This window comes from Rissa tridactyla, chromosome 6, assembly GCF_028500815.1.
Source record: "Rissa tridactyla isolate bRisTri1 chromosome 6, bRisTri1.patW.cur.20221130, whole genome shotgun sequence".
NCBI lineage: Eukaryota > Metazoa > Chordata > Aves > Charadriiformes > Laridae > Rissa > Rissa tridactyla.
Genome location: NC_071471.1, coordinates 1,156,204 through 1,278,263, shown reverse-complemented (window position 1 = coordinate 1,278,263; position 122,060 = coordinate 1,156,204). Strand labels below are relative to the sequence as shown.

Genomic DNA, 122,060 nt, shown 5'->3' with positions numbered 1-122,060 from the left:
TGTCTGGCCACTCTTTCTGGGAAGAATTTTTTCCTAATGTCCAGCCTAAACCTACCCTGCTGCAGGTTGAAGCCATTCCCTCTTGTTCTATCGCTAATTACCTGTGAGAAGAGACCAGCACCAACCTCTCTACAGTGTCCTTTCAACTACTCTACTTGCTCATCATCAGCTCAGAGGGGAGAAAGGGAGGACCCTTTTGCTGGGTTCTGAAAATGCAGCTTGGCAAAAGCCCCCCATCTGTGCTGAACCCAGCCCCAGGGAAGGCTTTGTGGCACCTTCATCTTGTACTGGACCCTTAAGCATGACATGCCGTAGCCATCGCTTTCTAGTAAATGTATTGCAGCACTCGTTTCACTCAAGCTGTGCAAGAAAGAGTGGGGGGTGAAGGGCAGGTGCTGGGAGGAGGAGGCTGAGCACTTTCAGGGCAGTCCTGGGCTGGTTCCTTCCAGAGCAGCTACTTTGAACCTCAGGGATTCTGTTTACATGGAAGCTGGATTCTCCCTCAATGCCATAAAAGGCCTTCAGCTGGCAGCAAGCATAATTAACACAAGCAGTGGGCTTTTTAATTAAGTCAGTACTGATGATTAAGTGAGGCACCTTCTACTCTGATGAAGGGGTATGTCAGTGTAATGGACACCTGTCCCTCACCCAGGAGCTGTGGCACAAAAGCTCCCCATTTGCTGGCCCAAAACCAGCCCCTGCCATTGGGCAAAGCCCAGAACTGCTGCAGCCTGACCCTGCCCTCTCTGCTCTTCCTAGTCTGGGTCAGGCCCCCCCTGAAGAGAGACACCCCCTAACCAAGAAGCCACTGTTTACAATTTAAGTGAATATAGAAGTATTTTATTGAACATTCAAACTTCATTAAGACATGTGCAATATGGCAAATTTACTGGGTTTAACCCTAACTAAGACAATAGTATGATTGCTTGCTTGCTGGGGCGTAGCAACAGGGTCCAGATCACACTTACCACTAATTAAATACTTTATTGAATAAATACATATGAAACAAAAATGCATTTTAATGCTCTTATAAAAGTTTAGAGATTTTGAAAGGCCTTTCCAATTCAATCTGAAGAGTAAGTACATACAATAAAGGAAGGTAGGCTAGTTTAACATAATTGGCTGACTTTATACAGCACTTATATCTTTTAGTCCATAAGTAAATTATTAAATGATAAAGAACATCTAATACAACCACTTCTATGGAACTAGGAAATAAATTTCTAATAAAGAAAAAATTTACAGACCCCATGACTTTCCACCCAACCCCAACAGTCTAACCCTAAAGTGGATAAAGCCAGTGGCTTCCCCCACAAGAGCTCACGACAAAAGTCGCTTCGCTTATCAAAAATCTGTATTTCTGATCCGTTATGAGCATTGAGACAAGATTCAATATATCCCCAAAGAAAGAAGCACAATGCGCGTTGTGAATCGCCTATTCAGCAACAGCGAGCACTGCATTCACAACCACCTCATCCCAGGGATTAAATAAGATCAGCCACATTCATCGGCATCTCCTCCACCGTGGTATTGTAGAAAGTCTCAATGTCTCGCAGGATCCTCTTGTCCTCTTCAGTGACAAAGTTGATAGCCACGCCTTTTCTGCCAAAGCGACCACCCCGGCCAATTCTGCACGGAGAGAACACACATTTACACACCAGTTAACTACTCCAGTCTGCTCCAAACCCCTCATTAGCTGCTGCTGCTCTTTTAGCTGCCACTGGCCAGTTTGCGCTGCATTTACGGGACCAGCTGCTACCAAAGCCCTGTCTGATCACGAGAAACTAGCGGTTAGTGCCGGCAGTACAGAGGTGTCCATCCTACGGAGGGTAGCAGAGCAGAAAGGTTACTCTTGGCTGCAAAACAAGAGCTGTATTTACCAGTTGGTACTGCAGTATGAAGCCCTGGCCCCAGCCCCCTCCCCAGCACTTGCCTCCAGCCCCAAGCAGTGGCCTACAGACAAGCTGCTGTTCAGGAGTCCAACTGTTGCCAAGTTAATCCAATTACATCCACTAACATGGAACAGCACACCCAACTTGGGAAGTTTAATCAACATAACTGTTTCCAGTGGGAAAACTTAGGGTTTTGCCTTTTTTTTAAAAAAAAAAAAAAACAAACCAGCAAAATCCAAGCTACATGTTCCTGCGTAAGCCCACGTCAGTCACTAACGCACCACAGTACAGTGACACCCACCAGCCGCTCCACCACCCTGCGGCCTGCAGGGTACAGCACCCCGGCAGCAAGAGCTACATACACAAACACGGCTCACAGAACTTGGGGAATAATCATGACAAAAGAAATATATAAATACCGACTCGCTCTTTATTCAAACTGTGCCGCTTACGAATCCACGTCCTAAATTACGTCAACGCCGTTTCTGAGCACCATCTTGTGTCATCAACTGCTGCTACCGATTCCTGTATTTTTTTACATCAAGTAACAAAGCACAGTTTACTTAAATTTAGGGACAGTCACTAGAAGTAGTTACTTAAACCTAGGGAAACACCTCACATGGCCACCACAGATACACACCACAGGTCAGAACCCCCCGGGAGGAAGCCCTGAGCCCAGCTGGGCCTCCTGGGAGGCAGCTGTCCCACACTCCTACACAACCGGTCTGCCAGGAGCACCAAGCTCTGAGCACCGAGCAGCAGCAACGGGGATTAGCCAGGGGCTACAGGTCCAGACACTGTGCCAGCATCAGCTGTCATTGCCCTCCACAGCCTGCATGACAAACTGGCCCCTCGGTAGCCAGTGGCTTCCCCAGCCCTCAGCAATGACTGACCGATTGCCAGCACTCGGCTCCGCACACATCTAAGTTTTCCCACTGCTTTATTGTCCAACAGTCCTGCTACTCCCGAGCCAGGGCTTGTTTAAAGCCAAACCCCAAGCAGTGCATTTCCTGCACGAATGGATGCGTAAAGTCCTGCTATTGGTACGGGCTAAAGGGAGGAAGAGGCGAGGTTCTGTGCCGATTTCTGCAGGATGTAGCACGCAGTGCAGCACGGCCAGCAGGGGACAGAGCCAACTCACCTGTGAATATAGTTCTCACGATTGGTCGGCAGGTCATAATTTATAACCAGGGACACTTGCTGCACATCAATGCCACGAGCCTGAAAAGCAATGCGGAGTCTTCAGTGCAAGTCACAGGCTTTAGGTTAAATTTTTTACCCCATGTTTTTGTCGACCACAAGGTTAGTGATGAACTACAACTGTGTAGTCCATAGTGGAACGCAGTCTTTACTCTTCCAAGAAGCTCCGAACAGCTCAGGCTACAAGAACCTTCACTGAATGATGAAGCTTTTGGCACCAGATTTAAACAAATGTGTTCGGTTTAAGAAAACACTCACCAGCAAGTCAGTGGTGATCAGGACACGGCTCGATCCTGACCTGAACTCCCTCATGATAACATCCCGCTCCTTCTGGTCCATGTCACCATGCTGGAGAGGTAAAAAGTTCCAATTACTACAGTTCCAATACTCCAGATGGGAATATGCTTTAAAAAACAAAGTGATGTTTGAAACCCAGCGTCCCTACCTGCCGTGGGGACAAAGCAGGTAGGGATAGAAGGAAGCAGTTTTCTTTAAGCAGGGGGAACGATAATACAGCACCGCACAGCTATATTATAACTTTCCTGCTTCGCGCTCTAGTGTAGCTCATTACAGTTTTTCAGGTGTACGTGGCATTTAAGAAGTAACATGGAAGTACCAATTCTTACCAGAGCTGAGACTGTGAAGTCCCTGGCGTGCATTTTCTCTGTAAGCCAGTCTACTTTTCTCCTTGTATTCAGGAAAATAACAGCCTGAGTAATGGTCAGTGTCTCATACAGATCACAGAGAGTATCCAGCTTCCACTCCTGAACAAACGAAGGAGATGAGGAAATGCATCACCCCACCGACAGTTCAGTCCATAACAAGAATCCCGAACAAGGAATAAAATCCTAGAGCACCAACCAATTAAGCATGCTCTAGTGTGCAATTGTATTCAGTGGGACTCGAGAAGTGGGAACAAGGCACCAAGCAAAGTTTCTGCATCATCTGTTGCACCAAATCTTAAGACACAGGACACTGGACATTAAGAAAGAGGTCCACCCTAGTCAGTTTTGATCCAGTGCATGCATTTTCTTCTTCTTGCGTGTACTCTGCTAGCATTATTACAGAGCCCAAAGCTCAGCCTTGGTTTCTGCAATTTTAGCACAGTGCTTTTAACAAGAAGGTAAGAGAATTTAACTCGTCCTGCAAAGCAAGTACAGCCGGTACCAACCTCTCTTTCAACATTGATGTAGAACTGCTTGATACCCTCCAGGGTCAGTTCTTCCTTCTTCACCAGAATCCGTATGGGATCTCTCATGAACTTTTTGGTCACTTCCAAGACATCCATTGGCATCGTAGCCGACAGCAGCACAACCTAGAATGCGTTACTCAGTGTTAGCACACGCCTGGGACACCAGACAACTCAGCAGTTCTCTGCTACGCTGCAACCAAACCTGCAGCCATCAATTTTGTGATGTGAAAGGTTTTTTTACCTGGATGTTTGTGCTTAATTTTTGAAAGATCTCATAAATCTGATCCTTAAATCCACGGCTCAACATTTCATCAGCTTCATCCAGAACAAACATTTTGATCCATTTAGGTGCTATTAAAAAACAAGAAAAAGGACTATGTCACAAAGTTTCAGAAACACACTAGATACTTTTATTAATGTCACTCTCCTTTAGGACTAAGCTTTCCAGTACACTCTCTATAATGACAGCAAATTCACAACTTAAGCTCTTGCTGGGTCTGAAAGATATATTGGAAATTTGTTATCAAGAGCAAAATTAAATTGGTACTTACACAGGTAGCGTCTGTTTAACATATCAAACACACGCCCTGGAGTTCCAACCACAATGTGCGGAGCCTCAGCCTGAAGCTTTTGCATCTCATTGCGAACATTTGTGCCACCAATACAAGCGTGGCATGTTGCTCCCATATAGTCTCCAAGGGCCAGAATTACCTTTTGAATCTAAAATAAAAGCCTTCCATTAGTATTAGTACCTGATGAAGATTAAGCCCCATTACCTCTGGTGCTTATGGACTTTGGAAGCTAACACAGCAAACAAGGATTACGCCGCTCTAATGGCTAGAGAGTTGCTATGTGCAATAACTGGTTATTATTTATGTGGTTCAACTAGAAAAGCTTAAGTCAGAGGAGTATTTAAGTTAAATTTTTTGTCCTTACTAGTTGAACTAGCTGAAGTGACCACCATGCATCTACTATGAAGTTAAAAAGCAGAGCTTCCAGAAAGGAACTCAAGTTTTGGGCTGTTAAGGCCCACACGTTAAACATTTGCGGAAAGTTCACAGAAGAGCGTACTTGTACAGTGCCATATTGCCAGGCTTTGAAACAAGTCTCACCTCACCGACGTCTTCAGATTAGAACTAAGGCTAAACACTCTGATCAGAGGTTCCAGTTCCACTGATCTGCTTTTTTTATTTGATTTTACACTTCTTTCCTGTCTGATTTGGTATTTTTACCTTTACCATCAAGAATAATCTTCACTATAGCCTGGCACCTCAGTATATTTTAATTGAAAAAGACAGGAATCTGTATAAAAATTAAGTATACTCTAAGGTTTTGTTAAACACCCCCACTTAGTAAAACAATACCAAGCCCTGAAGGTGAAGTAGACATGCCAGAACATTCAGCCAGGAAAACATCACAGAAATACAAAAACAACGAAGTGACCACATGCGCACTGCAGTTTTCATGTTGCACAACTGCACGCAAGTTCAAATGGCTTCCAAAAAGTACATTTTGTTTCCACTCAGAACACTGTGCTTTAATAACAGATCTTGTATTTTTTTTCTGCTGAAGATGCTCCCTCAGAACTGTACCCAGCACAGCTGCTGGCTCCTGCAGCCCTGCCCCAGTACACCCTGCACGGGCATCAACTCAACTGGTCAAGCAGGCAGAGAACTTGTGGGCCAGAAGCCAGTTTATATCCCCCATTACTCAACACAAAGAGGGTTCTGAATGGATATTAGTTACAGCCCCTTAAGAAGTCTGTTTATTGTCTCACAGTTGTGAAACCTGAAACCTATGCAACACACAAGCAGCTTTTTTTTTTTTAACTACACTATCAATACCTGTTGAGCCAGTTCTCTGGTAGGGGCCAATACTAGTGCTTGGGTCTCCTTGAGATCAATCTCCAACTGCTGCAGGATGGAAATAGCAAATGTGGCTGTCTTGCCAGTCCCTGACTGAGCTTGAGCAATCACATCATACCCTAAAAAGAGTAGGATACACATTTACTGCTCCCACACAGGTCATTCATGTTTTTAGTTTTATTTTATTCTCTTTGAAAGAAGTGATCAGTATTAAGAGTTCTCTCCATTTCAGGTCAGTCCCGAAAGATGGTGTACCATCATATCACTTGTTCAATAAAGATTAAAAATTAGTATCATCGCATACTAATAAAATAGTGTACACATTTTACAGCACTTTCTTAATTATCCCATGTTGATATCAACAAGCGAATCACGTACATACCTTTGATGCATGGAATAATAGCTCTCTGCTGAATAGCTGAAGGCTTCTCAAAACCATAAGCATAAATGCCCCTTAAAAGGGATTCTTTTAAATTCATATCATCAAAATTGTCAACAATCTCATTCCAATTGCTCTGTAATAAAGAAAAAAAACCAGAAATTATTAAATCCAACACCTATCTCCACCAGCGATTACAGTCTCAAGTTAGTTCCCGTGTGCTCACCTCAATGACACCATCGGGGTCCATTCCCTCTGGGCCGCCATGGTCTCTGCGGGAAAGAGAACAAGCCGTTAGCACGGCAGCCGCTCACAGGCAGAGGCGAGCTGACGCCTTGGCTGCCAAAACCCCCGTCTGGAACCCCCGACACATCATCCCAGCAGGTGCTTTGGTATTTTGCCAACGGAGAGACTCCCACCCCCTCCCCAGGGGCCCGGGTGCCGCTAACCCAAGTCCTCCGCTCTCAATGCGACAGAAGATGGTTCAAGCCTTTCAGCCGCAGCGAAGAAAAACCCACCGCAAAAACACGGCTCAATCCCGGGCAAACAGAAGAAAAAAAAAACAAACCAAAAAAAACCATCCGGCAAGCGGAGGCCCGCCACGTCCCGCTGATGGAGGAGCTGTGCCGCAGGCGGGGCTGCGCGCTCCGGGCCGACTCAGCCGCAGCGCCGGGGGGGGTGTGTGTGTGAGGGGTGGGGGCGGCGGAGGGGGCGGCCGCCTCCCGGCTGCGCTGCGGCTTCCCCCCCCCAGCCCCGCCCTGCGCCGCGCAACTCTCGCGAGAGCTCCACCCCTGGGATTGCGCAAATGGCGGGCGGCGCGCAGGCGGAGGAAGGCGCCGGGCGAGCGCCCGGGGGCCGCGCCCCTCCCCCCCGAAAAAAATGGTCTCGCCCTCAGCCGGGCCCCCACAGCCGGGGCGAACCAACGGCAGGACCGGGAGGGGGGACCCGGGCGGGGAAGGAGAAGCAAAGAGATTTTAAGGAAAAAAAAAAAGTCCCGAACGAGGCGTTTAAACATGTTAATTTCAACTCAGCGCGGCGGGTACGGCGAAATTAAAAAAATCCCTTTTTCAGGAGTGGGGATTGTTAAAGAAAATCAGCGATGAAAAAACGAGCCCCGAGAAACAGAACTAAATCCCCACCGAACAGCGAGGAAGGGAGAGACAGTAGCGAAACGTCTAGAAGCGGGAGGGGCCGGGGCGGCAGGCGCCGTCTAACTGCAGCGCCCAGCCGCCCCCAGAGCGCCGTCTCGAGCGCGCAGGCAGCCCCGCACACACGGCCCCGCTTCTCGCCCTCTCCCCGGCCGCCCCCGCCCAGCCTCCCAAGCCCCCTTCCGGGGAAAGGGCCCGGGGCCTCGGCATGCCGCGCCATACCTGCTATAATCCGCGGAGCCGCCTGACATGTTCCGAACACCAGCTCTGTCCTCAACTGAAAAGGCAAAGCCTCCGCGGCGCCCGCTTTATATACCCGCCCCGCTGCCGGACTCGTTTCGCCCGTCTCTGCGCATGGATATACACCTCACGCCACAGCGAAAAAAGCACGAATCCCCTCGGATTGAGCCCCCTTCCCAAGAGACTCCCCTCACCTCACTGCCTGAGGTACTCCGAAGGGGGTGTCTGGGCCGCTTGGGCCACGAGCTCAGGGGAATCTGGAACTACTTTTCCCTCCCTCAGGCGCGGAAGGATATTGCACCATTGACGGCGTGACAGCGACTCGCTCCTTCCTCCCGCTCGCCCCCCCCCTCTCCTGCGTACGGGGTTTCCTGCCCCGGCCCCTGCTGCAGCGCCGGGGAGGGGGAGTGAGGGGCGGCGGGAAGGGGCGAGGGCGGCCCGGGCGTGGCGGGGGGCAGCCGTGCTGAGGCGGACACCGAGCGGGCCATGCGGCGGCAGCCGCGGGGGGACAGAGCAGCTCCCTGTCATGGCTGAGTTTCCCCCGCCATGTCGGTTATTTTTAAAGCCCTGGAGTGGGGGGTGACAGAGCAGAGCGGGTTTGTGAGGCGGAGGGAGGCGGCTCCTGGGCTGCGGGGCTCGTCCCCTCTTCCCCGCACACAGAAATGGCTCCCCCTCCTCTTCCTCCTCCCTGCTAGACAAAAATGTACCCCGAATTCTCCCTTCTCGCCTTCTGATGAGGGGCAGTCCCGGTTGGGGGGGGCAGCGCTGGGTGGCGGGGAGCGCGGCCGGAGGGGCTGCGAGGTGAGGTGAGGTGAGGGGGGAAGATGGCGGCGCCTGAGGGGACTGGGGGCGGCCTCGGCTCCCCGCGGCCCCTCTGGGCCCCAGCCCGGGGGGTTTGTGGGGATACCGGGCTGAATCGTGGGGATTTGTCAGGGGGTGTTGAAGGTGGATAATTGCTAATGGGGGTGAGGGCGGGTTTGGGGAGTATCTGTGAGAGACGGGCAGGACGGCCCTCGGGGCGCTGCTGAAAACGCGGTGCTGTGACAATGCTGCAGTTGGTAGTGTAGCGGTGTCCGCGGAAAAAATCCGTCAAGGCTGATTTAAAGGTTAGTGCGATCCCAAGTAAAGCAGTATGGAAGATGTTAGTGTGCAAACCAATTCACTGAAACGATCGGTGATTGTGCCCGTTGCTTTCATAATGTAGAAAAAAACGTCAATCATTTTAATGCTCTTCTCAGGTTTTATAACAATCCGTTCATCAATATTTTTTCTGTAGGCAAATAATATGAATTGTAAGCAATAATTTGTGCCCACTTTAATGGGTTTATGTGTGTCACTTCTCAGACTTGTTTCCATAGTGATTATATATGAACAAATGTAGGCAGTGCCTGAAAAACTCGACCCTTTACTCATCTAGAATACTGTAAATTGTCTAGAACCATCTAGAATATCTGTAAAGGGAATCTGAGAGAGACTAGATGTACATTAGCTCTGCCTATGGTAGCATCTGCTGGGGCAATATTACCTGTGGAGATAATGCAACACTTATGAATAGCCTATCTAAATTATATAAATGCAGCTTCTCTCTCAACCCACCCTAATGCTCTCAAGTTTTGTCCACCCATGCTGGGCAGAAAATACTGAAGATGCTTCTTGTGTTCACAATTTAGACGTATAACAATAACTGGTGGCCTTTTGAAATGACTGATAGTCTGAGCCATGGACCCATATACCTCTGCTTGTACAAGAAACAGGATGGACAGAAGAAAGAACATGAACACGGGTTCGCCTGGCACCACTAGGTTTACCATTAAAAATGACTTTGGATCTAGAAATAATACTATGGAATATTTGTTTTTATTAAGGAACCTGAACATTTTTTAAGAAAGCTGTAAAATGTATATACTTTTTATTTAAGTATTGCAATTAGGCCTTAGTATATTTGCAAACCTGAGTGGAAGAAGTTTCTTGACGTGTGAATTTCAGGAAGGTAAGCCATCATTTTCCACAGACTTTAAATGTCTTTTTAAAAAACAGTTATGATCTCAGAAACAAGTATCTAGTTTATCTTCTCCTGTAAAGAAATTAGTGTCATTTCAGATTACCTGTGTATTCAGACAACTTTGAAAGTTCACGTTTGACAAAAGTAGTTAACTAACAAGGCTTTCCAAGCTTGCTTTGGGGACAGTTATAGGAGAAACTGTTTCTGTTGCTCTAACTTTGTGCAAGTCTAGTTTTACTCCGCTTGACCAAACTTCATGATGTTCAAAAAAAAAACCCCCCAAAAACCCACAACCCCCCAAAAAACCCTCAGAAAATGTTTTTTGACTATTAACTTCAATCAATAGACAATTTTTAAAATTGTTTTTGTTATTTACTGTCTGTAGTAAGGGCATCTGTGAGTCTCTTAGTCAGATGCCAAGATTTCTTTATGCAGACATGAGGCAACTATGGAGCGAAATAGTGTTACCTGCACCACAGAGCTCCTGATCACTAGCCTTTATAGAGGAGCTTGAAACTTCCATGTCTCGGAGGATTTTGTTCATCTGTGGTTTACTTGATGCTGGAATATAAAGAGAAGTCTGTGGGTGTATTGGTATCTCCTGTCACGTGGTCGTGGCAGAGTTTGACAAATCTGATTAAGTTGGCTGTGTTATTTGCTCTGGTTCATCGGTATTTTAATCCACCGCTATAAAATCAGATAGTCCCCAGTCAGGTGACCTCTCATCAGATGCTCAGTATTTGCCTTAAGTGTTGTAGACTGGAACTATGAAATTATGTTTTAAGAAACAAATTGTCAGTTCCCATTTTAAAGAAATTTGTGTGGATGTTCCAGACCAAGGGATATGAGTAAAGGAATCTAGCCTTCCCCCCGGTGAAAACCATTGTCTTGTTTCACCAAATGAAAAGAGGAAAGAAATTTTGTTTCATTAACTTGCGATAAGCAAAGAGTTGGAAACACTGAATCAGTCCTCCCTTTTTGTGAAACAAGATAGCAGAAATCTAGGATCTGCATCCTAGTAATGACCCCAGCTGTAGCAGCGGAAGAACTTTTGACATTTTGTACTCTAAAACCTGTGTACCTGAATACAGTGTTTGAGAAGTATCTCTTTGGTTAGTACGGCAGACAGCCGTACAGTACGGCAAACAGCCATTTCATTTGTGATCTCCTATCCAGTTTGTGTATTTTTAGACTGGTGGTAGCTGTGCTCTGCCTGGGATTATTTGTGTTCTGAACACGAAGCATCATAGTGAGAAGTATGGAAAGGTCAGGTTTTGTTACTGACAAAATCTTGGATTGAACCTGGGATTTGTTATACCCCCCTGACTTGAAGTCTTACTAAACTTTCTGCATCAGTCTCACCTGAAAACTTGCTCCTTGAGGGCCAGGTTCATGTTATCATGAGGCAGAAGAGATACCAAAAAGATACTAAATAATGTGTCTGTGCTACTAAAGATGGGATCCATGGCCACATTTATACGTGCACACTATATACTTCAGTAGATGTCACCCCAAAAGGCAATCCTAGTGAATCATGAGCTCTTTAGTGAGCGTGAACATAATTATACATTTATTAACAGGGGGTAACAGATGGACTAGCTGGTTTAGCAGCTGGGTTTCTAGTCATTATTCATGCAGATTGAAGTAAAGAATGATGTATCTAAAGAAAGCAGTAGGAGCTGCCACCTCCTGGAACTGAGCTCTGGTTGAGCAGTCCCTGCTCATCAATGTTCTGGCAAAGGCAATCTCACAGTTTGCATTAGGAAATTGCAGAAATCTCCTTTTAGAAATCTCATACCATGATTTGAATTTACCATGAAACTGTCACGTACTTCATGGGAAACCTGGAAGATCCCGAGTGCCTCTCCTGCATTTGCAAGTCTGATGCTAGAGTGCATACTGTGTATTATTCGAATGCCAGAACTAGCAGGGCAAAGAAAGTACTTGTAAACAGACAGAGTTTATTCATAGTAGGTCACGTTAAGGATCAAGATGATTTGTTAGGGTGTTATTAGCAAGAAGTAATGTTTTTCAGTTCATCGTTCCCAAAGGATCCTGCCTAAACAAAAGCATGCTTCCTCGGATGTAGGAGTGGATAGGCAAGATTCTGGAAAATCTCCAGGGCAGAGGGAAAGTCCAAATTCCAAGAGTCCCATGCTTGTTATTTAAATGCAGTCACAGGGTTTCTTTAATGCTAACTTATGCCTTTTTTTGGTCATTCCACTGCAATTATAACCTAAACAAGCTAAATAATAAGAATTTATAAGATGCAGTGTTTTTAATGCACTCGGAAAGCTTGCTTTGTATTCTTTGGTATCTCAGTGCAATTTGAAATCCACGTTATGGTGACTTTAGTACATTAGGCTGCTAGGCTTGCTTAGTCATCCTTTTTTAAAGTTATTTTACAAATTTGTTATGCTTTGACAGATATTTCTACTCTTTGTAACTGTAATCAAACTTGTGTTGTGAAATGTCAGCGATGTCCTCGTCGAGTGAATGGAAAGTACATCCAAACACAGAAATTCCTATCCCAGTCAAAGTTTTGTCTCACTGAATAGTTGTGCACTAGGCCAATAGGGAACATTTTCCAAAACGCTTACATGATTTAGGAGCCAAGCAATATAGAAAGCCAGTGGGATTTAAGCTGCTTTGGTTAATTAAATTGTCCCACAGGCTCGGTCTATTCAGGATACTCAGCCTTGCGCAGAGGATGTAGGGAGGGTAGGACCTCTGCTGACCAGCTGACTCACTGCTCTGAAGTGTGTGCGTGGGGCTGTGGGGCTTGTGCTCCCCCACACCTTGGAGAATACACGTCTCCAAGGTGTGCTCCTGCTTCACTTTTGCATCGCTTTGTTTCTTAGCCAAAGCTCTTATTGCCAGTAAGATTTCTTTTTTTCTTGATGATATTAATTTGTTCAGCTGTTAAAGACTAATTTACTTGTTTTTTAAAGAAAGGGCAAAGTTGCGTGAATTACATACTTCAGGTTACTCATCCATTAATTCATTTCCTCGTCAAGTTTGGAGTTTAAATTCATACTTGTAGCGACCTTAGTGCCTTCAGAGGTCTGAAGTTATCCGTTACATGTTTCTTATTCTGCAATAATGAAGTTCTCTATGAATTTTTAAGAAAGATGGTTTCTCCTTTATACAGTGGGAAAGTTCTTGTAACCTGCTGCTGGAAGGAAGCAGCAGAAATGTTCTGGGGCCTCAGAGAAACCTGGGATTCTCAGCCCTGTCTCAGAGGGTCAAAAATCTAGAGAACTAAGGGAAGATAAATACTTCTTATTTTTATAATAGATAGATATAGTTTCATCCAGTGGCCTTTGAACTTGTGAAAAGTTCCCCATTTCCTTCAGTTAGCATTACATTGGGCTTCTAATAAAAAACTAGTGTTAACTTTAGAAAATTTTAATTTTAGAAGTAGTATGTAAATTACTGATAATTCTTTAAATGAGTATAAAGTAACAAAACTATCATATGGGATCACTTATGGTGGTCTTGTGATTTTAGTAACTATTCTGGTAAGAGAAGAATGTTGGCACAATAAAATCCCAACCCAAATACTTGAAACAGAAATATTTTTGTTTCTATGATTTTCTTACCCATTCAGTCCTCTGGATGCTATAAAACTTGATAGTCATACTTTTACGTCTCAAATGTTTTCCTTGATTGAGGAATTTGATTCTTTCGTGCAGTTTTTAAGGCTTGTAGTCGGGCCCAGGACATGGCGTCATCTTAGCTCTCTTCTCTGTTGTGTTAAAGACTCCTAGTGTGACCACAGTTATGTAATTTTAGCACTAAAATTGAACAGATGATATTTGTTAGAGACTTGCCATCGACTTTTATTGGAATGAGAGCTTTCTCTGCACTTCAGTTTTCTCCTCTGTAGACTGGGGGTGATAGTATTTGCCTCAGAGGTTACATGTGGGCAAATGCTTGAGAAACATGGACACCAGTAATGGTAGGAGGCTTAGAAGTCTTTGATAGAAGTTACATGCATACTTTCAGGGTAGAGCTTGTTCTTTCTATGACAAATGTAAAGAAAGCTAGAGAGATTAAGCAGCTGGCAGCTGCTGATAACACCCTGACAGAGTACTGTGGTTGCATTTATTAAGTCAATTGGAAGACTTCTGCACTACCATGAAATAGTGTATGTCATATATTTCTGTGAGACAGTCTGCGAAGAATGTTTTTTTCCAATTCTGAAAGAAAGGTAAATATGAGCCTATGAGCTTACGCATTCTTCTGAACAAAACATTTTTCCTTCTGATATTGGTTAACCGTCTATAGGAGTTATTTAGTCTCGTGGTTATTCAATTTGGAATCCACTGATGATGCTTGAGGTTTTTAATTGCTGAGCTGATTTCAGTTGTTCAATTTTTGGCATAGCCACTACATGCAGGGCTATACTCTCTATTTCATTTTGAGTACCTTTCCTCATTGATAGAAAAAGTGAGTGTTATGTTCTTAGTAGGAGGAACTAATGCATGTGAACCAAGCCAAAATGAAAACACCAAAAAGGCCAAGCAGTTCTTTGATTTTACAGGGGTATATTCACAGGACCAGAGTTTGTGGTAAAGAAATAATAATCTCTATGTATGTATGTTGTAGATATGCTCACCTTGATAGGTGCCCTATGCCCTGACTGATGAGACCAAGTCATATGACTCTGTCCTGCCCCATCCAAATTGCACTTTCAGAGCTCAGAGTGAGCACACTGTGCTTTTCAGGGTTTATGTACAGTGCTATGAGTTATGAGGGCCCATCTTGCATTAGTGCCAACAAAGTGGCTAGGTTCTATCAACTGATTCAGCATTGCACAGAAAGCTTTGGTATGAGTGTCTTACAGGCCTTTATTGTCAGAATATTTAAAATGCATACCTCCCTGAACAGCAAGAGTGAGATATCACAGAAATTACTTCATTGTTCTTTAACAGAAGCTCCATATCCAGCCTTGTGTGTAAATTGAAGTCTCTTCCTCCTTCTCGAGCAGAGCATTTTAAACCTCCAAAATAGTATTTTGCAGTTTATAGAGCTTGTTACAACATGTAAATGTTAACAATAAAGATAAATACTTTGTCATTAATAAAATGAGCTATGTAGTCAGAAGTATTGCTTCAAGGTAAATCTGAATTTCTACAAACCGAAAGCTTTCCACTGAGCTTCACTTGTACAAAGATTGAGTCTATTCATTTCTGCAGGTAACTATAGCTCAGAATCCCTGAGTTATGTTTCTGTCACTGATACTGGCTTAATATGAAATTATAGACGAGTAGTTTCAGCTTTGTGTCCTTATTTCACCTGCCTGTGAAATGGAAATGTTAATCTCCTGTCTTTGAAGGATCTCTTAGATTGCAAACTGTTTAAGGTTGGGACTGATTGATCTATGTGCTATGCTTCAGCCTACAAAGCAGACAGTGCTGGGTGGGAAGCTGAGGTTCTACCTGGGTAAAAGCTTAAAAAATTAATCAGGATAAACATTTTGACTTGTTTAATCATTTTTTGTTTGTTTTGTTAATCCTTCTGAGATTTTTTGGATGAAAAAAGTAAATATTACAAGGCTTTTCTCTTTAACAGTGTTACAGATGCATGCTATTGTTATGACTGGGTCTGAAATATGTGCCTGTGGAGCTGAAGCCACCAGGTGAGCTGCTAAGAAACTGTCTTATAACTGTTCTTCCCTGTTGTTTGTGGGGGGCTTTTATTTTTAGTGTTGTGAAGCCTCTGTAGGCCAGTCCTTAGTCCCAATTATTTGTGCTTTATTCCATCCCAGAATGCTATTATATATTATTTTGTGTGCTAATTGAATACTGCCAGATGAGACAAAAATGAACATCTAAGATGCAGGAGAGTAGGGAATTAATTCTTTTCCTCTCAGGTTGCACCCAGGAGCAGCTGCCCACGTTTTCCCAGACTCCATTGACGCATGCAAGCGTGGACATCCGCTGATGGGAGCACAGGCGGGAGGCAGGTGATCACGTTATTTTAGCCAGGACTAACTGTGGCATTGCTTGTGCTAATCCAGGGCATGCACTGTAACGTGTCATGTCACAGCAATTGGCACTGGCCAGAAACCTTTGTTCTTTGCACAGCAGGAGACAGAAATGAGAGATCATACCGAGTTACAGGAAAATATTGATTCATTTATTGCATGCCTGTATTGAAAGTGATTAGATTTTTATAGATTGGCAATTTTTTGCAGTAAATAAATAAATATAAAATATATACCTCTATTCAAAGTAGTTTTATCTTGTGCCTAGGTACTTTAGTTAAGAGCTTCTGGTAATAATTGTTTCTGAGTCTTAAGGAGTTGTTTATTTGCTATCATATCCAACATTTACTTGTAGCTCATTCTTCTGGTTATTTTAAAAGTAGCAAAGTCAGGAAAATTCAAATTTCTAAGCAGGCTGTTACTATAGTATTCGGAAACCATCCAGTTACTGGTATTTTTTCTTTGCTTGCTCTGTAGCTTGTGTTACCGTTTCTAAATATATTCCGATATACACTTTTCCATGGGTTACAAGGCAACAAGATCTTGTATGACTTTTATTTCAGCAGGAATTTAACAAACTAACAGCTGTTTTCTTTTATGTATTATAACGAATAAAGACTCAGTCAAAGAATGACAACATACTTAGAGTTTCAGGACTTCATTTGGATGTAATATTTTGTGTATCTTAAGCTCAGAGGGGTTTTTTTTTCACATTTCTGGCCAAGAAAGCTGAGTATCACACAGATAATTTTGCAGTATATTACACAAAAAGAGTTCTCTGATTTCCTTTGCTATTATTCATTTGCATTACTAACATTCAGCTCTTCTGGGAATACAACTTTGCATACCCCTGGGAGCATGTTTTTTTCCTGAAATCATGTTGGCGTTTTGTTTGTTAATTCACATCACATCAGAATTGTCTTTACTAATCTACCGGGCAAACCAACTGTGCATCTTTCTGCAGAAGGGAAGAGAGGAAAGTGAGAACTGTAGAGGACTGCTGCCTCAGAGCTGCTGTTGCCATAGAGCTGCCAGGGAGGAACAAACTGCCGCATGGATTTCTGCTGCTGCTGAAGGTAAGATGAGGGCACAGCAAAGCCTGGGGAGGGGGAGGGGAGGGAGAGGAGGAAGAAAGTCCGTGTCCTTGCTGTCTAAAAAAGGAAATTCAGTTTCAGTGTTCATGAGCAGAACTGCCGGTGCAGAAGAACAAAGCTATTTCAGTTGTTTAGGGTAGCAAGAGTGATGAGCAAGCAAGGCAATCCCATGCTTTTGGGAGGAAATACTGCAAAGAAAGGAGGGAGAAGAAGAGTGACTTTAGAAAATACTCACTGCTGCTTCAAGATAGCTGCTTTTTTGATGTGGCTTTGGCATTAATATTGTTCCCCTGGGTAAAGACAACTGTGAAAGAACTCAGTAGGTAGATAAGCAAGAAAAAAAAAGTGCTGCTAAAAAAATTCAGCATAATCTTGAGCTGATTAATTCTGTCTGTATTAAAATGTGTCAATTGTTACGTTCAACTGTGCGGTGAAACCTTTCACAATACAAGTGAAATTATGGTTTTTGTGATAAGGTTGTTGGGATAAATTGATCTGTTATCAACCTTTCATCAATGATCTTTCATCTTTTATCTAAGTAGATGTCTTTTGAGTGAAAATGTATACTAAATAACTGAAAAGTAAATATTAGATACTCAAGCATGCTGATGACAGAACTGACATCAGACATTTTTCCTGTGGAATCTCTGTAATGGGGTGAGCTTTGTGGACTAAGACACTTCATGATCATTGCAGAATTGTCTGCAAAACACTCATCCAAAAGCTCCTGCTGCTGTTTCTGCATCTGTCTAGCATGTTCTATATTTCAGATTTTTACTGTTCTTCACCTGCTCCTTCTGTCAGTCTTTTGGCTCTTGCTGAGAGGACTGAATCCCCGTGCCCTGCACAGCAAAGCCAGCACACCTGCAATGTTTGCATAGCGGGGCCTTGAAGAGAATGAAACAATCTTTCGAGGCCGTGAAAACAATCAACTATGCTGATAATAGTACATTGATATTGCTTAACCGTCTGATTGCTGTATTATTGAGTGTTCTTGCGTAGAACAAGATAGTTCTTGTTATAGAACTATAGAACTATAGTCCTTCCTCACAATTTCTTGTTTTGTGCTTATCACCATTTATTAAATGGTGTTTGGCTATTTCTCCTGGAGTCTGTTTGAAGATTGGGTCAGAGTGAATTTCTCCTATAGCAGCCTGTTAGTTTGATAGGCAATCAGCAATTTAGGCTGTAAATAAATAAGAGTATATTAAGGAATCAGAATTTTCTTTTAGCATTACAGTCTCTCACTGTGAAATTTTTATTCTTTGAGATTATAGCACTTAGCTCATACTTTCCATTTCCCTGTAATGAATGGCACTGGGCGAGGTATATTGATCGTGAGTACATCAGTTGCCATTGCAAAGGTATCTCATAAGGAATTGGATGTGAAAGTGTGTTTTTACTAGTCAGATGCATTTTGTGATTCAGACTCATTAGCTGCAGACAGTTCTTCTGCAGTCTTCAGAACCATTCTTTTTATTTACTATAGAACCCAGTGCAGTCAGTGGTTGATGACATCCTGTTGAGATTTGCATGTGTCCCTTGAGCGAGCACATGAAGGTCAAGTCTTAATCCGTGACTGAGGCAACCCCTGGCAATATGAGTCAACAAGTTTTTTAGTCATCTTCTGCTCTGAACAATCGTTAGTATCTTGCTGGAGTAAATAATTGTGTTAGGACTGACTTCCACAGAGCATTAAGCACTGCATTTCAGAAGAGTTCGCTCAGCTTCTGGATCAAACTAATTTGGGTTTTCCACAGATCTGAGGTGGTTATTCAAACAAGTATGACTCTGCATAATAAACACCTCTGTGTAGAGTAACTGTTCAAGAAGAAATGGATGGTCCCTATGCAGACTAAAATTTTGTTGCCTTAGATAAATATTTAGTGGAAGGTTAGTGTTATAGTCTTAGATCAATTTTAGGTAGTTCTTCATTGACAAAAACAGGTAGCCAGAAGCACAGTGTTGTTAATTGACAGGTTATTCTCAGAAGTTTGCAAATAATATGTATGTTTATTGGTTCCAAATGATGGGGGCTAATATGTATCTAGAGGGAAAAGGAGAAGAGGTACAGTAGTGCTAATACAGAAATGTCGTGGCTGATGAACTGTGTCCAGTGCATGAAGTGGAGCGCAAATGCATTCATATCGATGCTATTCCTATGCTAGACTGTCAGCTACAAACAACAAATCTATCAACTTCCGTGAAAGTTTCAGAGTTGTCCTGGTTGTCTTATGGTAGAAAAGTAACTTAATCTGAAGCTAAGTGAAGCAGAGGAGTTGTTTGTAAATCTACTGACCAGTCCATACATTTGTACGGAACCCTGGAGAAAGAGGCAATCTTGTAGTTTATGCTTGTTTTTCCTGCTTCTTCCATCTGACTTATATTGTGGGCAGTGGTCAAAAGAACTAGAAAGTATGGCAAAGTGTTGCTCAAAACACCCTCATCTCTGTATTTGGGCCAGCAAAAAAGCTATTAAGACACTAGGGCTGCTGTGGTTAATGCCAGGACCTGTACCAATTCCCAAAATATCTCAAAATGTAAGAGCTATTTTGAGGGTTAATGCTGCCCGTAATTACCTTTTTCTGCTTGCAAGGAGGTGTTGCACTGCTCAATGTCCATCTCAGCCTTTTCCAAGTAGTGTCAGTTTTCTACACGATAGGCTTTGGCTGAGTGCTCTAAGGCCTGATGTTTAGAAATGCTGAGTACCTGCAATGTCGTTTAAAGTTAATGGGAGCACAGGCTTCTCAGCACAATTTAAAATCAGGCCTCTGTGCTCAAACAAGAGATTTTCATTTAGCAGTCACAAGACTGCTTAAGTGATCAGTCTGAATTCTAGATACCTTCTGGAACGGATTTTTTTTTTTTTTTTTTTTTTTTTTTTTACAAAGCATGTTGCCAATACTTGTTTGATTCCTGGGAAGTCGAGGTGTGTCCCATTATATCCCTTGATTTTTATTAATTTTGTGAGTATTGCTACTCTTTTAGTTAATATATAGCTGGTAGAACAGCAGGCACATATGAACAAAGAGAATTCAGCTATAATAGATTCACTTCTCTGTGATGTTTTATGGCATTAATCTTTTTTCGATTGGATTGAATGGCATGGAATTAACTTCTGCTGATGTGCTTAAGGGTTAGAATAAGAACTAAAACAATGTTCCTTTATTGTTTTAATTTCTTTACATGTATCTGGTGGATTTTTCAAGGTACTGAACTATAGTGTTTCGGGCATGTAGGTCAAAGTCTTTCTTTAAACATGCGGTAGGTCCCCCTGTTCTGTTGATGAGCACTATATTCCCCCCTTGAAATCAATAATCCTCCATTCTTGTCTACCCCAACTGTTGGAGTTTTTTGTAGTAATTTAAGTTTCAGTTAGAAATATGCCCTCCCTGGATCCAAGGTGCATCCTCATTCTTTCCCTGCCTTAATCAGTTTTTTGTTCACTGCCTTGGTTTTTGCTCACACAATTATTTTTTCATTTCAAGTAAAGAGGCCGGCTAGGGCTCCTGTAATAAGTACATCTAGTGAAAGACGAGAATGATCCACTGAATTTGTAAAATGACCTCTCATAAAAGATATTTTGTGATCAGGCTCTTTAGTTTTAAAACTAATATACTACTTTTGGCATGACTCTGGATTCTGTGGGGAATTCTGATTCTCTATGACTCACTTTGAAGTGAAACAGCAAGTAGTTTGCTGTGTGAAACCACTGGTTTAAATGCGTGATCTTCAAGTCACAGATCAGCACTGTCAGTAATTATGGCAGAAGAGAAAAGAATCGCTATCAGGTTTATAATCCCTGTTACTCCATACTGATAGGAGTTACTCCTTTGGGGCTTAAGTTTGGGTTCTCACTGAGCGGCAGGTTGAACCCAGTTCAGGATCAGCAGTAATACCAGTAGTCATTGTAGCAAGATGCCTTACCCAATTAGGAAAACCTTCACCCTTTCCTCCTTAAAGCAGCCTTCCTCTTCTTTTAGAATGCAGTAGAAACATGGTGTTCTTAATTACATTTTACCAAATGAACTTTAGTTACAGCTTAATTAAAACTGTGGAAGCTGAATTATACTAGCGTAATCTTGTAAACGCATCAGAATTAGGAGTTGTGTGAAAGTAGCTCATCACAGGACTGAAAATATCAATCCCCTCTCCTTTTTTTTTTTTCTTTCTTTTTCCTTCTTTCTTTCTTTTTCCTTCTTTCTTTCTTCCTTTTTTTCTTTCTTTTTCCTTTTTTTTTCTTTCTTTTTCCTTTTTTTTTCTTTCTTTTTCCTTTTTTTTTCCTTTTTTTTTTCCTTGAGAATTTGTATACCAGATTTGGTACAGCTCTGTCTGTATGACAATGACCATGCATTTCTAATTCTGTAGCTGCTTAGACCCATTTTATCTTCAGAGCCAATATTCCTAAATTTGGAGCAATTGTCTTGCTGGCTGAGAGACATGAGAAAACAAGGAAAGAAGTGGCTTCTTATGTCTTACCAAATACTGGTGTTCATCATTATTTCTCCCTGTTTTCTGCACATCTCTCCCATGGCTATTTGTACTATGTGAACATAGCATTAGAGGATGATTGGAATTGCTGAGTGTGATTAATAGGTCATTTCTGAATTATAGCAAAAATCCAATAGGTCATCCATAGTAAAGCTGAGGAATTTTTCATACATCAGTTAAAATACATCTTTTGTCTCGTTGTCACTGCTGGAATGAATGAGAGTTGAGAGCACGTTAAATCCAGACAGCTGCAGGATGGCCATCAGGTGGCTCTGGATCTCAGCAGTATCATGAACAGAGATTTAATTCAGACATATTTGCACGCCCCAGACTCCTAGTTCCAATTATCTGTATCAATAAGAATGCAATTTTTCTGGTGCAGGACTAGCTATTATTTTTTATGTTCATGAAATTACACGTAGAGCATTATTTATACATCTTGCTCATAATAAGTAACTGGCAAGCTTTTTATGCTCTTTTGATAGAGCTTAATATTTAAAACCGATTGCACAGATGTGGTCTTTTTAATCTACAGTGCTACTAACCCAGAAGAAACGCCGAGTATTATGCCTACTAAACCGTTCCTGGCAATTAGAAAACCCTAATTTGGAGATCGTAAAAACCCTGTGGCAAAATATCTGCCACCTGCTGGCCAAGGAGAAAAGTACTGGCTAAGCACCGCCGTGCTCTGCATAGAGCGCCCCAGCGGGATTCCGGCAATGGGAGAAACCGGTGATTTTGCAGAGCTCTTCGGATCTGAAACAGGCCTGGTCAGTAGTTTTCTGACAGCATATTTTTCCATCAGAAACTGCTGGGTTTTTATAATTAAAACTTTCTGTGGGAACATGTCAATGAGAAATTGAAATGTTCTGTTCTAAAAATATCAGAACATTTTGTTTCAAAATTTTTAGACCAGAACTCTTTTTTATTCCAGAATGATTTTTTTTTTTTAAAAACTAATTATTCTTGTATGTTATAAAAACAAGAAATTGATATTGTCGTCTTTGTATTAAACATTAATGAAACCTCACATCAACACTATAGCACGTGGTAAATTCAAGGCAGTCAAGAATCTAGGAGTCTTTTCTTTTATTACCCTGCTCTGAGCATTCAGTCTGTCTGACTCATGGTCATGTCCGTATGCTCTGTAGGGAGAATGTGTCAAGGGTGGGACTATCTTTTCACTCAGATGAGGGAGATCAGAGATAGGAAGAAAACTTTGTTATTCTCATCTTTGCATCTTTATTTCTTCTATTGTGATTTTGCATGAATTACTTAAATTGCTACAGTAATTTAAAGAAAAACTGCTTTGAGCTTATATTCCTTTTAATAATACAGCATACACAAAGAAGTCCCAGTTATAGCCAAAATCATACCAGTCAATATTCAGAAAAAAAGAAAAGAAGTAAACAACTAGAGATAACCCTCACAGCTTTCCTTTGCCTAGCTTTGTAAGTTTAGTGATTGTCATGTGCTAAAAAGAAAAGAGAGATTTTGCATTTTATCATGCAAGGAAAGGAATGAAAGGAAAAAAATGCAGGATTTGCTTAGTGATAGGTCCAGGAGTTATTATTTCTATATCTTTCCTTAAAATGGGGCTCCAGCTACGTTGTATGACTTAAAGATTGGTAACTTTGTTTTCAGAAAGAAAGGAAGTACAGTGGTTCTGATTATGGATCACCAGTCATGACAGATAATTATCAATCTATCTATGTATCTAATATATGTCTATATGGCATCCAATTACATTGTGTTAAAAAAAATGTTCAGATGCACATAACCAGGCTGAATTTATACTCACAAGGACATTTTCTAATTTTGTACTTCATGATTTTGTAAATATCATTTTAATGTAGCTTTTAATGCAATTAGAAAAAAAATGAAGAGAAAGAAATTGCATGTGCAAAATAGTGATTATCATCAGGGATGAGTTCTTTTGGTCACAGTGCAGTCATCTCCCATGTGGAGCTGAGGAAGTAACTGAAGACAGGAGGTTGTTACGTCGGTAGGAACCAGGCACTGGAGAGGGCAGTGCGCCCATGGTGTCAGGGGATGTTTAGTTCAGGAATTATGAGTGCAGGTCCGTGATGTGGAGGGGACTGTCCTGTCATGATTGGAGAGACCCTCCTGCACAGGTAGGTTTTTTGCTTTTTATTTTTGCTCTTGCCTCATCCCTCCAGTTCCTGTCCTTTTTTTCTCCTTGACCAAGCTATCTCCACCATACCTCCATCCCATTCACTTAGTTTCCATTTTGGCTGCTAAATTGCTGTTTTCTTTTGCTTCTTTTACCCCATCCATATCATTCCACCCTGCTTCTGTCCTTTCCACTTCTGTATCTTCTGACTTTTCCTTGTAGCTAGCTTCTCTTTCAAGGTCCTCCTGGACCTTTTGTGCCAAGACCTCCCGATCCTGTTGATCCATCTGTTTCACATTCCCTAAGCAGTCTTCATCTCTCTGGTTCTTCCTCACCCATGAGATGATGGCAGTAGAAGCACAGTACCCAAAAGAAGGACACGTTCCCAGCTGTTGAGTATACAATCTTGGTGCCACAGCAGTCTCAGCAGTTCGGATGAACAATTTCACAGAATGTCCTTTCTGTCTCTGCAGCTGTGTTGGAGGATACTTACACTGTGGTTTCAAGCAATGTGGTCTTTTACAACAAAATTGGTGAAGTGTTACCATTTGTAGCACCTTACCCTTCCAATAACTTTTTACAGGACTGAGTAGTGGTTCGAACTGGTGAACTGATATGGTGTGAAAGCATTTATTTATTGCTGGGTGTTTTTTCAGATGAGTGAGTTATTGGATCTGTACAGAGGGAAAACATATTTTAATTTACCAGAAATATTCATTGCTTTTTAGCTAATGTACCCTACCAAAAACTCAACCTTTGGTAAATATCCAGAATTGAAAACTTAGTCCAGTCTCTAAATTACACACAACCTAATAATGGAAGAAGGCAGACAAATGCTAGGTAACTCAAGTGCTTGCAATTTTTTTGATCTGATCTGTAACATTTGTGCACCTCTGCCACAAGAAAATCTGTCAACCATAGTGCCTCTACTGTGCAGTTAACATAATACGCATAGGGAATAGTAAAGCTGCTTTATTTAGGATTCTCTCAGCTGTCCCTGTTATCTCATTCAATAGAACAGCCTGCTAATAATATTAATTTGTTTAAAGAAATTGTCAGGTAAAACAGGTTCCTTCATTATTTTTTTTTGTTCTTTAAAAGATTCGCTCCAGTAAATTAGAAAGATATTATTTCAGATATCTAATGCAGGCATCCTCGTTCTATATTAGCTTGCTTTTTTCTTGCCCATATTTGGTTGAGATTCTTCACGTAATCTGCAGAATTCTTTGTGTCATTGTTTTAAACATCACGTAGTGGGATTTAATGCAGTGATTCACTTTGTGCTTATAGCAACTTGAGGCAGATGAGGTACAATTTTAACTTCTGCAGCAGAAGGATATTGACTTGCCTGGTCCCTTTACTAGACTGGTTCTGAATTGCTGGTGCCATTGCCAGATTTACATCTTTGCAAATATATGCAAATACAGAGTATTGTTGTATGGTCTTAGGTCTGCAGAAGTGCTGGTGACCTGCTTGAGTTATCATAGTAACAGAATAGGAGCTTTGTCCTCCTCATATTTTATACAGTTCAAAAGGCAGTATTTTTCTTATTTTTCTATGTATAATTTCTGGAAAGGATCCTACAATGTTTGAATTATAGTAAAGCATCTGAGAGATCAAGGTCTTTCTCTTTGTTTTGAGGTGTTGAGTTTTCTGTTGCTGGATCGATGTCTTCTACTGCGGAAGGCAAGAGATCCTCATTTGTGAATTCTCTGGGAAAGCCAGGAGAAGCTGGAAGGTCCATAATTTGTTTCCATGGTTTTCCAGGACATCTGGGGAGAGGAGATCCTGTGTGATCTGGCAACCCATTAAATAAAGAAGTATCAGGAGGAGTTAGTGGTTCTGCAGCCATACTGGCTTCCTTTTCTGCAATCCCTGGATTAACTAGCTCTGATGCTGTTTCAGCACTGGACGATGGGAGGGTTTTGTTTTGATTAAAACCCCTTTCATCGGACTCCTCAGAAGATTTGAGGTCTGCATGTTTATGTTTACCATTTCTACTGTGCTTTTTATGCCCACACCTGTGGCCCTCTCTGTGCCCACAACCAATTTGATACCTATGCCTTTTGTCATACTCATGATCCTTTTTATATTCGTGCCTGTGTTTATGCCTGTGCTTATGCCCATGTTTATGCCTGTGCTTATGCTCAGGTTCACCTTCACCTTCTGGTTCCTGTCCACCATCTTTTCTTGTTTCTTTGCCAGGTCTTTCCCTTTCTTCTTCATTTTTATCAGAGCATAAAATTCCATTTGACTGGGCCAGCATAGCAGCACTTCGGAAAGGTGTGAATCCAGGAGGCCTTCTTATAAGTACTTCCTAAAAAACATTCCAATAATAGCCATATATGTTATATGAACAAGAACAATAGCTTTGGGATTGGGAAATTCAGAAGTTGGCTCATTGCAGCACATGAGTCATTTAGCCAACATATGTTATCAGATTTTTAAAGTAAACTAAATAATAATCTTTTCTATCTGTGATAAGCATGGAAACATAAATATCCTCCCAAATAATTCCGAGTATTTTAGCAGTCATATGTTAAAAGAACAATTTATATATCACTGAAATTCTGCCAGGTTAACCTGGGAATGGTACTATAGAGAGGAAATCTTGTACTGGTTTTAATTTATGAACAATACAGTTGACTAAATGTCCCTGTGCTTGTTAGAGTGTAACACTCTGATGTATAAAACCAATTTCTGCTAAAGGCTAACACATTTCTGGGTAATCTCAGTAGTCCCAATACCAGAATTTACAAAAGATCTGCATCATTTTGTTATATGAAATGTAACTATTCAGTTTTTTGTTTCTAGATTTGACATACACATTTCATAAGACTGCTTAGAAATAGCACATATAGGTTAAAGCTGATAATATAAAACATTCAGTTGTTATTGAGTAATCTGTTTCCCCATCACTGGTCAACTGGAAGACAAACATCCAACATCGGTTTAATTTCTGTCCACCAAAGTGTCTGATCATTATCTCCCTGCAAATCAGAGTTATTTGGGACACAGCTAAATTTGAAAGTTGATGTGAATACAATATTTTAGTGAAAATAAAGAGGAAAGGCATTCATTAGTTGATACATAATGTATGAATAGGTAGCTATGAAGGTACTGAGCACAGTGAAGTTATCGATTATGAATACGGGTTAATCAATCTCACTTTATTCAGTGTATCTTCTCTCCATTAGGGAGCACGGGAGTCCCTGCATTCATTAAAAAATCTGAAATCATCAGAACTAAAAAAGCCCTCATGATAAAAAAGATTTATATTCCATTCTGAAATTTTCAGACTCACCCATGTTCAGGGCTAGTTAATAGTGGAGCTGGGCAGGAAGGAAACGGAAAGATCTTCCTGCAGAGATTGACAACTCATGGCAGGAGATCTGCTACTCTACTAAATATGAAAAGATTCGCAGATGCTTTTGAAATCTGTGGGGTATAATTGTTGCATTGCCAAATACATTTTTGTCTCAATTTTTAAACCTAGTATGAATAATAATTCAAATAAGCTGATGTAGGTTGATACTTCAGAGCTTAATGGATAATGCAAAGGAGTCGTCAACAGGCAGGATGTTCTCTCTGTCCTGTTGCCTTCGTATTTCTGTAATCGCTGTTGTCTACTGTCTCACCTTGATGACAAAACTGCCTTTAATGTAACAAGTTGCTGAGGTTGGAGGGTGAGAGGGACGAGTGTGGCATTACTGAGGTTGTTAAAAAAGCCTATACCTTCCTTTAGTTTTGGTACAAACTTGGTATATGGGATAATTTGGAATAGATAAAGAATTTAATGTCTGCCTGTGTTCTGTGCTCTACTTATGATGCTGGGTAATGAAGAGGAATCATACCATTGACCGTTCTTTAGAGCAGTTCACCTGTGGAAAGATTTTATTGTCCCATGGGATCACGTGAATTTGTGCTTCACATGGCTGTGGTACCTGTTGACAAAACAAAAATCAATACATTAAGGCGACAAGACATCAGACACAAAGGAAGAGAGTTGTGTGTAAAAAAAAAAAAAAAAAAAAAAAAAAAAAAAAAAAAAAAAAAAACTTTTAAAATAATACTATGAAATACAAATATACTTGGAACTTTACACAAATGTGTATGAAATCCATCTTAGTGATGGGGGCTTCTGTATTGCTGTACTGGGACACATCACTGCTTAGTTTTTTGAGGGTATAGCATGCCTATGTGAACACTAATTCAACATTGGTTTGGAGGCTGGATCTTGAAAAGTTGTATTTTTCATCTCCAGCATTTTTGGAGCACTGTTTAATCTTCATGATATTCCTAAGAAATATTGGTTATTGATGGTATTTCTCCTACTAAAAACTGGGAAACTGAGATAGGAAAAAAAAAAAAGTCTTTTTCTCTATCCAGTGCCTGCTGCACTAAGATTTTAAAATCTCACAGGTAAGCACTGTTCATATGGTGGGAAAAGAGAGGGGAAATAAAGCCTCTCTTTCCTAACCACCTTCCTTGCCAATGGTTTCTGGCCCTAGCAGCATTACTTTCCAGTGTCTTGAAGGCATTTTCCCTGTATCAGCAGCAGGCATTCCAGCAGAATCATTCCTTTGCACACCAGTAACAATCCAGTCTCATGTTTTCCTTAGCTGCAAGTCCACAGAGTCAGGAGTATTGCAGCTATTTCATTTCGCAGCAGCCTCCTCCCCTCCTTTCTTTGATTCATTATTATCAGAAGAAAGTTCCTTTTGCTTCGCAGTGAGCACTGATCTTGCAGTTGGAGTAACTCAGTTTAGGCTTTATGTTTTACTACCATTGTCACTAGCGTGGATTACGAACAGTGAAAGGTATCCTTCTTGTTGAAACAAAAGTTTACTGAAAGAGGTAAGAGAACGCAGGATGTGACTTTACTTAAGCGTTTACAATTTCTGGTGCAAATGAATGTCCATTAGGAACATTACAGTTGGCAACATCATCATTACTTACACTGTCTGATGTGGCTTCACAGTCTTCATTAAATTTTTCAAACTCTTTCTTGGAGCAGTTTGTCTTCTGGACTGTGAATGTTACATGGTAGTTTTGTCCTGCAACCACCTGAAAAATTAGCAAGAAGGCTTTCTCTGGTAAAGGCATTCTATTGAAAAGGGCTCACTGAAAAGATATTTTTCTAGAAGCTTATACTACTTACATGCTACAAGTCCTGCCCACTGGGACAACATATGTTAAGAACAATATTAAAATACTTGGCAGCAAACCTATCTGCTTCTAATCAACTTACTTATTTACTCCAGTTTCCATTCTCAAAAATTCTAGCATTGAAACTGAAGGAAAGAGGTCAGAATAATATCAGGCCCACAGTTTTGGCTTTGTTTTATTGGATGCTTGTAGTAATTTCATTGATAACAAATGAAATCATTAGCAACACTGCTGTAGAGAGCCAAATACGATGTAAGAAAAATGGAATGTGAGTAAAATGAAGTGTATGATGAACAGGCTCAGTTGAAAATGAACATATTTGCCAAATGCATTAAGGGGAGAAACTGCACGGGTTCAAGAATGTGCCTGGTACGAGTTCTCTTAGTATTTTTACAGAGCCCAAAATAATAAATCTTGCTTCAGAGACAGCAGGCAAAACATGAAATTCTGTCTGTTTTAAGTCTGTTTTAAAAATGCATGCATGCTAATGCATATCATGATACGTATGATACATATCAATCATGATATGAAAAGAGAGAAAGAAGAAAAAAGGTTTAAAAGAAGGAAAAAAGGTTTAAAAGAAGGAAAAAAGGTTTAAAAGAAGAAAAGGCATAGATACTATTAGTAAGATAACGTGAGCTATTCAGAAAAACTCTGGTGTGCTTTTAGTGCTTTTTCCAGTGGCACCCCTCATGCTCAGGAGAAGTTGTTGAGAAAGTATTTTCTGAATTACTCCACTATCTTATTTTCAATTCTGTCCTGCAACTCTGTTTTGATATGTTGGGACAGTAAACAAGGCAAATGCAAATGCTGACCAATATTATCCTCTTGATTCCTTGCTCTTCTTTATCAAGTTGTATTTATCTGTATATCTTAAGTCATGCCCAGATGTTCTCTTGTGAATCTAGCTGCAGTATTCTTAGCAGCAGAATTAGTACCTAAATTAACAGATTTCTAAGGGAAATCGGGAAGCTCCATTTCTTGGAGCTTACAGCTACTGTAGGGTGGATAGTGCTTAAAATAACACACTGAGTATTATTGTGGTGGATCAAGTGGATGCTTTCTACTTTTCTCCTTTAAAAATTTAAGGTATGTTACAAAGGCTGATAAAAAGTGGGGTAGATATACAGCAATCAGATACTTTAAGTCAACCTTTTCCCCATACTTTTCAAATCACGTTGTTTTAAGAAAAATTAAAAAATCAAGAGATGGGAGATTTTAAAATTACTTCTGAATGCAAGCCAAGACGGATAATGTTTTACAAGAAAAATTGCATGGATATTTCAGTTACCACATGTATCAACACTTAGAGAAAAACATTATTTCAAATCTAAACACAAACTTTAGCTAACATTCAACTCAGACCAATTACACTGCAATGTCTGTTCCTCATCTCTGGTATATCCCAACCTGAACTGTCGCTGCTTTTATTTCTCCAGCTTTATAGTAAAAGTCATCGTTGCTCTCCGAATTATACTTCTCCAGAGAAACCTTCAGTAGTTCCTTCAGTTCAGGACTGTCTTTTGGGATGGTCTTTGGACAACCAGTGCGAGTGGCAGGAATTACCGTCTCTTCAACTGTAAAAAACCAACAGATTTCAGATCTAAGGAGCAAAAGATTCTATGTAGATAAAGACTGTGTAAAAGAGTTAGTTATATAAACTCCTGCCTTCTGGAACACTTTGAGTTTTACACGATCAGCGTTCACCTAGTGTCGCATTGGACACTTCACAACAGTTTTCTCCTAGAAACAAGAACTGTGTGTACCAATTGCAGGTAGCTGGCACATAAAGAGAGGGAACGCTTACACGTATGGAAGGATCTGAATCGGGTGAAATAAGAGGTGCATGTTATTGGCAATGAATGAGGGTGTTGAAGAATATCATCATTTTTTGAAGAAAAAAACCAAGTCTGAATGGGTGAGAACATGGCACTTATTACACGGAGTAGTGCTGTACTCCCTGTTCTAAAGCTCTGGAGCTGTGATAATCTGTGTCCAAATAGATGGCTGGAGGGAAAAGTAAGAATAAGAAAATGATTTGGGACTTTGACTGTAATGAACTTTTAAATTCTAAGTAATTTATTTACTGGGGAAAACACCCCATCCTCTAACATAGCAAATGTAGGTACAGCCATGCAATATGAAATAAGCAATGATAGTATCAATAGGTGTATTACCGATCTTGGAAAAAGCTTGAAGTTCTCAGTTCCTTTGCCTTTGAAAAGAATACCTTGGAGCTCTCTGGAAAGTTAGAAGTTACTTAAACAATGGCATACCAACTTGCTTGTCGTTGTGGTGGAAAAGGAATTATTTTTTGTAGGACAGTTATACTCTCTGAGTTTGTATCCGTTACTCTCCAAATGAGACTCAGCAACGAGCTCCATGTCATAGAAATAGGGCAGTATACGAATGATAACGTGTAACTTTCAGCTGCATATGAAATACTTGTAGGAAGGGGAAAAAATCTGTGGTAATAGTTCATTTAGGGGTAGTGCTTTTTTGATCCCAGAATAATTACCTTCTCTTATTATTAGCTATTTTTATCTCTTGTATTTTTATTTTGCCCTTTTTTAGAATTGTAAAAAAATATTGAAAATTGCAGAACTTTAAAAATTGATAGTGCCTATGACATACCTGGAAGCTTGCATTGGCTTGCAGTGTCTACAAGCTGCTCTTGAAGATTTTCATATGCTTTGGCATCACATTTCCCTACACGCTGGAGTAAAAAATGCAAACCAAATTCTTATTATTCAGAAATAATGAACAAGCTCACATCCTAAATACTGCCCTGCTAACAGAATAAGTCAAGCATACTACTAATAATTCCTTCCATCCGTATATATGCTGGGAGCAAGGAGCCTGCCAGTCAGTCTGCAGAGCCAATAAATGATCAGGGTTCAAAAGGACCACTTGGAAAATAAACCATAAAAGAGAAGCTAAGTGAGCTATTTGTATGTGTTCATTGCAGAAGGAAATGGGAAGGTTTACAAGCCAGAATCTTGTTTTATGGAGAACTCACTGGAATTTCTGTCTCAAACTGTAGAGACCAAAAAGAAGATTACATAATTAACAAATCAAACATTACTGAGTTTCCTGTATTTACTCAGGTGTTCTAAAGGAACTGTGGTCGATGACTTCCTTAACACATTGCGTTAGGACTGGAAGAAAGCAGATGTTGATCCCTTTCTGTTTTACAGAGGTTATAGACCCATAAAACCGATGTCTGTGCCATTCAAGTGATTAAAAATGGTAATAGGAAAGAACTAGAGGGCATGAATACATCAAGGAGAGACCAGAGGTTTTGTTGTAAACAGAAGTTGTATTTTGCAGATTTGTCAAAGTTCTTAAAAAGCATCAACAAAAGTCTGTAAAGAAACCTGTTGGTAAAGTACACGTAGATTTTCAAAGGCTCTAGAGGAATCTAATCAACTGTAGAATAAGGAGGAAGACTGTTACAGTTCAAGATGAAGATCTTAGGGCTATGACAGATACTTGAAAACATCATCCATAAAAAAATCTTCTCAGTAGTAGAAGAAATAATAAAAAATAATGTCAAGGCTTATTATCCACGTTAGAGAGAATGATATTATGCCCTACTGTAGCTCTGTGGTTCACATGCTTGTTGAATACTGGGTGCAATTCTGGTCTTCCCATTTCAAAATGAAGAGTACAGAGCTGAATAAAGGTATGAAACAACTTCCATGGTCATCCCAAGTATGGAAGATTCTTGGAATACCAAATTCTGATAATAGCTGCGGATGATCTATTAGCAAGGCTGCTCAACAGTTCAGAGGAAGAATGATAAAGATCCAGTCCCACAAAGCATGCGTGCTCGAAGCAGGATGTGAACGATCTTAGGGTTTAAGGGCAAGCGTAGGAAATGGAGAGATTTGCTTCAGCGAGTCTGATTCTCACTTGCCTGTTATGTACCACAGTGTTGTCATTCTTTCCTTCTTTGATCAATGCTTCTGAAATGTTCTGAAACACTTTTGAGACATTCAAGGAGTAATTTTAGAATGGGAGAGGCTCTTGAATGTCACACTCGAGTGCACTTCCACAGCTGGAACAGATGGGAGTGAGCTTGGGTGGTTCCTCCCCTCCATTTACCCGCACTGTCCATTGTCGCCCTGCATCCTGCCCTCTGCCTTGTGTTTGCAGGAGCATCAGCTGAGCCCTGGGGAGCTGGTTCAGGGGCGCTGGCTGCGAGAGCAACCCTCTATTTTTGGTCCAGTTAATTCTGTTCCAGGTCAGAGAAGCTGAGGAAGTACCTGGTTTTGCATCGCTGTTTAGCTAGAATATGTATGTTTGTTAATAAATTTCTTTTGAAGCTTTCTTATTTGGACTGTGGTAGAGGTTAAGTAATAATTCAGATAGATACTCTTCTTCCAAAATATGTCTTAAGCTGGAAAAATGGTGCTAATTTTAATTATTGCTTCTTGGGTTGTACATGGGTAACTCCCTGAATATCTGGATAGGAACTTCTCAAGGGATTTATTATTCGGGTGAGACTATTTAGATTCTGTAGAGTAATCTGTAAACATTTCAGTGATCGCCTTGGTCACTGCTTCAGGAAAAGACAAGGATGTTCTAATTGCATAAATAGACAGTTATCTATAAGCCTGGATTTAAACTTCATTCACAAAGTGAAGCAAGACTATAAATATTTTCTTCAGCCAGATCTCAATGATTATTTGTTAATATGGTATTTTCTTGATAAACAAATTTTGAAGATTACTTACACCTCTAGAAGTGGGTTTGCACTCTGGAGTTAAATCTTGAAATTGTTCTTTGGAGCAATTAGTTTCCTCAATTTCATATTTAATTATGTAATTCCATCCAGCTACCACCTGGAACAGATATTTAGGAGGTACATTATGTAAACCAATACAAAGTCGGAAATTAAACTATTAAATGTGATTAGCAAAGAAAGCAAAACTACTCTTCTAGTGCCTTCCATCCATCAAATTATTTTGCAGTCATTGAGCTGTAGAGTATTCATGGACGGCAAAAAAAAATCTTGTCCTTGTGATGCAAGAAGTAAACCAAGTCATGCATACATTAGAAGTGCACTGTGTGTTTGGATGCTGCCTCTCCTGGCGAGCCTGCAGCCTCGTGATGCGTGGTTTCTTGCACTCTCCTCCAGAGTGTTTGTTACCTATTACTCCCTGTGACAGGAAGCTGGTCCAGATAGATGACTACACTAATACAGCTTGGCAAGTCCTGTGTTCCTGGGCGTGGGACATATTAAAACACTGTCTGAATAATGTAACTTTATACTGCTGGCATCATTTGTTATTGAGTGTCCAGCATTTATCATCTCCCTATAATTGTGTCTGTCTTGGGCTTTACCTTCCTCCACCTACTGGTTTGTCCACATTTGTGACCCTTTTTTTAATCTTCTCTGCAGGAAGCAGTTCAGTTTTTCTCACTGTGGCTACTGCTTCTTCCCCGTGAAATCACTCTACGTCACAGTGCTGGGTCAGGTAGCATTGGATTAAAAAGGGGAACTAAGAATCAAATATAGGAACTTTCTGTCCCAGATCAGTTAAAGTGGAGGGCTCTGACTGGTCTCTGTTGGCCAGAAGTGACATGATGGTTCTTTCCAGCGCTGGATTGCAGTCTTGTCTGTGACGTTTTGTCATGTGGCTTAAATGCTGCGTAAGCCTGTCTTTCAGCTAAGAGGGTGGTTGCCATCAGTAAATAAAAAGAGGACAGTCTGAATTCAATCATCAGTCAAATTGACATGAGACCAGAAGACCTTTTTTTGGCTAAGTAAATACATACACATTCAAAGAAAAGGGCCTGTATTTGGTGTCAGGTTATATACTAGTTAACAACCAAATAAGAAACTTTACTTCCTAGCAACATTGCACCAATCCATAGGAGAGCCTTTCACAGGGAAATAATTGTTGCATGGAATACCAGACAACATAGAATTTCTGCGACCTGAGCAGTCATTTCTCGCAAAGCAGATATTCCTGTGTGCAGAAATCTTTCAGCAAGTGACATGCTGGCTTTTTGGTTTTCTTACCCATTTTTCCTATATGGGATTTACACATCCTATAGCGTATAGCAGCTGCTGACATACGTGTCCTATTGCATTGCAAAACCATGGATGCCTGCTGCTGTTCGAGAGGCTGTCGAGCATGAGGCATCTGTGCAGGCTGGCAGGTTTGGCACAGAACCTGGGAGAGATCTGCTCCTGCTGGAGCTTCAGGGAGAGCGGAATACCCGAGCCCATCCCGGGTGACACAGAATGCCTGTGTCAGCACTGAATGCAAATAAACTGGTGCTAAACACTGGTTAGATGCAACTGCAGGTAAAGAAAAAATATGCTTACTATCAGTTTGTAAAGTTGACAGCTCTGAAAATCTAGTAGGTAACTGTTTATGATTCCTTATAAATGAAGAGAATTATTTACAGGTTCTACAGTCTATATGCATTTCATATGCTTTTATTCTGAAATATAAACCACCTCAAGATCAGAAATGTGGACAATAAACAACCAAGGTACCTAGTTTGGCGGGTTTTGGGGGGTAAAATTTAGAGAAAAATCATACACAAACCTGTATTTTAGCTTCTTTTATTTCCACAAGCTTAAAAAGGGCAGGTTCAGTACTGTGCCTGTTAAACTTTTGAATGGCTTTTTTCAGAATTTCTGACACTTTTGAACTGTCACTCGATATAGGATGGAAGCATCCAGTACAGATAGCCTCAGTAAGTCTTATCTTTGGCGTAGCTGGAAAAGAAACAAACCAAAAAATATAAAGTTTCATGTAAAACAGCCTCAGGTTTTAATTTTTCCTCTCTGGGAATGAGAGAAAAGGTTCAATGAGCAAAAACCTTTCCTGCTTTTAATTGGAGTGATCAGCAAACCCCACATTTCAGTTTCAGGACCTGCAAAGACACTCATGGTATTTAGAAACATGCTTTGGTTTGTGGTGGTAGGGGCCTTCCGTGGCATTTGGATCCAGGCATGGTTTCAGCAGCGAACTTCACTCAGAGGAGTGAGTTCAGGAGTCACTGAATCTCTGAAAGACCTTGCAAGTAATTTTGCTGTCACTAAGAAAGGGTCATCCCTCATTCAGCCAGGGAAGAGCCAGTGGAGACTACAACTAAGGAGATGTTCTTCAGATTTCTCAAAGCTCACCCGCTGTGTGCAGCTGCTTGCTGTCCTCCCCATGTTTCAGGATGAGACTTTGACAGGAGCGTTTTGGCTCAGCCCTGTGAGCTACTCTGGCTCTGAGCTCCTCAGGGACTGCAGCTGCCCTGTGCCTTGGAGCCCCTGCCAGTCACCGCTTGGGGTTACCTTCAGGCTTAACCGACTGGATTGGCTGGGGATGGACAAGCTTGACGGGGATCTCAAACTTCTGTTTCCTACTACTAATCCTATTAACTCTCTTTCCTTTCTAGTAATCATGGATTGGATTTTCATAAATTAATTTTATAGTTCAGTACATAAATTAATTTCATGATTCAGTGAGCTTGAGAATGAACGTGGGACAATATGTGGTCTCTGTGGAATTGAAGTAAAATCTGTGTGCCTGATCCTCAGCTGGCATTAACTGGCTTTGATGGAGTTGTGCCAGGTGGCACCGGCCAGGAAACCAGCCCGGGGTCAATATGATCGAACGGTTCCAAGAAGGCTGAACAGTATGGTACCTGACATGGTGGGGAAATCCCTCACCAGTCAGGGTCTGTTGTTTCACCCTTTCTGTTTGAATCCTTTGGATTGGATTTTGGGCCCTCTCTATATTTGGAATATCTGTGTAAGCAATATTTAGTCTGAGGTCTCCAAGGGGTACTTGGACAAAGTCCAGCCCTTTGTGTTTCTAGTATCATTTATTTTGACTCCGTAATTACAAATATGTAGATGTTACAGAAAAACGTGAGCATGTTTTAAGGGAGTAATCACACAGGAGGTAATAAAACAGCAGCACACCCACTTCCAAAACGACTATGGTCTCAGCATTTTCGTAAGTGCTGAACAAATGTGAATTCTTTTTTCAGAGTTGCTATAACTTGGTAAAAAAGATGAGCTTCTTAGGCTGAATACACGATTAATTTAATGTATGGGGGTTTTTTTTAGCTTTCTAAGCAAAGATTCCAATGCAATTTCCCCTGCATTCTCTGTGGGATGCGCACAGCTCATACTGGCCACTGGAAGTCACCATTGCCCTACGAATGCCTGTAAACGGGGCGGCGTTCGTTCAGCAGAGCGCGGTTTGTGTCTACTGCAGCTCCTAGGAGGACACTGGCTGCAGCCGTGGCTATTTAAGCTTTGAACAAGTTAGCTAGGAACAAAAAACAAAGATAAGATGCCAAACATCTCAGAAATCATGGTAAATATTTCTGTAGTTAATAAGCACTTAGCTCCCTGCTACCAGTTAGATGGATGTTTTAAAACTGTCTTGGCTATATCTTACATGAACACTAGACATAGGCACATAGAGATCTCAGTAGCAAAGCTTTAGAACAATGTGATCTCTTTCTAATAAAGGAAATTACTATGTGAACATAATAGTCATATATGAATGTCTTATATGCAAGAAACGTAGTCCTGCTTATGAAGGTCTAAAACATGTCACAGTCTCATATTTTGTAAATTTTTTTTTTTATTCTTTTTTCGTTGGGGTAAATGTTTGGGTAAACTTTAACAGAAATAATTTAGTCATTTTTAGTTTGGAGAAAATTAAAGTACAATTTTGTCATATAAAGTTTTTTTCTAATAATTTCTGGCATAATTTTATACTCGAATAAGTAAGGACAGAAAATTCAAGTGCGACAAGTGGTATCTAGTCCCTAAGTTATTGATATGCTTTTGGTCTTAAGCAAATTAATTTTAACTTGTTATAATTCCAGTGTTTGAAGAAACTCACTGCACACACGTGCCGGTTTTCATTACCTTGGATAGAAACTGCCAGTGCTTCACTGACTTAGTCTGTATGTATATAAAAGTGAAGTGAAATTTTATCTTTAACATGTAATTGCTTATGGAAGATTATTTATAAATGTCTGAAGAGGATGATAAGGAACTTCTACCTTTAAAATTACCTTAAAGTCTCAGTATTATGTTTTTCCCATTCTTATTTGTGAACGTACTGCTGCCCCAAACAGTTACATACCTGGAAAAATTTTGCAGTCTTGCGAAACATTACTTGTTTTTTCAGCATCATTCATGTGAACTCGAGCTGTGCATTCTCCTGTTTTCTGCAAAAAGATAGGACAACATTTGTCTTAAACCTGCTGAAGAAAAATACAGGGCTATATACTCCTCTAGCTGTTGAACAAAGTTGGCAGTTGCCAATTCAGTTTGGGGAACAAGTTCATCTGTACATTTGTAGTACTGTCTAATTTGCTGGTTTTTTACTGGAAAGGAAGAGTTTTGTTGATTGTGAGGAGAGAGGGGGTTGAACTGGGTATATAACTTGAAAGATTGCTTTGTATTGTGATTGATGCTTATTAATTAACTAAAGAATTTACAGTCAGCGGAATGAACAATAGCGGAAGTGAACACATCCTCATAAATAAAGTCTGTATAAATTGTGTATTTACCTAATTTCCTCTCTGCTAGATTATGCAGCAATGACCGTGGCATTTCACATTGATTCAAATGATATTATCACCACCGTCCCTTTCTTTGCATTGCGTACGGTGTGCAATCACAGTGGCTTCCACTGGAAACTACGTGTGCCTGGCTGTGCCTCCGCGGGGTGCTCTCTAGCAGCACGAGCCAGCCGTGCTTTGCCCTGCTAGAAGCCCGCTGGTAAATTTTCTGCCACAGTGGCTTCCAGGCCAGTATTTTTGTTGGTGCAGATCTGAAGTCAATTTGGTTATGCAAGTTTGCATTATACATAATTAATAGAAAGTTTTACAGCCCTCACACTCTCACAGTGCATGTATCTTATGCTGAATTTATTGTGAACATTCATATTGAAGTGCTGAAATATTCCCTTCTGCACATATTCAGGATTATAATGCTAAACTCACAATTAAAATGGTTAACTTTAGAGTTGTAAACATTTCTGTACTGTACTTTAGTCCTATAAGCTCTCAAAAGCAATACAGCTAAAAAAGTTAAATTCTCTACTGTGTTTTTCCCCAGGTGACTGCAGTCCTGGTCATTATGCCAATGTTTCTGTACAGAGAACTTTTAAAGAGGACAGATACTTACAGCCTCTGCAGGTACTTTGTAATCACAGTCTTGCCAGAGTTTGTTTTCCTCAATGGCACAAGTGGTTTCTTGTATTCGGTATTTCACATAGAATTGTGTGTCAGGCCCTGCCTGGATAAAAACAATATGCATGTCATCATCTGCATAGTAATAAATCAAGTGAAAAGATAAGAGTTTCAAAAGGTAAATACTATCCATTGGTTACATTATATTTTATAGTATAGTTTCAGATTAGCTGCTGGTCTCCATGCAAGGTCTCCCAATTCTTGGTAGTTCAATAATTAACTTACCTAATTATATTACTGAGCCCTTATCTACAATTACAATATGTTGATCCAATAGATACAGTATGCTCAACTACCTTCATTAAACCAAGGGGTTTGAAAACAGAAAGAAGCGATTAGGTTTTACATTCAAATGCACTGCAAATAAGCAAATTTGTGTTGCTGCTTGGATAGTTGGCATAATTACCAGCTTGGGCTGCGCTCCTGTCTGGCTCCCTCACTCTCACTCTTGGCCTCCTCCCAGGTCTGTCTGCTTTCCTTCTGTCCAGCTCCATGGGCAGCCCAGAGCCGCAGGCAGCACCCCCAGGCAGGCTGGCAGCACCCAGGGAGCAGGTACTTGCGCTGCCCTGCCTCCCGGCTCTGTGCTCTGGAGACAGCCTTTGGCCGCGCCTGCCCTTTTCTTACAGGCATTAAAGGCTGAGCTGCTCCTGAGGCGAGCCTCAGGAATCCCGGTAGATGAAATACAAGGTATTAAGCAAAGTTTGGCCTGGCCTATGGAAGTGTTTCTGCTGTTGTTAAATCGGTAGGGGGCATTTTCTCCTTGCCGTGAAGGGAGCAGTGACCCCGAGCCTACTGGTAGCATTGACACACTGCAAGGCTTGTGGTTTGTCCTTTAGAGGAGATATAAAGCCAGAAGTTACCAATTTCTTACAGCCACTAGAAATGCTCTGCCAACGTGCGTTTTCAAATACAAGCACAGGCAGTTGCTGTACTTTAACACTGGGTACCCTCAAATAATACTGATGGGAGAATTAAATGATAATTCTTGTCTTAGTGGTACCAAGAAAGCAAAGGTGAGCTGATGTGGGTGGAATATATTGGATTTACGCTGGTGTAAACACAGAATCATATTCTGTGTTCTCAGTTCCTGTTGTGTGTTGCTACAGCTATGAAGAGGTGTAGAAGTACCTGATATAATGGCTGCAGGTTGTAAAAAAGGATGAAAGGGTCTCTAAAAATATAATGGACTTAATCCTCAGCAGGTATAAATTGACATTTATGCAGCTGCATCAGATTATACTATCTGGGACGTGGATTTAAAAAGAGCCAAATTCTGTTCTCTGTTATAGTGTTCTAAATCTGCAATAAATCAGCTCAGTGAGTAAATTAAATACGTGAGAGAAGACATTGTTTCTGTATGTTATTTGTTGTTGGTTTATTTCATTATTATTATGAATAGCTATGCCTTTAACTGGGACAGGCTCAGTCTTTCACCAGTCAGCTTTTATGTTTTACTACCTTATCAATAATGAATGTACATGAATATATAATAACCAGCTATTTAATTAATGCATTCAACATTGCGAGACTAGCAATGAGTAAAATCTATACTCTTTTTAGAAAAAGAATATCGAATATGAGGAACTCTATTGCAGATTCCTTTTCTCTGTTTTTTACTTAACATCACAGTCAGATCAATGATTCAAAGTAATAATTGATTTCTACCTCAGATCTTTTAAGAAAAGATAGATATCTAGAGAAGGAAAGATGGATAATAATTGCAATAAATATGTATTCTTAAAAATAAAACATTGTTTAAAATAAAATACTGAAACTAATATCTATCCTTTGGGAACATCAGCAAAGGAAGGTGGTGTTGCAGCTCTGATATAAAGATGTTTGCATTTGGCTGTTGTTAAGGATGTGCGAGGTTCAGCGAAGACAGTGGCACTATTCATTTGTTGAATATTAATTGTATAAAGGGTTTGCCAGATTTTAGTCTTTGTAAGTACATGCTAAAATCTCCTCAGTTTGAAAACAGGAAAGCCAGAGGGTAGGAGCCAGGAGATGTGGGTAGTTTATTGTAAGGCGTTTAGCAATTCACGTCTCCTTTCTGAGGTCAGTTTCTATCTGGGTAAAAGCGTCTTGTGATTTTGGAGTGCAAAATACTCTCTCTGACACTGGGTTTCTTGTGTTTTACATCTGAAAATCCAATCCAGTAGAAAAAAATGCTAATGTTGTTTTCAAGTAAAGTAATGCTTGTCATTATTATGGTAATATCATCTTTGTATGCCTCTCAGAGGTAAATACTCTTTTGTTAGATTAACGCTATACAGAAGGACTCCAGGCAAAGGATCATGTTTCATTCTTTTTTTTCTTCTGTAATTTTAGCTGTCACCCTATTTGACTAAAATACCACCTAGTGCTTTTAGATACATCTGTGACTCGGGACTAGTGTCAATCAAATAATATTCACAAACAATTTATCCAGAGTATTGCCAAGTTTTATCGGGTCATTCTTTCTTATGTGTGATACCAGCTCTTCCTAAGTCAAGCTAATATTCAGGTTTTTTAGCAAGTGTGTTTTTGCTGTTGATCTGAAACCCTTACTGGTGATAGAAAGAGGGGTAGAATTCCCAACAGAGAAAGGAGGAAGCAGAGTGGACTAGTAAGACAAATTGTATTAGTGATAGAAATTTTCTATTCTTCAGTCCTTGCATTAATAAGCAATTCACCAGCATAGTTCCCTTGATAAGAACATAATATACATCCCTGCTTGTCATGGTAACGAGTATCTTCCTGTGCAAGCCCTTTCTTTGATTTTTTTAAGGCATTTTTGGAAGACACTTTGGTGTTGTGCGTGCTCTCTTATGAACAAGATGGAGATAATCTGATTCAGAGTGCATAAACAATTCCAACCTTTTTTTTTTTTTTTTTTGCAAAGTCTACTTACAGTTCTCTTGGCTTCCATCACCATGTATAGAGCAAATTGATTACCAGTTGCTATGTCTCCATTGTATTTCTTCAGTGCTGTGTCGACAGCTCTAAAGACATCAGGGTCATCACAGTCCAAAAACTCAAATGGAAGAGGGGTGGCTCTGCTGGAGAAAAAACTACAGCAGAGTACTAGTACAAGGAAAGGTTTCATAATGAGACAAAAACGGCCCCTTGAATTAGAAGGCTCTTCAAAAACCAAATGGAAAAGGAACGCCTGACAGGGTTTTAGTCACCACTTCTGTTTTTCAGGAGCAATAGCTGAGTAAACAGAGTAGGTTGTTGGGGTTGGTTGGTTCTCATCCTACCCTGTTTATACTGCAAATAAACTTCTGAGTTTATCTAAATAAACTTTGTGTGGTCACCAGAATGACACTAAGGTTATCCACCTTCCATCAAGATAACAGGCTAAATGGCTGCAGCTGGGGACAGGTGGAGACTAAGCAGGATGGCCCCTGAACAAAAGAGAAAGCAGAGCATCTGTGGTTTTCTGGCTTCTTTTCTTAACATCTAATCTGCTACTGAGACTGAATTTTACAAGGCTTAAATAAAATACCCAAGAAGGTCACAGTGGCAATCAAGTTCTGGTTGTGGACAACAACCCTCTTAATTTTATAGATCTGTTTATTGTTCAGACTGCAATAGTTCTGAGAAGCCAGAACATGTTTGAAAAAAAGTCACATAACTCTTCAATAACACTTGCTAAACCTCGTCCTTCGTGTTACTACTGGAAGTGTCCACTTTTGACGCCATGTGGAGAGACTGCCTTTGGGCCATGTCTTCAGTCTTCGTAATGTTTTGTTATCATTACAGATAGGGAAAGTGACGTCAGAGAACAAGGGATTGAGTAACGTTGCCTGTGTCTGGCAGAGCTGGAATTAGAGCTGGCTGGGAACATCTGGTGCTTGTCTCCGGTGTTGAGCACCAAATAGCTTTGGTTTGAGTCTGTGAACCTTGGGATTGCCTCAGCTCCAGTGTTCCAGTTGTGTTGTGCTACAAGTTTTGGTTAACGAAAATGCACTTTCGAGACTTTGTGGATAAAGGATGCCAGAAATAAGGTTGTTCACTCATGATAATGCACTTTTAAAAATTAGATAACCTTCACTCAGTGACACAAAATGCTGGCCCCATTTTGTTGCGTTTTCTTCAATGTAGCCTTCACACAGCCCACACCATATTTTATTTTATGCCATTAAAAAGCTACTTTGAGCACCAATTTACTGATTTTTTGAGATTAATCCCATGTGCTTGCTTATGAGATAACTCTTGTGAACTAACTCATTGGGGTCCCAGGTGTGTCTAAATGGTCTTTACCTTGATGGGGGCTAGTGTATAGAGAGACACCTGCTTCTCCCAACTCAGATTCCAAGGAGGAAGGTTCAGTGATCAAGAAAACATTTACATGAAAGCGTTATTACATGCATCTGCTTTTCTCCTCCCCTGAGAGCAATTATGAACTATTTGAAAAGGGCTGTCCTTGAACCACCAGCAACTGTAGCAATGGAAGTGCCTGTGGGGGCCACCCTGCAGTGTCATGCTAAAAGTCATTAACTATTGTCAGACCTCTTCTAGACAATAGTGGTAACCCAACCACCGATTTATGCTAGGGAATGCCTCATTGATGTTTACTGTGCAGCCAAACAGCCACAGTAACAAAAAAGACAAAACTTTGGCAACCGTGTCAAGAAAAAAAAAAGCTTACATATTTTTATTTTCTTTGAATCTTTACAAAGCATGAATCTAGTGCCATGGGTCATTTTTTATGGAAGGCGATCAAATTTCCTCCAGGTCAGGTTTCCTCAGAGTACATTATAATTATGGATGATGAGAAAATGAAATATTTTAGATGGTAGTTTTCACTATTAGGGAATTTTCCTTTTTGTTCCAACTAAAGGAGCATTGTTTGCTGGGGAGGTTTATAGCAATAAACATTATCTGAGGGACTCAGTTACAGTGGAGTCTGAGGTAGCTGGGATCAAGAGGCAGGTGGGAATACTTGTCTTAATCATTATTTTCATTGCTTCTCCTCCCTAGAAATTGTATGCTTTTTCCCCTTCTCCATGTGCTGTTTTCATTCATTGTGTGACTATCATTGGCCCTGCAACTCTCAGACCAGGAACATCATTCTCTGAGGTCATGCAGGAGAATTTTCTGCCATGGAGCTATGTGGAAATAAAGGCAAAATTTTTGGAAGAACAAGTTTGGGGTTTCCTGGGCATGACTTTGACTGCGTAGGGTGATCTGGAAAACCTGGAGCTTCTAGTATCTCCTTTAGACTTAAGCCAGTGAAGGGAATCCCTTCACCAGGGCTGGAGGAGTGAGGGCTGCGTTGGGCTAGCTCAGGAAAGTTTGCAGTGGGAGGTGTTAGAGAATCCTGCTGATTTAGAACTGGAATGCGATAGAGAGCTCCTATTATTTGGAATGGAAAGTACTTTCCTGATATGCTTGTCTTGTTGCAATTATGTCTGTAATAGTGATGATAGAGGTGAGGAGGGTGGCCTGGAGGAGGAGGGTGATGTGGTCGATGATGGGGAGGAAGATGGTGGTGATGTGGTCCATGAGGAGGGGGCGGAGGACAGTGTGGTCCATGATGGGGAGGAGGATGGTGGTGATGGGGTCCATGAGGAGGGGGAGGACAGTGTGGTCCATGATGGGGAGAAGGATAGTGGTGATGTGGTCCATGAGGAGGGGGCGGAGGACAGTGTGGTCCATGATGGGGAGGAAGATGGTGGTGATGTGGTCCATGAGGAGGGGGCGGAGGACAGTGTGGTCCATGATGGGGAGGAGGATGGTGGTGATGTGGTCCATGAGGAGAGGGAGGACAGTGTGGTCTATGGTGATGAGGAGGATGGTGGTGATGTGGTCCATGAGGAGGGGGAGGACAGTGTGGTCCATGATGGGGACCAAGAGGAGGATTATGTGGTTCATCATGGGTAGGAGAAAGAGAAGAGAGATCATGTAATTCCTCTGGGGAAGGAGGATGATGTGGTTCATCATGGGGAGGAGGAGCAGAAACGGGATGATGTGGTTCATCATGGGGAGAAGGAGCAGAAAGGGGATGTTGTGGTTCCTCTTGGGGAGGAGGATGTGGTCCCTCATGGGGAGGAGGAGAAGGGTGGTGATGTGGTCCACCATGGGGAGGAGGTGGAAGACAATGGTGCGGAGGGTGAAGGTGGTGATATGGTTCACCATGTGGGGGAGGAGGAGGAGAAGGTCCTTCATGGCTGTCTTGATGTTCTTCACTGAAAGTATGGTTATGCTCAGGTTCTTCAGGTCTGGATTGAGAAAAGGGTGGACATCCATGCCTGTGATGATGCCTGTGATGATGTCTGTGACCAAAATGATGATGGGGATGTCTCAGAGTTAAATGTCTGCATCTTTGCCTGTAGTGGTGCTGCTGTTCAAAAAAAAACCAGGGGAGGAAATATTAAGTGAGATGTTAACGGGACAGAAGAAAGTGGTGAGAAGGAGAGAGAGGTGGGAGTTAGTAGGTTTGCATTTACAGTTCTAGTGATCTGTAAGGAAACAAAACCTGTGTTTTTTTCAAAATAGAAGAGAAGGAGTAGATGATAAAATGCCAAATTACTGAAAATCATCTGGAAACACTGCACCATAACAAAATGAAATAATATAACTAACTGAGCAAAATTTGTGATGGATCAAAACACTGGAGTAGCTGTTGTCGTATAAACTGGAATACCAAATATGATAAAGTTTATCTCCCCTCCTCTTGCATTCTAAAATTCTTTTGAACTTGTTTGCCAATCTCTATTCACTTTAACTAAGGAGTATGATTGGACTCAGAGGAGACGCCCTTGGAGGGAGTAGTAGGGCCAGCTCAATTCTAATTCATCCTCTGATTGACCTAGCAGTCCAAAGCCAGTCTGTCACCCCCAGGCAATAATAAAGGGACATAAACAACCGCTGCAATCATCTGTCAGTCTGGACTAAGTGAGGCTGGTGTACCCTGCAGGAGGATAGAGCCAGAGACATTTCAGTAAGTGAGTACATACGCAGGGATGGTAGATTTCACAGTTTATATCTGTTCCATCAGGTTCATCTGGATCACTGATAATTCTTGCCCTGCAGAATCCCACGTGCTAAGCAAAAGAAAAGAAAAAAAACCCGCCAATGCACATATGCGTTGTTGTGATGGAGCTACTGAAAGTTCCACATTTCAAAAGTTAGGCTAGTTCCTTCCATGCCTAAGTATGTTTACATAACTTAGATCTTGAACTTTCTGACCAGTGATACTTGCCAGTGATTAATAATGATTAAAATATAGGCTATTTTGGAGTGTTCTTGACTGTGAAGACCACCATGTGTGTCTAGCAGATTACTGCTCTTCATCTTATTTCTCTTTTGGTGTCTGTAAGAAATTGGTCAGCTACTGATGTCTCCAAAACGAGTACCCTGTAGGTCACTGATTTTTATTGCTTTTTTTTCTGTCTTTGTTTGTCAAACATCTGTTCAGATTGGGCTATTCTGAAATTTTGCTCAAAGTCCTCAAAACCAGACACTGTGAGTCTATGCTGTTTCAGACAAAGCTCCAGGTAGAGCTTTCTTCCGTATTTATCTTTCAAAAAGTGATTTGTTGAAATCCCTTAGCATTGCTTCCCTTAGCATCCTGTTTGCTGTGACTTTCACCTGCTGCCCACTCATTGTGTGTGGAATTGCTCATCTGGAAGAGCACAGAACCCAGGTGGGGGGTTCTGTGTGTGCTCTCTCTAGGGGATGCTTTATCTTGATAAATGTTTGGGCCATTAATAGCCTATTGGCATCAACAACTACAAATGTTAGTAGCGTTTTACACACATACTCCTGTGATGGCAGCGTTGAGAACAGAATTCAAAACCTCTGACTATCTGGCTTGTTCTTCATTCTACTGAATTTAGCTTTTATTTTTATTACATATGTTTATTAATATATTTTTTATATTTTAATTTATATTATATTATTATTTATTATATTCCCTCAGTTTCATTTCTGGGGAATAATTTATTCTGAAATGATAATCTTGCCTAGTTGTTTCTTTGGTGTAGACTATTATTGTAAAGGGAAGGTGGGGTGAGGAGAGTACTTTGATAGTAATCTGAACAGCTCAGCTCTAGGTCTGTAATATGCCAGACTCAGGTTACATTTAGATTTGAGAGTTCAGATTGCCTCCTTATAGAATAAAAAGAAGCAGCTGCAAGATTAGGATCTGGACTTGGACATGCTGGATTTCTAATTTTGAGTTTGGGTGCATGCTTATAAGAAACACTTAGAAATATTGCGGGAAGATCTTCCTGGTGCCACCCATTGTGTCAGTTCTCATGCTAAGACTTTACTTACGGCGTGCCAGTCATCCAGAAAATCACATTCCAATGCCTCATCTGCTTGTTGTGCGGATTTGGAACAGTTGGTCTCTTTTATAGAGAATCCTAAAATGTAACCTTCACGGGAGGCAGTCTGAAACCAAGAGGTCAAACAAGAAGTGATAACTAGGTGTATTTAAAGTCCTGTAAATTTAAAACCAACCATACTTCATATTGTTGTCAAAATCCTGTCTACCTCATGCTTTCTTTACCTGTGCTGTTCAAATGTTCGTCCATATACACGTATTCAGTAAGGAAAAAAAGATTCAATAATTTATACCTTACTTGCCTCACACCTTTATGAGTTCCAGGAATGGTTGCTTTACTTCTGTGTCTAGTATGTGTATGCTGTAATAATAACTGTTACTTTTACAGCCTGTGTTTTTAGGAAGTAGCGTCCTTATTAACTGCTGCTCTTGTAAAAATACAGAGATCTACTGGATGGCAACCACCCCTTCCCAGTGATGGGAGTGCATAGTGCTGCAGTGCTGATGTTAATTGGGGAGGAAGTTCTGCCAGTTACTGTGAGATTGTTGCTTTCTCTGTTGTCAGTGGCATTATTCATAGAGAAGGCATTACTCCACAAGAGCGTGGGAGAAAGCCTTTGGGATCCTATTAAAATCCATGAAGAGGTGTTTCATTTTAATTGTCAACTGCTGTAGTTTATTTCAGGTCTGTGTTGAAGGTATCCATAGCATGTGTGTGCACACAAGTTTCACTACATTGGTTAAAAGTGGATGCACATGCTTCATGGTGTATTTTTTTAATCATAATTCATAGTTTCTCAGTGTTATGCAGTCTATTGAAATCCAGTGGTACAACCTAAATTGTGACTGTAGCTAAAGATGCTGAAGCGTGAAGACAAAGCATTTAGGGAGAAATCCATGAATCCAGGCAATCTGAAAAGAGCCACTTGCTAAATGGGAGTAGGGATACATCCTGCATGGGACTACAGTGTAGAGCACTGCCAAGTTTCTGAGCAATGTTAAAAGCTGCAGGGAGGTGGGGTTGGCATACCATAATTTAGGCAGTTTCCAAGATCAGCATGTGTTATGGCAGGGCCATGCAACCTCACTCGGAGGTGTCCTGAACTGACACATGTTGGCAGGATGATCCTGTGCTGTTTAAGTGACATCTCCAGCATCTCCCAACAAGAAATTGTGGTGATGTGAGAGTTATACTTCAAATCACCCAAAGGATAATTCTTCATGCCAACATCACTCAAAGATGAGGAGTTATGTACCAGAGTCAGTAGTTCTTCAGGAGGTACAGCGCAGATAAAAATTTACCTACTGTCTTTCAGAGCTCTCACAGTGCTGCTTTGCTCTGCAGCAGAGAGTCAAAATGATGCTGAGCGTGTTCCACTTTTGTCTTGTACCCACGTGCTAAATATTCTAAGAGTAAAAAAATGTACCTGGCTTCAGTTGGCAGAATGTATGACTGTGATAACACACATGACTGTACATCCTGAAGAACTCTGGTGAGTAGTAAATAAACTCTTGTATGTTATGATATGATAGGTAAATAGGCATTCAAAATAAAAACATGCACACACAGAAGGCTCTGACACTTTGGATCCCATCACACTGCCATGGTTTTCAGCAGATGAGAAATTCTTCTGCTTTCACGTGCCTAAATTAAAGTTAATAGCAAGTTTTTGCAGAAGTAGGACCTTCATAAAACTGAAGTAGATGATTTGCGCTGAGAGGTGACAAGCAATGGTTCTGATCCTAGAAGGGTTTGAGTTCTGGTCCCGTAGTTTTGGAGCTGCTCACAAAATTTTGTCATTTATAAGTAATTCTAGGACAAAATGCCACTTACCATCTTTAAAATCTTTTCAACTTTGTCCACGTCAAAGTAGTTTGTGTGGTTACTCTCACTGTTAAATTTCTTCAGGGCCTTTGCAGCAATATTTTTGTGTTGCTCTGTGACTTCTAAGGCTTCAACTTTCACAGGACAATCTTTGCACTCTAATAAATCAGGAGGAACTGTGAAAACAGAGAATTTACTTACATTGTAATGGATATTAATACTCTTGCGAGTGTGCATGTACCTTCAATGTGAACTCGTAATGAGAAAATGAAATGCAAGTGTTTCCTTGGAAGTGAAATACCTATCCCTCACTCCACAAATACGGGTTTGTCCTGTAATGTGAAAAAAACCCAAACCTGTGAAAATGAATATTCATATAAATCTTTTAGCTCCACCTTAGAATCTTACCATTCCAACTGGGCATTCTTTCTAAGTTTATTTTTCTGATATTCATGATCATGTTTTGGTGGACTGGAACGGTGATATCATCTGACATTAATAAAGTCTGCTTTGGAAGAGTAGGGTAACCTTAATTCTATTACTCATTCTTAACATTCCGCTTGAATTATCTCAAATATGAATTGCAAGCAGATGAATGAATCTCTTACAGTTACCGTACACTAGTAGTGCACAGACTTGTAATTTGGTACTGGGGCTGGTTTGAGGTATGCATTGGCTTACAACAGTGGTTATTTTACCTGGACTTAATGTACAATTAAATCCATACAGTTGGGGTTTCTTCAGCAGCTGGTTTGTATGTGTGATAATCTTACATTGCCCAAAGTCCTGAGAGGAAAAAAGAATATGTGATTATGGTGTTATTTTCACTGGGTTTAATTGGATGTAGGTGATCATAGAAATTATGCCTCCTTTTAATGTACAGTACTTCTAAGAATAACAGATGTGGTCATTAATGGAATGTTTGATCTGGTACCAGTCAAAATTAGTGTTCAGATAAAATGGGATCTCCCTCTACAAGAGCTTTTATTTTAATTCTCAGTTTTGCATGACTGAGTAGACAATGGAAATGCTAATAATTATTTACAGTAAGATAATACTAGCTAACAGGGGAGGTTAGGGTGCCAGAGGTACGCAGGGTTACATAAATCTTTATCAAAAAGTGGATGGACCTTTTCTTCCGTTCCTTTTCCCCATCTTAATGAAAAGAGTAAATGCCCTCTCTTCTCTCCTCGTGGCCTTCCTGCTTTGTTTGGAGTGGCAGTGTCACCACTCTCCTCCTTAAGTAAAGTTTTGGACGGGTAGTTCTCATCCCAGACTGCACCATTGGGTTGCAACAATAAATGCCAAGTATTGCAACGTATCATACGTGTACAGACACTACCAAGGTTTCACATTGTCATTCCACAAACTCTATGACAGAAAACTGACAAAATACGACACTGGTATTTCTGGCTAATATACTAGGAACTTGCTTGAAAAAATAATTTCTCCTGCCCTTTAGCTGTCAGCAAATTATTCTTAAAACATCAGTACTGCTACCAGCAGTGGAATGGGGACTATAGCTCCTTTGAGATAGCTGGGTATATAAAGCTGCACTTACGTGAGGAGTCGACCCTTTTCCAAACCTCTGGCTTATGTTTAACAACTCTAGAATTCAATAGATTTTATTTCATAGTGAGCCATATTAAAGCCTAGTCTGCACTTAGAGGTTTTGTGACACAGACATTTCTGGGCAGTTCAGATGAAGATCAAGTTAATGCATTATTGAGCTATGACTCTGCCTGGGTGCCGTTACTTGCCATGGAATAGGTGTCGCTGTATTCACAAGACTCCCAGTGTCTTCTGGATAATACAGAGCATTCGGTTTCCAGCACATCCAAAGTTAAGTAGAGGACTGATGAATTTCCCTGGAAGAGAAGGGCAGGTAAAAAAAGAGTTTGTATACAAGAAGTTTGGTCTGAAAAAAATTTTTTTTTAAATAGATACGTTTAATCTTTAATGTAGCTTCCCCAGTTCCCTATGAAGGTTTTTCTGAGCTGACGAGCGTAGAAGGGGGTTTAGGCTGGAAGGAACCTTTGGAGGTCATCTTCTCCAGCCACTTGCTCAAGGTAAAACTAACTTCAAAGTTAGATTCAGCTAAGTTCTATGTATCACCAAGACAGATGTCCCACAACCTCCCTGGGCTCTTCCGGTACTTATCCACTTTTTCCATGATTTTTTGGGGTCTTACATCTAGTCTGAATTTCCCTTCCTGCAACTTACAACTGTTGCCTCTTGTCCTTTTGTTGAGAACTGCGAGAAGAGTCTGGCATCCATCAAGTGGGGAAAATGCCAGTGTTAAAAAGTTGCCATTCCCTCTTTCTGATTCACATAGAACATACTGGACTATTAGGAAACCAGTTGTCCAGGCAGCCAATTGTACAGCTACAGGCATTTCAACTGACCCCAGTGGCCAGATGCTCCTTCAGAACTTTGCTTCCCGCTCAGTTGATTCAGAGAGTGATGCAACAAAGCTGTAATAATCCCTACGAAGTCAGGAGCCTTAGCTCTGACATTCTAGTACTTTCCGTCTCCTGAACAAACAGGATGGAGAATCAGAATTTGAATTTTGCTGCCAGTGTAATGGGATGTGGTGTTAAGAATTATCTGTGGCCCACAGAAACAGCTTTGTATTTTTCTGCTGCAAAATGAATCTCAATTCACATTTGGAATGGATTATTTAAACTTCATGCAAGCCCTGTGTGGACATTCAGAATGAACTCAGACGTATTTTATTTTGTCATTTAGATAAAACGATGCAAAGCCCTTCACTGTGAATAAATGTCCTTGAGTTTTATGAAATTTCATCCATTCAGATTCTGTTTTCAGAGTGCTCCTGTATAGGCGAGACCTTGAGAAAGAATTACTGCAGTCTAGTGTAATATTTTTATTAGTGAGAGTCCACTAGTGTCACGTTGAACACTGGTTTTGCAGTGTGCATATGTCTTAGCATGGTCGCTGTGTTTCAAATAGGGGCTAGGTGATTTGCATGAAGACACGTGGTATCAATAACGGCATCAGGAAAAGAATATAGTTGTCCTGGACATAGCCGGCCCACTAGCCACGTGATTATTCTCTGCTTAGAGGCATTAGCGTTTTTATTTTGTTTTATAAATCCCAACAGTGAGTAAAATGCAGACAGGGAAGACAAGAGAACAAAGACAGTGAGAGAGACTAGTTCTTTCTGATTTGTATTTATAGAATTGCACAGAATGGAAAGGTAAGATAGGTAAGTGTTTTGTAAAGTGTGCTATTTGCAAGGAGCCCTCTGAAACGGAAATGACTAAACACATTCACTTTGTCATCCAAACCTGTGAAATGCTGAAGAAGCCAATTCAGCCCTGGCAAATATTTATTTTCTTTAGCAGGATGCATTTGGATTCAATAAAGCCTATAGCAGAGCTTGGGTGAAATTAAGTGTCTACGTCCAAATATGCAGTAGAAAATTCCTCTGTTTGTCTGCTGCATAGCTCTTGGAAAAAATAATATCTTATATGGTGCCTTTGTGGTTGTTTTAAAAGCATCTTGGGTACCAGAGTTCTGCACTGCACAAGCCCAGAACTGTTCCAGTGTGAATAGCGGAGTATCTTACGCTTCAAGAACTCTAGATCCAGCTGCTAGGAATTGCTCTGTTAAGTTTCTAAGAGGGTTGATGTACACTATTGCATGGAGATAATCAAAATAATGTCCTGGATTGTTTGGGGTTTTTGTTTTTTGGTTTTGGGTTTTTTAAAATTATTTTTTAATGTCATCTTGGCAGTGGAGCCAACACAACTTCTTGCCCAGTAGTGTACACGATCAGTGTGCAGCAACAACGCCTGTTGGCTTTGGGTCTGAGAAGGTACAGAGACCTCACAGGGAGAAGTCTTTAGCAGTAAGATAGATAGAAGGGCCTTTTCTGGCCTTGTAGACTCTGTGACAGCTGAAGCTGTGGCGCCAAAGACAGCAAAAGTCATTAAGGGTACAAAGCAAATCATAAGCATGGTAGTCTAGTGGCTATAGCATTCATCTGGAAGTGTGAATCCTCAGCTCTCGTCCCTATTCCGAGTCATCGTTCTACAGTTTATATAGTCAATAAGTTAATAATTGGTTAAAATGTAGAAGCACTGAGATTTTTCTTTTTAGAAACAACTGGTTTTTTTCATTCATCCAATGAATTTTGCGTGTCTGACTGCCCAGTGGCTCCACGTCACAGGGGTGGCACACACATTTCGTAAACACTGGATGTGTGCCTGGATTCTAGTTTCATAGCCAAGCAGCTAAAAGGTAGCCAGGTGCATTAGTAAATCTGCATGTCCTTGGTCTCTTTTAGTTACTATTAAGGAAATCTTGTATTCTATTGCTTTTTCTGCTATTGATTTGCTTTGGCGTTTAGGCAATCATTGAGAAAGGCTTATGTGTCCTCTCTAGGAAATAGAAATAGAAATAGGAGGGAAATAGGAAATGACTGATATGGATTCTCTATCCAGCCCTTCCCCTGTTTTGCAGAGTGGCATTTTCATCTTCTTTGGCTTCCTCTGCCATTTCCCCTTCCATCCAGTTATCAGCTATCTCCAAAATTCAGATAAGAACAAAATTCCGATCTTGCAGAATACATTGATCTAATTAATGTTAGCCATTCGCAGATTAAAGAAACCCTCTGAATGTAAATTTTGAATATGAGACCTGACAACAGAACGGAATGATGAATTTCTGGTGGTGTATAAAGCTGTTCAGTGCATCCCTTACGCTAACATCCTGTCAGCCAAGAGAATAGAGGGCATTCAGTGTCTTTCGAAATCAAGCTTGTGTACAATAAATCATGCACAAATGATTACTGAGATAGTGTAAATCAGAGCTGATTCATTGAATTACATCAACATTTCTCTGCTAAAAAGCAATAAACATAAGCTTTTAATGATCTGGCGCACTATTTAAAAATCAGTCTTGTGTAAATCAGCCTTTAAATTGATACTTACTATGCGTAGTTCGTGTGCATCAGCAACACGGAATAAACCAAACACATAGCCATCTCTGCGATGTCTGTTGACCAAATCCAGGGCCACGCCTGCATCTGTTTCAACGGTGCTACAGTCTGCAGGGGTAATGCTGGTTTTGTTTTGGGCGTTAGAGCACTGCAGTAGTGTCAGAAGAAAAGCTGAAGCTAGAAGCAGCATTTTGTTTGCAGTGTCAGGTCACCTCTGCCCATGCTCCGATAAAGCCAGTAGTCTGCTTTTAAATCAGAGTAGCCCACCGAAGCTACAACTGAATGCTAAAAAGGTATGGTTTTACATAAATTCAAGTGTCGTGTCAGAGAGCTATTACCTTGACCCTGGATTAACATTTGCAAACAGCAAGTAAATGATTATATAGTGATTGAGCAGATTTTTGAAGAAAGTAGGCCTTATAATACTCTCTGAACTACCCATCAAAGGGACTATGTTTGTAATTCTTTAAGCAGGTATTGTGCAATAGTGTTTTACTATGAAAAACACTTCTAACACTGTGTTGCTGAGCCTGGCATTAAGAAGGTCCAGTTCATGTATGCAGGTATTGTGCAATCTTGGTTTTCTGTTTACTCTAAAAACAGTTGAACTGAAAATATGCTGAAATATTTGTGGTCAAATGATGGCTGTGTCCATGCCCCTGTTTTCACAGATCCTTACCTAGCGGAGAACTAGTGAAAGGGAAACAAGGAGATCACTCAGGTTTGGAAACGGGATGTGTAGCTGAAGATGCACTTGCAAGCTGGTGCTCCGTAGCTCTCTGTGAGTACCTGCTGCCCTTCCAGCTCGAGAAATGGAGAGCAGACTCCTGTCAGCCTTACATCATTTCAGATGGTACACAGGATGGGACTGACGGCTTAATACCGATGTAACCTAGGCATGGCATGGCGTGACTTTAAGCTGCCTTTGCGTTCTCAGTCTGAGCGGTGTTGTGTGCTCTTTGGCTGTAGTAGCCTTCATGGACTTCTTTAGAGGATGGCTGGTAACTTTTTTGTATTCATTAAAATAATTCAGTACATACTAAATTCATACCTTTCACCGGATACACCCGTATCCTCTGCTAAGCAGAAAGGAGAAGATGTTGTTTCATTGTATTAAAAATCTTTTATTTGTGATAGTTTAAGACATTCTTAAAAGGCAGTAATCACTTCTCAGGGAGTGGCTGAAGTTTGAATACAAAATTCAAACTCTGAATGAGAAAATACATAAATTCAATGTGAATCCAAAATGACAAGGTCAGATTCAGATGAGAAATTTTCCAAGTCCTGGTGAAGGGTTGGATCAGCTTCTCATAGAAAAAGCTGCTAGCTATATAATTGGCTTGGGTTTACATGTTTGACTTTGAACTTTTGCTTTGACTTAGTTTTGTGAGAAACATAGGGAAATAGAATGGGTAATCGTCCTTAACCCTTACATCCTTATTTCATTAACCCTTATTAAAAAAAATTCCAACTTTTAGCATGTTTGGTGTCTAAGAAATCACATTTTAGGCTGCATAGAGCTGAAGCAGTGGCTTTCTTTTATAGTTAGTTCAGGACACATTTAACAGTTCTCTGGTAGTAGATAAGCTAAATGGAGGATTTTACAATATTAGAAACTGGGGCACTCAAAACTAGTGTGAATCAGTTTAAAATGGATAAAAATAGCCCCCGTACAATGGGTAGTGAACTTCTGGAACTTGTTGCCACAGAAAGACGTGGAGGCAGACAGTAGAAATGGCTCAGAAAAGTTCATGGGCAGCAGGTCCTCAAGTGGCTACTAGAAGGACTAAGCAGATAAGTGCTCTCTTAAATCCCCAGTACAGTGGCTCTGGGTACTGGGAAGGTACATGAGGAATGGTCTGCAGAAGGGGGCAGGTCAGAGTTTTCTCCGAACCACAGTTCTCTGCCACTGGGAGAGCTGAATACTGGGCTGGATGAACCACCGTTCTGATGCAGGAGGGCATTTCTTACATTGATGTTTTTATCATGTTTCATTATAATAATTCAGAATTTCTTCTGGAAAATTGAAAAAAAAGTGGTGAAATAAGTGTTGTATAAATAATCAAAGACATTTGAAATACATCTCATCAGTTAGAAATAATATTCACATCATTGCTGTGTTCCAAATCGCACCCCCATTCATTACTTACGATACTGTTTAATTTTTCAAATGGGCAGTCAAATTGAAGAAAGGCATCAGGTTACCTAATTTATAACATAATTCCCTTAGTCGTCTATTGTTTGCAGATTGTTCTTTTTTTCTCCTTTTGTTCTGTGCTGTTCATTGTGACACGGATCATTTTCCTTGACAGTGGCTTATGTACTTTTTATGTATGAAATAGAAACACTATGAATAAACAGTAGAAAATGTACAATTCCTGCAAAATTGACTGTAGAAGTAAAAGTAAGATTCCGTTCCCACTGTAGAGAGTTTTGCACTTGATTTCTTTGGAAAAGAAAGGCTGGACTCTGTTATTAAAGTACAGCAGGGACAAGCACTCCAAGCACAGTTAATTAAATATTGGTTGTTCTTGAGTCAGTATAATGTATTTTTGTCATTCCTCATCCAGTTAGATATCTTTTTTAATACTTATTTTGTTTTTATATTTATTGCTTGTCAGTTTTGTGTTTTGTTTTAATGAAGCTATTTCTACAAACAGATAGCTGGCAGGAACAGGAATATTTAACCGAAGATGGCATTTCTCTTGACTAGCTTGTCAAAAGCTTGTTTGTCTCTATGGCTTTTACCAAGGCTTGACTTGCTACAGTAAGAGGTGATCCATATTCAAACTTTAAAGAACTGGTAATAAACATCCATCTTAAACCTCTCTCCAGAAATCTGAGAGAACATGCCAAAAAAAGGCTTATCTTCCCCACTTGAAAAACAGGGTATCAAATGCTTGATAAATGGAACTTTATTCTAGGGGGGGGAGAAAAAGGGAGCTGACAAATAGAGGAGACAATATTCAATAACCAATTACTCCTTTCCTAAAGTGTAGCCATAAGTGTTCAGAGATGTCTCTGGTTTCTCGGGAGGACAGTGGCTGGGCCAGCCACCTGCTCTCTGCCTTCTGCAGCAGCGCTTCGCTCAGGCTGGGGTTATGGAATCCCGCAGCCCAGGCAGTTCTGCATCCGGCAGCACCCTCTCCCTCGTGGAGCCCGTGTGGCTCCAGTTGCTTATAGGAGAATTCTTTGCTAGCTTCTATTGACATTTTTTTTAGTCTGTGATGCCTCATACCTTCAGATCAGGGTGGGCCTGATTTCACACCTTGATGCAAAAAAAACCCAAACTTTTGCAGTTTTTGGAGTAGCTTCGCATTTAACAGAAATGCCCCCAAATATGATGGAAAAATATGTCATGTCTTCATTCATGTCTCATTGTTATCTGCTGGGTATAAACAGGGTGCCCTCTAATGCAAATGCAACGTCATACAAATTTGCTTGGGTCTCCCTAACAGTCTCCAGAGCAGACGCTTCCCCTTCCCGCCTGCAGCTTATTTTTCTTTACCAGTCACCAGCTTTTTATCAAACTTTTAGAAGCTTCATCACCTTGTCAATTGAATTTCGTTCAAACAGACCTTAAGTTCAAAAGCTGCTTGGAGGAGACAAACTGTCAAGAGAGCAGGCTGACAATGCAGTTACAAAAGTCTCGTTGCTGAGGAGGCCTCGAGAACTAATACAGGGAATAAAAAGGGTGTCAGTATTCCTTGTCTTGTCCTCAGTGGCTTTGGCTGCAAGTGGTTTTCTAGAAAAAAACACTCTAATTGTAAGTTGATGACCTTAAGGATACGTTGCAAGACTGACCTGTTTGCTGAGGGGCTTGAGAGGCTGCGGAAAAGGTGGGGTGAAGAATTTGATGTTAAGAATGGGGTCAGAGGAAGTTCCAATGGATTTGGCTTTTTCAGGGCTTGTGGCATTATACTGTTCTTAAATTTTAAGCTTTAACTCATGCGTATAAGTTGTAGTAGGTTAAGGGAAGTGTGGCAACTGTTGTGATTATATAGTATTTATGATTATATCTAGTGGGAGGTCTTTAAAATCTACCTTTGCAATCAAAATAATATATGTATATTCTGAATACAGCTGCTTAACACGTATAGTCTCAGAGATGCAGAAGACAATGTTTAACCGTGAAGTGTGTACAATGGACAGGTTCTGAAATAGAGAACCTGAGAAATAGAATTTGTAATTAAATTATTTTATAAAACCCCTTTATTTTTAAACCCATCTTGAGACATTTGGTGCCTGGGCCTTGCTTTTTTAAATCTTTTTGATTGGCCAAGGATGAGTGTAGGAGAACGGTAGCTGAAAAATCTAAACAAATTCATAGCCAATGGATGCATAAATAAGCCATCATATCTTACTCTGTACCCTTTGAACGTTGCTGCCCCTGTTTTTTGCGTTCATGATGCCTCACCTGTAATCAGAGATAAAGGCTTGATAATATCTGGCTAAAGCATCAGCAGTCCTGGAGGTGATGACCAGTGGTTATCTGTGCCTGAAGAAAAAACATTGTCCACGTGAAACTGGAATGGTTGCTCAAATAGACATCACACCAGCTTTTAGCTGGACATTGCCCAGATAGCAATTTAATAATAGATGATAGAATATCATAAGATTGGTAAGTGCTGAAAAACTGTGAAACAAAACTGAAAAGTGAATTGTGAATTGTCTGCTAAAATCCACCCAATTCTCCTCTCCAGGGCCTGGCCGGAGGGCTCTGTGTGCACCTGGCTGTTTGCTGCAGGGCGAGGAGAAGCTGCGCTGAAGAGTTCACAGTCCTGGGAGAGAAGAGAGTATCTGGGCTGCGGCTGAAGGGACGGGGCTGCAGTACTCTCGGCTGGTTTGCTCTGGCTAGAAGGTGAGAGAGCGGGCCAGAAGGTGGAGAGGTTCGGCATTCTCTGGCCGTGGTTTTTGAGGATTTGCTGCAGTCCTGTCTGATCATGCTGTCACTTAGAGTAAATGTGCGGAGACCAGATGTGTCCTGTGCCCTTATCTGTCCATGTGGGCATATTGGAGGGAGAAAGCCGCAGTGCTGGCCCACTCACAGATTGGCATAAATCTGCTGAATCAGCAGCAGGATTTGCAGCAGTGATGACTAAACGATACCAGCTGTTAATCATATCGATGCCACCTGGGAGTGCAGCAGTATCCCAGTATGTCCTGAGGACAAAGGAAACACAGAAACTATATATCTTCAGCCTCCTACCTGTAGTTCAAGCATTAGTCTTGGACGTTAGTACCAGGCCTCAATTATGGTAAACATTGGTGGTGGCCTAGGTGACACTGGAAGCTGGGCACAGGAATTGCTGTCCTGGAGTGGCCACAGCAAATAAAATGCCCATGAATCTGCACTGACTGCTGATGCTTGCTGATCTGCACTGCAGATACAGTTATCACTTAGATAAACACCCTTCTAGTATTTATTTTTAAATCATAGAAGCCTTTGAACCCAAATCTCAGATCCAAGCTAGAGAAACTATTGATTCAAATATGATTTCTGAGCCTTGTCTGGGGAACAGGCTAAAAAATATCCCAAACTGAACATTCAGAACTGTGGGTCCAGCCTTTCAGATGTTCACTCTAACTTCCCTGCATATGTTCCCACCAACTCCACTCGTTTGTCTTCACTTGATGCTGTCTCTGTTCAGTTTACTGCTGTAAGCAGCTGTAGTCAAGAAAGAGAGGTGACTGAAGCGGGGTAGTCTTGGCTGCAGCTAGTGGTCAATGAAGATCATTTCTTCCCAGTGCTCCTTTTGGGGAAGAATCCAGTCACATATGTTGATATAAATCTTAGTAGTATCCTTAAACTGATGGAGCCACCGTGAGATTAGAATCAATACGCAAATGGTTAATAAAATAGACTGCATTATAAAATAGAAGTGAGAAGTACGGGGATTAACTGAGAAGAGGGGCAAAAAAAGCATTTTGAAAATGACTGAGGATGTGACAGGCTGTTGCCCCAGTGCTCTTGTCCTCTGACTCCCTGAAGCCAGCGGTGCTCTGTGAGGACACGGAGTGACGCCTGCTGTCCTCGGCTTTGGCATGTGGCAAGTTGGCAGTGCCTGTGCGGGAAGGCAGAACACGCTGATGGCTTTGGCAAACCCAAGCTGGCAAAGGTGAGACTTCCCGAGGGAAAAACAAGCTGCTGTCATCTGATGACTTGATAAGAAGGGGAATGCTGGCACAGCCGAGAGCTCATACTGCTGTAAGAATTGGATAGAATTTGAATTTTCTGATTTTTGGAGAACTACCTGATTTTGAATTGTTTCCTACTCGGAAATGAATGAAACCAAAATATGTTGAAATTTCTCATGATGTGGGATTGAAATGGAATTCTTTTTGGCTCAGCCGATGTGTTTCACACATCACTTTTTGGATTATTTTAATCTTTGAAGCAATTAAATTACTCCTTTATATAAAATTTATGTTTTTAAGAGTTTTGCAAACTGAAGACACAGACATATTTGTTGTGAACATAACTCCATACAATATTTAAATATTATTTTGTCTCCACTCAAAATAAATTAATACTTTTATTTATATTTTATTTATAGTAATAAAATATTACATTTTAATCAAATTGTGTAATGCCAGAATACTTTAACAAAACCATAATTTTTTGTTGAAAGCCTCTGTGAGTGGAGGAATTATCCAGCATCTCTAGGGATGATTCAGCAGCATAAAAGCTTCAGAAACAATAATATTGTATTGATTTTGTTTAGAACAAATGATTTTACAGATCTGGTGGCAACTAGAGAAAGGCTCTGTTGCCTCATACGAGCCCCGCAATTATTGCAAATATCAGTGTACTCCTGGTCACAAATGACATTTCTTTCTGATGTTCACTCTTTTTCTTCTTCTTGTCTTCTCATTTATTTATATTTGTTATTGGCAGTACAGTTGCTATGTCTGGCTTTAGTGAAATTGATTTTTCTTAGCTACAGGCTGTGGAGTGTCCCTGTGGTTTTTATGATAAGGCAGTTAATATGACCTATCTCAAGAAAGAATTAGGCTGATTTTGTAAATCATCATTTTTCCTGCACAGCAGGGTCAGTAAAGCACAAGAATCTGAACAGCCTGGTCTTGATTCTCCATCAGCCAGAGTAATGTGCAGAGCTTTCGCACGTTTCCATTTTCTTTAAGTGAGTATAAAGTATAAAGCATTAGAGAAAAAAAAAATCTTTGTTGAGATCTTCCACAGGAAATAAAAAAATAGGCAAAGCTCATCCTATTATAATTAAGAAGTTAACCCATGAAACAATAAAACCCCACTGGCTTTTAGTGCTAAACAGTGCTGCAGCCCGTCAGAAAAGGACCTGGGGGTGTTGGTGGACAGCCAGCTGAATATGAGCCAGCAGTGTGCCCAGGTGGCCAAGAAGGCCAACAGCATCCTAGCCTGTATCAGGAATAGTGTGGTGAGCCGGACTAGGGAAGTGATCATCGCCCTGTACTCGGCACTGGTGAGGCCCCACCTCGCGTACTGCGTTCAGTTTTGGGCCCCTCGCTACAAGAGGGACATGGAGGTGTTGGAGCGTGTCCAGAGAAGGGCTACAAAGCTGGTGAGGGGTCTGGAGGACAAACCTTATGAAGAACAACTGAGGGAGCTGGGGTTGTTTAGCTTGGACAAGAGGAGGCTGAGGGGAGACCATATCACCCTTATCACCCTCTACAACTACCTGAAAGGAGGTTGTAGAGAGATGGGGGCTGACCTCTTCTCCCTGGTGACAAGTGATAGGACGAGAGGAAACGGGTTCAAGTTACGTCAGGGGAGGTTTAGATTGGATATTAGGAAACATTTTTTCACTGAAAGGGTTATTAAACATTGGAATAGGCTGCCCAGGGAGGTGGTGGATTCGCCGTCCCTGGAGGTGTTTAAAAAAAGGGTAGATGGGGCACTTAGGGACATGGTTTAGAAGTGGTTTTTGTCAGGGTAGGTTAATGGTTGGACTCGATGATCTTAAAGGTCCCTTCCAACCTCAGCAATTCTATGATTCTATGATTCCTCTTGCCCATGCACACAGCGTTACCGCGGTGGTGGCTCCACAAGGGCCCTGAAGCAACCCCTCTCCTGGAGGCCTGGCCGGGGCTCAGGGCCGGCTCGGTGCAGCACACCTGGGCTGCTCCCCTTCCCCTCGGGGACCCTGGGGACAGGCTCTGCGGGGGTGGCACGGCCAGGGCCAACCCGACCCCCCCTTCCCACAGAGCTGCTTTGTGACCCCTGCCTGAGCTACAGCTCCTGCTGCATCGCGGCTGTGCCTGTGCCTGGCCGTTGATCCAGACCGGCAAGTTCTTTTACCGTCCACAGTTACCTTTCCTTTGTGCTCTTACTGATGGGAGGAATTTGAGAATTAAAAGCCAAAATCTTTTGTTGGAAAATGTCCTAGTTAAATTTCTTTTTCTAATCTAGTCTTGTGCTTTCTTAAAATTGAGGACTCCAAAGATGAGGACTGTAATAAGCAATATATTTATTTAAAGACGTTACACAATTTGAAAGACCAAGTTGCCATTGTGGCCGTTATTTTCTTGCAGGTAGTTGAGGTGATTGGATGCTGGCTAGACTTTGGTAGGCTTTTTAGGCAGCAAAGGCTGGATGATGGAATTTTCCTCCTTCGCTTCTCCTGGGCATGAGTCTGATAGAGAAAGTTCTTCAGGAAAAGGGAGAATAACTGGTCCAGTGACTGGTTTGGTCAAGTCTGGTTTGTCTACTTGAGTCTTTTCTCCATCAAGACTGGGTGTAGGTCCTACAGCCTCAGGTGGAACTGGCTTTCCATCTTCATGTTCATTTTGGCCTTCTGCTAGGTTTTGGAAAGAGTTGTCCTCAGTTGAAGGGGGTAGAATTTTAACCCAGCCCACTGTTTTTTCTAGGTGTGGGGAGAAAGGACTGGTTTCAGAAGGGAAAGCTTGGTGATCGTGGCTGGATGTTCCAGGTGTCTGATCAGCTTGCTGTTGCCCCTCTTCAGTGGCAGGATCCTAAATAACAGGCAGTAAGCATTAGTTGTATTGAAACTACTCCAAATTCTTTCAGATATGAAGAAGGTCACCCTTCACACGAAGGATCTCCTGCAATTCCAGTCTGCAAAGACCAGGTGCAGAACAGAAGCTCAAAGGACAGGCAGATTGAACTACTTCTTGTGCCAGTGGAGACGGACGCATGAAACTTGGGTAACACCACAGTTATTGCTCTTTGCATTCCCTTCGTTATTTACAATTTCTTTGTAGAGCACTCTGAACACATTTGATATGATTGACTCTATACTTACTCTATTGCCTTTTTATCCACCTAACAACAGTCTGTTTTATCACGAGAGAGATTTCTTCCTGATTTGGCTTTATCGCTTTCTTGGAGCCCATATCTTTGTGAATAAGAAACCTTAAAAATGGCTGGGCTTTCAAGAGTTCAGTTCCTGTTTTGTAAAGAAGTATTACTCTTGCAATATTAAGATTAGATTAAGAAATACCTGCGGACTGTAGATTTCACAGGATATTGTGACAAACTGTTTGTGTTCCAAGTCACTCTTTACCACAGAGCCTTTGCAGAAACCTGTTTGCTGGAAGAAGAAAATGCAAGCGTTTTTTCACATTGTAGCACTGATACTGAGCTCCTGTCTTGTAAAATAAGTGATTATGAAAGGCTGAATAGTTATATCTTCTACAAGTATTTGCAGGGATAAGCAGCTTGGGCAAACTTTTATTTTGGGATTGGCAAGCTTACAGAGGCAGGCAGCATTTTGAAAAAGGCTTTGTGTTTGCAAAGGAGGGTTAGGTCACAGGGTAGCAAAAGTAAGCTGGCCACTTAAGGCCCAACTACAACAGCACACTTCCGCTGCAACGGAATATCCCCATGCAGGCAAATTGTGTAATAGAACATAATATCATTTTTCAGACAAAACCAATTTCACACCATACTAGTAAAAGAAACCGTGAAAAAATAGTGTTTCTAATAGTTGTGGTTTTACTGGGCTGTAGGTAACACGGCTGGGATCTCGGTTAAGATGGGGCTGGAAATGTTATCTCTTGGAAGCATGCCTGTTTAGTCTTTCAGTTTCTCTTATAATTTGTCCTTAGTTCCTAAATGTTTTCCTTAGCTGACCTGATTGTGGTATGAATATACTCTTTATGCATTGTGATTTATTGTCTATGTTGGTTTGCTTGGAAGAAATCCCTAAGAATGATTCCGTTTTGTAAGGCGGTGGCTACCCCGCCTTTTTCTGAATGGTATTTTTTTCCATTTTCTTTATTCATGGCTAGGTAAAAATTCAGAACTTTTACAGAAATGTTTTCTCTATTCTAAAGCAGTTTTTACAGTTACAAGACAGTGTAGAGCTGCAATCCATAAAAATATGCCTGTGGGCTTTGATTCTTGTCTGCAAAGAACCAAAGGGATAGGCTAAGTATTCCCCGAGGAATCATAGTATCTGAAAAATAGGTGTTTACACAAGGAAAAGTACTTACAGCTAGTTCTGATGAAAGTGGCTTGCACTTGGAGATGTCAGCAATAGCGTCACTTTTGGAGCAGGATGTCTCTTGAATTAAAAACTCAACAAAATATGCAGGACCAACAACCCACTGTTAATGAGAGACCAGTGGAAATTAGACCTTGTGCATGTCAGGAAGAAGGAAGAATCCTACAGACCTTGAAAAGATGTAAAACTCCTGCTAAGTGTGGAGGGAGCAGGTTATACTTGGGACATTACTGTTAGTTGTGTTACAGGAGAATGATTTTTTGCCAGTACTGCTTTATTGCCTGGTTATATTTTACTTCTCATATATGCACAATGTTATTAATGCATGGATTAACTATAGTTGAAATGAGTTTTGGTTTTGTAATAAATTAGCATCCATATAGAACTACATATCCAAAGACCCTCTTCAGTGCCTTATTGGTCATTTTTGGCTGCTTTAATGAACAGGATCACTTTTTCTGTTTCTGAAATGCAAGTACCTCAGGGTTGGAAAATGGGAGCGAATAAATACTGTATTGTAGTAATATCTAACAACTTGAGGCAGAGAGTGAAAACCGCCTTGTTATCTATACATAATGAATTTCAGAGAGATTGGATATTGCTGTGGTAAACAACCAGGAGTTAGCCAGATCATTAACTCTCTGTTAGTCTAAAATTAGTTTTAAACTGTGTTTAAACTCATTCAGTGAATTACAGGTACGTTTTGGAAGGGATGGCTGTGCTTTATTAAATACTTTCTATTAGGGAGTCACTAATTCATGGTGCTGGTAGAAGAAAGAGCTCACAGTGAATCTTTCCTAAACTTTGGAATGCAAATCTGTGTCTTCAGTTTTGCGTAAAGCCCTTCTTTTTGCAATAAATGGAGTCAAAGTCTTGGATTAAGGCACATCCTCATTGCCCAGGAGAACTCTGCATAGAAGTATTCTCTACACTATACAGATACAAATTCTAAACAATCTGTAAGACATACCAAATCATACAACAGGTGGATCTGTACTCCTTGAGGGCTAAAGCAAGTCAGATGAGCCTTGGCTTACCTGCATTGAAGCTCTTGTGACATTGAGGACAGAGAAATAATGAGTTTGTTCACTCTCTTCATTGAACTTTGCAAGACTTTGAACAGCAGCCTCCAAATATTTGGGCTCAGTTGGACAGTCATCAACCGGGCAGTCAGGACATACTCTCCAAATATATCTGGGTGGAACTTTTTAATCAAACAAAAGAATATCATTAGAGAAAGCAGAGCCATAAGAGCATGTTGTCAGTGTAGGTCACTGTAAATGCCTGTAAGCCCCCAACCCTACTGTCTTGTCCTCCAGTCCCCTGGAGTAACAATATGTGGTTTGATTCACTCAACGATTTTGAATCCTTATGAATTTGCAGACCCATAAAAATATTGCAGTGGAGGCAGAGACACTGCAGGAAAAAGCTCAGCCTACTGACAGCGATCTTGCTGGTTTTACTTGCCTTTCACAAACCCATAAAAATGCTTTTTGGACCAGAGGGTAGAAGCACATAGGGAGGCTCTGCTGGGTTTCTCAGAGATGAACCAGTTATTACTGCACCGCTTTGAGCTGCAGGACCGCACTGGCCTTATGATCACTGACTTGAGAGAATTAGGGCAGCTGAAAGCTAATGGAGACACTGTGGTGCCATAATTGCAATTAAAATTTAAAGTACTGCTATGTGGCAAAGAATGTTTTTCCAGTCCTCTTTTAAAGTGAATGTGTTAAATAAAGACATACCTCGTTGTAAAGTGCACTCATAAGTATTCAGATGAGCAATATTTCTTGCCCGATTAATGTAGATAATTGCTTTGCATTGACCATAAACCTAAAACAATATAAACATTTAGAAACAATTAATATCGCACCCTTTGCACTGATCACCTAGTACCTAGACAGTGAGTGATTCGTTTTCTCCTTGCAGTCAGGAATTTCTTTTCAAGACAAAAGTTGTGTTAACACTCAAATGGCAATGCAGTACGTTTCTAAGTAACTGCTTTAGAAAGAACGGGCCAGATCTTCCCTGGTGTAAGCCCGAGCTGTAGAGGCGCAGTGCTTGTCTGCGGGATGGCCTGCACAAGGCCACTCGTTGGCAGCTGAGAAGCGCCCCAGGGTCACAGAGCACTTTCCCTTCCAGGCCCCACAGCAGGAGCTGGGTCCGTGTCTGGAGCCCAGAGAGCTTAAACCTGGAGCTCAGCGTGACATCTGGATCCATTCACCCGGCCTCCCCCTTCCCCTGCTCCCCACGTCCATAGGAAGGAAGGAGAGCGGTAGGAAAGACCCTAAACGAGTTTTGTGGCACAGTAAGATCACCTGTGCACACAAAGAAACTCTGACTTCATAGCAGAAAAAAATACTGGCCTATTAATATCCATTGTGCCTTTATGTTTAAAAGTTGAATGTATGTTCTCTGAGTGCTTTTTAAATATTGCCACATGTGTGACCAAGGCCTCTAGGACATACGTTTCTGGACTTCACAGAAGCCATAGCGACCATATATGCTCTGCACCCTTTTCCTGCTGAAAGCGCTGTAAGGGACAGGGAGCAGAATTCTTTTTATTTTTTCCAGTTTTTCACTTGAAAATGAAAACTGATTGACCTAAGAAGTAGCCCAGGGCAATTTAATCATAAATTCTTTTTTTTTTCACATGAAGCTTCTTTCTCGTCATTCTTCATTTTATAAGGGTTTTTCTCACTTGTTCAGAATCATTTTGGTCACCTGTAGCAGCACTCTTAGATCACTTTCTGTCTTTGCAGCTTATCTTGCTGAGCTTTCTTTTTTCTCTTCTTTCCATAGAATTTTTGCAAAGTTGTCAGAATTGAAGTGGAATTAAGCTAAACCAAAATTCACATGTTATATAAAAGTGAGTTTCTTTTATTCTCTTCTTGACACGCTGTCTTTAAAATAAACTCTTACAGGGTTGTCATAAAAAATAAACCATTTATTCTGAAGAGTGTCCTAGCATGGCTATATAGTTGTGTCTGTTTATTAGCTCTGGTCAAAAACTTTCATTTCATTTTAATTTTTTAAAATAAATCTTACCAGTCTATAAACTGACTAGAAAGTACAGAGGAAAACTGTAGACCTTAAAAAATGAGTTTTGATTTCTTCTAAGCTCTGCTGCCTACTACAAATGCATGCGTAGGGATTTTGCTGTCATCAGTAGTACCCGAGTAACTCATCACACTTGCGGTTAATAAGAAAACAAAATCCTTACAGTTGTATGAGCAGATCTGGCTGCACAGTCCTTCCACAACCTTTTGCTGAGTACATGGCATTCGGTGTCTACTACATCCAAGACGAGATAGAAGACAGAACCAGTGATCTCCTGAAAGCAAACAAAGGGTCACATCCCAGTTTCATGTAGAACAAAGTAGGGACACATAAAAGGGAGAGATGGAGAAACACAAAATACCCAGGTAGGACACATGGATATCCTGAAAACTGAACGTTCTGTGGGGCAGATTCTCGATGGTGGCAAATCAGGTGGGATTCAGGCCCTGTTGGAACAGGCTGGTCACGCGTCTAGTCAGCTTTAATTAAAGAACAGCCTTTTAGAGTTAGTTTTATCCTTCTGATTCTGGTACCAACCAGAACCTGCGAATAAGGATTAAACACGGTGGTGTTTCCATCGTCAGCTGCATTTTATGATTAGATATGAAAGGTAGGTTATTTTGCCTTCAATAAGAATGGGACAATAAATACCACAAAAAATAAAAAACTGTTAACACTGAACATTCCCAGTAGGCATTAGAAACAGAAATATCTTATTTCTTAGAGTAGTGTCTTCTTCAAGTATGGATGCTTTGCACTTGCCGTAAAGAGGCAATGACTGCGTTGGTGCAGACAACTGAAATATTCTCTGAGATAGCAGAAAGTGCTAGGAGAGACCCTGCGTATCTACATGGATGCCTCCCACTCGCTTCACGTTCAGTGCAGCGCTTGAGTTCTGAGCCCGTGCTTTGGCCCAGCACCTTTGTTCAGTTTGCACAGCAGAGGCGCACAAAGCAGCCAGGGCTCAGCTTTTGGGCTTTTTGGTCATTTCTACATCCTAAAGAACTTAGGTGCGCGTGTTAGCTGCATGTTTAGACTGAGATTATGTCTTTGCTGAAGAGGGAGAAAACCCAAAGCTGAATGAGAGCAGTTTTCATTCGTTTCTGGTTGATCTCACTGGCTTATGGAGAAAGTGCTTTATGGGGCAAGAGCCCTGTAGAAGTCTGGGGCCACTATCTGTTCAATTTTGGCTTCGGCTTTGATTTCTGTGTAACAGTGACTAAAGACCACTCAATAGGGCATCAAAAGGCTGGAGTACTGCTGGGTTTACTGTTTTTTGATTTTGTTTTAATACTGCCTGAAAATACACTAAGAGGTATCTGTTCTTGAGTTCTGAGGAGACCAAGTGATACAAACTATTCTGGTCACACAGTATAGACATCTCTGGCAAGAGTCTGGGTGGTGATTTTGTGTGAGTTCTACCGTACATACTTGTAATACTAAACCCTTTAAATATGGAAGAGCAAAATAAATAGAAAATAAACATAAAGAATGAGTAAATTGTTTTGTTAGCTTTGTCTCTAAGTTATATTCTTATCACGCTTATGCATGTTGCATAAGCAACTTACCATGCTATATACCATTTTTTATATTTTCATATCCCCTTGTTTCCCTAAGTGTTCTATGAAATAATCTGATAGGGCCTCGCACTGAGCTCTCAGGGTTTGCCTGCACTAATCCTGAGGTTTGATTGTAAGTGGTGTTTTGAAGGTCGTGGGAAGATCAAAAGCTATTTTGATAGCGTGAAGCTGAGGTGCAGCGGCACTGTGCCACGTGGCAGTATCCCCACACCTGGCTGCGCAGATCTCTCTGCCTACAAGGTACCTAAATATCATGATGGTATGTCTCCTTCATATGGTAGCTAATATAGGTTAAATCAGTGAACAGAAACTAAGACTGGTCAAAGAGTAATTGCCATTTGCTGAAAATGTGTTTTTTGAGTAGTGCAGCATTTGGTACAAGCTTGTAACTTTAAATATATCCTCTATGAGAAAAAAAGCATCGCTAAGACTCTCTTGCACAAAGAAGTAATAGCCGAGAAATATGTATCTTTAAGGAGTCCTAAAGTTAGGACTGGTGACTTGAGCTTTCAAGCTGGTTGTTCAGGTATTCTGGAGGCAAAAGCACACACATATCTCATTAAAGAAATGTTCTATAATCAAATGTGTTTGATGCTAGATGAGTTTACTCAGCTGAATCACGAAGACTGATTGTAAAGCTCTGTGATCTTGGAAATACTAAACGCAAGCAGGGTGGACCAAACTGTTTTTCCTGGTGCCTGTGGCTCTCTTGTATAATACCAGCTCTAATAGGCAGATGGGGTTATTATAAAATCTACACATCCTTTTGTCTACCTGCTTCTGTATGTATCATCCTCCACTGGGGAAAGGATAATTTGGGGTTTATTCAGAGCTCAGCAGTTCTCTGAAGGTTTGATCATCCTTATTTTAATTTTCATTAAAAGACCGTTATGCAAAGGCCTTTTGGTATCTGCTTAGTATTGAATAGAAACTTCTAGCTTTTCTGCATGGCCACAAAGATGCCGTGCTCAGCGCTGCTGGCGCGGGGATTGCCGCTGCGGTGGCCGGGGAGCCAGCAGAGAAGTGGCAGCAGCGCCTTTGTGGCAGGGTCACCTGCTACAAGGGAAAGAAATGAAATATTTTGGCATGTTTTGTAAATTTGGTTAAGTGCCTGTCAGTGAAGTTAAGCATGAGTATCTTGTGTGAAAGAAAGGCTCTGTCCTACTTACATAGGAGTTAACGGCAGATGGCTCATTAGTTTCAATTAGAGCAAAACTGAACCACAGGTTGCTTAAGGGCAGATTTCAATTTGAAGTAACTTTGAAAATGTTTTTATCCTGAGTATTGGTTAAAAAAATGGGAGGAAGGACTGCAGACTAATTAAAAAAATAATAATTTTTTTTTATTTACTCTTCTGATTCTCTTCCCATCGCAACTGGGGGAGCGAGTGAGTGGCTGTGTGGTCCTAGCTGCTGGCTGGGGTTAAACCACAACACGGATCCAGTCCGATGCGTGGTGGCTGATGCCTAGTGGGCATATTCTATCACCGGAGCAAAGCACTATAGAGAACGTCGTGCAAAGCACAGCACCGTGTGCATCCTCAGCCGCGAGAGCTCAGCTTGCTGGAGGCCACAGCCTGTCTGCAGAAAGGATGTCCGTGGGAGGGCAGCAGGAAGCAGTGTCATGTCCTTGCCAGTACAGATCTTTACACTTCTGGCAATGAGCCTGATTTTCTTTAAGGATTGAGAGCTCATCCTTGCAGGTCAGATTGTGGGAAGTGAGCAAGCGTGGCAGGGAATGTTAATAGCGTGCTTCCACAGGGCCGTAGGTGTTGTGGGCCTTGGGCACTCGTTTCAGGTTCTCAGTGGCTAGTGCCAGTAGATTCAGCTATCGTAACACAAAATAGTAATAAATTAAGCACCCGGAGAGAAATAAGATACTTGAGGATATGAGAGTGATATTCCATAGGTATTTCCAGTGTAATTTTTGCACTTGAACTGGTTTCAGATTTCTTCCGGAGAATGAGTCATCATTTCGAGGGCTGTGAAGGAATTCCCTGGTCCCAGGCTGGACATGTTTACACCTGTTAGTGCTTACATCTTGTGTGCAAAACGCACGATGACTTAATAGCCTTTGCACTCCAACTGCTCAAGGCGGTGGGAGGAAGGTGTAAAATGAAATTAAATCAGAGTAGTGGTGTTTCATACGAAATTTGAACTGATGCCTGGAGCTATTCCAGGGGCAGGCAGCAGAGAATCGTGACTGAAATTTGCTCTCTAATTGCCCACAGTGGTGATGAAACCGTTTCTAGTCATCTGTGCGTAAAGTTGACGTGGCCTCTGGAGTCCTGTGAATGGAACTTTTTACATTTCCCTTTTGAAATATTTCTTAGTTCAAATGGATATTGCTAAGGACTAGTGATAGGCACAGGGCTCTCTGTGGGAGAAGCAGATACAGACCGAGCAGGTAACTTACCTGAGGATGTTCTCGCACACTGAAAATCCGGTAGAGCCTGAACACGTAGCCCTCTTTTCGGTGGGCATTGATCTGCCGGAGAGCCAGGTCTGCAGCCTGCTCTGCTGCCGTGTCATCACAGCGGTGGGAGAGCAGCGCGGCCGATGCTTCTCTGGCAGGAAGAGAGGTGGCCGTGGGGCACAGCACCTGGATGCCAAAGAGCACTGAAATGAGGAGAACCATTCTGCTTAGAGAACCAGTGCGGCACATCAGGATGGTAAGGCAGTATGGAGTGGGGAAATAGCAGACTTCTGTAATGGAGCTGTGTCTCTTTATAAACCCGTACCCCCATTTTATTACATACTGACCATCACCTTTAAACCTACTGCTGCAATAGCAAACACTAAGTCAATGATTACAAGGTTTTATGAAAGTGTGATCGCTGCCTCTGAGACCAGAGATCACTTTCTCCTTCTGGCTTTACATCTCCAGTGCAGACTTCACTGGGCAGATCCTATAACTCTGGCCTCATTGCAAGGGACAAGAATATACACACAAAGCTGCTTTCTTAAGAAACCAGAACTGCTTAAATAAACCTATATGCCAGACAGGTCTGGCTCCACCTCTGTTCTGTCAGTGATCCAGTTCTTCTCCCAAATAAGACAATGACAAAGGTCTCAGTAATTTGAACAGGAACTGTGTAAGGGCCACAAGGTTGACTGATCTTACACTTTCTATTTGTTAAATGCTAACTGCAATAAAATATACTGACTCTCTGTTATATGCAGTCAGTTTGATTGGGATAGAAAGCTTGGTTTGGGTTCATTCTTTGAGCATTTCTACTCAGTTGGGTGCCTACAGATGAACCTTAGCCCAAGCCAATAGATAATGCAATGCAGTTCACGTACAGACAAGAAGGCTGTGGATAAATGGCCTGCTCAAGCCGTTAAATACTCTTAGATAACATGACAACAAGGCAGTGTAAGGAAGGAACGGTTTCATCAGGGTGTCTGCTTTTAAGGAGAAACTTCCATTGTGTTTATTTGGGACTTACCATTCACCGTAAACGAATATAGTAGCATAGATGTGGTAAGTTTTGTTCTCGCCCCAAAGACTTCACTTCTGGTGATGGGATGGTGCAAAATGAGCTGCTGTAAGAGGTTGGAGGAAACAGACAATAAGTGAACCAGGGTGATCAAAACGGTCTTAGGTTATGGAAGGCTCCATTTTGGGATTTGTTCCCTCTCAATGCCTTCACTCCAGCCCACTCATCTTTTGTTGCCTAAAACTCTCAATTTATTGACACCTACCAGTATTGACCCCCCACTCTGATTTCCCTGAGCCCTGAACATTTCCTGTTTCATCCCATCTTCCCCCAGATTCTGACTTTGTTCTCACTGCCACGTCGTGCGAAGTACTCTGTGAACTTGCCATCGTTACATGTTGCTGCTGATGCCAAAGAGCAAGTCTTGCTTCCTTTTGTCTCCTTCCATCTTAACTTTTTGGCTGCCCTGGCTTCAGTCCTCGCCTGGCAATGTCTGGCTTTGTATTCCTGTGGGTTTAGAGGCAGGTACAGTTGCATGTGGACCCCACCGCTAATTGTAACATGCTGCTGCGTTTCTATTGCCTGAGAACCAAACTTAGTGATGAAATAAGAACCGTCTGAAATTATATGCTGAGAGGGGAGGGGAGAGGAAGGTGGCCTGTAGGAAAGTTACGGACCCGGCGCTGACTACGCTCGTCTCGATGCCAAAGGTCTGAAGGGCAGAATCTGACAGAAAGAACTTTGTGAACAAGAGAAAGCGTGTATCATAAACTGGAGGGTGAAATGTCTTTGTTTGACTTCTTGTAGCCGGTGCATTCCTCCTTATGTCACCTCTTGCTCTTTTTTTAGCCTGTAAATTATTCTTTTTGTACTTTGAATCAAGGAAAATGTACATCCCGTTGTTTCTTTGCCAGTTCACATCACCTTGCATAGCTCTCCCAGATTTAGTCCAGACTTCTCCGTGCACTGCAGTTACTTAGCCCTTAAATGTCTCTTGGCTGGATGATTTAGGACCTTACTTTTCTATCTTGTTCAGTGTTACTGTCTCCTTTATATCATTTGGTCAGAATTGGCTCAAGGAAAAGGTTCTCACCTGCTTAATTTTTAGCTCCTTGGCTTCTCTAACCACTGCCACGTCCTACCCCAGTTTAAATTGAAGGAAGCCACAGGAGAATCATAAGCCTGTGGCTATAGGCCTGAGGAGCAAAGGAATTGGTCCAGCAATGTCACTATTTTAATTATTTTAGCACTACTCAGTGCTCTGCTTTCATTCCTTTTCCACAACAATAAATAATACAATCCTGATGTGACCGGAGACTGTGGCTCTGGGGGAAGCCCTTCACTGCCCCGGCGGCGCCCCCGCAGTATCCCAGAGCACACGCCGAGCTGCGCAGGTTTCTTTGTACCTTTGACTTACCCTCGCTGCTGAACTTGGAGGCTGCTTTGCCAGCCAAGAGACTGCACTGTGGTCACTATTGATTCTCGAGTGATTTGCTGAGTACAGATGAAAAAGGGTCATGGAAAATTCTGCCTGCAGAAACTTTAGTTTGAAATGACAGCGGTGTGCCTTGTGGCTAACCTGTCAGGAACCCCGCGCTGGAGAAGGGGGAATGGCTGTACTAATAGCTCTTATCCTGAAGATCTGGAAAAGTGACAACAACCGTTACTTGGGGAGGATCCCAGTGAAAGTCATTGGTTTTCTACTCAGGGGTAATTCTGCAGTATTTCACCTTGAAGGATACCAGGAGCCGGGTAACCATTTCTCTGGCCCTCATTTTCTGTCACGGGAGTCTCTGTGGTCACAGCTCTCTGCTGGATGACAGTGAGTACCTTTAGGTTTGAGGGTTGCCCCTGTACTGAGTGAGGAAGAAAAAGCGCAAGTGAAAGACATAATTGTCCCTATTTAATAGTACTGTAAAATGTGGGGGGTTTAAAATTTTATATCTTGTCACATTTTTACTGGTGATATAAAGAATCTCAGCTCTTTAGCCCAGCAGTGCTCAAAGCATGCTCCTCTGGGAGACAGCAGAACCCGGCCCAGGGAATGTCCATAGAAAGCCGGGTGGGATCATACACACGGCCAGGAAGCCCTGCAGCAGCACGGGGCTGAAACCCTCCTAAGGACACCTTGCTTGGTGGCAGGGGTGGAACACTCAGAAGCAGGAGAAGGGGCACGTGGCTGCTGGACTGAGCCACCTCATGTGTCCCCAGCTGCTTTGCAAACGCAGGGTGAGGGACAATGTACGGACTGTATCCCGGAGGGAAGGGGTGCAGGGGGTGAATGTGGAGAAACACTGCTGTAGCCATAGCACAGGAACAGCAGAAGCAGCAATGCAGGCTCGCTCACATTGTCCCTTGTGCCTGGGAATGCTTCCCCTGCGGCTAAAGGATAATAACTCATTTTCTTTATCCTTACAGTCCATGGCATTTCTATGGAGATGGGTGCCAGTTAGTACTGGCTGTGTCGGTGCCTCTTATAATGGGGAATTGTTACATCCCTGACTCTGTTCTTTGTGCTCTTCCTCCCAGTGGGAAGGAAAAAATTTCTCCGTTGAAGTAGCTGACCTCAAAACATGGACACAGCTGGGAAATCTGAGTATGTCCAGCCAAAGCAGCACATGAAGTACATATGCTTTAGCAAAACAGGGTCTGAAAAAGCTGAAAAACATTGTCAGCCAGTGATGCAGACCTGACAAACTGTTCATGCTGCATTTCAGGGAATGAAGCGTTTGTATTTTATGTATTGCCATTTCGTAGCGCTCACTGCCCAGGGAATCTATGACTAAATACTGACTGTGTTACTAAGGTCCACGTGCATAAATACGGGCCGTACTGGGGGGAGACAAAATGCTTCAAAGCAGTCATGGGAAATGTGTCCTGAAGAGGGCAAAATGTGTCCTGAAGAGGGCAAGTGTTAAGGAGAAAGAAGCTGAGGTGCGAGTTGAGGTGCAGTTACTGACTGGAATCACAAGACAGCACACAGCAATTCTGCTTTTTTATCTTTTTTTTTTTTGCTCCCTGTTTTAGGAAACAATGGAGTAGTTGGGCCAGGTGTAGGAGAACATCTGTGACGTGTGGAGGCTGCAGATGTCCTGCTGCATGTCCTTGCCTTGGGTGGTTGGAAAAGGCAACAAGAAAATGCAGCATTTTTGGAGCTTGGAGATCCCCATGGGCAGGCATCCCTTTTATAAACATACTGTTTCTGCCATCAGATAGAGAATTTTCTAAGCCTGGAAAACACTGTCTCTTCTATAACTTAGTGCCTACTTCGTTACACACAAGACAATTTGTATGGTTTGGTTAAGGCGATTCCTAATTTTAAAAATACAAATCCTAGGAAAACTAATTGCTCCAGGCGAGTTAAAAACTCAGTCTCATGTGTCTGATGCTATAGTAATGCAGACCATAACAGTGGCCATTTCATTAAATCCTCTACTGTGTCTCACGCGGTGGGATGGGAGGACCACCCGCCTTACCGCTTCAGGAAATGTGCACAGCTTAATACTAGCACGTTTTAAATGAGTGGCTGCCTGCAGGACATACTGGAGCCACTGCTTTGCAGAGAAGCAAAAAATCACTGAGCAGCTGACCGCAGCAGCCTGTGCAATCGCCTGCAACGCACTTCCAGCAGGAGCTCAGCGTATTCTTGAAATGGGAGAGCTGCCTTCACGGGGAGGGCTTGTCGGCAGTTTGTGCCATCACCTGAGACTGGCTTACAGAGTCTGGGCTGATTTCTCCTTCCCCTCCGCGCACCCAGTTGAAGCACTGGTGCGAGTGCATACGGGTTTTCCTTTCCCCATGGACACAGCAGAGCAGAACCTTTCTGTACAGCAGCCTGTTGCACCGTCACAAAGAACAAATGTTGGTTGTGTTGCTCACTGAATGCTGGAAGGTTGTAACTAGGAGAACAGGACAGGTTATTGAAGCAGTTCAGAAATGACACGTGTTCTGCAGCTTTTGCTGCCTGCATGGTAATTATCTTGTAGCAAGTGCTGTTCCTGGTTAAAGATTCATGACTGTCTTTGAGACTGCTCCCCCGGGCCTGCAGAATTCCAGGCTGGCTGGCAGTAAAGATCCTTCTGGGCCCTGTCCCTTATTACTTCTCTACCTAGAATTGATTTTGCCTCTAACGTGTCAGAAATTCAGGGAAGATTTGACTGCTAGGACAATGTTAAATTGCCATCACTGTCTGGGTGCTGTTATGAGAGATACATGTCTGCAGTACATTTTTTTCCCTTGAATTAGTATTCCCGCGTATGCACACAGGCCATGCAGTACCCATGATCGTATTGCACCTGGGTATCTGCTGGAAGACAGAGAATACACACGTCTTTGGCTGGAAGGATTGATGATTTCAGCCCACGCATCAATGAATGTGTCCTGATTCTTTGTTCTTTTCATAGACATGGATGCTCTTATGCCATGTCCAAACATATTGAGGTACTTCTGGTGGATATTCAAAGCAGGCACATGCTAGGAAACACTACAGGTGGAAAGGAAAAATACCTTTTTTCCTGCCACTTCTTTAGTGTTATTGGTGTGTGATCAAAAGAAAGGACTGACCTGATTTTCCGCAGTGCTCAGCACCCACACATCCCAGTGAAGCTGATGAGAAGTGCAGGAGCTTACTGTTTTTGAAATCGAGCCCAGAATATGACTCATAATGCTGTGAGGGAGATACTTGACAACTAATGAAAATATATACAGATAGAAGGTACCAAAGCATTTCTGTTGAACGTTTTATTGAAGTAACCTTTCGAATGGTGTTTCTATCACAAAGCTACAACGTTGTACAGCTGTTACAACAGTTTCATTGAAACATTATTTTCTATATTTTAACTTGGGCATCTGTGTATGTAGAGAAAACAACTGCTATATGTTGTAATCAGCTATGTTTTGAAGCAGGCCCTTGCAAGATCCTGGCCACAGCTCTGCTCTCTGGAAGGTAAAGCTCATTTGGACTCAGAGACAAGCGTTCTCACCTATTTGCGCTTGGTGTTGTGGTCTGCGTGTTGATGCTGCTGCACGCTGATCCTTCGGTAAGCTGTACTGCCGTGTCTCTAACGCAGCCTAGATCTTGAAATGGCGAACCTTCCCCGGGCACGGAGGAGGAGGAGGCGGCACAAAGCCAACTGGGCGAGGTACTTTGTCGTGCTGAGCAACCTCTGCAACTGCCCTCTTTGCTACAGATTTTGCTGAGAGCACGGAAGTAGGAAATTCTGAAGAGCTGGATTCAGATGCAACAGGGTTATTGTGAGAGAGCCTGAGATTATGGTTTGTGAAGCCTTGTGCAGCACTGGGCACCAGACCTGCTGATGTATCTTGACCTGGTTGAGAGTAGGTGACTCCAGGCTGAAAAAGGAAAACAGTTTGTGTTTGTGTTCAGTGACTTGGGGCTTGTAATATACGGGTCATTGACACTTTACTAGGCATCCTGCTCCCAGCTAGATATAGGCCTCCAACCCAGGCACAAAATTGTCCTGACCATCACAGAGCTTTGATTTGTATTTGAATACATACGCAGGAGCCCAGGAACACATTTTTAATATCCGGTGGATCATTAGCACCAAATTCTGTGCCATGTGAACTTTCAGGGCCACCTGTGCAGCTGGCAAAACATTCAAGACCAGCTGTCTTATTCTTTCTCTCATCTACCTCCTAGACAGCTAATTACTCTTGTGTAATGCTCTGGGCCGCAGGAAGTATTCAGCCTCCACCTAGCCCTTCTGAGACCAAACGCAGGCTAAAACACCTGGGCAGCGCTCGGGTTCAGTGCATAGACGTTTCCCTCCTCTTGCTATAGCAGCGCAGGTCAGGCGCCCTGAATTCAGTTCCCTTCGCCCTACCAGACGTGTGAAGCTCCCAGATGGGTGGGGGACAAACTGTGTGGGGCATAGATGGCAGAGGTGACATAATTCCTAGCACAGAAATCCATAGGATAATCGGGAGCTACCTTACCTTGGTTTTTAGGATGCAAAATTAAACTCAAGTTATCAGGGTCAGCTAATGCCGTCTATGGTGACAGAGGTAAACTCGGGGTGATTGCTTCTAACAGTACTAGTAGAATACTGCGGAAGGGAAGGGAGTATCTAGTGTTGGTACCTGGTGTCCGTAGAGCTGGCAGTCCACCCTGAGGTCCTCTGAGGGGCGTGTTACCCTTGTTGCTGTGCAGAAACCAAAATTCTGGCAAAGCAGAACATAGTCAAGAGAAAACAGTTATAAAATAGAGGAGATCTGCATTACAATTCTTAATTTCAGTACATTTAGAAATAGCTACATCTTCTCATGTTTTATCTGAGCAGTGAAGTGCTTGCTTCTCAGTCTGTTGGACTCAAAGCCAAGCAGTTTAAATGCAGAACCAGCAAACCGGTGAGACCGCTGTCTGTATTCTTCTAGAGCAAGATCCTTTGTATGTCTGGATACGGGGAAGGGAAAGACTATATGGGAATCTACTTAAAAGGTTCCCACCCACTAAAACTGACTAGAACTCAATTTCGTCAGAAACAAAACAAGAATTTTAGCATGATAAAGTATACAGTATAACTCTCAAGAGCCTATATATCAGAACAAAGCACACTGACAGCACTTAAATCGTGGGAAGGTGAAACAGTCGGCCCTTTTGGTATGTGTTTGTGTACTGTCCAGTACAAAGAGCCTGATTTTCTCCGGTGCTCATGTTAAGAAGAGTAAACAATAATATATATACTCTTGATAAAAAAGATCTTGTGTTAAGGACACTTTGGTCCTTCTGCCTTTTTGAAATATGTTCAAGTATGCCAGGATTCAGTCCAGATACATCAGAGAGAAGATAAAGGTGCAATTTAGCTTTAGGAATTATATATTGAAAAGCATATAATGATGGCATACAACTCCTGCACTTTCATGCTCACAAAGGTCTATTCCTGCACAAGCGCAAGCTCATCGCAGCATGCAGTTTTTCTGCCCCTGTGCTGGCGAGGCCGGGGCTGGTGTGCTGGCGTACTTACAGACTGGTCGTCGGGCAGCAGCTGACAGGCCTCCACATTATTCTTGGCTTCTTCTGCCGAGCAGTTCGTGGCAGCCACAGCAAACTCAACGGAGACACTGTGCACTGGGTGATACTGATAAAACGGGAAAATTGTTTAACTGACTTGCACTGTGAAACTGCAGAGCTGCTAAGAAAAGATAAAAGGCAAATGTCGTGGCTTCTAGCTCTGCATCCCCCACTGAAGTCAAAGGGAATCCTGTGGCTAAAATGACACAGAACGTGTGGGAAATCAAGAGCAATTCGGTAGGGCAATTTAGAGCCAGCTAAATCTGTCTGCAAACGTAAGGAGGTAGCACTGCGCAATGACCACAGAGGAAATACTCTGTTTGCGTGGAAGGCTAGACATAGTTGTAGCAGTGACCTGTATTCTGGCTCTCCCGATCTCAAGGAGTCTGAGGTAGGCATGGGCGGTTTTGCTGTTGTGGTCATTGAGTGCAGCTGTAACCGTAGTTAATACGTCGGTGGTGTTCAGGCTTGCCAGCAGTGGGCAGTCAGGGCAGAGCTGGAGAACATCTTCATTGGAGTCTGCAGGAGGAACCAAACAGATTATCTTTCCATTAGACCACTGTAGGTTGTTCTCAAAGGCATTATAGACCTATTCAGTCACAAAACAGTCATGGCCTGTCCCAAATTGCAGCGGAAGGAATTTCTGCAGGACAGACTATAGATGGCACCATTTCACATGACTTTGCCACTCAAGTCTTTCTGCTAGCAAAGTGCATTTGAATGTTCTTACTCAGGTTTTAATCAATTCTCTTTCTGGCAAGCTACCCATGACACCAATGAAAAGATGTCTCAGCTCACACAAGGAATGGTGGAAAAATGAAAATATTTTAATTTATTGGAATTGTGTTTGTGTGAGCATGTTGTTTCCTTCACTCCCCGGTTTTGAAAATAGTACTGAAAACGTCTCACACAGAGCAGAGATCTCGTACAGAGCACGCAGAATAGACATTCCACTTCCCCATGGCAATATTGAAAATGCTGGGGTTAGTAAATAAACTGCGTCTGGCAAAGGGGCTCTGAAGACCAACAAGCTCTAGTAAATTCAGTCCACCGAGGAATCAAATTCTAGAGGCTAAGCTCCTGAGCGCAAAGCCTCGGTGCCAGCAGTCTCTACGTCAAAACTGGGAGTTGCTCCCCAGGTAGTCTGAGCGTATCTTAATTGTCATAGGAAAGAGGAACACAGAGAGAGGGCTGGGTTTGTAGGTGAATGAAATCAGAAAAGGGAAAAAAACTACTTTCAAAACAGTTGGGTTTATAAAACCTATTAACTGTCATCCTTTCTGCCATGTTTATACACAGCGCTTGCCGGCTTTTAGAGGCAGAAAAGCTAGTGAACTGGAACCACTGCTATGGTAATCCTCCAGCCGCTAGATTAAACCTAAAGAGCAAATGCTTTACCTGCGTGTGAGTGGCATTTACTAGCGAGTACAGATAACTTTCCATCCCGCTTCTGCAATTTGACATCACAGTCACCCTCAACTGCCTAGAGAGAGACAAAAATCAAAGGGTTACATCATTCAGATAAATGGGAATTTCTGAAAAGGGCAGCTATTAAATTCAAAAGAACAGATCCTGGCTGAGTGTTCCTGGGAAAAATGGGCTATTGCAAAGGCGCTGCTGGGCGTGTGCTGGGGACTATTTTGTGAAAGGCCAGAGCAGAGCTGCAATGTTTGGAACAAAATCTGGATGTCAAAAGTATCAGAAGGGCCAGGTTAGCCAGATTGTGGACATTTGGTTCAGGTTCCGCTCTCATAAGGAGCAAAGAATATGAACACTTATGAATGAAGGCCTTCCGCGGAGCTGTTTGATAACGTTCTCCCTGATCTCAGCTGGCCAGTGGCCATGGCAACCGCTGCCTTGTGCGAGCTGGCTCATGGCTACACTGTCCTGCAGCGGAGCAGAGGCAACGGCAGAGCTGGAGTGCCCGGGAAGAGGGAACAGTTAGAGTTACCTCCCCCAGGACGGAAAATGGGATTTGAGCCCTGGCGAATTCAGGGGTGGATCAAATTTAGTCATGAGCTCTGTGAATTGGGCCCCATGCTAGAAACAGCAGGCTTAAATTGTCAATGGCTCGCTCTGCTTTCTGCTTAGAAACCGGAGCTGCCTGTACCCAGGCAGCACTGCCACTGCTCTGCTCGGGGAAAGCTCTTCACAGCCGGGTCACACTTGCCTCAGAACAAACTATCTGAGGCCAGTAAAATCCAGCTGAGCGTTACTTTGAAGGCAGAGCCCTGTCTGATAGGGGACAGCCTTGGCTGGGACTCGGTGACCAGACTCGATGGAATTTCACTAGGTAACACCCCGCATGTAGCCAAGGGAAGGCTGTGTTTGCGCAGTGTCCCAACCCGCCCTGTCCGCAGTTTGCAGCGAGGCAGGGACACCTGGGCTGACCACACAGGGCTGAATCTGGGGCCCCTTAAAAAGGCCCATGGCATTCCTGAACATCCGAGGGATGTTACGCTGAGAGTGCCCCATCCTGCTCACGTAACAGGGCAGGAAAGAAATCCAGGAGTGCAATCCTTCATGACACGAAGGCATCTAAAGCAACAAGGAGGTTGCAAGTGATTGATGGTTAATAGGCTGTTACAGTGATGTAACAATTGCTTGGAAATCTAACTGGTGGTAGCCTGGCCTCTCGCGTCAGCAAACTGAACGCGCACCTCCGGACCGAGCTCGCCGTGTTTCAGGTACTCACGTGTTGTGTGAAGCTCCTTACTGTGCAATTTGCAAGAGGCGTAGGGCTGAGGATGTGGCACGTGGTCTCTAATAAGTCGAGTTCAAGAAATATTATGTCATTATTCAGCCCCTGGAAGAAAAAAACCACAGGAATTGTAGTAATTACTTCACAAGATATCACCAGATTTCTTTTGTGGGTCTCTGCGCTGTGGTCTCTGCTGATGACTGTCATTGGGTAGCTCCAGGTATACACTGGTATAACTGAATAGGTCCTTATTAATTAACTTCATAAAAACAGGACACAGTTTTTTAGCCCAAGCAAGTCAAGATAGTCACACTGATTTTTTCCAGCTAAGGAACTGGCCCATAAATTTTGGAAAGTCCAGCCTGTGTGTGGTGGGTCAGTTCTCTTGAGTTAACTTGATTTTATTTTTTTGGGCATTTTTAAAAGATCAAATGCTGGCTTTGTTGATGAAAAAACTTTGTGTTTCTCTAATCAGATGCCAAATAAACACTGGTGCGCATTGGCCTGTCCCATTTCATCCATTGGAATCACACTGAATAGCACCAGCCAAGTTCCAGCCCCAGTAATCCTGTTGTTTATGGCCTGCAGGATGGTTGTCCTGAACCTTTGCAACATGACGCGTGCGTGGAAGGGCAAAAGTGAGGTTCCCTTGCTCCAAAACTGACTCTCATAAACCACGGAAGTTATTTTAGTGTAAAAGTATTATATAATGAGCAAAGCAGTGTCACCATTAGAATCAGAATAGAATCATAGAATCATTCAGGTTGGAAAAGACCCTTGGGATCATCGAGTCCAACCATCAACCCCACTCTACAAAGTTCTCCCCTACACCACATCCCCCAACCCCACATCTAAACGAGTCTTAAACACATCCAGGGGTGGTGACTCCACCACCTCCCTGGGCAGCCTATTCCAGTGTCTGACCACTCTTTCTGGGAAGAATTTTTTGTTTCTGTGTGGGCAACTGTGGGCACACTTCTACTCTCATTACTGTCTGGTTTAGTCCCTTGTAAATGACTTTGGTATCCTCTCTTTCATAACAAGTAGAAAACAGCCATGGAGTTTCATTTGTGTTAATATTTGGGACTGTTTTCAATGTTTTGAGAGAATCAAAGGGTCGGAGTGCGCACACATTGTATTCATGACCATTTCTACAGCCTTGCTAGGTGACTACGGTGATGTCAGTAGGTCTCAGTGAAAGTGACTCTACAAGCCACAGCCACTTCCATTCAGCTTGTCAGCTCAATGGGATAGGAGGTAAAATTAATGCCTACTACAAAATCACCGATGGCGTGGGGTTATGATGGGTATGCGTTTAGCCAATAAATAATTACCTGCATCACGATGATTATCCTCACGGTTTTTCTCCAGATTAGCGACTGGGCTCATGAATCAGCACTTTGCCAGACCTGTCCCAGCAAGCACGCTGCGTTTGCAAACTGAGCCCTTTTTAGCATTGTATGAAAGTATCTGAACATTTCCCTCTCCCCCTCTGTTCTGCTCTTTGAGAGACATTCCAGTGACCCGGATTCTCGACGGTTACAAGGCGGCACCGCCCCATTTAAATCAACAGAGCCATGGCGATTTACTCCGTGTGAGGATGCGGCCCTTGGCAGGGCTTGCTGGTCATTGCAAGCATCTCCAGGCTAACTCCGTGCTCTGCCGGCAAGCTCCTCACTTACCTGGGATAGCACGCGGATATTGTCAATTCTGTTTAAGGCAAACTTGTATCCGTGGTGACTGTGGCCATTAATATAATTCACAGCAAATTCAGCTGCTGCTTCAGATTCTGGGTCATCGCAGCCCAAGGGAGCAGGGGGAGCTGCTGTAACGGCTTGGTGAATTGGAAGCTGAACAAGCAATATTAAAGCTGCCAATGCCTTCATGGCACCCGAGGAAAACCGATCCCTTTCAGAAATAAAGATCTAAGAACACCGTTCAGATGGTAGGTAGGCAGCTAGAACTGGGGTCTCATTTATATAGTACATACCCCAGACTTCGCATGAGCGCATGTCTGATATTTGTCCCAGTTCCAAGAGGCATTGCAAACAACAAAAGAGAAAAGTAAATGTTAGGACATCAAGCGGACTGATTAATATTGGCCAAAGTAAATTTTATCAGTAGGATATTGCGAAGTCTGCTAAAGCAGCTAAAGAAGAAAGTGTCAGCAAAAATGTATCATAATTTTTAGATACTCTTCTGCCAACCAAATACAGTACGTGCAAGAGGAATATGATCCCTCCTGCTAAATGTGTAGAGATGTTAGTGCTAATTACACTTTCTTGTAAACAGAACACAATCTGTTAGGGCACAAATCTCACCAGACACCAGTCTAAATTGTGAGATCAGTAACATGATAAATTGGAAAATGGAATTTGAATCGGTTCTAAGGATCACATTCAACAGCAAATGTAATTATACAGCAACTTTTGCTACTGAATTCATTTGGAATAGGAAATGAGACATAGTTTCTAAATCTTTTGCATCAGCTCTTTCTTTCTCTCAATAATCTGAATATTTCCAGTAGTTCCTGGAATTTCATTTTGCAAAGCAGGCATCTTGTAGAAATTTTTCTGGAATCTGTTGCACAGATTTGAGGATTTGGCAGAAGAGCCAAAAGAGAAGGGCACAAGAGTGTTTGAAGGAGAATGTAGATGAAAATTAGCTGCTTAAATGCTCAGGAGTGCTGGAGTCCAGCTTATATTTACATTGACAGCATACGTGTTTGCAAAACAGTAACTGGATAACAAAACTGTTCTATGGAGCAGAATATAGCTTCTATGATGTGTCCAGCATTTAAGGACTTAAATTTAAGCTGAGGTGACTTTAGCTAGACAGACTCCAGGTAGATAGACTCGAGCTCAACCAGTAGAAGTTTTTCCTGCGGGGATTTCAGAGTAGGTTTCTGTGATCCATTTTATGGGGATGATCAGGCTGCAGAATAGTAAAGGTCCCTTTTGGCTTTAAAATATCTGAATCTCTGTTGTCGTTTCCAAGGAGTTCAGGAATTAGCTGCAGATTTGAGATGAATAGGAGAACTTCAGCATATTTAGAAGCATATTTTCACTTTAGATGAGTATTTCTCAGCTTGCAAGATAGTCTGAGCGCTAAAAGATTTGTGAAAAAAGCAGCCTTGAGTCATGCCTCTCTTCTAGAATCTGGAAATATGTAAACCAGCATAAATAGAAATGGTTTGGTTGGACAGGTTAAGTGATGAAGAAGGAGAATAGGAAGAGACTAAAAAGATGGAATGTTTTCTGTCATCTGTGTGGGATGAGGTGAGTCTTGGATACTGGGATTTGCATATTGAAAGGTTCCTGGGGAAAAGAAAGGCTCTTCCTCTCTCTTGCAGTAAAACATTGCTCTGAGCGTGACTTGTTTCTTCCCCTCGTTTGCAGCAGGTGTTGTTTGGCATTTGTTCTGTTGTGTGGATGATAATTTGTCTTCTTGACTTTGGCCTGGAACACTTAAAGGATGAAGGTTTGGTGTCCCAAAAACACACTCTGGGTGTGCTTTATGGGTATCTTTTGAATCAGGGCAAATTTATTTAGAAAGATAGTATTTTACTCTTTACTTTTAACCCACAATTCAGTTTCTAAGCTGTGAATCTTTTAATTCCCTTTTCTCTTTTCTAGTATGAAACAGGTGCAGATTGAAATTGTTTTTCACCTAAGTGACATATAATTACCCCAGCGAAGGACTTAGACCATTGTTTATAAATTTAGTGTGGTCATTACTCAGTTTCTTAGGTTACGTCTTCTCCACCTCAGAGTTGCAAATCCTGTAGGATGTATAACATTTCTGCAGTCAAGCTCTAGGTATTCCTAAATATAATGTATAACTCAGTGCAGTCAACCTCGGGTTCCATTTGTAAAGAACGACTTAAAACCTCAAATAGCAAACAGTATTTATTATCTTCTTTCTCCCTTTCCATTGTCACTCACATTCAGTATTCCGCCTACCCAGCAGGACAGAAAGGAATACTTTGGAGTCCACTGTACTACCTCGCGGTTTCTCTCTAGGCTTTCTCAAGACCTTCCCCCCTGGTGACTATGAACTTTGCTGGCAGACAGCGGGTGCCTGCATGGTAATTAATGCTCGGCACGGAGCGGAGGGTTTGCAGCTGGCACTTTTTGGGTGACTTGTGATGTGCGTGAGGAAATTGGTATTTGGTTTTTCTGTTTGGGAATGGAGTTTGAAAGTGCAGTCGGGTAGTTTGACTATGGGTAATACGACAAAGGAGCTTATCACCTTTTGGATACGGACCGATACAGATCTGCCTAATTATTCTCTTCTGGAAGCGAGATTGCTGGTGTCAGGTCCCTGCAGGTCTGTGTCCCACCACGACTGGCCCTTTTTTGGCATCCTCACTCAAGAGGCAATAATTGCAGAAGTAACTTCCCACTGAACTCAGTGCAGATCTGTTCTCTCTCTTTCATGTCTGGGACGTAGTAGAAAGTTGTCCTTTAGTGGCGGCTGCAAATAGTTCTTACAGCACACGAAAGTGAGTTGAATTCCATGGGCTCCTGGACAGAAAGTCACATCTCGACCCCACTGAAGTGAACATGGCTTTCACAGAATTACAGTTATCACAGAATGGTTGACGGTGGAAGTGACATCTGGAGGTCATCTTGTCCAAGCCCACTGCTCAAGCAGGGCCACGGAGAGACAGTTGGACCATGTCCAGATGGTCTTTGAATACTTCCAAGGAGGAAGACTCCACAATCTCTCTGCACAACCTGTGCCTCGGTCACCCTTGCAGTAGAACAGTGTTTCCTGATGTGCAGACGGAACCTCCTATTTCAGTTTGTGCCCATTGGCTCTGGTCCTGTCACTGTGTACCACTGAAAGAGCCTGGCTCCATCCTCTTTGCACCTTCCTGAAGGGAGCACCCTCACCTGAAGGGAGCTTCAGGTATTTATATACATTAAGATCCCCCTAAGCCTTCTCTTCTCTGTACTAAGTATTCCCAGCTCTCTCAGCCTTTCCTCATAGGAGAGATGCTCCAGTACCTTAATCACCTTAATGGGCCTTTGCTGCACTGTCTCCAGCATGTCCATGTCTGTCCTGTACTGAGGAGCCCAGAACTGGGCACAGCACTCCAGGTGTGGCCTCACCAGAAGAGAAGGAAGGATCACCTCCCCAAAGCTGCTGCCAATACTTCGCCTGGTGCAGCCCAGGACACCGTTAGCCGTCTTTGCAGCAAGGGCTCAATGTTGGCTCACATTCAGCTCAGTGCCCACCAAGACCCCCAGCTATTTTTCTGCCAAGCTGCTTTCCAGCTGGGTGAGCCCCAGCTTGTGTTCATGCATGAGGTTGTTCCTCCCCAGGTGCAGGATTTCAGACTTGTTGAACTTCAGGAGGTTTCTGTCAGCACATTTCTCCAGCCTGCCCTAGTCCCTCTGGATGGCAGCATGACCCTCTGGCATATCAGCCACTCCTCTCTGTTGCGTGTCATCTACCTGCGTGCTGAGGGTGCACTCTGCCTCATTATCCAGGTTGTTAATGAAGGTGTTAAACAGGACTGGACCCCAGTACTGACCTCTGGGGTGCACCACTAGTTACTGGCCTCCAACCAGGCTTGGTGGCACCGACCGCCACCCTCCGGGCCCAGGCGCTCAGGCAGCGCTCAATGCACCTCAACCCACCTCAGTCCACCCCAATCCGCCTCTCACCTCAGTGGTGTTAGTCTTTGGCCCCGGTGAATTAGGCTCCCTCAGAGATTCGACAAGTTTTCACTGTGATGGAAGCAGAACACGCTGGGATTGCTGCCCTTGTTATATAAAATATAGTATTGATTCTGTGCTTAAGAATTGAGGCTCCACTGAATCTCAGTTCTTAATAATTCATATAAACCACAATAGAAAGGTGAGTTGATGGTTTTCTTTTTGCTTTCTCTTTGTTTTTTTGGTTGGATGCTTAGAACAACCAGTGATTGGAAACTCGCTGCCCCTGCTCAACCTCTTCTGGAAAAAAGCAAAGAATTGCTTCCACAAGATGTCAGGTTGACGCCTTCCTGAACTTAAAATTCAAACAAATTAAACAAGCAAACAGATAAATATCATCTTTTTAAAGCTTCAGATCAAAGTTAAACACTTGTGGGGATTTCTGAGGCGCTCTCTTCAGAATACTGAAACGTCATTTTTCAGTAAGGCAGAGAGAACTGGTCCAATTCTCTGCACCACATCAAAAGATGCATTTCTGAGCAGTCAGGCATTGTACAGTACTGCAAAACTTACTTAATCACCTCTTGCTTTACACTTGATTAAGCACATTACTTTTGGATCACGGAGTTCACAACATACTGGAACATCAGGGCTGTCTTCTGTATAGCCATCACCCACACAGAAACCTGCACACGAAGGCAAGAAAATGCAGGGAAAATGTCAGCTAGATACAGTGACCAGCCTTGTCAGGGCAGCCTGTTGCGTCCTTACATGGCAGTATAATCAGCACTTAAACATACACTGTATGGAAACCCAGCGAGGTCTGAGAAAAACCTTACGACAAATTAGGCCAATTGAATGGCATCCCCTTATCGCCCCCCTTCCACTCCCTGGGCAAGCCTCCAGGTGGAAGCTGACTCAGATTCACCACAGTCCAAGTCCCCCAGTGTCCCTCCACCAGGAATTTCAGGCTGCAGAAAAAACTGAGAAATCTGAACAGTTTTACTGGGCTGTAATATTAGAACATTATATATTAATATGTTGTTTATTTTTTTAAACTATGAGAGTCTTTAAGGGAAGGAAGGCTGATCACGTGCCATACTTTCCTGTAGTATTTGCAGTTGAGAGATTTCTTACTGTGAGAAATGAAGTGTGCGGACATAGCTCTAATTTGGGAGCCTCTAGTTTTGGGTGCCCAGCTAGAGATTCCTTTTCACTCAGCTTTGCTGATCTCAGTCTGTTAATCTCTGTTCTCTTTAACTGCAAAATGGAAATAATTATTTTCCATTTTACTTCTGTGATATGAAATAACTAACTGAATTTTGTAAAAAGTTTCAATATCTCTGGGTAGAAGGATCTATTCAAAACATTAGAGGAATCTGAGAGTCAGGCAAACCAGATGCCAGTCAGTAAAAGTTTAGGGGTTCCTGGACTTACTGGAGATTGAGGGGGCTCAGATTTGGGCTCCTAGATTTAGCGTTGATTATTTCAGTGAAATTTTATTTGTTGCAGTTTCTTTTCAAAAACTGTACTGCTTTTTTTTTTTTTCTTGAAAGAGCATGAAAAGTTGTTGAGAATTCTGAAATTTTTACTGGAATGGAAATTCTAATTTTTGACCAGCTCTCCCAGACAAAGCCAACCAAGTCTATTTCTGTTCTGTTCTCTCTAGTTCTATTTTGCTCTTCTATTGTCTGTACCACTGAAATTCTTCCAGAAGCACATCAAGTGACATAACCAGCATTTGTTCCATGAAAGTCTATTCTCCTTCTCTTCCCAGTGGGAAGATTATATAAGATGTTTTGTCTTAGTGAAGTTTTTGATTGATTTAAATTTCCCCCCCCATTTCCGCATTTTCTCTGCTGCGTGTTTTGCTGTTGCTGTCGGTAACAGGAGCAGTTTTCTGAGTTGAGGGTTTTCAAGCCCCTGTGTGACTGACCCTGTGTTATGCTGCCCTGGGATGTAAGACCCCCCCTTCCCAAATTTCTAGACTTTTTTACCCTTTTATCAAGGTCAAAGTTATTTATGTTGCCATGCAGCTCTTAGCAGCGGGATATTTTTGCTTCAGCCCTGCAGGGATGTCATGGTTCTCTCGGTGTTGTGCCTGTGCAATTTGCTGGGTGTGGGAAAGCCGTGGTGGAGACAGATAGGTGGCAACTGTGAAATCAGAGAGCAGCAGCTACTGAAGTTTTTCTTTTGGCGTTATGTCCTTATGCTATAGTTTGTGCTTCCAGCTTATGTGGCTGCTCCCCATGACCATTGCTTCATATCAGAACCTAGAACAAATAAAGCAAGATACCTGGGCAGAGACTGCAGAGCTGGACAGCAGGAGCAAACAGGGGATGAGACAAGAGAAACTGAGTATTTCTCACTGAGTAAACAGGCGCTCTGCGGGCACACTGACCTCTCCTTGTCTCGGTGAACGGCACACCAACCCAACTGAATTCAAACTCCACTCACTAAGAGAGCCAGCGACTGTCCTGGCACTACCAGGGTGTCCACAGAAACACGGCTCCAGTTTAAAAAGGCAAATTGAAACAGGCCACATTAATTCCTTCTACTTACAGGAATATTTGAAGATGTAAATGCACAAGTGGTGTGGACGCTGTCACATCCTATGATACTGTTAGTCTCTTTGATGGAGAACTCCACATGATAACTCCGCGTGTTATCTTCCCTTGCTGAGTTAAATCCTGAAATTTAGTAGCAAGTGTTAGGGAAACCTGCTGTGCTCTCTGCATTCCCACATGCTCGGCTGCAATGACATGCTTTTGATGTGAGAAACCAACTTCACTCTTGGCACTGGAAGGAAGTGCTTTTTCCACTGAGTTTGGTAGAAAAAGCTGCACATTCATTCTTACGCTGTGTCAGTCTAAGAACATGAAGTCGTTACCTGCTTAGACTGGGCTACTGTTTTGGAAACAGGGCATGTGTTTCCACGCGGAGGCTCCTTGGCACCAGTGACAGGAGGGTCCGTGCTGTTACAGGCAGGGCTGAGGTTTGGCAGGTGGGAGGGTGGCAGACCGATAGCCTTACTCACCTTGGAGCACTCCTTCAGGGGCATGACACACTCAATCAATATCCCAGTGAGGTTTACAAACTTCTGACATGAGCAAGAGAGTTTCAAAAAAATTAAAGTTATTTATTTTTAGTAAGGCAGATGATCAAGAAGATTTTTTTACTGCTGCGTGTCCCTAAATCATCCATTTATTCTACTCTTTCTGCTGCCTTCCAGCCACGTGGCTAGAAAACTGGAACTAGGATAGGAAACATGAGGGGGATATTTTAATTTAATAGCATGGAGGCAATGTGTTAATAACACATTTGCAATAGCGGAAGTGGGTCTTTCCACGTTAGTGCAATTTGAAAGAAATTATATAGACATTCCAGCTTAAAGAGCTGAAATTTTGCGTGTTAGACATAAAGTGCGGATGACTTTTATGACAACAAAGTAGCTAGACTTACAGCGTTCCCTGCTTAATTTCCACAACATCAGATTCCCAGCAGACAGGGACGCCGAGCTGTCACGAGCAATAAACGTGAGGCACTCGGAACAGACACAGGTGCCCAGGTGACCTTCTCCTTAGTGTCTGAAAGAAAGGGAAATGTGAATGTAAGCATCGTGGGCTGATTAAAAACAACACCCAGTGTCACACTTGTATAAAGAGGTGCACATCAACACCTTTTCCTGGTATGTCTGTGAATTTGTTAAGTTTTGTAATGCCAAAGGAAAGAGAGCTCGATCTTTGTTTACGTTCAGCCCCAAAATTCTGAACCTAACAGGGATAAATTCTGCCAGTTAGAAAGTGTACATCTAACTGGCTGGCGCTTTTGTACTCATGGATTTAGGAATAAAACAGGTAAAGATAACTCACAGAACCGCTTTGGTGAGGCTACAAGATTTTGTAGTGGGCATCCCAACCTTTGCCCCTGGCATATCGCCTCTGCTGTTCTGTCGAGCATCGTTATCTCAATGGGTTTCTAATTCTTCCATTCATTATTTCCATTCTTCTTTGCTGGTGGCAGCACCCTTGCCCTGACACCCAGGTCTGTCTCCTGAAGGGGATCCTGGGGTCTTTTTGAGTCCTCTTGTTTAACACAATCAGCCTGGGTCTACGTCATGATCTTCTTGCTGCCAAATATATCTGAAATCCCTATTTTATCTGCCACCGTAGCTCAAATTGTTCATATGTGCTGATTTCCGTATGATGATCTCTACAGCACAACCACCGCTCCCTCTCCCTGTCCTGGTCTGCCGAGTACGGCACCCTTTCTCCAAGTGCTTCCCCATTCATGAGAACTTCAAGCTCAATTTTCTCCTCGTATCCGCAAGGCCCTGGCCAAGCCCAGACCTTCTCACTCAGCTGTTCACCCAGACCTCACCTTGTCTGCCACCACCATCTCTTTGAGCCATTCAGCCATGTCACTGACAGATGTGTCCCTCTCACTCTCTTCAGAAAGAATCCCGCCTCTGAGCTTGTCCTTGGGGCTCTCACCTCTCTGGATTCTCACAGGGACGGAAGAACTGCCCCTTGATGCATTATCTGTAGTAATGTGCTACATGACTTTTCATACAGAGGGCTGCACTGACACTGGAAAGTTTTTAGGACTGCGCAAGTCAAAACACTTGAAAACCACCTGAAATGGTGAGTTTGTCTGCTTCATTTCTGATTTGTCAGGTATTGGCCTCATCTGCCTTCAAGAGCACACGTGGCAACGCTGCTCAGGGACAGCATTGTCTGCTTTGCTTCCCAAGAGCGGTTTGGTATGGAACATTCCCCTGAAACTGGATGTCTTAGCTGGCCTCTACGTGACTCTCGCCTGCATGCCGGTATGTGCGAGGAGGGAGGAAACCATCCCATTGTCCACACACAAGTCTCGAAAATGAGACTGTCCTTGGGACAGCTGGAGGAAAGCCCTTCACTGACAATACAGAACATGTAATATGTCCTTGCTATAGAAGAGGAACTGAGGTCTAGTTCATACATTTTGAAACCTGTGAGTTGCTAACAGAGAAGTTGTTAATACTGGTGTCAAACATGGCAGTTTCTCTCCCTGTAGAACTCACCTGATCGCAGCTGCAGTGGTAAGTGTGCACTGACGCTGGAGCATAAGGCTCGGCCAGGGTTAGGCTGTGGCAATGCTCAGGTCCTTTCTGAAAGGAAACACAATCTTTTGTTAACTTTGCACCAGTAAGAATATAGTAGATGCCATTTGCCTTAAGTTTCATGACAAATAATTTGCTTCATTTTACAAAGCTTCCATTATGCTGTTGTGTAACGATGCAAGTTAAGGATTCAGTTTTTGAGAGAACTGCTGAGTGTTGGTTAGAAATCTTGCAATCTGAAATCTCACTCGGTAGGTATTTTCAGGGAAAATAACTTTCTGAGTGCAGCTGAAGTACTGTTAAAGATTATTGTGTAATGTTATGTGTGTATCATAGGAACAGGTAGAGACAGAGCACTAAAAGGGGATTTCTTAGCTTGAAATTCCTGATTATTTTCAGTGTTCATCTCTTTCTTGGCTTTTGATATAGCCCTGCGAGTTCTTGAGAGTCAGGTACGTGGGGCAGGCTCATGAAATGTCAGTACAGATGGACGGATGCGCTGCATGTGCTTTGGAGAGCTACAGCACTGCTGCAAAGAACTGCTAGAGACTATTTGTACACAGAGAACCGAATAATTCATATTCCCTGCTCTGTAATCAAAAGCCGTTCTTGGCTGGGGGAGATCCCTACAACAACATTCCTGCCTCCCCTTGAGAGAAGGAAGCCAGTGATTATTCTGTTACCCTTCATTATCATTCAGTGTGGTATAAACTGGCCAGGACTTGAACTCTCAAGTGCCCAGGAGGGCCAGTACATGAATATACCTTGTGTCAGCAGAGGCCATTTCAAATAATACAGATGATGACAGATTGATGTTGGTAGCTCATTAGGCAAAGCACTGACCGAGACATCAAATTCCTTTCAGCAAGAATATGGCTGGACTGTTTGCTGTTGTGCATTAATGGAGAGACGCATTTTTCTTCTTTGATTTCTCTTGCTTCCTGCTTCCCATGTTTGCATCAGACAGTGCCGGCTATCAGATCTGTCATCGTGTTTGACTTCCCTAATGCGAACAGCTGTGCCAGAAGAATCAAGGTGTAAAGCTAAACCCAATCTGTAGATAAAGTATATATAGTACATTTCAACAAAAGACCTGTGTTCACAAGCCTCCTGTGGCATACAGATTTTAATATAACACTTGGCTTCCAACTTGTCCGGATCCAACAGTACAATCTTCCCACCCATGCCTGAAAAGACAGAGAACGGATTTCTGAACCACTGTAAGGTGTATTTAAATTGCTGTGCTACCTCCTGCTCTTGTAGATTATGCTTTCAGGCCTTTGGGGCATGCCTTAACCCCTGAGGTTAAGCTGGTAGCCTGTGGGCCAGACCCGGCCTTCTGCCTCTTCTGGAGAAGAGGGGGAGCGGTTTTCCAAGCAGCAAACACTGCCACGGTTCTCTACCGACCTGTCACAGTCCAACGGAGGAGGGCAGGTGACTTCTGCTGCCATCACCTTCCTCCCCAGTGCTCTGTCTGGGGAAGAAGACAGACTGCACTGGGCAACTTGCTGCAGAGGAGAGGCAGAGGTCCAAGAGTTAGTGGGGGAAGAAATCCCCAGACGGTATTCGGTCCTTGGGCCCGGCAAGGATAAAATACTGTGTAGTCTGAGGGCTACGTAAGGGCAAATGCGTCTGAGGCTCGTTGGCTACTGTGATTACCCAAGAAGAAGGGCTGGTGCTGATGCCAGAAAAGAGGAGTCCACAGCTGCTGAGAGGGGCCACGGAGATGAGGTGGACACCCAAAGGAAGAAATCAGAGCAAGGAGAGGAGGAGGGGAGTACTCAGCAGCTGAAAAGATCCCAGGGTGAGGATGGGTGCTAAAGTAACTGCAGACAGCTCGTTAGCACCCGGGCATACCAGGCGGGTGATCCAGCCGCGTTGTACAGCATCATCTCTGGGGGTTCTTTGCAGCCATGCAGTTCTGTGGCTTTGTGATTCAATAAGTAATCTTACGTCGGGTACTTTATCCTCATAGCTGATATTACACTCAGTGCTTTTCATATCCAAAATGGTTTTACAAACTATATGGGTAGTCATCCCTTGGAGGTAGGAAGAGACAAACATTGCATTTATACAAAATATAATCTTGGAATAAACACTGCTGCCATTCTAGTATGGTAAATGTCACAACTGCTATGATACAAAAATGATCTTTTAAAGTGAATATGCTTTTTCCCTGTATACTGTAGTTTGCGCTGCTGTTAGGTCCTTGTCTTTCAGCTGTGGTCTAAAGTATAGAGTAAATTGCAAGACTGGTGATGAACTGATTTAAACAGAACTGGCTCCAAATAAGGCAATGGGAAGTGACGATACGGGGCAGGAGCAGCCTGTCAGATGTTTCCCACTTCTCAGTGTTGTGCTAGATATCTACGTGAAAAGATTAGTGTTAACATTATGTCTAATGTTACTAATCTGATGATTCACATACCTTTTATTGATTTTGTTTGAATTGAGTTTGTAACTCTTGGTGTAGTCTTAATTTATATAACCAGTGGCCAAATGCACTGTTTTCTTAGTAATCCTTGCATTACAGAGGGCTAGATGCAATGACGGTAACTGCGCCTGGCAGTCTACCATCTGGGTACATGCTAATAAAATAATCATCTACATAATTTTGGAAGTCATTGCAGATACTGGGGGAAAAATGTATTGGGTTTGATTGGAAAATTGCAGGCAGCCCAGTAGAATAATAATGATACAAGTAATTTCCCCTAAAATCCTGGAATGGTCTCTGGTGGGATTTGTTTTACATGCATCATGAAGCTGCCTATGTTAACTTTGCTTTGATATCAAAGGTAAATAGAGGGTGAATGATTAAATCATTTCTATTCGGTTTTGCTGAAAGTAAAATTTAAGTCAGTAAGAAATGAACAATTTCTGCTCTGTATTATGACGGTAATGAGGGAAGAAAACCCTTTTTTCTTGCATCGCTCAATAATAAGCTATTAGGGCCTACAGATCTGGGTCACAATTGAGTCCCATTGTTAGGATCAATATGCGTTTGTAAGGAAAAGCCAGTTCACTCTCCCAGGAATATATGCTCTTTGGCTTCTTCACATTCTGAAATCAACTGTAACTAACCCCAAAGCTGCCCCCAGATAAATCCAGGAAAAGTAATAATCCCTTACGAAGTATGTCTCTGTGAGAAGATATGTGTGGCTCCAACTCATTCCCACCATTCAGGAGTAACTTCCCCTGTTCCAGTCCAAAGCTGGAGCTGAACACAAAACATCTTATTTTGGGGCAGGAGTTATTAGGTTATTTCTGAAATAGAAATTTCCATATTAGTTCCCACTCTGATTCCATCCGGTTTATCTTTACCAAAAACACTGGAGAGGGTGCAGCACTGCCTGTGGAAGAACCATTGGAGCACCGAGCCAGGCGGGTTGGTGTCTTGGGTACATCTCCAACACCACAAACTGAAACTTCCCAGCAACTGAAGTCTGTGAAAAGAACTGTGGGGGGAAACATAGGAAAACCCATTAAATTCCACTGAAACTAATCAGGTTAGAAGAGCTTTTAGAGAAGGCCAGTGCAGAACTTTTGGAAGTATTTAAAAACCATTTCTCACTTCCTGGCTGGGTTTATAGCCTGTCCCCTCAGACTAGGGACAATGTGGGGCAGTTCATGCAAAAGATTGTGCTCGGGCTTTTGGGTGGTGGCTATTTAAATGGAGAGCTTGAGCTGGGAAAGTTTGAAGGGACTACAGAATGGAAAATTACCAAGAGCAAAACAGGTATCCAGACAGTGTTAACCGGACTTGCAGAACACTATGGGAAGCTTGTGGTAGGAGAGAGGGAAGGATGCACAGGCTTTCCTAGAGCAGAGGTTCAAGTTTGCTGTGTAACAAAGGTCAAAGAAATGTGACCTGAAATAAGAGCATAAAGGTGTCTGTGTTTTTGAAGAGAAGCTATTAGGGCAGAAGAACCTGAGCCTACAAACAAGAAATGCTTCAGAGTAGCTAGGAACTCGAGGAGGCGCTGTGTATGGGTTAAGTATGCTTTGCCTGCAGCCGAACTCTCCTGCATTTATAATTTTTAGTGTTCAGGAAACTGTGGAAAACCTGCACCAGTGACATGTCCCAGAGAGGTATATTCTGGATTCGGGAGTTTGTACCTTCAGTGAGACGGTGAACGTGCTGGGAGAAAATTAAGGAGATGGTGCCAGTAGCAGGTATGAAGCACCGGGCTGAGGGACTGCTGCTGCCAAGTGCTTTGCAGCCCCTGCTCCGTGCCTGCAGAGCGAATGAATGCCAGGATCCCTGCCTAGTGCTTCCCAAGCCCAGCAAACTCGGGGCAATCTGGCAGGCGTCCATCAGAGGTACTCAACCACATCTGTGACGCCGTGACAGGTCGGGGAAACGGGGCAGGCATGGAGCACGGAACAGGCTCGATTCCCATGTCTGCCCCTACAGTGTGGGTTGACGTTCCTGGTCGGCTGCTGTAGCCGCCAGCTGCCGCGGAAAGGGGAGGTCCCGTCCCCTGTTCCTGGCCACAGGCTCTCACCCTTCTCTGGCATTCCTCCGTTGTTCGTCTGCCCATGCGGTGAGGTGATGCAGGGAGCTATGCCAGCAGAAAATGAGTCATTCATTATGGTAAGGTTAGCTCTTTGGCAGGCTAACTCCATGAGTTGGGTTAACAGAGATCCAATGAGTGGCTGTGCTGGCACGAGGGAAAGGACGGCGGCCAGTGGGGAACCTGGATAACGTAACCAGTCAAGTCACTGAGTGATAAAAATTCATTTGGAAGGGATCTCCGGAGATCACTCGGGCAAACCGCCGACGCAAAGCAAGACTATCACTGGCATTACAACGGTGGTTGGAGGCACCGGCTCTTTCAGCTTCAGTTTCTTTGCCCGTGAAGTGGAGGTAACGCCACGCTGGTGAAGCTGAATAGCTGTTTGGTGGTGCGTCTGGAGACCTGTTCAAGTGACAAGTTCTGCCTTGGCATGAAGGACTTATAAGACCACGCAATGCTGCTGGGTGCCAAGGGTAGGAACTGTGGTTTTCCTGGCCTTTGTATAAGATTTGTGATGCGGACTAATGTTTTAGGTGCAAGGCTGGATTTCTTCAAATATTAAGACTTCTAAGCACAGCCTATGGAAAAAATACAACCACATGTCACCGAAGAGGGGATGATACACAGCCCTAACTATTCATCTGTTTCTCAGTAGGTTTCAAAGCAGTGATTGCCTGGAAGCTATTCCTGATGTGATAATGGCTGTCATATTTGTCTACCTAAACACAATGATGTCAGAAAAGAGAGACATTCTTTCCTCCTTTATAGTAGCTGTTCCAGACTGGATCAGTTATAAGCAGTTCCTTTAAAAAAAAATATTTACTTTTCATCCGAAGTTTACATAACATGTTCTCTGAGGGAACAAACACTGTGTTTCAGCATAGTTTGAAGCAAGGGAGATGGAAAAGAAGTTAATGAACAACATTTAAGTCAACATCAAAGCACTTTCTTTCTCTGGTAAATACCCAGTCCATCACGTTATGATGCAATAAGGAGAAGTTCATGGTCAGTCTCTTTCAGCTCACTCTTTAGGACTTTTTTGAGACTTCATGCAAAAATCCTGGCCTGGTCTGGTGAGAGTTAACTGCAGGCAAGGAGTATTAATGCGTACATACACCGTAGGGTGAGCCTGATCCGATCAGAGAGGTCTGAGGGAGAACTACATTAAAATATTAGAAATAAATGAAAATGAGAGGGGAAAGCCTTAGACTCCTCTTCAGAGGAAGGAAGGGCCTGGTGACCGATGCTGTGGGCTTCTCGAAACAAAGGACTGCCGGGCTGGCAGGAGACCAGAAAGGCGTGGAGGAAGCAAGGAATACCAGCAGGGCAGCGGCCTCAGCCCACGGCAGGGGGCTTCCCTGCGGGCCCCGTGCTGGGGAAGAAACAGAGCTTGGCTTCCCTTCTGGGGAGGGGGATGTCCCCAGAACAAGCCCACGCCATTTGAGTTCAGAGCTGGAGAGTGCTGGCTGGAGCGAGGACACGTCAGCAGCCGAGCAGAGCTGGGTGTGGGTTAGCGAGAGGACCGAGTCCGGAGAAGGGCTATATCTCTGCAGGCACCCGCAGTGGGTTGTGGTCCGCGCAAGGGTAATCCCAGTCCGGTTGAGCCTGGTGGGAACGGTACATAAACTGTGCGCTGCATCTCAGTCAGGAATTAGCAGCAAACTGCCTGCATTCCCCTTCCCTAAAGAATATAAAAGCCGTTGGCAGAGGTGGGAAAGAGAAACCATCACAGCAAAATTTGGAGAGCTCTGTGCCCTTTCATGGAGAGAGGTGGGCACTGGGGACAAGGCACTTTTTGTCCTAGAACTTTGACAGACTGGGCACATGGAACTGTTTATCCCAGGCGTATCTAACAAATGAGCAAATGGGACACCAGGCTTGTGACTGGAGAAGAGCAAATACAAAATTTGCTATATTTACGAGTAGTAACGACGGGGTTGCTAGCCTTGTACCAGCAGCATGTAAGGCTTACAAACAGGCTGTGGAGGGAAGAATAATATGAGAGAGAGAATGGGAGGGAGAGAGAGAGGAAAGTGGAGTAAAATGTAACAAGCTTTTGCCAGTGTTGGGTAACGTCACACTTATTTCTAAGATAATCGATTTTCATAGCCAGGGAAAATGTGGTGGGTCTCCTAGGCTTTAGTAAGTATCTGATAGCTGCCATATGGGGAATTACTAAAGATGTTACATGTTACAATTCTGCTGGATAAAGGGGAGACAAAAATATGTGCTATAAATAGGAAAGTATCGGCTTGGAGGAAAGCTGATAGTCGTGTTTCCCAGGTATCTTAGGTCTTAAAACTGCTTTAATACATTCATTAATGTCCTCAGCTCACAGGTAGGGGCACGTTTACACAAGTTGCTGGTAGCATTTAGAGGACACCATTAGTAAAGGAGGATGAGGAGATGCCATACAAAGGGCCAGGTGACCTTGAGAAGTGGAGGAACAGAAGTGGAATGACCTAGACAAAGGAAAGAAGAGGGAAGCTGAGTCCTGTGGTTGGCAACGTAGTGCTGGAAGCTCATCAGTAGCAGAAATGAGGGGACAGGAAAACGCGGGCATGTAGCCTCGTTTCAGCACGATTGGACTGTTAGCATGGAGCATCTGGAAAAGAAATGCAGTGTCTGGTGGCGTCCTGAGGAGCAGCAGGCCGGGGAAGCGGGAATGCCACTGTGCAGGGAGCCGGTGAAACGCCTGCAGTGCCGTACGCTGCTCTGGTCACCCTGCGCCAGAGGCAGCCTCAGCGGGGGTGGCCGCAGGAGAAGGCTCCGGAGGTGAGCAGAGTCCCTTATGCAGGAGCATACAGCAAGAGTAGCTCTTTTATTCCTGGAAAATGAAGACTAAGGCGGGATGACAGCAAAGGCAGCCTTTTTTTTAACACTCCAGCCTGTCAGACATTATCAGTCAGGAAAACCTGGCCATATTGAACAGTCTGTCTGTCTGAAACAGGGCAGTTTCTGCAGCCTGCGGGTACACGGCGCAGTGATGTGGGAGCCCTGGGCATGGGCCGGTCTCTGCAGGCCCGGCAACGGCCCTCGCTGGAGCAGAGACAGCCCAAACCCGGCCCGTCTTTAAAAAAAGGGAGAAACTGCAGAGGTGAGGAATGGCGATGCGGAGGTAATTCCATCTCCCCTGTGTGGGAGGCTGGTGTGCGCCGACTGCAGAACTATTAGGTATTTGTCTATGTATCCTCTAAAAAGAAGAGCTGGAGGGTGCTGATAAAAGAGCTGAATCTTGACATCTGCTGCAAAGGCTTGTTCAGGCTCTGCCATCACAGATGGATAAAGCAAATGGATGTATGCATGTGGATGTATACTGTATGCAGGTCCTGTGGCAGGTTTACGTGCCTGTGGCGTGAGGGGACGTACCCGAGCCAAACGGCCCAGGCATGCGGGGGAGGCTGGGCTGCAGCCTCCATCATGCAGACCCGGACCTGGGGTGACTCTGCCGGAGCCCGGGAGGTGGGACCGGCCGGCTTCCAGCCCCACTGGCTTCGCTTGACCAACTGTCTTTTCACCTTTGCCCACAAACAGCAGCAGATAAAAGTTGGCCTTGTCTGGGCTCTTTTTGGTGACTTAGTCCCCGGCACAGGCTTACCTATCAGGCCTCTGTACACAAGGCAGAGCTGACTGGCCCGGAGCCACCCGCGCGCAGGCCCGCAGCTATGCTGACTTTTACCAGAAAACCTTCTGACCGAGCCACTCGGTTTCCTTATGTAAAAGAGCTAGATGGATTTTTCAGTGACCTTAAATTAGTGATAAGTCTTTCCTCATTTCATGAGCTGGGAACGTATTTATTGTGTAAGTGTCTGCTGGGGAGGTAGGAAAGTTGTTCCCAAGCCATCGGGATGTATTTCTTCCATCTCCCCCGCTCTCTGAGGCCAAACTGTGTGTTGGCTGCGGCAATGCGTGTCCACCTGTGAGTTCCTGAGTATTGATGTCACAGCCCCTGCCTAAGTGGCCTCTGTTTTTATGAATCTTACCTTACAAGATAAATACATAATCTCAAAAGATACATAAGCAGAAGCACAAAAAGCATGGAGACACACGAATGGCGTAAGGTGCCATACTGACTGACTAACAGTAGATGGTACTAATGCTTCTCCAGTAACAGCATCCTGCTGATGGATTTGAAAGGCCAAAAGAGGCTTAGATCTGAATCCGCTAAAAATCATAGAAGCCAAAGGCTGTGGAATATCATCTCCTCCACATCAGAGGGTGTTTAGCAGCCCAGTCACGGCCGTATGTCAGTCTGTTGAGCTTTGCTGAGTTCTCAGCTGAAAAACGACCATATAGGAGAGTGGCAGGAAGCAGAGCGGTTGTTATGAGACTTTGTGAATTTTAAATCTATTTTCAGGAGTTCATAAAAAATTCTCTCTGGCCTGCACTGAGGAAGCAGTCTGAAAAATTACTGCATACATATGAAAGGCCAAGGTGGAAAACTTCTGAGATACAGCAGCATAGATTTTTACTCCTTACTTTAACCTTTTTTACCCTACCGATGTTTTTGTTCCAGATCTTAATTATCTCTGAAGGAAATCCTACTCTTTCCTCCCTTTGCGTATAGGATCCTGCAAATGTCATTAAGTCACATTGTTTCTTTGCACCGGGGAGCGTTTCTGTCGTCCTTATGCGTGTGATTAACACAGATCTGTGTAACGGGGAGCAGTTCACCTGGGCCGGTTTCCATGGAGCCGTTCAGCTGGAGTGAGGGGTCTGGCACTCATCTGCTAAGGGCTGATGGGGAGTTGAAAGGGAATTTTCCCTTTGACCTCTTTGGTAGAGGTCACTAGCGCTGATCAATGTCCTTATTGGATTTCAGGCATTCAGGTACTCTTCTTAGCCATGCCCTCCAAACTTTGCAGTACAGACGGATGAAAGGGAGATGATCAGCTTTGCAACAATTCCTTCCAGCAGCCATGGAGGTCAATCACAGACTTGCCAACCAGTATGAACCACCAGACTCCTCTGCCTCTTTAGCGATAAGGTGAGTAATATTTTGGTTTGAAGGCTGCATTGCCACCCGCTAGTGAAATTCAGGTACAGTATAAATAGAAAGGGACGAAGATCTTAAAGAACAGGTTTGGTTTTGACTAGGAATGGTTTGGCTATAACCGTCCCAGCCTTTGGGCAATGGTGATCAGATTCTCTCTTCTGGCCTGTTTTGTAGGTCTTACAGTAACCTTCAACTATTCATTAAAATGTCTGAGAAGTTAAAGATCTGCTTCTCTTTATTGTGGCAGTGATAGGAACAGAAAGCATATCTTGTTTATCCATCTCTCACTGTAGGCTAACACAGCTTTGCACGGTGAAAAGGTGCAGGATTTATGTGCACAATAATTGGAAAGATACGGTAAAAGCCAGTTTACCAGTGCTATTGACTGGTGTTTTGAGCAGGTTTTTGTATTGCCCTTGAAGTTAGTATTACCGAGCACTTATAGTATTGGTTCCTAGTCATTACTTACATCCGGGTACCTGTTGCTAAAAATTTTAGTGATTAAAATCAAAGCTAGCAATCAATGCAGGTCCCAAGGAAATGGGTGAAAGGTTCCTGTAGCCTGTAGGAGCAAACAGGCCGGGCTTGCCTTGTCTCACCAAATGCTGTTGAAACCTCTGCAAGGATGCTTACCCACGGCGGGGCTGTGTTCCCTGGGCACGTGCACCCTCACCTTCACACCCACCTGCGTGTGCCTGCACGCACAGATACACAAGGCAGATCTCTGAAATCAGTTCAGAAACATTTTTGAGGTTAGGACTCGTCTTCAAGGAGTTTTTCTTCATCCTAGAACAGTCAAAATTAATACACTTTTTGTCTAAGAACACACACCAGCTTTCAGTTTAGAAGTACCTCTCAGAAACAAACGCACTTCATTAGGAATTTGAGGGATTTTTTTTCCCAGATAGCTGTGAAATAAATAATGTAAATATTCTCACTTCCAGACAGGCAAAACGTATTTAAGAAATGGTTAAATATACCCGTGAGAGAGCTACCAATCAACACTTTTTTTACTAGTTTTGTTTTGCATTCTTTTCTGACTAGTATGTTCACGACCAGCTGTTTTTAGAGCTAGTAAAAATTCTCAAGCTCACATTAGGAAGGTTTTCAGTTACATGATCTGTAGCTACAGTTGTTAGAAGACTTGGCATGGCATTTAAAAATGAGAAAATTGTTTTTGTTGAGTAAAGCACCAAAGCTCTGAAATAATATTTCACTGGACTTACAGAAAATGTTTTTGAACTTTGCTCTTAATGACCGAGTGATAGGCAATTTGGTAGGCAGGGAGTTTCCAAATGTGACTCGAAGTGATGTCCATTTAATCTGCGTGAACATTAGAAACTTCAGTGCACTATAAGGGAAGGACTTGTACCCAACCAACCTTGACCAAGATTTCTTTATCCAGACTGATGTGCTGGCTCGTCTCACCCAGGACTTACCTCCACAGTGGCGGTGAAGCCCACATGCAACAAACCTCTTCCTTGTCTTTGCTGGTCACCTGAAATGGGGAAGCAAAGTTTGGTCAGATCCAAGCGAGTTTTAACTGTGCACTGCCTAATAATGTTCTTGTTTTCTGGGCAGAAATTACCAACCCTGTGTACCATCAGTCTTTGCCAGGCGGCTGGCACAAACCTCTGTCTCTATTACAAAAACGAGCACAATCAGAAGCACGTTTGGACCAGGCTGATAGAGAAACTGGGGCTTATAACGGTGCAGCGGCTTGTTGCTCTCTCAGATTACTTCAGACTCCAGAGGGAAAATAAATGCTGAGAGTTAAAGGAATGTATGAAATTCAGAAAGGCTGCAGGAAAAACTAGCCTGCGATTCTCAGGGCAGCAAAACTCATGAAGTAAGGATGGATGTTTGGATCTACCACCGAGATTCATTAGGCAGGATCATTTCCGGATTTCTGAAAAAAGGTGGAGGGCGCAAATGCTGGTATTGCCGGTACCACTGCTTCCCCAGCTGCCCATGGGGAAAGCAGGTCTTGTGAGAGCACCGAGATGGGCCAGGCTGCTTTCTCCCTTCCATATGGATGTTTTTGCGGAAGAGAGGAAAAGCTCTGTCCTTCTTCCAGCCACGGGGACATGGCAGGGAACAGGAAAGCTAATGGCCCGACTTCAGCCAGATCAGGAAAGCAGCTTAGACCCTGGCTCTGGCCTCTGCAGGGACCAGAGCATCTTGCAGCGAGCAGCGGTTGAAGCCAGCTCCGTCCTTGGCACCCAGCTCCCAGGGCTCGGTGCCTCTTGCAGCGCTGAGCACCTTCTCCAGCAGCCGCTGCCCTGCTCACTGCCCTTTTGGTGCACCCTGCAAGGGATGAGGGTCCAGGAGGTGCTGGGAGCAGATGGGGGTGGAAAGGGGGAGAAGAAGAAGGCTCTCAGGCAGTGCTTGTCCCTGGCGGGGCTGTCAGACCCCCCTCTGCAGCGCAGCCAAGGGGCCGGAGACACGGCCAGTGTGGCGAGGGGCAGCCCGGCAGAGCTGGTCTTCACTGGCAGAGCACGGGAGCTCACTGGCCCATCTCAAATGCCCTGTGATCAGTTGCCAGCCCTAGTATTTACTCCTTGAAAATCATTCCTGGCTATATACCACAGTCACTGTCCCCATGTAAACATTCAGAAAATAAAGCTACAGAGCCCAAACAGGTCAGCATAAGTAGTGTCAGAGAATCGGGATGACGGTTTTATTTTTAAGGTAAAAGTGGCCATTGCTTTGCATATGAGTAGACAGAGGATGCAAAATCCATAAGGAAACCAAACATTTGGCTTCACATTCAGACGTCACCCTGTGTCTCCTCTTAATGTCTATTGCAACTAAAAGGATCAAGGAAGTTAATTATCAGTGGGGCTGGTTGAGATTTTGTTGTGGTTCTGTAATGAGAAATATGGCATATTCCTGCTTTTTTTGAACTGAGAGTCAGATGGAGTGTAACTAGCATTTGTCACGGTACCACCAATCAAGTTAAATACTCTGGAGTGGAACTGGGGGGGAATCAGGAGGAATAATTCGGGCCCACAAGCGTGGCTGACAGGCTGGAAGCGGGACAGTATGGAGACGTGACAGTTCCCTGACAGTTACTTTTGTCCTGCCATAGACAGTTGTAACAATTACACTTACACTTAATTACTGCACTTAGGCTGTGGTAGGCTAAAGCACTCGGTAGGATAGGAGGTGTTAAGGAGCAGAATGCGTTTTAAATTTAGAAAATCCCCTTGAGAAATATCCTTATTTCACACTTATTATTAGCAAAGCCAGCTTTGGAGAGAAAATCTTTGCTTCCATGACTGGAACCAGTGTCTTCAGCAAGAAGCAGGTGCATAGAAATCTCTGGTACGGGGACATGGACATTCCATCTGCTCCGAAATCTAGTAGCTGCTGAGCCATCTCCCATGCCATGTATATTTGACATCATTTTTAAAGGTTATCAATACTGGGGCACTACATGCTTAATGGATAGGGGCTTTTATCTTATTTCATTTTCCTGAAAGTAAATACTTGTCTGATCCTGCTACTATTAAATTCAACGACTAAAGTCCTTGTTTGTTCCAGTGGTGGAGGATTTAATGTTGCAAACTTAAATAATTGAAATAAGTGACCCATAGTGATACAAGGCACGCATCCAACAGGCAGGAGGTCATTTTCTTCTTAAGCTGTTTAGAGGCGTGAATTAAGACGCCTATGAAAAATGCTTTACCGTTTCTTCCAGATTCACCCATGTAGCAAATTACATGCCGAGCAAGCAGAGTTTGTAGGGGGAGGACTGGAGCAAAAATTACAAATAGCTTATTGTGCAGCTCACAGTCTTGGCTGGAGCTGTCGGCAACCAGCAGTTTCTGTTGTGCTGCTTCTGGGCCGAGATTCTCGGTACCCTGTGCTCATTGTGCACCTTGTGTGCTGGGCTCCTTTGAAAATTTGGGTACTTGTTTTCCTGCCTAATTGGAAGCAGAACTCGTTTGAAAATGTATTCGCTTTCCCTCCAGGGATGGTACTATACCAAAATACAGTGTATGCTTTGGCTTAATTTAATAAGTCATAATCTCTTCTCATATTTTATTACGTTTTAGTGCGAGGTGATTTTTTCCAGAGATGACTCAAAATAATACAAAAGAAACAAGCTTGTCCTGCGAACAAAACATGAATTATAGCTGATAAAATCAAGATAGTTTGAAGGCTTGCCAGGACACAGAATGAACTCCCTCAGATTCCTAACTTACAGAGTAATGTTAGCAATCCCAAATTTCCCTGGTAATTTTGAAGTTTAAAGGAACCTTAAGGACACTCTAAGGAAATCAATAGAAAGAAAAAATTTCCTCTTAACACAGAAAAGAATTGGTGCGAAATGAGGGAAAGAATAAGGTGATTTCTGCTGTTTTGATGAAGACCCACAGCTCGCAGTGCCCTTGGACACACTTAACCTGTGCCTTTTGGATGTGGGTGTTGTTACGTTTCTCAGGAACGGCCATCTCAGGCAGGTCTGTAGCGCTGGGTGTGGAAATGTCAGCGTCAGCAGGATGAGGGCTCTCTCGGTTTCCTCGGTCCCTTGCGCGGGGGACGTTGTGCTGAGGCTCTGCAGGCTGCATTATCTCCCAGCTCCTCGCCAGGTGCCGTTCAAGATGTGAGCTCTGGCTTTGCAAGCCGTTTATGGGTGGAACACGGCACACTGTGCCGGCTCCGGCTGCAAGCCTTCACGTGGAGGTGTAAATTCAGCATGCAGCTGTAACCGAGCTTTCAAAGCTTGACGCTGCGAGTCTCATACGCTTTGGAACTCTGGTGCTGCTGTTGTTCCTTTTAATGCTGGAGAGCATCTTTCCGTCAGGCTTTTCTGCAAAAGGAAGTAGGACTGATTCAAGGCGTGAATATATTGGCCTTTTCAATGTACTGAACTCATGTTTAAGCATCCCAATAAATTCCTAAAAATTCATCCTATAAAAACCTGTCGAAGAGTCTCTCTTTGTCCTGGTCGCTTTCTCTGCAGCAGAATGCAAGAAATCAGCCGATTTCAGTGGAGACTGTGTCTTGTGAGCTGAAATCAGCCCCAGTTCAGTAAAGAGTCAGAGAATGCATGTAAACACGTTTGCATTAAGGACATGCTTAAAGGTTTTGGATGTAGGTAGAGTTGTGCCTAAAGGGAAACTTGTCTTTTGCTCCACAGGTTTGGGTGTGAAAGAGAGGATGTATAAAGCGTGCGAGGCTCTCAGCAAGGCACTTCAGGGGCTTCTCAGGAACTCGCTCACCCTGGAACTTTTTTCACAGTGCACGTGACACATGGTCTCGGTATTTTTAGAATGACGAATAATGCAAAAGGCTATTCTTACACCATGGCAGAACCTTCGTTTTTCTGGATGCCTCACTAGAGCTTTCAGAAGGTATGCACTGACGGAGCCCCAGTGCCACCTGCGGAGTGTGAGGGATTTCTCACCCCCGGGCATGCACCGCCCCCCATGCTTTAGGGATACGTTCTTGAATGTTCCCCCCAGTCGGATCTCTGGTGGTGTACTTTGGGCCTCTCCAAAATTGTAATTCTCAGAAATTAGACACCTTAAGCCACTGGCAATATTTAAAAATGTCTGAAGATCGTATTCCAGACTTCCTTTGTCGCCTTGGGCAAGTTGCTTAACCTCTCTGTAGCCTCAGCTTCCTCACCTGCAAAGGAGGGAGCAAATCCACGTCGCGCGCCTGCTCTGCAGCTTCATTCAGATGTGTGAGCGGGGTGCTCCGAACTCCTGGGCTGCAGGATGCAATTAGGCTACAAAATATTAGTACTATAGGCATTAAATAGCAATACATATTTATTCTAAATACACCATTCTCCTACTTCATGCAGTACTATCTAAAAGACCATCCACATTACAGAGACACGCTCTGTGGGGTACAGGTGACATCTTCACGACAGTTTTGCCGTTGGCTTATGTGGGGCCAGAATTTCACTTCATGGCCGATCTTAAACTTGTGTAAATCAGTGCAAGATCAAGGCTTCTGTATCGTGAAAGCATAAGTTGTCCTTGATTTTTATTAACATCGCAGAACCATTTATTATTAGGCATCAAATACATTTAAAAGGACAAAAAACATAACTACACATTTCAAATCAGTTAAATACTGCTGGCGTTAAATATACTTCAGTCTTATGAATAATTTGAAAAGATTATTTCAGTGGAAAAATTAATCAAGGTTCAGAAATATCCCAGAGTCAATGATACTCATCGCAACTGCTGTCTGAAATCAGTATGTACTTCCCAAACTCTTCAGAGGACTGGTCCCTGCTCCACGGAATTCAAAGCCTAAGATGGGGAGAGAGAAATCTCTGAAACAAAAAAATAGCCTTTTGGTGTTTTTCAGATACTGAGATTGGAATCGGTTGAGGTTGATGGCAGTCTACTAATGACGCTCTTATCCTTTAGGATTTTGTTGAAAATGAAGACTGCAACACAAATGAGACTGAGAGCGTACCAAATGTGAGATGAGGGCTCTGTTCCCCACTGCCACATTTTTAGCCTGAGAAGTACAGAGCTACAATTTGCGGCAGACTTCTCAGCTCTCCTTGTATAAGTGTAATAGTGGCTATTTGAAATGCATGCATCATACTGAAAGGATGGTGGAATGGATGCTTTCTGGCTCAAGGTCTGCCGCTCAAAACATTTTCTGCTTTATTAGCTGTACGCCTGCTGCGATGTCTCGTAGTGCTCGGCGGGTACTCTCGGCTGCCAGGATTTCAGGCTTCAGGCCAGAACAGAATGTAAGATTCGCCCCTGAACCGGTGCAAGTGGGCAAACTGCAGGTGTGCAGAGGGTATCAAAACTACACCAGCTGCTGCCTACTTACCACCTCCTGACCTCACTTTCCCCTTCAGCCTGTTGCTGCAACAAGTAGGTTAATAAATCACTTTTTTACATCATATGCACCCACTGGATCTGTGCTCTGTTTAGCCCGCTAGCGGTTAATATTTGTGAACCATTTTCTCCAACAAATAGAGCCACTCTTTGATGAAGAAAGTCTTTATCAGCCGGGCAACTTGTGAACTCCTTAGCATTTGATGTGATGCAGACAGTGCTCCTGATGAAACCAATTGCGGAATTGATTGAGTAGCAACCGGAGGGCCTGGGCCCGGACTGGGCTAACGCGGCCGAGAGACGAAGCTGGGGACTGAAATGCTTTCAGTAGAGTTCGGAGCTGTCCCTTAAGACAGGAGATTTTCTGCAGACTGGAGATTTTAGCTGTCCTCATGTGAACTCTGATGTGTAGCCAACTCACCCCTAAATCAGTCTTTTCATCCTATAAACACGGCTCTCAAAGTTCTCACAGTGACTGAACTCCCAAGAAGGACCTGGAGGTGCTGCCTTTCGTGCTTCCACGGTTGTGTTCTCCATTAGGTGAGACGCTGGCACCCTTCGGTACAGACCCGTGCAGTTACTGCCTCCTTCCACAGGAGTCTCCTCGGGGGGATGGGAAGAGCAGGACGCCAGAGCCACCCTGGGTTGTGCTACCAGAGCCATCACAACCCTTTGCTCTCCTGGCCACGAGGAGAGGCAGCTCTAATTGCTGCAGATCTCCAAATCTTTTCCATGCCTGTGTGACACTTTCACCTTCTAGTCTTTCAGAAGGAGCCCTGGAAATGAGCAGTGTCAACCCAGAAAAAACAATGTGTTAATCTCCATGGTCACCCAAGGGGCAGAGGAAACTTGGAGCACTTCAGTGGCTGGGCTTCATAACCTCTCTGCAACATGACCAACCTCTGGAGACCTCACAGATTCGTTCCTCACCTTGATTAACCAGCTTTATCCAGCAGCATGACGGGGGGCAGCTACACTTACTAAAACTCCGGACCCTGGATGAAGCCTCATGGATCCCCTCAGCAGGACAACACCCTTTTTCAATACTGAGAAAAGGCCTGATTCTGTGCACCGTTATGCAGTTTCCACCGAGTTATTATTGGCTGACACCAGTGTTAGGAAAACACAGCAAAGATTTCTGAAATGTTTATGTGGGATATTATTTTGGGGGTTTTTTTTGGTCATTGATACTATTTGGTCAATACTTTTTCCATGGCACAGTGAGACTCAAAGCAAGAACCGTGTCTGCATCTGCTTATCAGTGCTGCTTTTGTGATGGAAGACAGTATCATTTGTTGCAAAATATATCTGCAGGGTAACTAAAGCTTTGTCTGTGTGGGAAAAATACAAAGAATTAAACTAATGCATGAATTTAAGCTTGGGTGAAAATTTATGTGGACGTTCTTCTGGTGTGTAAGAGGATTGTCTGAGTTTAGCTTAAAATGAAGCTCAAAGAGACATCATCTCTGGGTATTTTTCTACCCTGCAAAAAACACTAACTTAATTAACTGTGTTTTCTCTGTTTAGCGTGCCAGAATTTTGACCTGGTGTGTGGGCCACAGGAGGTGTTCCTACGTAAGTGCTCAAAAAAGCTTTCTTTTCCTCTGTGGGACCTTTTTGCCGGGTGGTTCAGGTCAGCTACCGTGATAAGCCAGGATCAGATATCCATCTCTGAATCCAATTGTACTTAAAAAAAATGGGTTATTGTCTCCCAGTCTTTCCTCCTCTCCAAGTTGTTTGTCAGCGTCTCCCTGCCAGATGCTATCACATCCTCAGCTTGTTTGCAGAGATGTTCAGAAGAGGCTCCTTAAGTTGCTTCTGGCAAAATCCTCTGGGTTAGCAAAGAGCTATTACTTAAGCCTTCTTAAGGAAACCTGTCTTGTTTTGATTGATAGAGATTGGGAGTGCTTAAAAGCTCAGCCCTTAAGAGGCTGGTGTCCCGCCTGCCTGCTCGGCGGCAGGGCAGCGGCGGGTGGTGGAGACGGGACCCGCTGCTGTGGCGGCAGAGAGCGCATCTGCCCGGCGTCCCGGCACCCGACACCAGCGGCGCTGGGCTGGGGCTCCCGCCTTCTGCTCCTCATTTAGCTGCTGGCCCACGATGTGGCCTTACGCGCATCAACCATCTACGCCTCAGGTTCTGCACCAAGGCATAGTCATCGTCAAAGCAGCGGGACTGGGAGAGTTAGCGGGAGAGTGATTCGATCCCCTTGGTGCTGAGTTGCAGGCGACTGGTGCTACTTCTGCACTTCCTAAGAATTAACTTTTTTTTTCTCTCTGGTATCTTGAGTAAATGAAAAGCCAAATTTATGTTCTCAATGGGAAACTATACTTCACTTTGAAGAATGTTGTTTATTCTGATGACTCACTGTCGGGATTATTGCTATGTTAAGTGGCCCAGCAAGGAATCCTCCTCTCAGCCCTCATCAGAGCAAGCACACAATTCCCAGGAGCAACGTGTCAAACTATTCAGCTGTCCACATGCAGGCTAAAATCTGTGGTCTGGGTGCCCCTGAAATTCAGTTCGACTTTATATTGCTGGGTAAGGTTAGCATGAGTGCATTCGTATGCGTATTCAATTAAAACTCACATCGGCTTCTCAGAGAGACCAACGCAAGTAATGCTGGAGTAAGCAGTAGCAGCCCTGCCTCCTTATCTGGAATTACTCTAACTTTATTTTTGGCCATAAGGTGATGTTAGTTGTTATGATGGGGGGAAAAAAAAAGGTTATTACATGCTAGCTGGGTTAGTAAGCCAAATTGTTGGTAGAACACCCTACACGTCAGTAAGAACAGTGAAGGGAAGAGTCCCCTTCCAACGCTAACACAAGTTAGGAACACTTTTTCTCCTCCTGAAGACAGGCACATAAAGCCACGCTGTGTAGTGCCGTATGAATCCAAGGCCGTAGCTCTGCAGTATGAAATATGTGTCAGCAATGCCAGCTTGAGGAGTTCCCATCCCTGGCTCGCTCCAGTGACAGAGCACGGTCCCACAGAGCGTGGTCATCCCTGTTGGCAGCAAACCACAGTGCAGAGGGGGTAACAAATAGTCAGGGGTCATTTCACTCTTGGAGAAAACAGAGTATGTAACTGCGCCTGAAAGCGTCTGCTGAGGTGGTGCACGGCTGGGTTGCTCCCCACTTTGGCTGATAGTCCTCCTTACGCCACCCTGGCTCTGTAGAGCCGGATTGCATGTGTGTGGGTGTATATAATCTGCAATGTGGTCTGAGTAACTCTTCCACAGCAGTATTGCGTGTGTGTGGGTATATACGATCTGTAATGTGGTCTGAGTAACTCTTCCAGCGGAATAGCTGGCGTAGAGGAGAGCTGCTTATGTGGCTGGAAGAATCTAAAATTGAGCCCTTAAAATGAAAATTAACGACTGTTCCTCGGTGACGGCAGAGGGTCAGTGTGCAAAGTGAGTGGTTCTGTTACACTGCTACAGCCCAGGAGCCAAAAATCTATTTTCAGGGAAGTATGCTTCCAGAAAATTCTCACCCTTCAAATTATTATAAGATACTTTCAGCTCTCCCAAGATGATGTGATGGATGGTGAGAAAAGCAAATTAAACATACTGAGTTTAAGCTGGTTTACTGCTTAACTGTATCCTCTACTGGGTTTACTGTTTTTTATTTTAAGCTGCAAAAGGGTTATTACCATCTTAAAGCTGGGAGCTCCGGTCTCCAAATCCCTATAACATCATGCAAAAGCAAATGGGACAGTTAACTGACAGACACTGTCATAACTTACCCGCTGGAAGCTCACACGAGCTTCTGACACTGAAATCCTGCCTGTGAAGGCACGGAACCAAATCCCATCGTCACCCTGGACAAACCCAGTTTGCCCACTGTGGCTTTGGGAGGAGCCATGTCCACACCACCAGGCACAGCTTCGGGCCAGCCCTCTCCTCCTCTGGATCCAAAGGGCACCTGACCCTCCTGGTGTCAGTCGGAGCAGTCGCGGTGTGACACTCCTCGCACGATTGAAATCTTCAAGAGGAAATATGGAGATGGGGGGGGGGGAGATGGGATTTCCCAGAGAAGTCCGACCCAATTCATTGCCCCAAGGGCGGGTTGGGATTGCAGGAATATCTCCGGGCAGCCTTCCGCAAGTAGGGACCACCCGCTCTGGTCCTTGGAGGCCGTCTCTCCCTGCCTCGTCTCCGCCATGCCAGGCTCCTTGGAGCAGCATTGCCAGACATCTGCTCGCTGCTGCTACCTCTGATGGCTCCTCTGCTCGCCACGCAGCGAGCCAGGAGCCGCTCACACTGTCCCAAGTGCCATTAGTTAACTGTTCTTTGCCCCTCTCTCCACGGCTGTCACCTTCGCCTGGGTTTGCTGTGGCAGCAGGGTGCCTCCTTCCCCAGCAGGACGGAGCCAGGGGCAGACCCGGGGCAGGGAGGACGGTGTGAGAGGCCTGTCCCCCTCCTCCTCTCCTTCCACCGGGCAGTCCAGGCTGCTCCTCTGGTTTTCTGACACATTTCTCCTGCTCCCTACAAAGGCTCATTTTCTCAGGCTGATTTCAGAAGCAGTGGGAGACGCCGATGTGAAGCCAGCGTTGTAAAAGCACACTGAAACCTAGCTTAGACTTGGAGCCTGGCCTAGCCTGATCAGCAATAAAATTTTCAAAAGGAAAGAGGAAAAAAGCCATTTCCCATCACAGGAGCAGTGGGGTGTTTTCCATGGGAACAATGATGTTCTGGTTAAGTTCTAAGAACTTTTCTAATTATTAGGCCAAACCAATGTGAAAGCTGATGTCAGCAGGAAGAGCTGATGGGAGGAATTATAATTGTGTCTGGGGCCATATGAAAGCATTATACCATGTCTTGCTCCAGATCTGCGTGAGTCATTTTCCTCCTGGTCAGGATTTTGTATTGAAGTGCAGACTGGCAGTCCTCTGGATCTTGCCTGGTGCCAAAACTGCTGTGAAGTTGGTTTTGTTTGTTTTTTTTCCAGTGCCACTGTGAGAAGTACCATCAATAGAATTTCTTTGCTGTGGAGGGAGCATCAAGCAAGGCGTCGCGCTGCGTGGGGCAGTAACTGCAACACTTGCTGCTGATTTATTGTCAGCAAGATCTCGTGTGGAAAGAGCGCTTCCTCAGTCCCATCCATAAAACTCCGCTGGTTTCAGGAGGAATTATGGCTGCTTGCCACTTCTGAGTATCTGCCTCTGAGCGCTTCGGTCTTTAATTGTGTGTAGATTTTCTGTAGAAGCCTATTTGCTGCAGAGACCTACCTTTAGACACCACAGTGCAGGACTCCTCCCAAATTACGCTGGAGTTTCCACCTGTAAAGCTGAGCTAGCCCCTCCCTTGGTTGGAAGGCATTCTAAAAAGACCCACCAAGCGATCTACCTCTTTCCTCCCCTTTCAGCTCATCCCAGCTCCTCGTGGCGTCACTGGAGAAGTACCCCCGTTTCTAGACAGAGTGGGGCTGCGCTCCGGGCTACTCGGAAGACATAGAGGCACCGAGTTATTGATGCTGTCAACAGGTGAGACGGGTTACAAGACTGCGTAAATCTAAATTTTGTAGGAAGCGACAAAGCAAGCAGTTATGTCATAGAAAATGGGCAAAGCCTGAAAATGATCCGACAGTTGTGTCAAGCTCTTCCTGCTACAGTCTTCAAATCGGAGAGAAAAGCCCATCAGCTGCCTCGTGATCCGTGTCATTTGTGTCCGTGTGATGAGTTAAGCCACCGCAGGAGCATCAGCCGCGTTCATTCACAGCTGCGTGGAACTAGCGGAATCCTCGTGCAGGCTTCCCAGTGCATAATCTGGAAGGCTTTGGTATATGTCAAGCCTGCTTAAATGTTCATGCACTTAAAATATTCAAAGGCTTCTGTCACACCCGCAAAGCGCTGGCAGAGCTGCCCTTCCTCAGGGCCCCCCGGGCTGCTCTGGGAGACCTTGACTTTTCAGCCGCCATGGGTGTTACTGCGCTCAGCCGTGGCGCGAGCTCTCTGTTCACACCTGAGCACAGCTTTTCCCATGCGGGTCCTCAGGACTTTGCAGTTTAGGCATGCAAGAATAGGTGCTTGCACGCCCATATGCATACACCAGCTTTGCGCAGGATTTGAAAGGACAATTGCTTTTTACTTAGTAGCATAGAAACATACAAATCTACAAAAAGGAAAGAAAAACACCCCCACCAACAAAATATCTCTATTTCCTGCCACTGTTTCTTTACCACCATGGGCATTACTCAGAGCTCTGTAAGGTGATCAGTTTTTCTTTGCAGTTCATTTTAGGACCCTTGCGCACCGCGGTCTCTGGCAGCTCTGCCTTTGGGCTGGTACCGCGGCTGAACCAGAACCACAACGTGCATTGCCGCCCTCTGCCCACCTTCTGCTCCAAACTGTGTGTATTTTGCTGCAAGCGTGTTCTGTATCCCAGAGACTGATATATCTTGATTTGTGTATTTGGTTTTGATAACTTCCTTGGCTGCAAACAGCAATCCTCTGCACAAGAGCTGGAAGGAGTGACTTCTCCTGCTCCATCTTATCTTTTTCCGACAGTAACTCCTGAAACAGATAAGCCTCCTTCCATCAGTCCTTCACCGTTTTCTGATGCAATTCTGGAATTAAAATTCATCCTGCTGCAGTACGTGGTGGTTTCCCTCTCGACAGCTTTCCGAGTGAGAGCAGCGAGTGTGAAGGTGTTGAAAAGCAGCCTGCGGTGCTCCATGTCAGCCGTGGCTCCGGCAGGAAACGCTGCCGCGGCGAGATCAAAACTGATATTAGCACGGTGTCTGGGGCAATGCTGCCTGTTCTTTCTGTTGGGTTAGAGAACAGGCTATTTTCCTGCTTCATTGCTTCATCTGTAGCACCCTGGCAGTGGTGACTGTCATTATTGTTATTAGGGGATAGTCTATCATGCTTTTCAGTGGAAAATTGGATACTTGACAAAATAGTTTTGCTTAAAGTTTTGTCTTTGGTGGGAAAATTTCACTTTTTTTATTAAAAATCGTTCAAAGAATATATATTTTTGCCTGAAACTTTTAGAAAGTGTTTATTTAGTGCAATGTTGTTAATTTTTATGGGACACGGGGACAGATGTGTTTATATTTTCTGTCTGTTTTTATGGCTCGCTATTATAGCACTGACTCTTGTGGTTCTTCAGAATACCGTCCGAGTGCCAAAGACTGAACAGAGGGCCAGTATCTGTTTCACAGTTTTATCAGGATAAATCCGCGCTAGCGCCACAGAAAGCAAGGCAGTTTCTTTGTGTATATGTCAGTCTGTCCACGGGGCTTCTTGACTGGTTGAGCGCTGGGGGCAGAGCTCCCTAGCGGAGACATGGCTTATATTGGCAGAATAATAGTAATCTTTTGCCAATATACTTCAAACTTGTTTCCCATACTGCATAAACTATGTCTGGAAGAAAACTGGTTTCTGCTGACACTGCTTGTGTCAGAAGAAGAAAAATATCCCATCTCTGCCCCAGAGAGTGGTCTGAGCAGGCAGGTTACGTGCCGGGAGGGCCGAGAGGCAGGATCAGAGAATCAGCGAATGGTCTGGGCTGGAAGGGCCCTTTCAGATCATCGAGTCCAACCACCAACCCAGCTCTGACAGAAACCATCACTAAACCGTATCGCTAAGCACTGCGTCTGCCCGGCTTTTAAATCCCTCCAGGGATGGCGACTCAACCCCTTCCCTGGGCAGCCTCTTCCGATGCTCAACAACCCTTTCAGTGTAAACATTTTCCCTAATATCCATCCTAAACGTCCCCTGGCGCAACTTGAGGCCGTTTCCTCTTGTCCCATGGCCTGTTCCTTGGGAGAAGAGCCCGACCCCCCCTGGCTGCCCCCTCCTTTCAGGGAGCTGCAGAGAGCGAGAAGGTCTCCCCTCAGCCCCCTTTTCTCCAGGCTGAACCCCCCCAGCTCCCTCAGCCGCTCCTCACAGCACTTGTGCTCCAGACCCCTCACCAGCTCCGTTGCCCGTCTCTGGACACGCTCCAGCCCCTGGGTGTCCCTCCTGCAGTGAGGGGCCCAGAACTGGGCACAGCCCTCGAGGTGGGCCCTCAGGCACTCGAGGTGGTCCCGGCTGCCACCTGGCTGCCCTCAGAGGGTCTCTGCTCGTGGTGCTCCCTTGAAGCAAACCCAAATAACAGCACTTCCCACCCCCTGGATGCTTGGGTCAAAATTATAAAGGTGCAGGCAGCTTTGGTAGGTAAAGCAAGTCCCCCTGCTTGAAATGGGTGATTTTGACGTGAATGGCCAGGCTCACCGCCATGACCTGCCAGCGAAGGCGCGGGCTGTCTTCTCGGTGACGAGGCACAAAACCCCGGCAGCGCTGCTGGCACCTTCTGAAGTGCAATCTAAGGTGCGTGTCAGCACTGATTAAATGGAAGCTTTATAGAAGGCGGTTTGGGCCTTGATTATTTCAGAAGCACCGGTAGGCAGGGAACTGGATCACTCGAGCTGTCAGCTGGGTGATTTACTACAGCTCCTACAGGGAATAATGAAGGTTGTGATAAACTGCAGTGTAAGAAGCCGGTAAATAACTTTTATGGTAGGACTGTATTTGGAAACACTGAATAATGGCAACTAGTGTCACAGATCTCATGGAAAGGCGCTTTCCAGAGTTATACATTTAAATGGACATAGTGGGTCCAAGCTGTTCTTGGGGAGCTCGGTTGAAATCGATAGAATGACTTCAGGGTTGATTTAAGAAAAGAAAACGCCATCAGTAATGTTACATTTTTATTGATAACATGAAACAATTAACTCCTTTGGAGAGGAGGAGTAAATGTTTTATGTTAATGCTGATTTATTACTTTATTGCTTCTATAACACAAAACAAGGCTTCCAAGCCCTAGCATCCACTTGTTTTTTTTTTATCTTGGCCTATTTATCAGTTCTTTTTATCATGAAGCCCACACAAATGAGGAGAGACATTTATTATGTTCTTTTTATTTCACAATGCATAATTCAAATCTGGAAATACTGTTTTCTGGAAGAAATACACATTTGTTTTCAACACTTTTCTCTAATTTTATTTTCTATAGGTTCTTTTAAGAACTGGTCACGTTTGGGTCTTGATTTTTATTGTTTTTAAATTCAGAAAACTTTCTAAATTGATGTCCAGTGGAAAATGAAATGTCATGTTTGAGTTGTAGACAGAATTAGATCAATAGATATTTACTAAAAATTATACACGTGATTCATTTTTGTGCTTTCATGAGCTGACCTTCTTTACGACTCTAGCAAAATTTTCCGAGTAAATCCCTGAAGTCGCTCTGAAATACTCTGCTTTTGGAGTGCTGTGCTGTGGGTGCTGTGCACGGGACGGGTGCTTGCGTCGACTGTCACTAGAATTTGGTCTGATGACACTGGACGTGCCCACACACATGGAGATAACTTCTCAAAAATCTCGGGGTGTTTGAGGAAGGAATGTCTGCTCCCTGGTCTCTGTGGCATTCATTCTGCCCATCAGCTATGTGAATCCTCTGCAGGCCTTGTTCTTCTGGCTCCTTGTTATCTACTGGAGTGAATTCACCACCAGCAAAAGGTCTCGCTCCGAGTGCCCCACACACTGACGCCCAGCCCCTCTACAGCTCTCGGAGGCTCTGCGCAGGCCGTGCTGACGCCTACAGAGGTAGGTGGTGCCGGCCCTGCCGTTTTCTGGTGGGGCTTTGTCTCCCTTTGCAGTGTCTGTGGCCAGGGAGAGCACAGTGCGATGTGCTCCCAGGTAAGGGCTGCTGGAGAATCTGGGGGCTCCGGGAGCATAACTCCACAAGTACAGTTTAGGACAGGACAGACAGAAGCTTTAGTAACTCTGATCATAGTGAGAGAACACTGGGACGGCATCTCCCGCTCTGCTCCCCCGTTCTCTGCCCACTGATGGCAGGGACCCAGCCTATACACCGTCAGAGAAAAAACAGGTGAAGAAAACAGTAATTTCAACGCAAACAAACAGAGCCAGGTATCCATCCCTGGGAGGTGTGGATCCGCTAATAGCTCGCTAACTGCCACGGTTCTAAGGAGGAGTAAACAGTAAATAACGTGACCATAGGGAGCGAGGGTTCTTGGGGGAGCCTGTAGGAGTGGGGCACCCAGTGCTATCGGAGCTCGGGAGTGGGGACTTGGGAACAAGCACAGGCTGTTAGATTGTAGTCAAAGGCAACGTTCTTTTAGTTGGGATAAACTTGTTAGCCACACCTCTCAAATCTTAAATATTAACAATTTTACCACCCCAGAGGCAACGGGGGTGAGCTCTGTTTTCCGCAGGTGGCCATGAATCTGCCAGAAGTGGTGAAGGTCCTTCACTGTACCCCCTGCAAAGAAGAGATTCAGAGGTCAGAAGTGTTAGAAAAGTGTCAGAAGTGTTAGAAAAGTGTCAGAACCCGTGAGCAGCCGCAGGGAGCTGCTACGGCTTAGGAAGGGGCATAAGGAGATCCTGAGGGATGCCAGGGGGTGGAAAACCAGCTCGTGCAGGGCTTGCTCGGTGCCTCCGGGATTTCCGGAAGACGGCTGAGGTTTGGGAACACGGTGGTCTATGGCCCCTCGCTACAGCTCTGGGGTTTTGGCTGACGAGAGTCACTTACCATGAACTACAGTCACTAATATAGAAATGTTCTTCGCTGCAAATAGACAGCAGCGCTAGATAACATCCTGGGTGAACTGTTGTTTAGGCATTCTTAGATGAGCTTTTAAATTTTGCTACTTTTCTGAAAACCCCTAATTTTTCAAAATTGAATGCTTTGTAAACCAGGATCCTTTTCCACTACTCTTTTAACTCAGCCAAAGCATGGAACTTCTTTTTCAGAATGTGCACGACAGGATGTTTTGACATTTTAAACCTGAAATCTTCATATTTTTATTTCAATTGAAGTCACTTTCTACTTTGAAGTTTTAAGAAAATGGGAGATTAGAAAATTTAAATGAAAAAAAATTAAAATAGAAACAAAACGCCTAAAAATCATGACAACAAAACACCCTGAGTGACCTAACCTGAATGTTTTGTTCACCTTTCAGTTTGCAAAATTTCCAGGTTTTCCTTATGTGACTGCGCCACAGGGGCAAAGCAGTGACAAAGCGGGAGCCCTTGGTCAGTGCAGAGATTCCTCCTGCCCTGCCACAAACACGGAAAGTTGTGGCGTAGCAAAGTCATCCCTAAGGAAGAAGACCTGGCCTGGGGCCCTGGGTGTATTCTGACATTTCCAACAATTTTGTGAAGTAGAAAGTTTTTCCTCCCTCTCTATTCCTGCCTCCCTGGAGCTACTGGAAAGAATGTCTTTGGATGAAATCAGCAAAAGGCTCTTCATAGGTGCCGGAGCGGATTCAGGCAGTAGCACGTATAATGTAAGAATGTAAGAGAACAAGAGCAGATTAGAAAATTGGCAATTCCAGTCCTGTCATTCTTCATTCATGTGGTTTCCTTGTTCCTTTCTAGAAACTGGCTGTTCCTCGTCTCCTCGGCCTTCTCTTCCAGCGCTGCTGCCGCTGCCCGAGGAGCCAGCCCCGTCCTGACCCGGCCAGAGGAAATGCTGCTCTAACGGGTGCGGGCGTACCCCGGGAAACCTGGGCACAGGTGAAGCGCCGCGGTTATCCACTGCTCTGCGTTCTGCTGTCGTTCTGGATCAAGACAAATTAGTGTACTCGGAAGCAATCAGAAGCAATTACTCTTTAAGAAACAATAGGCGTCACTCTGTGGCTTCTATCTGACAGCTACAGAACTTGGCTTCCTGTGAAAAACCCGTACAGCTTAATCTTCTCGTGTCAGATCATATTTCCCTGTCTTCTCTGGGTAAATGTTTACACTGCGGCAGTAAGAGGGCACTGCAGGAGCTGGGCTAACAGGGGCTGTGTGTTCAGAGGCACCGATGGGATCCCGCCTCTTCCAGCCGTCCCGCTCAAGAGGAATGCAAAGAAGGTTCGCAGGTAGAGAACAGCACCTCTGCAGGGGCTTGAGTGGTCCCATTCTCGGAGGAAATCCCGCTTCCGTGAAGTCAGTTCCCGCTGTTACCTGAGCTGACGCCGCGGCACAGCAATGATAGGAAATGAAGTGATGGGAAGCGAGCACAAAGAAGCTGTTCTTTTGCTCTCCGGGGAAGACAATGACATTCCAACTGATTCACCTTAGGAGTGTAAATATACGCACTGAAGCCTGCTTTTGCCACCCCCAGTGTCATTTTTAGGGGTTTCCTTAGAGATTGAACCCTTCCTAAAGGCTCCAGTGGCATCTTTGAAATCTTACAGAAATCCGAAGCCAGTGTGTGTCAGTTAGTGACTGTGTTTTACATTCCCCAGGAGGAACTGCAGGATCCGTCTCAGTGACGATGAAGCCAAAGAGTGGCAGCCTGAGATCCTGGCGAGCTCCACGCTCGTAGTGATTACAAAGTGTTTCTTAGCTAGTGAAGTAGAGAGAGGCTACGTTCCCAATCCTTGGCAAATGCTGTCCTCATGGATGCTGCCCTCAGAGGGCTGTTCCAACCTTTTGTAACTTACCTTTGCGGTGGCTTGTGGGAAGAGAAGAGTGAGTAACAATAAAGGGATCCGGTGGTTACCTCGGTTAAGCAGTGCGTAGGAAAGCTGGATGCAGTTCCTAGCTTTGTTCGGGATGTCCTGTGT

General features: G+C 43.3%; 5 protein-coding genes and 3 non-coding genes across 12 annotated transcripts; all 8 read right to left on the bottom strand.

Moving 5' to 3' along the window:
• Positions 1–818: 818 nt before the first annotated feature.
• On the bottom strand, positions 819–8,171 carry EIF4A2 (eukaryotic translation initiation factor 4A2). Of its 2 annotated transcripts, none has more exons than XM_054206396.1 (11): positions 7,899–8,171; positions 6,755–6,800; positions 6,532–6,664; positions 6,129–6,268; positions 4,836–5,004; positions 4,526–4,635; positions 4,264–4,407; positions 3,719–3,856; positions 3,351–3,440; positions 3,034–3,113; positions 819–1,629 (listed from the first exon to the last, which is right to left on the bottom strand). In XM_054206396.1, exons 1-11 carry the CDS (start codon positions 7,925–7,927, stop codon positions 1,485–1,487), a joined length of 1,224 nt encoding a protein of 407 aa, XP_054062371.1. In that variant the 5' UTR covers positions 7,928–8,171; the 3' UTR covers positions 819–1,484. The 2 variants fall into 2 exon arrangements, with proteins under 2 accessions (XP_054062371.1, XP_054062372.1); XM_054206397.1 differs by lacking the exon at positions 7,899–8,171 and adding an exon at positions 7,097–7,119.
• Positions 3,514–3,640, bottom strand: LOC128912193 (small nucleolar RNA SNORA63). Its single transcript, XR_008467518.1, has one exon. It is a non-coding gene; the product is annotated as a small nucleolar RNA SNORA63 (small nucleolar RNA).
• LOC128912206 (small nucleolar RNA SNORA81) lies at positions 4,036–4,217 on the bottom strand. The gene has a single exon (XR_008467530.1). It is a non-coding gene; the product is annotated as a small nucleolar RNA SNORA81 (small nucleolar RNA).
• On the bottom strand, positions 6,348–6,417 carry LOC128912208 (small nucleolar RNA SNORD2). Its single transcript, XR_008467532.1, has one exon. It is a non-coding gene; the product is annotated as a small nucleolar RNA SNORD2 (small nucleolar RNA).
• Positions 8,172–23,232: 15,061 nt separating the features above from the next.
• Positions 23,233–42,253, bottom strand: KNG1 (kininogen 1). Of its 3 annotated transcripts, none has more exons than XM_054205197.1 (11): positions 41,931–42,246; positions 38,973–39,083; positions 37,924–38,008; positions 35,365–35,537; positions 33,538–33,645; positions 31,433–31,514; positions 30,209–30,375; positions 28,589–28,696; positions 27,484–27,573; positions 25,787–25,946; positions 23,233–25,426 (listed from the first exon to the last, which is right to left on the bottom strand). In XM_054205197.1, exons 1-11 carry the CDS (start codon positions 42,123–42,125, stop codon positions 25,224–25,226), a joined length of 1,482 nt encoding a protein of 493 aa, XP_054061172.1. In that variant the 5' UTR covers positions 42,126–42,246; the 3' UTR covers positions 23,233–25,223. The 3 variants fall into 3 exon arrangements, with proteins under 3 accessions (XP_054061172.1, XP_054061174.1, XP_054061171.1); XM_054205199.1 differs by having other exon boundaries at positions 25,793–25,946; positions 41,931–42,244; XM_054205196.1 differs by having other exon boundaries at positions 23,233–25,946; positions 41,931–42,253.
• A 1,428-nt stretch (positions 42,254–43,681) lies between these two features.
• HRG (histidine rich glycoprotein) lies at positions 43,682–54,372 on the bottom strand. 2 transcript variants are annotated; one of them, XM_054205194.1, is made up of 7 exons: positions 54,099–54,372; positions 50,901–51,008; positions 49,839–49,926; positions 49,150–49,316; positions 47,306–47,422; positions 45,985–46,071; positions 43,682–45,368 (listed from the first exon to the last, which is right to left on the bottom strand). In XM_054205194.1, the coding sequence occupies exons 1-7, from the start codon at positions 54,294–54,296 to the stop codon at positions 44,106–44,108; spliced, it is 2,028 nt and encodes a 675-aa protein (XP_054061169.1). In that variant the 5' UTR covers positions 54,297–54,372; the 3' UTR covers positions 43,682–44,105. The 2 variants fall into 2 exon arrangements, with proteins under 2 accessions (XP_054061169.1, XP_054061170.1); XM_054205195.1 differs by having other exon boundaries at positions 43,682–45,365.
• Positions 54,373–62,535: 8,163 nt separating this feature from the next.
• FETUB (fetuin B) lies at positions 62,536–71,942 on the bottom strand. Its single transcript, XM_054205200.1, has 7 exons — positions 71,628–71,942; positions 67,796–67,906; positions 66,318–66,405; positions 65,610–65,776; positions 64,562–64,675; positions 63,568–63,657; positions 62,536–63,079 (listed from the first exon to the last, which is right to left on the bottom strand). The coding sequence occupies exons 1-7, from the start codon at positions 71,874–71,876 to the stop codon at positions 62,663–62,665; spliced, it is 1,236 nt and encodes a 411-aa protein (XP_054061175.1). The 5' UTR covers positions 71,877–71,942; the 3' UTR covers positions 62,536–62,662.
• Positions 71,943–77,376: 5,434 nt separating this feature from the next.
• AHSG (alpha 2-HS glycoprotein) lies at positions 77,377–84,347 on the bottom strand. The gene is made up of 7 exons (XM_054205201.1): positions 84,068–84,347; positions 82,380–82,490; positions 81,083–81,167; positions 80,040–80,203; positions 79,638–79,751; positions 78,754–78,834; positions 77,377–78,003 (listed from the first exon to the last, which is right to left on the bottom strand). Exons 1-7 carry the CDS (start codon positions 84,269–84,271, stop codon positions 77,722–77,724), a joined length of 1,041 nt encoding a protein of 346 aa, XP_054061176.1. The 5' UTR covers positions 84,272–84,347; the 3' UTR covers positions 77,377–77,721.
• Between the last annotated feature and the right edge of the window lie 37,713 nt (positions 84,348–122,060).

Bases quoted from the DNA above. Each gene is read 5' to 3' on its own strand.
- EIF4A2 (XM_054206396.1), bottom strand. From the start codon at position 7,927: ATGTCAGGCGGCTCCGCGGATTATAGCAG. The intron at 5,005-6,128 runs GTATTGATAGTG...CTTTTATTTTAG, and splicing joins CCAGAGAACTGGCTCAACAG to ATTCAAAAGGTAATTCTGGC. The intron at 3,441-3,718 runs GTAAGAATTGGT...TTACCTCTCCAG, and splicing joins ACTTCACAGTCTCAGCTCTG to CATGGTGACATGGACCAGAA.
- KNG1 (XM_054205196.1), bottom strand. From the start codon at position 42,125: ATGAAACCTTTCCTTGTACTAGTACTCTGCTGTAGTTTTTTCTCCAGC. The intron at 33,646-35,364 runs GTTTGTGTATGA...TATCTGTTCCAG, and splicing joins TAAAAGAAGCTAAAATACAG to GTGGTAGCTGGATGGAATTA. The intron at 31,515-33,537 runs GTAAGTAATCTT...TTTTTACTCCAG, and splicing joins GCAAACCCACTTCTAGAGGT to CGTGTAGGGAAATGTGATGC.
- HRG (XM_054205194.1), bottom strand. From the start codon at position 54,296: ATGCTGCTTCTAGCTTCAGCTTTTCTTCTGACACTACTGCAGTGCTCT. The intron at 49,927-50,900 runs GCAAGTAACGGC...TTTTCCTCTCAG, and splicing joins ACAGCGACACCTATTCCATG to GACTTTGGGCAATGTAAGAT. The intron at 47,423-49,149 runs GTAAGTGGCATT...TCTTGGTTTCAG, and splicing joins TTGAAAAGATTTTAAAGATG to ACTGCCTCCCGTGAAGGTTA.
- FETUB (XM_054205200.1), bottom strand. From the start codon at position 71,876: ATGTGCCGCACTGGTTCTCTAAGCAGAATGGTTCTCCTCATTTCAGTG. The intron at 65,777-66,317 runs GTATGTCTTTAT...TTGATTAAAAAG, and splicing joins TGAGTGCACTTTACAACGAG to TTCCACCCAGATATATTTGG. The intron at 64,676-65,609 runs GTAAGCCAAGGC...TCTCATTAACAG, and splicing joins TCACAAGAGCTTCAATGCAG to TGGGTTGTTGGTCCTGCATA.
- AHSG (XM_054205201.1), bottom strand. From the start codon at position 84,271: ATGAAGGCATTGGCAGCTTTAATATTGCTTGTTCAGCTTCCAATTCAC. The intron at 80,204-81,082 runs GTAAAGCATTTG...TTCCTCCTGCAG, and splicing joins TAAATGCCACTCACACGCAG to ACTCCAATGAAGATGTTCTC. The intron at 78,835-79,637 runs GTAAGTACGCCA...CTGCTTTGCCAG, and splicing joins TGCTGCCCGACGACCAGTCT to AATTTTGGTTTCTGCACAGC.